The sequence below is a fragment of the Panthera onca genome, chromosome C2, assembly GCF_046562875.1.
Source record: "Panthera onca isolate mPanOnc1 chromosome C2, mPanOnc1 haplotype 2, whole genome shotgun sequence".
In the NCBI taxonomy this organism is placed as follows: domain Eukaryota; kingdom Metazoa; phylum Chordata; class Mammalia; order Carnivora; family Felidae; genus Panthera; species Panthera onca.
The window spans coordinates 109417436-109561614 of NC_138347.1; the positions used below are offsets into that span (position 1 = coordinate 109417436).

Sequence of the window (144179 nt, forward strand, 5' to 3'; positions counted from 1 at the left end):
GTGTGCATACAGCCTACTTGATGTAGTCTAAATGCTAAAACATAAAACTGAAGAAATACTTCTTTTAAACATAAATAAATGACTCCAACACATAAGGCTTTCAAAACAACATAGTTAAAATTTATTAAAGCATAATGAATCTTATAATTATTCATAATTATTATATTAAAGTCATGAAAATCATATTTTCTCTGTTATTTGTACTGTATGAAGACATTACTTTTAAGAATATTAAAGACTTAATTCAAACAATGTGGAAGATGGTAATTGTGTGGAGTACATATTAATATCCAAAGAAAAATTCTTCTGGGATCACACTTTGGGAAAGGCTATTGATTAGGGTTCATTGATGACACTGAAAATGAAGTTGTAGGCTCACAGAGAAGCTAATGCTTAAAACCAAGTCTTAAAAGCTAGCTTTTGCCAACTGGGTGCTGGTGGTGACAGTGGAAATGGTCCTAGCGGTGGTGGTGGTGATGATAATGACTGTGTTAATGGAATTAAATGTGATGATAATACTCATAGAGGCGGTGCCGTTAGCACTGATGGTGGTGGTGGCGAAGCTTGTGTTCATTTCACCAGAGCATGTGGAAGTATAAAGAAAAAGAGTGTGGTAGAGAACTACAGATTTTCAACATAACTGGTACCAAGGAGCATGTTTTTTTTAGAAAACATGAAGATAAAGAGGAAGGCAGGAGTATCATAGTGTGCTAAAAAGTTTGTACTTTATCCTATGAGGATAATGTGTTCTTTGTAGATGCTTTATTAGAACCCTTATTAAGGTTTATTCAGTAGACAGAAAATGGAGATTTGGATTAAGAAGGTCATTTTGGCAGCAGTGAGATAATGGATTATAGTGGAAAGAGTGCCTTAGTTGGTCATAGGGCAGTTTCTCGATTCTGACTTATCTCAGGCTCCAATTCTTTTTCTTTTTCTTTTTCTTTTTCTTTGTTTTTGTTTTTAAAACTACTTTATTGAGGCATGACTGACTTGTTAAAAAGTTACACGTATTAAATATATATAGCTTGATGAATTTGGGAAGAATACACACTTATGAAACCATTACTACCATCAAGGCCATAGATATATTCATTACCTCCCAAAGATTCCTCTCAACCCCTTTCTTCTTGTTGTTATTGTCGTTGTTATTATTGTTATTATTATTATTATTATTATTATTATTTTGGTGGCAGGAACACTTAATATAAGATCTATCCTTTTAGAAAATTTTAAGTATACAATACAATACTGTTAACTGTTGGTAATATGTTGTATAGCAGATCCCCAGAACTTATTTACTTTAAATAGCTGAAACTTTGTACTGTTTTGCCATCATCTCTCCATTTCCCCCTTCCCCTCAGCCACTGGCAATTACGTCATTCTGCTTCTATGAGTTTGTTTCAGATTTCCTGTGTAAGTGATAACATACAGTATTTGTCTTTCTGTATTTGGCTGATTTCATTTAGCAAAATGTCCTCCAGGTCCGTGTTGTCACAAATGTCAGGATTTCCTCTTTTTAAGGCTCAGTAGTCTTCTAGTCCATGTGTATACCACATCTTCTGTATTCATTCATCTGTCCATGGATATTTAGGTTGTTTCTATATCTTGTTTTTTGTGAGAAATACTGCAATGAACATGGGAGTACAGATATCTCTTAAAGATTCTGATTTCAATTATTTTAGAAATATACCCAGCAATGGGATTGCTGGATCATATGGTCGTTCTATATTTAATTTTTTGAGGAACCTCCATATTTTTTCCATAGTAACTTCACCAATTTACATTCCCACTAGCAGTGTACCAGGGTTTCCTTTTCTCCACATCCTTAACAGCATTGTTATCTTTTGTTTTTGTTTTTAATAATAGTCAACCTAACAGGTATGAGGAGATGGTTTTGGCTTGCATGTCCCTCATGATTAGTGATGTTGAGCACCTTTTCATATACCTGTTGGCCATTTATATGTCTTTGGAGAGGTGTCCATTCATGTCCTTTGCCCAAATTTAATTGGGTTATTTGGGGTTTTTTTGCTGCTGAGTTGTTATATATTTTGCAAATTAACCCCTTACCAGATACATGGGTTGCAAATATTTTCTCCCATTTTGTAGTTTCCCTTTTCATTTTTTAAAAATGTTTATTTACTTTTTGAGAGAGAGAGAGAGAGAGAGAGAGAGAGACAGAGACAGAGCTCAAGCAGGGGAGGGGCAGAGTGAGAGGGAGACACAGAATCCGAAGCAGGCTCCAGCCTCTGAGCTGTCAGCACAGAGCCTGATATGAGGCTCAAACCTACAAACCATGAGATCATGACCTGAGCCGAAGTCTGGCGCTTAACCGACTGAGCCACCCAGGCACCCCCCTTTTCATTTTGTTGATAGTTTCCTTTGCTGTGCAGAAGCTGTTTAGTTTGATGTACTCCTACTTGTTTATTTTTGGTTTTGGTGTCGAATCTAAAAAATCATTATCAAAATTGATGACAGGGAATTTACTCTCTATGTTATCTTCTAGGAGTTTTACAGTTGCAGGTCTTACAGTTAAGTCTTTAATCTATTTTGAGTTGGCTTTTGTGTGTGGTGTAAGATAGGGATCCAATTTCATTCTCTTGTATTGGCTGTCCAGTTTTTCTAATACCAGTTATTAAACAGTCTATCCTTTCTTCATTTTGTATTCTTGGCATCCTATCAAAAATTAGCAAGCTATACAGGTGTAGGTTTATTTTGGGTTCTCTACTCTGTTTTATTGGTCTGTGTGTCTGTTTTTATGCCAGTACCATACTGTTTTGATTACTATAGATTTGTAATATAATTTGAAATCAGTCAATATGATGCCTCTAGTTTTGTCTGCTTTCTTAAGATTGCTTGAGCTATTTGGACGTTTTGTGACTCCATATGAATTTTATGATTGTTCTATTTCTTTGAAAAATGCCATTGGATTGATAGAGATTACATTGAATCTGTAGATTACTTTGAGTAGTAAAAAATTTTTTTAATTTTTAAAAAAAAATTTTTAATGTTTATTTTTGAGAGAGAGACAGAGTGTGAGTGGGGGAGGGGCAGAGAGAGAGGGGGTCACAGAATCCAAAGCAGGCTGCAGGCTCTGAGCTGTCAGCACAGAGCCCGACGTGGGCCACACCCACAAACTGTGAGATCATGACCTGAGCCAAAGTTGGACCCTTAACAGACTGAGCCACCCAGGTGCCTCTTTAATTTTTTTTTTTTAACATATATTTATTATTCAGAGACAGACAGAGCATGAGCATGGGAGGGGCAGAGACAGGGAGAGACACAGGATCCGAAGCAGGCTCCAGGCTCTGAGCTGTCAGCACAAAGCCTGATGCGGGGCTCAAACTCACAAACGTGAGATCATGACCTAAGCTGAAGTCAGACATTTGAGGGACTGAGCCACCCAGGTGCCCTGAGTAGTACAAATATTTTAACAATATTAATTCTTCTAATCCATGAGCATGGAATATCTTTCCATTTATTTGCATCTTCTTCAATTTCTCTCATTAATGCTTTATTGTTTTCAGTGTATAGATCTTTCACCTCCTTGGGTAAACTTTTTTCTAAGTATTTTATTCTTTTTGATGCTATTATAAATGGGAGTTTTCTTATTTTATTTTATTTATTTTTATATATTTATTAAAAATATATTTATATTTTATATTTATAAAAATATTTTATATTTATAAAAATATATTTATATTTTATTTATTTTTATATATTTATTAAAAAAATATATTTTTTTAATGTTTATTTATTTTTGAGAGAGAGAGAGAGACAGAATGTGAGTGGGTTGGGGCAGAGAGAGAGGGAGGCACAGAATCTGAAGCAGGCTTCAGGCTCCGAGGTGTCAGCACAGAGTCCAACACGGGGCTCGAATTCACAGACGGTGAGATCATGACCCGAGCTGAAGTCGGATGCTCAACTGACTGAGCCACCCAGGTGCCCCAAAATGGGATTTTCTTAATTTATTTTTCAAATAGTTCATTGTTAGTGTATAGAAATGTGCTGATTTTTTACGTTGACTTTGTATTCTGCAATTTAATTGAATTTGATTATTAGTCCTAATAGGTTTTTGGTGAAGTCTTTAGAGTTTTCTGTGCATATGATCATGTCATCTGCAAACAGATATTTTTACTTCTTCCTTTCCATCAGGCCCCAATTCTTATCCTAAGAAAGCATAGACAGAACAAGTTAATTTAAAATTGGAGGAAATCCATATAATTCCCAGCTTGGTTAAATACTTCTTATTTATTTCTTCCCTATTTAGTCCAGGAACACCTCTTTTCTGCTGTATGCCTGGGCTGAGCACTGATATCTCAACTATTCTTTTTTTTTTTTTTTTTTCTGTTCCCCCTCCAGAATGTTCCATGCCTGACAGATACATCTTTTTGTAACTCCTTAGTTCCTTTACTGATGTATCATCATGTATAATCATGATACTTGCAAACCATGGTTGAGGATATAATTTTACCCCAAAATGATTAACATCTGTCTTCTACTCTCATTTCACCTGATTAAGCTGAAACTTGATCTTGTATAATTCAAGGCTAGTCACTTCTAGGATTTTCTCAGATAAATTCAGCATCTCTCCCTTTTCCCTACCCACACTCTGTGGGTGTGAATGGTAGGGTGGTTTATATGGGGCACTAGGTAGATGGAAATGGGGCATTGTGTCCTTGACTGGCATCCACTGTTGAGATAAACCATCTTTTTTTCTAATCAGCATTTATCCTATGGTATCTACTGAGGGGGCCAAGTCTCTCAAATGGCTTCCAGTCAAAACCAGTGGCTGTTTCTTTAATATGGATATGAGACTCTTGTAGACCTACCTCCTCTACATAACATAAGTGTCATGTGGGAAAAAACTGAGTATCAGGTGAGGGCATGTAGGAAGTATCCATTTGGCTTCCCTCACCCACTGCCTCTATCCCCCGTTCATTGACCCATGTTGCTTACCCTTGCCATGAGTGTTGCTGTAAAGACCCTGAGTGTTTACCCATATTCTGAGTTATAAAGAATACAAGCTTCCAGTTATGAAATGAGTAAGTCACAGGAATACAAGGCACAGCATAAGAAACATAGTCAATGACATTGTAAAAGCATTGATGATAACAGATGGTAGCTACAGTTGTGGTGAGCATAGCATAATGTATAAACTTGTTGAATAACTATGTTGTACACTTGAAACTAATGTAATGTGTGTCAACTATACACAAATGAAAAAAAATGTAAAGAAACAATACTGGTAATGGAGACCCAGGTGTATAATCGTAGGTCCTCTATTTGTAGTATTGCTTCTTCCTAACTTTTTTCACTGCCTTCTTCTTCTGATTTTAATATTTGGATTAATTGAGATTTTCCTGTACTTGTGAATTATCATCAGTCCGTGTGCTATTCTAAAAAGAGCAGAAGATACTATGCTGCATTCACTCTTGTCAGCATATGATATGTGGTTAAATAAGGTTAATGAGCTTTTGACAGTTATAGAAGAATTTTGGGAGTCATGTGAGTAATATCTTAAAGAAAAAATCCACTAGAAGGGAAGAAATAAAAAAATAAAGAAGGAAACTGACATTGAGTCAAGCTTCCTGTCTGATGGTGTGCTTGGCCTTTTCATATGTGGCAACTTTTAAGACATAAAACAGTGTTTTATGTGAGATAGGCATGTGTTATCCTGCTTTTAGAACTGAAGTAATTAAGGTTCAGAAAGACCAAGTAACTTGCCTAAAGTTAAACATTTTATAAGTAGGAGAATCAGAATCTAAATCCAAACCCCATTATCTCCAAAGGCCAAGCTACAAACAATAATTAACTGAATAGTTAAATTAGAAAATTCTTTTGAAATCACTGGCACAAAAAGAATTTCAATAGGGTAAAACCACAAGATTGATAAAATATACTTTATGTTATTCTGATATCTATAAAGGAAATACTTTATTTTTAAAAAACTTTTAAAGTTTATTTATTTTGAGAGAGAGAGACCAAGTGGGTGTGTGCCCACAGGAGAGGGGCATAGAGAGAAGGGGAGACAAAATCCCAAGCAGATTCCACACTGTCATCACAGAGCCCAACAACGGGGTTCAATCTCATGAACCTTGAGATTATGACCCAAGCCGAAATCGAGAGTTGGACATTTAACTGGCTGAGCCACCCAGGCGTCCCTATAAAGGAAATACTTTAAATGGAGACAATCCACAGAAGAGTGAGCTGGCGTTTGGTACTTTAACCATCATTTTAGACTAAAAGCCACAATACTATGTCTAAATTGCTGAGCTTTCTTGGAGAACTTGTTCTAATCAAATTGCATATTGATTAATATTGGAATGAAGAAAACCAAATCATTCTAGCACATAGTGGTTTCAATAAATACCTATTGATTAGGGGGGGCCTGGGTGGCTCAGTTGGTTAAGCGTCTGACTTGGGTTCACATCATGATCTTGCAGGTCGTGGATACAAGCCCCCATTAAGCTCTGTGCTGACAACTTGGAGCCTGGAGCCTGCTTCAGATTCTGTGTCTCCCTCTCTCTCTCTGCCCCTTCCCTGCTCACACTCTGTCAATCTCTCTCTCAAAAATAAATGTTAAAAATTTTTTAAAAAATACTTTATAAAATAAATACCTACTGATTAAATGAAAGAGTTCTGATAATAAGAGTTTAGAAAAAAAGACACTAAAATACAGACACAATAGATTTAAAAATATATTTGATAGAAAAATCTTAACTTGAATTAAGAATAACCATTAAAATAAAACTAGAATAAAACTAGAATAAAAATTCTCTAATGGATCCAAAAATATTATATATCTTTAGATCATTCTTAAATAGAGCCAAGTTAACCATTAATCTCAGTTTGAGAGTCAACTGTAGAGAGAATGAGCAGAGAGAAAGATGCAAGCTACTGTTTTGAATAGGGATTTATTTTAGTGGATTATTTATATATTAATAAATAGTCTCAATCCAGCAAACTAATCCTCATAGGATGTTCTCCTTTTACTTTGAGTTTGTTCAGTGCTTTTTACAGCAAAACAAAAGAACGAAATTAATACTTTTATTCTTTAAACAAAAAGTTTTTAAATGTTTATTTTTGAGAGAGCATGAGCAGGGGAGGCTCAGAGAGAGAAGGAGACACAGAATCTGAAGCAGGCTCCAGGCTTTGAGCTGTCAGCACAGAGCCCCACGTGGCGCTCGAACTCACAAACTGTGAGATCATGCCTTGAGCCAAAGTCAGATGCTTAACTGACTGAGCTACCCAGACACCCTTGCTTTTATTCTTAATGCCACTTCAGACTATTGAATTTTTGATATAGTATAGAAATCACAATGTTTCCATGGCACCAACCATTTGGGTCAGTGAAAAATGAGATGAGTCTGTTATTGTGATTCAATATTTTATATCTTTGCAATGTGTATAAAATTTCTAAACCCATGATGTAGGTCATAGTAATATTCCTTGCCCCATAAATTAATAGCAGTTGTCTTATTTGGTGAATTAACCCTCAGTGAATAACTTCTGAAAAATACACATGAATTTATGGTACTTAAATGTTTTCCTATTTAGAAGAAAATAATTCTAATTTATGTAAATGTTCAAGCTGATGAAAGGACCCCAGGAAATGATAGGATGAACCTTTTGATCTTGCTACCTAAAGTGAGCATTAAAATGCTTGCTATCACTGAAATGCTTGATTTAAGACATGACCCTTCCTCTTTGCCTCTCAGTCTCTGTCTCAAATAATTACCAAAATTTATAGCAACTAATTTGGAAAAATGACTCCATTTTAGCTTACAAACAAACAAACCATCTGAAACTTCAAACTTTCTGCACATGGAATAAAGTGGGCTAACTACTGAGTAAGAATATCGTTCTGTGTTGACAAAAAAATGTAATAGGAGCAGAGCTACTATTTTCCATAAGGCAGCAGAGAATGCTAACACTCTTACAGTCAAGGGCAGGACTGAGCAGACCAAAGGACACATTTTCAAGGGCACTGGAGTCACATCAGAAATAGCCACAGCCTCACTGCCTGCCTAATTAGGTTGCCTTTGGACATTCAATTTAGCTTATTGAATCCCTATAATGAGCAAATGGCTGTGTTTGATGTGTGTCTGCTTTAGCAGGAGAGGTCAATTAGGGTCAAGAAAAAATCTTTCGGGTTTATAAATACTTTGGGTGTCATGTAGTTCCATACTCTTGATGTGATGCTGAGGAAGCTGATGTCCTCAGAGGTTAATTGACCTCCCCCAAGGTCATACTGCTACTATGATGGGCAAAGCTAGGGCTATCACACAAGCCTCTTGAATTTCAGTTCATCTCTATTCCACTTCATCACCTGTCTCCCCAGATGTCTACTTTTTGCTTACTTTGCATAGTAAACAGATGGTTCTTCTCTACTTCTCATTTAACTGAATGGCCAAAGCATCTTGGACCTTAGCCATGCTGTATTCTTTGCAAGAATGAACTTGGCTTTCTTTGATCTTCCCCTAAATGATGAAGCATTTTGATCCTCAGCTACCAAGAAGAGTTCACAAGAGCATAATGACTATACTTCACCTTGGTGAGTTATAGGCTTTAAGTTTCTCACTCTCCTCATGGGGAAAGGCACAGACCTGGGACATTGAACACAGCTGGTTTTCCAGGCACTAAGATGAAGTATGGGAATGGAGTAAAGACAGGAGGGTAGGTAGCAAGTAGGGAGCTAAGAGTAAAAGGAGGGTCTGAAACCAAAACCATCTGGATAAAGCAATAAATCCCATTGGGGCTGGGGAGCTCAGAGTGTAGGATCTGAGCCCGTCTGTTCCTTTCCACCCCCTGCCTCCGTGACTTTCCTAGCACTGGAGGGCTTGGCTGGAGTTGTACCACAAATGGAGAGTGGGCTTTGCTCATTCTAGCTCTTTGTGGCGAGTAAGCAGGGGGCTGTCACGGAGGACAGTTGGGCACCTGCTGTAGGAATTATATTTTTAGGGGAAAAACGGTTTCCAAATTTTTCCTGAAAACAAAATAAAACAAATAAACAAAAGCAACTCTTAAAATTGTTTCATGTATTTCAGGGTCAGAGAAGACCTACTCCAGAAAACATACCAATTCCACAGAGTTCCATAATTAAATCACTACTTGAGTTATAGTAACTACCTCTAAAGATCACTTCTGGCTGAACCCCATACAAATCTAAACATGCCAATGATATCTTTTTAAATGAGTGCTATACTTCTATTTGAAAAATATCTCTTCATCCACCAAAATTTTTCAAAGAGAGCAAGGAAGTAATTCAAAATTAAAGAAATGCAACAGCCATTAACTACTATATGACTTTTCAATATTCTTCACAAAATTTATGCTTAAGAAGTTCTTTAAGAAAAGAAGTGCTTCCAAAAGCTCAGCTAGGTGGGAGAGAAAGTATTTCCAATGTGCTGATTCAAGAATGTTCTTCAAGTGTATGTATTAGGTTCCAGTTGAACAAGTGCTCATGGAATAGATTACACACGAAAGATGTTTGTTACAGGTTTGCATCAAACCAAACATCCAAAAGAAGCAGATGCCAAAAGCACTGCTATACGTGTGGAGATCTTAGAATCTAAATGTGGAAATATTTATTGATATATTTTATATTTAAGACTATGGAGAAAAAGACTATGATGCAGCCCTTGGTTTACCTGGTCCCAACTCTGTTTTGCTAAGAGGTATGCATTCTCATCTGTGAAGAAGGCTTCAAATGAAAGTTAGAGGTGGAGATGATGACCTTGACAAACCATGTACTAAATGCAAAAACAAAACAAACACACAAACAATAAACTCAAAACAACAAGAGGGTTGTGATTTGAGTGAATTTAGTAAATTAAAACATTCCATATTGAAAATAATTATATTTATAGATAGCATTGGAACAAAACAATTAAAATGTTCACCAGTGAGTGACTTCAAAGATTGATACAGGTTAAGCCAAAAATAAGAAAAACTTGCCTTTGGCTTTATCAAAATGGTAAGCCAGATCCCTTCCTTTTTATAATTGAAGCCATTCACTACTTTCATTCTGGTTTATTAATATGGAAATACAAAGGACAATATGAGGAACCTTTGTTTTTCTATTCTTTTGTATACTAGTTGATAAGGAATGCCAAATGTTCTGGAAAAAAGGAAACAAGGGAATATATGAATTAATTTATAATGAGACACATGTGTCCTTTAGTTTTACCAAGATGAATATATTTATAATTATTCTTTTTTATTCTTTATTGATTAAACAAACTTAGAAAATAGTCATGTATAATATATGCTGATCTATTCACTTGGGCTTTTTTTTTTTTTAAAGGTAATTATGTAAGGTACAGTATCTAATGGAATTTTTCAAAGTAGTGTGCGTTGAGAAAACTTATTTCAAACATTATATTCCAAAGTTTACCATGTTCTAATTTCCATACTACATTTTAATATAATGTGTTATCTAAAAACAAACTGAAGAGTTTGTGACATTGAACATGTGGTTCTTGATCAGTTGGCAATATCATATAATCTCGGCTCTGAGGATGACATGGAGCTAAGAGAGGCAAGGTCAAATCTCAGAATAAAGATTGTGAGAACCACCTTAGGAGGTGGAAGGTGATTGAGTCTCTTTATGATGGAGGTGGAGTGGAAATAATGGCGATTGGATGAAAGAGCAACCTGGAACAGAGAAGATGTCGGTATCATGAGTAGAAGTAGCTGGGGGAGAGTTTTTATCGAGCCCCACATTTCCCTGAGTGGAATATTACCTTCCCAAAGCCATGTGAGAAGGGACAATGGCAGGGCCAGCCCCTTAGCCGGAGGCTGCAGGACAATATTAAGCTCATAGTCTGGCTGTCCATAGGTATCAGTGAAAGCCCTGAGCTGGGGACTCTGAATGGTCAGTCCTTTCTCCACTCTCCACTTCAAGAGCTGGATTATCACTAAGTCACCTATTGACAAAGAGCAGAGCCTAAGAAGTAAGCACAGGTGTTTCTTGAGAACCAGCATTGCTTGATGAATGTGTTGGGAGGAGGTGGATGAAGTAAGTAGTTGAGCCTAGATTGACAAAAGGAGAGTAAAATTAAAAAAGAAATCAAAGACTAAGAAAACTGGTCTAATGACTTCAGTAAAGAAGTGTTTTAATAGCAATATTGGGCACAAAGTAATGATGGGAGGGAACTTTGAAAAATTAAATTTAAGTATAAAATAAAGATATTCTTGAACATGCAAGGCCCCGAAAAGTATCCATTTTGACAACATTGTTGAAAGAATTATATATTCTGGAAGAAGAAAAATAAACCCAGTACTCTAGGAAATACATAAATACGTAAAATGTATTGCCTAAAAAGAAATACAAATGCACATATATTTATTTACATGGAAAACAACCAACTAAGCATTCAGAATGAAAGCTGAAGATGATATTGCATTGCATACACATATAATATTGCACATACACACATATATGTGCATGCATGCAAATGCCTAGTATTCACATCTTCACACATATCCTTTCTATACTGAACCTGGGCTGCCTGTGTAGAATGTGGCAGAAGAGACACTGTGTGACTGTTAAGGCTAGGTCAGAAGAAGCCTTGCAGCTTCAGTCTTGGTCTCTTGGAATGCTTATTCTGGTGAAAATGAGCAGTCATGTAAGAAGCTTGAATACCTTGAGAATGTCCAAGCTAACAACATAGTGAAGCCACATGGAAGTAAGTCCCCAGCTATTTCAATATCTCAGCTGAGGCACCAGAGCTGTGAACTGTCTTGGATGTTAGGTCCAGTCGAACCTTCAGATGACTCCAGTCCAGCTGTCACTTGAGTGGAACTGCATTAGAGATGCTAGTGAGAACTATTTATATAACTCTGGTCATTGTATGGAACCATAAGAGATAATAATGAGTTGTTGTAAGCCACAACATTTTGGGGTGCTTTGTTATAAAGCAATAGATAGCTGAAACGATCGAGTAGTAGTTTGATTGCACAATGACTCTGATTATCCCTCTCTTCCTGCATCTTTGCCCTTTGCAGTGTGAAATTGGTAGCTTATTTAATCAAGAAGTGGAGTCTATTTATCCATCCTTTGAGCCTGCATTGGCTTTGTGATTTGCTTTGGCCGTTAGATTGTGGTAAAAAATGATAGTGCTTCTGTGTTCTCTCTCATGGAACTCTGCTACCCCCTTGAAAACAAGTCCAGGCTAGTGTGTTGGAAGATTATAGAGCTGTTAAGCAGAGATGTTGGCTCAGTCATCCCAGACAAGGCCCAAGGCATACAAACCAGCCAAGAGATTTAAAGCCATCTAACTGACCTGCAGTTGACCTCAATGGCCTGAGTGAACACTGTCAAGCCTAGCAAAGATCCTTAGAACTGCCTGGGTAACTCGTAGACTTGTGAGCAAAACTAAATGTTTATTGTTGTATGCTGTTGAAATTTTGTTTATTGCATAGCATTATTGTGGCAACAGGTAACTAATCCATTTAGAGAGAAAAAAGAATCCATTCCAAATTTAGAACAAAACCTATGATGATACTAATATACTTCCAAGGTAGTAGTAAAGATATCACATGGATGTAAAAACATGTTAAGATATTGTTGTTCAGGATCTTGATCAGACAAGTCTGACAAGACTCATCAAAGATACAACAGAACGTGCAAAAAAACAAAATATGCTGTGAAAAGAGGAAATAATTCTAAATAAGAAATTTTAAGACAACAAAATTATAATCAATTATCACTTTTAATTTAAACATCGAAATCCCACATGAACCAATGATGGGTGAAAAGAATTAAAATTATTGGGGCACCTAGTGGCTCAGTCGGTTATGCATCTGACTTCTGCTCAGGTCATGATCATATATGGTTCGTGAGTTTGAGCCCTGCATGGGGCTCTCTGTTTTCAGCACACAGCCTGCTTTGGATCCTCTGTCTTCTTGTCTCTTTGCCCCTCCCCCACTTGCACATGCACTCTCTCCCTTAAAAATAAACAAACATTAAAAAATAAATTAAAATTATCTTCTCAACGAACAAAAAGTCTTGGTTGCAGATAATAGAATCCACTCAAGGAAGTTTAAGTAAAAAGGACTTTTAGGGGAGTATGGATTGCTCAGACTATTTTTAAAAAGCCTAATGAAATAGTCTTTAGGTTGAACTTGCAGGAAAAACTCCCCAAAAACTTCACTGCAGAACTGAGTCAGCTTGGAACCTGCTTCTACTGTAGTCAGAAGAAGGCTGAATTAAGGAGTCACTAGTAAGACTGTTAGCTCCTGAATCATGCTGCATTTCCCACAATCTAAGACAGAACTGTCTGCTTCTCTCACCATATGACTTGGTTCTGAATCAAGATTTAGTGTGCATGCCTTAGATTGAGGGAACCTAAGTCATATTTGGCACTCTAGCTGTAAAGAAATCTTAGAAATATGATTTTCAGCTTTCTAGTCTCTGAATGCTGGTATAAGGTTCGAACCTCTGTTGAGTGTGTAAGTCTATAGTATTTCTCACCCTTGACTTGTTTGCTCAGAATATAAAAATGTTAATATTAAGAAATTAATAGGAAAAAAAAAACCCCAAAGTATAGATCTTAAAAGTTAGGGATAATCAACCAAAGTACGATAATAAAATGTGTAACTTTCAAACTATCAGAAAAATATATTGATTTATCCAATGGAAGTTTGGAATGAAAGAAAAAAAAACCCACTATATGATAAATTGAAAATATGTTGATGACTGAAAACAAGAAATAAAATTAAAAAACAAATTCTGATGTAACAGTAATTACAATAAATGTAAATAGACTAAGCCAAAAATAAAAGACTCTGAGATTGGAAGAAATATGTTTTCTACAAGAGAAAAATTTAAAATAAAATTCTGCAGATGGAAAATTGAAAAAATGAAAGTAGTACTGCTTGGCAGTAATAATGTCAAGATTTGTTGGACAGAGCGAAATTAATTTGTACAGGAAAAGTTATAGCTTTGATCTATCTGATAAAAAATAAAGTATTTTATTTAAGAAGATAGAAGAAGCACACGAAACAAAAGCCAAAGAAAAATGGAGAATAGAAACAATAAATATTACAGCAAAAATATTAAGAGCAATAAAAATAGAGGATAGCAAAGTGAAAACTCAAAGTCATAGTTTTTATTATTTATTTATTTATTTATTTTTAATTTAAAAAATTTTTTTAATGTTTATTCATTTTTCTGAGAGACAGCATGAGTGAGGGAGGGGCAGAGAGAGAGGGAGACACAGAATCCGAAGCAGGCTCCAGGCTCCGAGCTGTCAGCACAGAGCCCAAGGTGGGGCTCGAACTCAGGGACCATGAGATCATGACCTGAGCCAAAGTTGGATGCGCAACCGACTGAGCCACCCAGGCGCCCCTCATAGTTTTTAAAATACCTAAAAAGTTAGACAAATCTTTAATTAATCAAGGACAAAAGAGAATATGCAAATAAAACATTTAATGAAAAAGGGAAACAGTTACAAGCAAAGTTAGGCTTTTAAATAATAAAGTTATAAGCAACCATCACTTTCAGATTTGTAATAGAAATTCCAAATGGATCAGGGCTGCTAACGGAAATGAAATGGGAATTATCCTACCTTCAACCTAGCTATTTTAATGGATGGGTTCTAATAGAATTTCAATGAACAAATAATTCTCATTTAAGTAAATTGTTCCAGAAACTTGAAAAGACTAAAAGCAAAATGAGTCATTTTTGAGGATAGCATAATCTTGATTCTTAAAGCAGTCGATAAAACAAAAGAAAATTGTAAGTCCAGTTATGACAGAAAAATCCAGTGTAAAATTTTAGATAGTGAAAGCCAATCATATATTATAGAAATGTAATATGATCTAGTAGAATTTATTCCAGGAATACAAGACTAACTGAAAATCAGAAAATCTATCATTAAAATGAATCACATTAGGGTCTCCTGGGTGACTCAGTCGGTTAAGTGTCCAACTTTGGCTCAGGTCATGATCTCATGGTTTGTGGGTCTGAGCCCCGCATCGGATTCTGTGGTGACAGCTCAGAGCCTGGAGCCTGCTTCGGATTCTGTGTCTCCTTCTCTCTCTGCCCCTCCCCACTTGTGCTCTGCCTCTGTCTTTCAAAAACAAATAAATGTAAAAAAAAAAAAAAATTTAAAAGAATCACATTAATAGAAGAACTTGATAAATTTTAACATCTCTTGATGGAAAAAAAAAGTACCTCACAGTAAATTAAGACATGAAGGAAACTCCATTAACTTGATAAATATTGCGTACAAAAACACTACAGAAAATATTTAGTGGATAAACTATTTATTTATTTATTTATTTATTTATTTATTTATTTATTTAATGGAGCAACTTTAAATTCACTCCCTTTTAGATCTGGAACAACAGAAGAACATGGCATGTAAGCAATGCTTACTGACCCACAAATAATTAAAGGTCCTGGCTAATGCAGAAAGACAAGAAATAGAAATGAGAGGGAAAAGAGTTTGGAAGGAAGAGCAAACTTGTTATTTGTATACAACATAATCATCTGCATAAAAAACACAGCACAATAAGCAGACAAACTCTTAGTATAATGAGAGTTCAGAAGCTTGCTAGTTAAAGGTAAACTTAGGAAACTCCACCATAGCAATAATTGAAAATGCTATAGAAAAACAGGCACAATAACAACAAAATTACGTATAAAATTACATATTACATAGTTAGGAATCAATTACAAAGAATGCAAAAAATTATTATAAAAAAATTTTAAACTATAAGAGAAATAAAATAAGGCCTGAATGATTAGAAAGCTATAGCATGTTAATGACAGAATGACAATGTTGTAAAGATCTAAATTGTCCTCATGTTAATCCACCAATTTAACACAATTCTAATAAAAAGTTCTTGTGGTGTCAGAGTGGAGGATATTCTCTTAAACATGATAGTAAAATTGCAAAAATAAGGTAAAAATAGTAGACTTAGTTATGTACAATTACGGATTTCTATTAAAGAAGACTATAGGTAAATTTAACAGAATGAGGATGAGCTTGGAGAAGATATATACTGTATACTAACAAGTGATTAATATCTAAGATATGCAATGAACAAATCAGTAAAGAAAAGAAAATGCTCAAAAGAAATAAATAAGCAATCCATAAAAGGAGAAATCTATATGGGTAACAAGTATGTGAAGAGATGTCCAATTTCAGTAGTAATCAGAAATGTAAATGAAAACAGTAGCAATCTCCTTTATAAGCATCAGATTGGCGAATGTTAGAATGTTGGAAAATCCCAAGTGGGCAAACAGGAATTCTCACAAATCCCTCCTGGGAATGTAAAGGAACAATTTCTGAAGTACTTCATAATAATGAAATACTATATAGCAGTCAGAGGTAAGAATATTATATCGATGTAGATGCTGTCATCACTGTATAATATTAATACATATTAATATTATATATATATTTAATTTTATTGTTTAGTTTTTAAAATTTATACCCAAATTAGCATATTGTGCAACAATGATTTCAGGAGTAGATTCCTTAATGCCCCTTGCCCATTTAGCCCATACCCCCTCCCACAACCCCTCCAGCAACCCTCAGTTTCTTCTCCATATTTATGAGTCTCTTCTGTTTTGTCCCCCTCCCTGTTTTTATATTATTTTTGTTTCCCTTCCCTTATGTTCATCTGTTTTGTCTCTTCAAGTCCTCATATGAGTGAAGTCATATGATTTTTGTCTTTCTCTGACTAATTTCACTTAGCATAATGCCCTCCAGTTCCATCCACGTAGTTGCAAATGGCAAGATTTCATTCTTTCTGATTGCCAAGTAATACTCCATTGTATATATATACCATATCTTCTTTATCCATTCATCCATCGAGGGACATTTGGGCTCTTTCCATACTTGTTGATAGTGCTGCTATAAACATTGGGGTGCATGTGTCCCTTTGAAACAGCACACCTGTATCCCATGGATAAATGCCTAGTAGTGCAATTGCTGGGTCATAGGGTAGTTCTATTTTTAGTTTTTTGAGGAACCTCCTGACTGTTTTCCAGAGTGGCTGCACCAGCTTGCACTGCCACCAACAATGCAAAAGAGATCCTCTTTCTCCACATCCTTGCCAACATGTGTTGTTGCCTGAGTTGTTAAAGTTAGCCATCCTGACAAGTGTGAGGTGGTATCTTATTGTGGTTTTGATTTGTATTTCCCTGATGATGAGTGAAGTTGAACATTTTTTCATGTGTTGACCATCTGGATGTCTTCTTTGGAGAAGTGTCTATTCATGTCTTTTGCCCATTTCTTAACTGGATTATTTATTTATTTATTTTTTTTTTGGCTATTGAGTTTGATAAGCTCTTTATAGATTTTGGATACTAACCCTTTATCTGATATGTTGTTTGCAAATATCTTCTCCCATTCTGTCAGTTGCCTCTAGTTTTGCTGATTGTTTCCTTCGCTGTGCAGAAGCTTTTTATTTTGATGACGTCCCCGTAGTTCATTTTTGCTTTTGTTTCTCTTGCCTCTGGAGACGTGTTGAGTAAGAAGTTGCTGTGGGCAAGGTCAAAGAGGTTTTTGCCTGCTTTCTCCTCCAGGATTTTGATGGCTTCCTATCTTACATTTAGGTCTTTCATCCATTTTGAGTTTATTTTTGTTAATACTATACATATTAAAAAAAAGCAATGGAATAATTCAGTGCTATTTGTATATTGAAATCATGTTCACATATCTTTCCAAGACACCTGTAGATGCAATGATACACGTTAAGAACGTTAGAATTAATGCCTATGGGGCAAGGGGAAGGGAAATAATTGTGTGGGTTATGATGGGGAAAAACACAGAAATAAAACAAGAGAAGAGCTTTGCATGGATTGATAATGATGGCCTGAAACTGAAGAATATTGTACGCAACACTCTCTGTCCAAAGTCCAAAAGGAGGACAATAACAAAACAAAGTAAGGAGTGTGAAGCACAAGTCTGTGGGGCTGAGTGAGGAATCCAAGTGTGGTAAAAGTGCCATGTAGAGAGAATTTCAGAGGGCTGAGCCTGTTTCACCTGACATCAGTTTATACCAAACTCAAGGTTGGTTTTCAAGTTTCTTCCTGAAAGCCGTGGGCACCCTAGTGAATTGTTCATGAAATGGGAATAATTTGATACAAAAAATATTAGAATTGCTAGATGAGTGCTGGGGTGCTATATAACAAAGTACCACGGACTGGGTACTTTGAACAACAGAAATTTATTTCTCACAGTTCTGGAGTCTGGAAGTCTAAGATTAGGGTTCCAGCATGGTCAGGTCCTGGTGAGACTCTCTTCTGGGTTGGTTGCACACTCCTGTCTTCTCTTTCTATCCTCACATGGCAGAGAATAGAGAGAGGGAGCAAGGTCTCTCCTGACTCATGAGGGCACTACTCTCCATCATGGGGGCTCCACTCTCATGACCTCATTTAATCCTAATCATCTCCCAAAGGCCCCACCAACGAATACTATCGCATTGTGGGGTAGGGTTTCAATGTATCAATTTGGGAGGTGGGGGACAGTGGCATTCAGTGCATTCACATGCTATAAGGATTCATTGGCAGTGTATTGCAAGGCAATTTGCAGGGAGCACACTAAGCCTCTCTTTCCACAAAAGAGCTCTTTGAGGAGAAGTAACAAATGCACATCTCCCTCTATGACCCTTGTAGTATTTTATTTGGCCATCCTCTTATTCATCCCACCACTTGAGAGTGGTTCCTCTTCACATCAGAGTGGCATATCCAGACTCTGCATGCAGGGGTAAAGTGGGCTTCAGTCTTGGCCCACAGCTTTGCACAGGGCTTGGTATCCAATCATAAATTAGTCCCTAAGGGGGCATGAGAACATCCCAGTAATTTGTTCTGACAAAAGCTGGATTAAACATTTCCAGGTCATTTGGTGCTCAGTGTGGCTCAATTAGGCACACCCGAACCCACAGGCATCTGGCTTTTTGTACTTTTGGAGAACAAACCAACATGAGAGAGAAAGTCACCACGGCAACTCCATGTGGCTGGGAGACAGAAAGTCATAAACACTGGATTCTTCCCAGCCCAGCCCTGGGACAGACTCCATTTATGTACCATTTGATGCAGTGAGCTTATTATGTTCTCTTAGATGGCTATATGCATTGCACAAGAACATGAATTTGCTTATTCTTTTTTTTAAAATTAGACTTTAAGGTGCCATTATTAATACAAGCAATTCTGTCAAGAATGTCAGATCTCATTTTTATTTTAATTTCAAATCTCAAATTTGTGTTCTTTGCTATTTTTAATTCAAAAGTATTATGTGATTCATCACAAAGCATGTGTTACTAGATTCCTTAGGATTTCATATATTCTAGCAACTTCTAATGGTTTACATAAACATACCTGGCTTGCATTAAATGAAGTTTAGTCATTTTAAATGCAGGGTAGTCTCCACTGCATTTCTGTCTTTTAAAATTTGTTTTGCTTTTAAGCTAGTGGTTTCATTATTTTTCTTTTTAACACTCAATTTATTTAGGGTTTAGGACCATTTTTCCCTGTGACATTAGTTTCTTTTTTTTTTATTTTTTAATTTTTTAATTTTTTTGTGACATTAGTTTCAAACTAATTTTTTGCCTTGAATTATTTTCCTGATGAATTTTGGTCATGATGGAGTAGGCTGAATAAAGCTGTGAGTTAAGTATATTTCCCCCCACTTAATCCATTTGAACACCTTTATATCAGCTTAATATTCCATAATATACAAACAGCTGAAATATTTTCCCAATTGTTTTCAGATTTGATTACCTAAAAAAGTTTTATAAATATTTTTAAAGGGGGATTAAAAACCAATTAATAGTGGTGGTCCTTAAATATCAAATTAGAATTCTTGCTGAAAAATTAACGAGTGAAATAAATCAGTCCAGTGTCTGATTGCACATCAAATGATAAAGATCAACTTCCCCTTTGTGGAAATACTAAAGCTGTTCTCACTGCACTTCTCTTCCTGTCCTTTGAAAATTTGAATGAAATATTATTTCAGTGGCTAGATATAAAGCTAGCAATACATGTACATGTGTAATCCTCTAGAGTTGCAAGGAAACTACCAGTTGCTTGTCTAGGTGACCACTGAATAGTGTCTTAGAACTTCCAAAATTAGAGGTTGTCTCTGAAGGCAGGATTAGAAGTTATTGATATTGTTTCTTTGCAAGGAGGTGGATATTTTAGGGTTCTAAGTCAAAGGATTTTGTCATCTCTTTCTCCACTATCAAATACAGTGCTAAAAAATGTTGTCTATCCTATCTAGCTTCTAGTTTTCTGGAAAAAGTGAGATTTAAAGATATAAATAGCTCTGGAACCCAAGGTGGCAGATAGGGGATAGGATATAGCAGAAAGGTTTTGCTCTCCATTCTCAAGACTTTGGCAGAAATGCATTGGTTGTTCCAGGAGTAACAGTAGTAAGAGAGGTAGTCTGATCCTTTTCAAACCTTCTTCAGAAGAAAAATTTGGGTCCACTATGTCTGTCAATACTAATTGTCTTAATTCATTCAGGACAATGGGAGATGAGATTCTTTCTTTCTTCTAGAAGAATTATAGATAGCAAGTCAACACAATCTTCCAACAAAGAGCTCTGAGCAAGGTATTTGGCAGATATTACATTTCTCCTCCCTCAGTATATTTATCTTCTGGAGAACAGTCACACAGATCTTCCTGTAACTTGCTTACAAACAGTGGTTATAGTCTATTAACCTCCTTTGTTCCCTGAGGAAGAGAAAAATAATTACGTAGGTATGTTAGATTGTCCTAAGGTTTTTGAGAATCTCTTCTAACATTCTACACCTTGATTGTATCAATTGGTAACCAATGTCTGTGACAATCTTTGGTGCATAAAATATTCCCTTATTTGATCTGTTAAAGTTAAATAAAGATGGATAGTTATGATTGCCTGCCTTGATAACAAACTCCCAAGTCAAATTAATGCAGAATTTCTATGCAAGACTACTTTCATCCCAGCTGTCTGAAGATTACCATTACAGATTTCAGATTGCTCACGTTTATTCAATATATTTGGCTTGTTGCTTTCACTTAATTTTCAACTTTAGAATTGGTTTTTTTGTGTTTTCTATTCTTATTACAACAAATAGGATTCTTCTAATTGAGTCCAATTTAAATGGAGTCTGAAAACTGAGGCAAGTGCCAGTTTACCTCAGCATATTAGATTTGAAACTGATGTCATGGCCTTAATAAGTCTTAACTTAAACACTGTATGTGATTTTTGAGCAACACCATTTCCTTCTGTAAATTGGGTTTTACATTAATTATAATCTCTTATATGTCACCGTATGTCTTGCATTTGCAAAGCACTGGCTGTAACATTACATAGTTTATTTAAATTGACACACGGTTTTTCAGTATTTACCACTTTAATTACTTGGTGATTATTTAGTGCCTAAATTGGAACCTTGGTCATTTAAACATAAAACACTTATTGGAAGGTTAGTCCCCTGTAACTGCTAGAATCAAGCATTTACTAACAGCTGCAATATGTTTTTGAACCTTATATCCCTCTAAGTATTAGGGCAACATAACTTTCTCAAAAGGCCAGGGTAGCTGTTTCTTGTATCCCTGACAAACGATGATCCTTTTTCTTCCTGAACATCTATAGAGACAAGAAGCTGACAGCTTCCCAAAGCAGGCATTAAGGCACTAGATGCCACAAAAATGTGGGCATAGGGAGTGGTGGAATGAGTGTACTATAAGAACAGAAAATCATACTTGAAGACTGAGATCTTAGAGTTTAAATTTGAGCAATTGAATTATTCTCCATATTCACAGAATTCAAGCCACACACATTGGGTGATTGAAATGGGTGGAGCCTAATGATGTAACTGAAGTTTAGAAAGTCTTGGAGATGGGAGCCTCCCTGGTGAGTAAGTCTCCCTTTTGGACTCAGGTTCTCCAGATGATGGGAGAAGTAGTTGGGGCATAAAGTTGTGGAAAAGAAACCTGGAGGTCAGTAATTGCCATTAAAAAAGAGGGGGGGCGGTGTGCCTGGGTGACTCAGTCGGTTAAGCATCCAACTTTTGATTTCAGTTCAGGTCATGATCTTACAGTTTATGATTAGAACCATGCTTGGGATTATTTCTCTCTCTCTCTCCATCTCTCTCTGCCCCTCCACTGCTCACATGTGCATGCTCTCTCTTTCTCTCTCTCAAAAATACATAAATGAACATTAAAAAAAAAAAGAATAAAGGGTCAGTAAAGTTGCCACTCCCAGTGCTATTAGGATGATTTCATATTTCTCAGTCACCTATCTTTCCTGAATCAGGATTACTACTATGTTCTATTTCCTGAATGCCATTCTTCTATCTGTACTTTAAGAACTGAAGGCTTTTCCAAGAACAACCAGATGTAACACGACTAGAAAAAAGTCATGATGTACCTTTTCCACAGACTTTTCAGTAAAACAGTTACATAGTGAGTTGATATGCTTAAGTTCTATTCACTCAGCCCTAGGAAAAAGAAAACAAAAAACACTTCTACAGAGAGATAGGCAATCTTAGGTTATCTTAGTGTCAAAAGGCAGCACTTTTTTCTTAAAGAATTTTTTAAGTTTATTTATTTATTTTGAGAGAGAGAATGAATGTAGGGGAGGGGCAGAGAGAGAGGGAGACAGAGAATCCAAAGCAGGCTCCAGGCTCTGAGCTGTCAGCACAGAGCCTGACACGGAGCTTGAACCCACAAACCGCGAGGTCATGACCTGAGCCGAAATCAGATGCTTAACAAACAGAGCCACCCAGGTGCCCCTGATTTGGACCTCTTTAAGTCTCCTTTCGAATCTGGTTTCCTCTTATTCCAGTCCATCAGAAGATACACTGGCTACTATAGAATTGTTGCAGAAATTGGATATTTTTGACTAAAATGAAATTTTTGGCTTCTGTATTAGTTTTAGTTATCAATGTGATCTTATTACTTGGAAGCAAAATCGACCATCAGAAAAGTGAGAAATTTAATTTTTGAGGAGGCTTCAGAGGAATGGAATAGGTAATTAAATTGAGGCTACATGACTAAATCACTGCGAAGGCTTGTCTTGCCTATAAAAATGGCCAGTCTGTTTTTATTTTTAGCAGAAAAGCTGGGACATTGAACAGAGATCCTTGCCTATCTTCACTTCTCCTTTTTGTGGTAACAGGGGTTTGCTTTAGCTGTCTGCATCTTCCCCCAGTAGAATAAGGTCCCTGTCTATTCCTGAGGATTCAGGTCAGACCAAGACATTCCACCCTCACTTTGTCCCCTAATGTCCATCACACTATTCTGCATATTCTCTGCACCCATCCGTTATGATCTTGGTTATTTATTAATTTCCTTAATGGAAGTAAGCTTCTCGAGCATGTTACTAATTTGGTTGTGTTTGTTGTGCCTAGTACAGTGCTGAGCACATGGTAGGCACCCCTCAAATATTTACTGACCCAATGGTGGAATACAATTACAATTAATCTTGGGCTGCTTTCCTTTGTTCTTTTTAGTCATCCATGACTTTCTAAAGGAGGAGAAAGAACTGTCCCAAAACCTAGAGCCATTGTTCACATTCGTTTACTAATTTAATGACACATAAACTGAACAGTTCTAATATTGGTTTCCTTCAATGATATGCATATATTCCATTCACTGTTAGAATTAGTTTGACCATGATCACTTGGAAGTGAATCCTGGAGAACAAGTTTTTAACAACAACCACCAACATATGTATCTACTGCTTCTTAGGTGCCAGGCATTGTTCTAAATTCTTTATTTGGATGGTCTCATTTAATTTTTACAACATCTTTGGCTATAGGTACTCCTGTTTCCTCAATTTCTAGAGTGGGAAATTTGCATAGAAAGGCTAAGTAACTTGCTTAGGGGCCACCCAGGATATAAACCCCAGGTAATCAGGCTCCAGAATCTGTGCTCTCCACCTAGGAAAGGTGATGGATGGAAGGGGTCTGTCTCTCAAACATTCTCAGAATCGAGATGGTTCTCAAATATCTTCCTTAAAACATCACTGCCCAAGTACTTCATGTTTCTCCTGGAATACTTTCAGTGATAAACAACTCACAACCTTATAAAGTAGAACACCCCATCTTCTGACCAAGTTCATATTTTTGAAAAGCTTTTCCTAAATATTGAACTAAGGCCTTTTCTTCTCCACTTTCTTATTTGTTCCCTTTGGTGCATGAAACAATTCCAGTCCTTCCTCCAGCTGACTGTCCTTCTGACACAGGACACGGTCTATCACAAGCCTCCTGAATTTTCTCGTTTCCACGTTGTACATCCCCAGCCTCATGATTGCTTAAGGATTTGTTTAAACCATGTACGACATGGTTTCACATGTATTCATCCTGGCCTCTGTTATCTGAATGCATTCCATGTTCTGCAAAGTTTGTCTTTCAACTTGAAGCTCTTCTTGAATTAAACCTTGTAATTGAAATACATGAATCATGATATCCTCCTGTCTAGTCCTTTTAAAGTTCTCTACCTTTGGCTTTGGTAATACTATCTGAATATTTTTTCTTTCTTTTTTTTTTTTTTTTTTTTAAGTTTATTTATTTTGAGAGAGGGCAAGCAGGGTAGGGGCAGAGTGAGAGAGGAGAGAGAGAGAATCCCAAACAGGCTCCGCCCTATCAGCACAGAGCCTGATGAGGGCCTGGAACTCACAAACCGTGAGATATGACCTGAGCGGAAATCAAGAGTTGGACACTTAACTGACTGAGCTATCCAGGCGCCCCTGAATTTTTTTTCTTTTATTTGCTAATATGATGCCAAAGTGAGGCTCTTGTAGGTTTCAGGAAGCAAAGATAAGCTCAGGAGACAGAGATTTGCAGCAAAGCCACATGAGGAAATAAGGGAGACTTAGGGCCACACTGAGGCCACAGCAATAGCTCTGGGGCATGACAGGAATTTCAGTAGATGTCCCCTCAGAAATGGGTTCCTGTGTTCCCTCTCTGCTGCCTGGTCACTCCTGGGACTCAGCCAGTCTCCCACTTTGTACCTGTTGTTCCTGACTTCTGGCTGTTTCATATTCTCTTTTCTCCTATTCTGGCTTCTATTGTTTCTGTGCTTCTTCCTGCTCCTTCTCTATGTATGTTTTTCAGATTCACATTAAGATATTTAGACTGGAAAATGTGTAGGCTTCTCTCCCCACTCTTAACTATCCTGAATTTCAAAGTAAATGCCATGTGAAGTTTTATGATAAATATAAATAAGTCCAGAAAAAGTTCTGATTTTTTCCCCTGTAATTATCATTTTAATGCTTTCAAAATAAAACAAATATCAATTATTTCCATAATACTTTCTTCGGCACTCTGGTGATTAGATATGAACTTTGCCTATTCAGAAATCAGAATGTTTTTATTTCCCCTTACGAACTGCTAATTCTTTTTTTTTTTTTTTTTTTTTTTTTAATGCCAGGTTCTCAAACGGTCTAAGCAATGAGATCTGATCAGCTCAATTAGGTCACAATTGTGCCTGTTTGGCAGGATCCGTGAGCCAGGCTGCTCTTTAATCAGGCATGCCTTCTTGGTACAACCAGCTGTAACCAGGATTTCAGGGTTACGTGGTACCAAATAGCCCCCTGGGTGGGTGTAGCTGAAATCCTAGAGTGGGTGAGGAGTCTGTCAGGCAGATTGCATGGCCATTTGTATATACATATATGTATACAGACCGCTGGAGGACTTGCTCACTGCCACATTCTACACCATGATTAATTCTTTCACCTTGAAATGTGGTGTCCTCAGCGAAGTACAAACTAACTCATGTTGCCAACCGTCCTAGGGGACCCTGGTCTTCACAAACCAGGGCTCCAGTGAGACACATGGCCCTGGCCAGACCACTCTAGGGTGTGCAGGTGGCAATGGAGAGGGGGAAGCCATCTGGCTCTCCACGTACAAGAGACCTGTATCCTGCACTTGGCTCAACTTGAGTGTGGGAAATATACCAGCTAGCAACCTTTGGAGGGTGCTGGTATTTCTACCACTCTATTAAGGATTTCAGTGATACCAGTTTAGATATGTGTGTTTTTGCTCTAACCTTATCATTGTTTTTCCAAAGAAGTGATATTCGTGTATAGAAATAGCGCCTGTGAAAGCCGACAGAAACACAGGCAGACCCCAGAGAGCCATCTGCTGGACTCTAATCTGCCCTGATGCTCTCTCAGGCTCATCTGCAGGGTCCGTTTGGTGGCCATATTTGAGCTGTCCTGAAGGCTTCTGCTTGGCCCTGGAGTCTTCCCTTCTCCTTATACTATGCCTGTGACAGCTGATGTTTGTTCCAGGGCAGCCTGGCAAGTTGCCCAATAGCAGAGAGCTTATTTCCAGACATGCAAAGACGCTGGCAGATTGGGGAGAAAAAGTGGGTTGTTTTTATTTTCATGCCCAGGAGTAATTGCACAGAAAGGCGATGCCCTGGGCGTTTCCCCACCAGCAGCAGATGTCACTGGTTGGGGGGAAGAAGTGCAGCCTCTCCTCCCCTCCCCACTTCCCTTTTCCTGGTAAAGCCCAAGGCAATAAAATTAAATCAAGCATTACTATTTTTTACATTGAAAATGCTCTTGAGTTTGAATTATGGATTCAAATGGCTCTTAAAGAGAGCACCCGAGGGGCTCTGAATGCTGCCAGATGGCAGGGGAGCCAGGCAGGGGAGCCAGCACTGGCTGCCTCTGACAGAGATAAGACCACAGGAGGCTCCTTTCTCTTGTAAACTGTGAGAAACCAGCCACACACATCTCCAGTTCAAGGTTTTCCTCCCCTTCCTACATTGGTTTTTGTGTTCAGTGGGATTCCTTGCCCAGGGTTGACTCATTAGGCCTTTTGGGTAGCTGGACCTCATTTGTGAGCCACATGCAAGGCTGCTGGTGTCCAGCCAGGTAATTCAGGTCCATGACTTGTATCCTGTAACATCCCCCAGGACTTGGAGACACTTGATCTGGCACCTGGGGAAGACTGGAGAAGCTCCCGGTCTGTAAAAGCTTGTGGGGGAAGGTAGGGAGGAAATGCACAGAGGGAGAAGAGAGAATCTGCCAGAAATTAAATGCAGACAGTCTGCTCCTCAGAGTAGCCAAGGCTCTTTGGAGATGGGGATGGGGCTTGGTTCTGCTGCCCATTCCCGGAGGATATGACCTAAACTGAAATCTTTTTCAGGCTCCTCTCAGTCTTACTGAACATCTGTCCATCCACTCACCCACACTCCCATCCAACAAAGATGGGTCTTCTGCTGATGCTGTGCTCTGTGCTGGATGACAAGCTGAACAAATCACGGGAGCTATTATCTACTATGAGACTCCCGCATGTGGCTGCTCTCAGAACTCCCTAGGAGCTTTTAGAGAAACTCAGCATCCCTGGTTTCACCCCAGACCTATTGAGTCTGTATCTCTGGGTGTGAGGAGGCCTGGAAATCTCATTTTCAAAGCTTCCCAGGTGATTTTGATGTGTACTTGAGTTTGAGAACGACCTAGGGGGTAAGAGGTACAGTCAGAAGGTGGGACACATGCTAGAAAATCAATTGCAAGTGCCAGGTGAACCCCTGAACAAAGTTCTCTGAAAGTTCACTCCATTCTGGAGCAGTGGGGAAAGGTAAGAGAGGTGACATGGAGCAGGTTCTTGAAGGCTGAGCAGTTTTCCAAGCAAGATATTGGAGCAAGAAGATTCTAGCCACCAGAAATGGCAGTCACAAGAGCATGGAAGTGTTCAAGGAATTATGGGGAGTTCAGTGTTGTGGGAGGATGGGGTACCCCTGGGGTACACAAGCGGTGAGTCTGGTACTGGTGCAAACAAAAAGTAGTGCGTATTTCAGGGGAAAGTTGGCTTGAGTTCGGGTTTCTCCAAGATGATCTGTGGTGATGTTCAAGAAAAAATGTGAAATGCATTTAAATCCCAAGAAAGCTGTCTGACTGGAGACATCATTTTGGAAACCAAAGCATATGGTTAGATAGGAAGGTGCCTGGGCATCTGTGTAGCAACCTCCGCAAGTAGCTGTGAGAGCTTCAGGGTGGGCCCAGGATCCAGCCCAGACCCTGGAGGTAGTCTGGGAAACTCCAGGCCTCTAAAACTCTAGAGCAGACCTGCAGCTTTCTTTGGACGTAGCTTTTAGAGGATGTCTCATGTCCAGACAGAGTCCTCTTGAGGCTGACTCTGCAGTGGGTGCGACTAGTAGGGTAAAGTGCCTTTTAAATAGGACACCCTCTTTGTGTTCAGCCAGCCAGGGCCACGAACGTGGTAAGGCCCTCCACCGAGCCCCTCTACCCAGTCATTCTCCAACAGGGAGCTGGTTAGGGCACAGTATCTGCTCACTCCTTTATTTGACAAACAAGTACTGAGCATCTGCTGTGTGCCAGGGACTGTGCGTGGCTTGGCGGATATGAGGTCGAATGAACGCAGCTCCCTAGGTGTGTGTCTACTTCTGCCATTGATGTTATTTGTAAAGCTTTATGTCCCCCTCCTTTATTTTTCTTTCTTTCTGAGTGAAACAGGGTAAATATGCTGCCACTTCTTACCAAAAAATGTGCTATGCATTGAATAAACTCAAATGAACAAAGAAAACCAGAAGAATCCATCTTTGCTTACTCTGTTCTCCAACAAAGCAGTTTAATGTTGTATTTAGTGTATAAGTCATTCCCCAGGAGAGCTCCACTGGAGAACAATCAGTGGAATGAAGTCTCTAGTTCTGAATTGTCTTTTTGGATAACAAAAACTTGGGGTGAATAATGATAATGATAATAATAATAATAATAAAAGATGTACTGGAAGATGCCTTTTGTTAAACGAGGGAAAAAAACTGCAGACATTTTTTAATGCTATGTCTGGTCTCTATACAGAAACCTGTCAGCTTCATGCTGTTTTTAGTCAATTTCACAGTGGGGGAGAGAAATGCCGATGACTTAGGAGAAACAAGTTCAAAGTAGGTAACACAATTGCTGAAAGCATTTCCTCAAAAGGAGAGCTTTATAGTTGTAGCTAAAAGCAAATAGAAATCTAGGTGCATATATGGAGGGTGTTTCCAGGTGATGGTTGTGGGAAGTACAGACCCAGGGAGGGTTGGGAGGCTGCTTTTTTGGAGAAAACAGGGAATTTTGTGCACCTACATTGACTCTAAGTTTACATGTAAGGGTGCAGATGTTGCTGTTCTGTTCTTGGAAGAATGCCTTCCCCAGAGTCCTCACCTTGGGGTGAGGACGGGATGTGTTGAGCAAGAGCACCAGAATTTTCAATCTCAGCTTGTTTCTACTCAGGATTCATGGCAGGCTCAATGAGTATTAACTGAATGAATAATATGCTTGTATTTTATTATATCATATTAATATTAACAAATGCTCTAAGACAGTGATGGTCTTGGCACTAAGACCACTCTCCCAGAGTTCAGACTACTAGCATAAAGCCCAGGACGAACTTAATTGAATTATTCTTCCTCATTTCTGTGTCAAGATGCTTTTATTTATTTATTTTTAATTTTTTAAAATTTTTATTTATTTTTGAGACAGAGAGAGCGAGAGCGAGAGTGAGCGCACAAGTGGGGGAGGGGCAGAGAGAGAGGGAGACACAGAATCCAAAGCAAGCTCCAGGCTCCAAGCTGTCAGCACAGAGCTTGATGTGGGGCTCAAACCCACCAACTGTGAGATCATGACCTGAGATGAAGTTGGATGCTTGACTGACTGAGCCACCCAGGCACCCCTGTCAAGATGCTTTTAAAGGAGGGGAGAAGGTTCAAGTTAGTAAGGTGACCCTTATTACCATTAGGTATGCCTTGGACTTCACCAAAGGAATGTCCCTACAGCGACTATACAGAGGGAACTTGCCACCACACACTTTGGCCTAAATACTGGAGTGGGAGCAGCTGTTTGGATTTCACCACAGGCCACATTAAGATCTGAGATGAATGTGGCAGGGTGAATGGCAAGGAGACATAAGGTAGTGATGGAAGAGGATGAGATGTCTGTGGGAGAATTATCTTCCCTAGCAGTGCCTTAGAAAGGGAAGGAGGCAGGAGATATTAAAACTATGAATAAATGAAAACAGGACTCTTTCCTGGCCACTGAACATTTGGACCATTGCTGCTTCTGGAAGTCCCTTTCTGATCCATACCATTAATATGATGCATGGTGTTTCCGTCAACCAATGTGTGCCACTCTTTAAAGTCTGTTGAATTACGCTAACAAACTGAGTGTTTTTATTTACTGTGTTCTTTCCCAGCTCTTTTCCTTATACACGTGTCCAGAGACAGCTCCCGATTGGTCCAAATGGTCATTTGGGTCATATGTGGCCCAGCTGGCACTGCAACTGTCACCGCATGCCTTCCTTCACTGTTTATTAGAATGCCTTTCATTCCCAGTGTTCTTCCCAGAGGCCAGAATGTTTGTGGCTGCCATATGGTACCCACTTCCCTTATTTTATGGGATCCTGGCAGCCTCCCATCTCCACTCGTTTCTGGGTCCTGCTTTTATCTGACAAAGCAGTTCATTCACATACAAAAGTTAGTGAGTTGTCTGGCTAACTGTGGGGTACAGTGTAGTAGCTCCTTCTCCACAGCATGGGCATAGGAAAGTCTATCAGTTCTTCCTAGACTTTGATTTATTTCATGCAATATCTATTATATTTGATCTGTATGGTTCCAGAAGTCAGTCTATAACATCCTAAAGTGCAAATACCTTGCTTTTGTCATTTTCCTATTTTTTGATAATTGTATCACCATGCCAAATAATGCTGAGATAAACATTTGTGATCTAGCTCCTTTCTTTAAAAAAACAAAAAAGTTTATTTGTTTTGAGAGAGAGAGAGAAAGAGAGAGTGTGCAGAGAGAGAGAGAGGGAGCTGGAGAGAGAGAATCTCAAGCAGGCTCTGCACTGTCGGCACAGAGCCCATCGTGGGTCTTGGCCTTATGAACCATGACATCATGACCTGAGCCAAAATCAAGAGTCAGACACTTAACCAACTGAGCCTACCATCCTTTCTTTGGGATGATTTTTCTTAGTGAATCAACCTTAATTTTTAAGGTTAACTCCCATGAAGGGATCATGAATCAAGAATTTAAGTTATATTGGCTTTTACAAAGATATTATGGTTACTTGGACATGTCCATAGCTTACTGGACTGGGACAAACCATCAAGGTAGATCTCTTGAAATATTTCTATTTTGTCAGGTAGGTAATGCTATTTCCCATGTTCATGGGTATGTAGTAGGGCAAAGAGGTGATGACCCTTGACGTGGGCCTGCTTTGTGGGCCTTTTCAATGAAGTTCTGTGAAAACAGAGCTGAGCATGGAGAAAACTGTATGACTTAAAAAATGCTAAACCCTGTGATTTATTTTAGCACATTTGAGTCTTTATTTGTAATATTTATTATAGTCTCAATGGATTGCCTGATCTAATTTCCTGCTATTTTTTTAAAGAAATTTCTCTCCAGATATACTACTGAGTGAAATAATTTGCTTGAATGTAATGTCAAATTAACTGCACATAGCCTAGGTAGAGAAATCTTCTTGTTGATTTCCTGAGGGTCAGTGTGAGCTCTCCTCAAGTGGTGCCAAGTGGGTCCTGTGGGGCTGCGGAAGGTCACAGCACCAGCAGGAGGGGCTCCTTTGTCGACAACAGCGGTGTAGAGTCTAGGCCTCCAGGAAAACCCAAGAGAAGGAGAAGTGTTGGCAAAGCTGCGAAGTCATTGCCCAGGAAACTAGACACCTATGGAATAGAGTCACATCTGCAGTGACAAAATTGCCACAAAGTTGAATAGACTTGTGTTTTACTTGGAGAGAAGCTGGTCAGCAGGAAGCCCTGAGCAAAAGGCAGCGTCATTCTGGAGGCACTCTACTGGCTAAGGATTTACCTTCTGCCTCTTTCCCTCCACTTCCTTAATCCCCTGACTTTTAGAAATAAGAATGAAAGCTATGGGGCGCTTGGATGGCTCATTCGGTTGAACATCCAACTTCGGCTGAGGTCATGATCTCACAGTTTGTGAGTTCGAGCCCCACATGGGGCTTGTTGCTTTCAGAGTGGAGCCTGCTTTGGATCTTCTGCCCCCACCCTCCTTGGCCCCTCCCCACTCATGCTCTCAAAATAACTCAAAAATAACTAAACATTAAAACAAATAAAAACCCAAAAACTAAAACCATGGTAGATCTAGTTAAAATATTGTATTTTTATATTCAAATAAACATTATAGGCAAATGTGCAAGGTTCAGGGGTAAAGAATTTTCTTTACACAGTGGAAAAAAAAGTAAACAAATGAGACTTCCTACTTTGTTAGTTTATCTTGTTAATCACAAATTGCAACATCTCTCACTATTTTTCTATCAAATTAATGAGAGAGAAACCCTCCTGTATTAGTTTGTGATGGCTGCCAAAACCAAGTCCCAGACACTGGGCAGCTTACATAACAGAAATGTATTTTCTTGCAGTTCTGGAGACCAGAAATTAAAGATCAAGCTGTCATTGGGGTTAGTTTCTTTTGAGGCCTCTCTCCTTGGCTTGTAGATGGCTGTTTTCTCCCTGTGTCTTCACATGGTGTTTCCTCTGTGTGTGTGTGTGTGTGTGTGTGTGTGTGTGTGTGTGTCTGTGTGTGTGTGTGTCTGTGTGTCTGTGTGTCTCTGTCTGTCTGTCTGGGTCCTAATCTCTTCTTATAAGGACCCCAGTTGAGTTGGATTAGAGCTTGCCTTAATGACCTTATTTAACCTTAATTGCCTCTTTAAAGACCCTATCCCCAGATATAGTTACATTCTGAGGTGCTGGGATTAGCATGGATTTTGTGGGGACACTTTAGCACACTTTCTTCATGAGAGTTTTGGAGTACATTCTAAAACTGTGCAGATTTTCTGTGATTAAAATTTATATTTAAAACATTTTAAGTTCCTACCAAATATGTGCCCAAAACTCCACGAGGTCCAATGTGAGCCTCGAGGGAAGGAATTGGGAGTCCTTTTCAAAGTAAGATTGAAATGAGTGTGAAGACAGAAATAACTTTAAAAATGGGAAAGTTAAAAGGATAGTTTATAACAGTCTGCTAAAATGAATATTAACTGTAAAAGAAGAGAGTCATGGGAGCTGGAATTTTCAAGGTGGGATTTTTGGAAGAGGTAGATTTTTAGCAAGAACACAGTGGGGGGCGGGGGGAGGCGATGGTGCCTGGGTAGCTCCGCCCATTAAGTGTCCTACTCTTGATTTTGGCTCAGGTCATGATCTCACACGCTTTGGGATATCGAGCCCCGCGCGTTGGGCTCTGCGCTGACAGGGTGGAGACTGCTTGGAATTCAATCTCTCTCTGTCTCTCTCTCTCTCTGCCCCTCCCATGCATGCATTCTCTCTCAAAATAAATAAACTTAAAAAAAAAAAAGAACACAGATAATATGCTGTCTATCCCTCATCGCCTTTTTTCTCAAGCGCTACCAATTCCACACATGTGTACTTCATCTTTTGATGGCTTAATTCGCACAAAAAGTCTAGGATCTGGTGGTTCCTGTTCCTCTACTAGAGTAGGAGGAAAGTTTGGGTGTCCTTTCCTTTCCTCCCCGTCCTCTTGTTAGTTATATTGTCCTTATTTCTTTTTCTTTCTATAAAAAATAGCACAGTACTCACTAGCAAAAGCTCTTATACCTAGGATTATATACATTAATCTCAGGGTGCCTGGCTGGCTCAGTCAGTGGGGTGTGTGACTCTTGATCTCAAAGTTGTAGGTTTGGGCCCTACATTGGGTGTAGAAATTATTTAGTAAAATCTTAATATATATATATATATATATATATATATATATATATATATATATATATATATATATATCTTGGTGGAAGTGAAAATTATCTGCATACCTAATCCTTTTGGAGAGAAGTAGTGTGTCTGCCTTAAGTAAAAGTAGTTATTTTTCCTTGTGTGAGAACACTCAGACTGAATGCCTAACGAGTAAATTTAGGAATCAGTTAGAACATTCAAGTTTAAGTCAGAAATAATTATTTTCTGAATGTTGGCTACTAATATTGGCTATAAAATTGCACTAGGCTTTGGATGACAGAGTGCAAAATATGAACAGGAACATAATCCAGAGCTTTCAGTGAGCAAGAGGGCAGCAGATAATGGGGGTTAAGGTATAAGCAGACTCTTCTTGGACTGATATTAAAATGCTGTTTCTGTGTTTCTAGTAGCTTCTAAGATCTAAGAAAAGTTTTGCAGATCTTCAAGTTTTGCTGACCAAACCTGATTTGCCTCTACCCAAGAAGCAGTTATCAGTATTAATTTTAGTCACTTGTTTGGTACTTTTGTCACAAAGTAGATTACATTCCCTGAAATACAATAATTTTCCTCTCCAATATCTATCACAGTATTCGTACCAAGCAGGCCTCTAGCACAGGTAGGAGAAAAGATGAAAGGACAAAATTTCTGAATGCTACAGTTGAAGAATTCTGGAAAAAAACACTGCTGGGCAAATGTCTGTTGAGCACCTGCTATGTGCTAGGCATTGTCCTTGGTGATACAGTTAGAAAGATGAAAAATGCATGATTCTACACTCAGGAAGCTCACATTTTGGTGGAAGAGATGCTCAAACCTCTTAATATCATACAATGTTAACCAACAGCACTGTACTAGAAATACAAAGTGATGTAGAAACTCTGACTAGAAAGTAACTGACTGTGAGGAGTTGGTTACAGAATAGGTTACTCTGCAGAACAGGTGAAGCTTGAGGCTAGGGACTTGAAGTGTAAGTGAGAGTTTACCAGGTAGAGAACAGATGGAAAGATGCGACAGGCTGGTGACAACATAATGACAGCAGAGAGGATAAAGTGCATGTGATCGGTACACGTTGTCATAGTGCAAAATGGAAGCAATTTAAATGCTCGACACCACAGGGGAATGCATAAGTACATTGCTAAATATTCATACAGTGGACTATTATGTAACCTTTTTAAATGATGTTTACAAAGACGTTTTAATGTGGGGAAGTGCTTATGCTGTAATATTAAGAAAAAGAATAAGCGAATATAATGGTCTATATGGAATAAGCTCATCTTTTATGGACATAAAAGTCTGGAAGAAAAATGTACATATCATTGCTTTTTGCTAGTTTGCAGTATTTGAATTCAGCTTTCATGAGTTTATATTGTTTTAATAGAAAAACAAGAGTCAGAAAATTAAAAAGAGTGTATGTCAGGTTGCAGAGTAAAGACTAGAGTAGCTGGAGCTGAGGCCTGGGGGAGGGAGATGAGGCAGGCAGGCCACCCTGCTGCGGTCACTTACTTATCCTGGAGCTGATAGGGAATTATGGAACTCCAGTTTGTACTGAACACTGAAGCCCTGTTAAAACAGAAAAATGAGTCATGAGGGGCAGAACACTGAGCTTCCATCACTTGTAAATTTTTGCCTTGAGTTACCGTGGTGGTCATGCTGCTGGGTCCACAAATACCGTGGACCCAATTTTCTATGCATTCTGTTGCCTCTTGATAAGCCCTATACAGCAGTTTTTCCCTCTACAGCTGGAATAGATTACTGCTACTACTATTGAACACTTGGAGAGCTACTTGGCTTGCATTTACATAAACATATTTTTCCATTGTGGTTTTCTACCTGTGTATAATTAAATTTGCACAAGTTAAATACGCATACACCCATGCTGTACTGGCTTTTCTGGCAGAGCTGTGTCCTCAGGAAAAGGGACATAGGACTTCCAGGTTTGGAAGGGGACAGAAGGGCAAAGGCTTAAGATGTTTTTTGCCATCATGGAGTGTTTTCGTGGAACACCCTGGGAATCTGGGGGTCGGTGGGGAAACCTTCAGTGTTAGGGTTGGAAGTCCAAGGAGTAAAGGTAGGGGAACCTTAAGCTCATATTTACTTACTTCTCAGGTTTTTCTAGGGTTGGAATGAAAATTGCAGGAAGGCCATATTGTTATTTGACATCAATATGTCTAACTTGTGAGATTTTATTCAAGCCAGTGCAAAAAAAAAAAAAAAAAAAAAATCTATCTAGCCAGCCAGCCATCTAGAATGACAAATTCTGACATAGATAAATAAGAGTGCGCCTTCTTTGTTTACACAAGGCCTTTGTTACCTGAGGCCAGGCTTGACACAGTCAGTCTCAAAGGATGGAGACTGCTACCGCACCTTGGAAAGAAGCAGCTGTAGAGACACCGACCACATCTCCTCACTCCTGCCTTCTGTCCTCAGCGTGTGGGTGCAAGCTTCCCTGAGAGAACAGTCTCATGGTAGAACAGAGAGAGAGGTCTGAATTTGTGCCGATGGTTGATGGAGCATGTCAGGGGCTCAAGAAATGAATTTCTCTAGAACTAGTATGTAGCTACCCAGAGCATACAACGGCCGGGAGCTGGTTAAGGCCAGGCTCTTGCAAAGACAAATTACCCACATCACTATGACCCAACTAAATTTGTGAAAGTTGAATCTGAAAAGAAGTATTATCAGTGAATGAAAAAAAACCTGGCTCAAAAAGTTCCCGGGACTTAACAAAAGAGTCTTAGCTAGTCAGTGAGCAAGCTGGGGCTAAGAGCTCAGCTCCCCAAGCCCCCAGACTGTACTCGAGAAGTCAGCACATCTCATTTCACTGTTGTTCCATGATTTCCATTGGCAACATGAGATTATCCTCACCTTTTCCTCTTTTAACACAATGGTACACACATAGGCTTGAAATTTTTTCTCAGTTTTGATTCGAGGAAAGCTGGTGGTGCCCTTTGTTTTACAGTCGAGCTGTTGCAACCTGACTGAGCAGGCCAAAGTGGAAATGTGAGAAGAGCCTTTCCTCAGACAGTTAGAATACATAATGCAGATGGAAATTTCCAAGATCTGGATCCCTAAACCTGGACAGATCTCCCCTCTGTCCTTGAAATATATAAGTAAACTAGCAAGATGTAAAAAATTGAACCCAAATAAATATTCATCATTTTCCTTCTTCCATTCTGGATCCTACAGAATATAACAGGTGGTGCTCTTTGCACTGGCTCTTGGATTTTAAAGTGTACGTGTGCGGGGGGCCTGGGTGGCTCAGTTAGTTGAGCATCCGACTTCGGCTCAGGTCATGATCTCACGGTTTGTGGGTTTGAGCCCCGCATTGGGCTCTGTATTGACAGCTCAGAGCCTGGAGCCTGCTTCAGATTCTGTGCCTCCCCCCTCTCTGCCCCTCCCCCACCCCTGACTCACACTCTTTTTCCCTCTCTCTCTCACAAATAAACATGAAACAAATTTAAAACATTAAAGTGTATGTGTGTATAGGAGCGAGTGTGTGTGAGCATCTGTGTGCAAGTGTGTGAGTATGTGTGCATGAAAGTGTGCCTGTGTGGGTGTGCATGTGATTATGAGTGTGTGAGGACATGTAAGCACATGTAAGCACAAGAATGTGGGTGTGCCTGTGTCAGAGTGTTGTGCATGTGTGTGCACTTTGGTAAAAATAGGAGTTGAGACACTAATTTCTTTTGATAACCAGTCCAACTTCTGCAGCTCCAGTTATGACACACACCTGTTCGCAGCACTCTTAAGATGGGAAATTGTATTCATGTTGACAGCACAGTTTTCAGAGTAGTAGTTTTAATAGGTTGAAGGCACATCAGCGGTATTTAGAGATGTTTGACAATGTCAGGAAAATATTTGCCTTCATTTCTTAACTGCTCCAAGTTTTGACGTAAGTACCAAGGCACGTATTAAAGGCCAAGATTTTACTTTCAGATATAGCAAAGGCTTTATTTATAGGAAAGATATGTGTTCTAGTCTTGCCTTCCTCCATTTCAAATTTCATACTGCAGCCAAAATGATTTCAAATTCATGATTAAATTTGTTACTCTCTACCTGAATTCCTTTAATTATTTCTGTAGAAAACAACAAATATTGGTTGCCTACCCAATTCACTCCCTGCTTCCAATGGATGTCATTTAGTTGGACATCCCTGACCTCAGAGCTCCAACGCCATAGCACTAGAGATGGATGCTGGCTGGCTGAAGCCTCAACGACTTCACCTTCTCAGCAGCTTTCCTGCCCACAGTCACCTGCTCAAGGCTGGAGTGTGCGCTCAGCTGGGAGGCCAGGGTGCATCTCAGGATCTTTTCTTGAAATGCTGGGACGGAGACACAGCCTCTTTCAGGATAAGCTGAGGCAGACCCAACCCTAGGAAATGTTGGCATCTTGAAATCGGGATGGGAGCCAGCCTGGGGAAGCTGTGATCCTTTAGAAAGTGAAGTAAAGAGAAAGAATGTGAGCCCGTAGTGACTCTATTACAATAGTCCTGAAGCTCACCTGCTTGAGGGCTCACCGTGAGACCTGAGCATTCTTGGGGAGAGTGCCGGTGACCCCACCACTGCACTCTACACCAGCCTCCATTGCCTCCTGCCCGAAGGTGTCTCCAGGTGTGAAGTGGGCCCCAGTCTCTGTTCATGCATGCCCCCACTCAAGGAAATGTACAGCAGTTTCTCCTACGTGCTCCCTCCCTCTGCTCCTCCTTAGAGGGGGTGAGCCTGTGAGATTCTGCCACTCCCGGAAAAGGAGACTGATGCCTAGAGTCAGTCCCCCCCTAGAGGGGGATCCCCCTCCCTCTAGGCACTTCTAGGTGCTCCAAGAGATGTTTTTGACCTCCTCCTTTTGTTCCAGAGTATTCAAAACAGGGGGACGAAAGTGCCCTCTCCAGACCTCTTTGCCTTGAGGACTTCCTTCTGGATTTCTACTATTTTCCTTACATAGGACACAGAGATAAGTGAAGTCCTGGGGGATTATCTTTCAGTAATTCTCACAGAACATGTCCAGAAGCTCTTCTTTAAGATTTGAGGACATTATTACTAATTGCCCTCAGCATTGGGACTTAAATAAACAGTTTTGTGATAAGAACAAAAATGCCATCCAATGTCCTATTATAGGTCTCAAGACTAAAGGTCCACATTAAAGACACTAATTGTGAAAATACTTTTAACTGACAAATTATAGGTGCACAGTGTTTCATAAAAGAATGGCAAGTACACATGTATTTCTAATTAGCAATAAAAAGAACACTTTCAGAAGTACTTTTGTTGAGAGAAAAACAGAATGGTTCTGGCAGATAATATGGAATGAGGTGTAATGGGTTGTGCATAAGACAATAGAGAGTAGTGGGGATTGTGGTAAACTACACCACAGAGCTGTTTAAAAAGGTCAGCTGAAACTCAGTTCCAGAGATTTTGTTTCATGAAGAAACATGGCCTTAAAACTAGGTCCTATTGTGTCTTTTTTAAAACGGTTTATTTTTTTTGAGAGAGAGAGAGAGAGAAAGAGAGAGAGAGAGAGAGAGAGAGAAGCAGAGAGAGAGGGAGAGAGAGAATCCCAAAGAGACTCTGCGCTGTTAATGCAGAGCCTAATGTGAGGCTCGGTCCCACAACTAGGAGCTCCTCATCTGAGGCAAAATCAAGAGTTGGATGCTTACCTGAATGAGCCACCCAGGTGACCTTAGATCCTATTATTTCTTAAGAGGAGTTGGAAATACTTTTTTTTTTTAAATGTAAAGTCCCCCAAATTTTAAATAATGGCAACTAAATCAAAAAACATACTGGGCTCAACAAAAGCCTAACTAACACCTGGCCAAATGTGGTATTTAGAACAACAGTTTACCACCTCTGAGAAAGTGCTATATAAATATTAAACGTTATGATGATGGGAATGATGAATGCTGTTCAACATTTTCTAAACAATGCTCTAAAGTGATAACTGTGTATTTCAGTAATCTAAAATATGTCTGGGGCGACTGGGTGGCTCAGTCGGCTAAGCATCCACCTTCGGCTCAGGTCATGATCTCATGGTTCCTGAGTTCAAGCCCCATACTGGGCTCTCAGCTGTCAGCACAAAGCCTGCTTCAGATCCTCCTTCCCCTTCTCTCTCTGCACCTCCCTTGCTCATGCTCTCTTTCTCTCAAAAATAAATGAAACATTTAAAAAATATGTCAATCTGGGGCACCTGGGTGGCTCAGTCAGTTAAGCATCTGACTCTTGATTTTAACTCAGATCATGATGTCACGGTCATGAGATCAAGCCCCATGTTGGACTCCACGCTTGGCATGGAGCCTGCTGAAGGTTCTCTCTCTCCCTCTCCCTCTTCTCTCTCTCTGCCCCTCCCCTGAGCTCTCTCTCAAAAAATAAATAAATGAATAAAATGAAATATGGCGATCTGATCCTATTGTCCTGAAGCTCAGCATTTCTACCAGGTGGACTTTGCTGGAAGACAGACTCTATAGGTATTAGGTGGTGACATTTAATTCCTAGAGCAGTTGTCCACTGTGCTCCAAGTGACAGGACCAGCATACCCTTCATCATTGGGTGGCAGGAATTAAAAATATACTGAATCAAAATCTATTCTATTCACTTGCATATCACTATCCTTTGACTCAAAAGGTAGGATGGGTCAGGGAGAAGGATGGGAAGTCAATGACCAGTACCAAACAGACTCTTACTGAAGAAATGAATGAAATGGGTGTAACACCATGGTTGTGTTCACATCCATGTATTTTTATCAAATGATTTTAAAATTCAGTCTGATTCATTCATTTTCAGTTCAGTGAACGCCATACTATGGAAATGATTTTTGTAAACATCTCTTAGGCCAAGAGGCTTTTGTTTAGGCTTCACGAAGAATTAGCAGTGCAAAGCTCTGAGAAGTTTTGCCCTCCAAATCAATTTATGTGACAATGTTAGAATAATTGCTTGTGTGATATGCAGAGAAAGACACTTGAGGCGGTGGTTCCAGATGAGGGCTCTTTGTAAAATGCAAGAATCCAGCCGGCTGACCAATGGCTGCTAGTGCTACCTTCACAGGCTCTTCCTTGTCATCTTGGAATTTGTCCTGCTGCTGGTGGGGGCGGAGTTCTCCCACATGCATTTGCTTTAATGTCAACTTCTTTAAGTGGCATAGAGGTGGGAGGCTGGTTCCTAGGGTTTTCCCTCCCCATTCTTTCTCCTCACCTACTCTTCTGCCTCCCCTTTATAACTTGTGCTCACACACACTCAAGCATTCACAAATTCCTACACTCTCATTTTACCTCCAAATGAGTACTGGGAGAGCATCCTTTTGTGTAATGAGGCCAATGGCTTGGGGAAGGAAGGAAAAGGAAAAAAGAACGCCCTCCTAAGAAAGATGACAATTCTCATCAGGTTTATAGTCACTCTTTTAGAATTATTCTATTTTAGTTAAAAAATAACTTTTCACAAGGAGGAGTGCCTTTGGCTATGTTTCTAACTCTAAAAGAGTCTAGACTGGCTTTTTATACTGGTTGGCTTATTCACTCATTCAATTAATTTCTTGACCCTCTTCTAAGCATTAGGCACTGTTCGAGTCAGTGGAAAGAGAACAACAACAACAAAAAAGACAAAAACACCTACTTTTCCAGTGGATGTAAATGAATTAGATTAGAGCAGCGAGGTTGTATTCAGAGGGCAAATTATCAGCAGGTGGACAGTAAGATCAAACACCTGTTGAAGATGATTTGCATTTTAAGTGCACAAACACTGTTTTCTCAAAGCATAGTTTCTTATTTAGAAAAAAAACCACAGTTGATTCTTAAATACAGAGAGCAAACTGAGGGTTGCTGGAGGGGTCGTGGATGAGAGGGTGGGTTAAATGTGTGAGGGGCATTAAGGAGGCACTTATTGGGATGAGCACCGGGTATTATATGTAAGTGATGAATCACTGGGTTCTACTCCTGAAGCCAAGACTACACTGTATGTTAACTAACTTGAATGTAAATTTAAAAAGAAAAAAGAAAAAAAGAAAAAAAAATCACAATCTTCAAGAAATGAGGCATTCATTGGGTTTCAATAGAAAATACACTTGGTTTTATTATGGTTAAAAAGTGAAGCACTATCCCTACTCATAGACGCAGAGGCTGAGACTACATCCTCACAACTACCATTTACTAGTGTTAAAAGAAATCTAGGCATATTTAAATTTTTTTAAGTTTATTTATTTATTTTGAGAATGTGTGTGTGTGAGTGCAGGAGGGGCAGAGAGAGAGGAGAGAGAGAATCCCAAGCAGTCTCCATGCTGTCAGTGCAGAGCCCAAAGAGGGGGTTGGTCTCACAAATCGTGAGAGCATGACCTGAGCCAGGATCAGGAGTTGGTTGTTTAACTGACTGAGCCACCCAGCCACCCCACATATTAAAAATTTTGAGTTTATGTGAGCAAAATCAGTTTAAGTGAGGCAGTATCCAATCTAACAGAAAAGAGCTCTGAGGAGCTGTACAAAATAAAAGACTTTTATAGGCAGAAGGGAGCAGGGACAGGAATGTGATAGTAGGCAAGAGGGAATTGATCATTGCAAGGTTATGTTCCTTTGGGGGATGGCAGGGGTCTATCAGGCATATCACCTAACTAGTACTGATCAGGAGATTTCTGAGAGACTGGTCGAAGCTTTCATTTCTAGGAAAGCCAAAATTGTAACTAAGCCTTGGTTTGGTGATGTGGGGCTTAGCATAAGTGGCTCAATTTTGGGCCTGTTTTCTTATTTTTAACCAGCATTGCCACCTTGGGAGTGTCTCCTTTTTTCCCTCTAAGTACCCTTGTTTGTAAAATGGGGTTAGTCCCTAATACAAGATAGACCTATGATGGCATTTAGATAGTGTGCTCTCAGGAAAAAGCATTTGTCCACTGTGAAGTGCCACAGAGGATATTATGGTTAAGTTTGGGAGTAGGTGAGGTGAGTTGGAAGGGAGAGGAGGCAGAGGGAGACCAGGACCCAAGTGGAGACAAACGTATCTAAAGAGATGGTCCAGGCGGGGGTGGTTGTTGTGGAAATGGCCTGATCTCCTAGTGCCCTGGATGAGATTATGGCAAAGAGACCTTTTCTGGAAGCAATGTCCTCACTACTCTGTTATTATGCAAGTGAATATGACTAGTTTCGGGTCTGGGAAGGTACTTAGGAGAACTGGTCTGTTGTCCAAGTTCATTAACTACCCATGTGATGCTGGGAAGTTACTGCACTATTCTGGGCTCCATGTTCCATGCAGCTCACTGGCAAACAGCCTCAGGAGATTGGGCTTTTGGTAGGCTGGAGGTGGAGGCAGGGGGCACCCACCTACCTAGAGCAGGAGGACACTGGCAGTTTCCCCATATAGGAGTCTGCTTTGCCTTTCTTCGGGAGCTGAAAATTTCAGTGTAGTGCAGTTTAAATGGTTTAAAAAGGACATAAGGAATAGAGGACGTGCTTTGCTGAAGCTATAGATGTCAGATTATAAATCAGAGAGTGGTAAGGGACCTTGGACCACCTAAATCCAAATTCCACATTTTGTAGGTTAGGAAGAGGGCTGGTAATGATACATCCCATGTGACCTACCCCCATGAGAATCAGCACCCTCTTTACCTTTCTCCACATGCCTTTGACTGTCTATAAGGCTTATATTAGGGTGGATCTTTTACATATAAAGTTGACTTTATATCGAAATCTTGTAAAAAAAAAAAAAAAGAAATCTTGTTATCATAAAGGATTATGAGTTTTCTTATAATACTGAAGGTTTGTTGTACTAGTTCCATGAACTATTGATCTCTCTGTGCATATGCTTATGCGTGTGTGTGTGTGTGTGTGCTTGTGTGTGGGTCCATGCACGTGTTTGTACGTGTGCATGAATGCCTATGTTCTGTTGATCCAACTGTGCTGGTTGATCTGGTTCACTGTAATCCCAGGTCAGGGGAAAGGGAGCAGACACTCTTCTAAAATACTAGAAGTGTATTCAAACACTATGGTAACCAGTAAATTTATATTTACATTAGCTTATCACAATCTTATTTTAGTATTTGACTTAGTTTCATTCATTTTTAAATTTCAATTTCAAACTTTTAAAGCTCTTTTCCTCCCCCTGGAGGCCACACCTGTCTATGTTTTCCCAGCGTGTGTGTGTGTATGTGTGTGTGTGTGTATGTGTGTGTGTGTGTGTGTGTGTGTGTGTGTGTGTGTTGAGGGGCAGGGGTGTGATCTGTTATTAATTAATTAATTTCTTTATTGGCCTATTTAGGTCTGTCCCTATTTCTAAGCCAAGCCCTTCTGGTGCTTTGGGATACAGAGGAGAGGCGCAGGGCAAAGATGTCACTTTCCCACTGAGCAGGCTATAGTTCCTTCATTGTTGTTTCTCTGGCTCATACAGGCTGCCTGGCATCATGCTCCCCCTGCAGTGGCCCAGGTCCAGTGTGCCTCTCCAGGAGGCACCGCTGTGGCAGGTTTCCTCCTGCTGGAGCTCCCTGCCCTGGCCTGGGAGAGCCAGCTCTGCTGGACCTCCTCCACCACACCTGTTAAGCCCTCCAAAGACTGTCTGTCCCACAGTCCCATTTGCTGGGTTCCCAACCCCAGCTGGAGGACACTAGGGTGAGGAATTGGCAAGTATGAGTTCAGCTCTGTCTGAGATGGCCACCCCACCTGTGGGGACACCTGACATCCTTGCCATGGCCATTCCAGGAGTGTGGGCTACTGCTCTGCTGTCCGCTCCCCATCCTTGATCTCACTCCTCTTGTCCTCTGCTGGGAGCAGATGGGCAAGTCAGAGACTAAGCAGACATGGGTCAGGGAAAGAACTGCCCTCCTCTCTTTCTTCCCGACACCCCAACTTAATGAGAGGTTCTCTTGGGGTGCTCCACTCTTGACTTTGGAGAGAGTAAGCACTCCCTGTCTCTCCACAAGGAAGGCCTAGCTTCTCTCCATCACTGCACTCCCCTAGATGACAGACTCCTCCTTCTTTGGGTTTAATCTGAGTTGGGCGTGGGATGTTCTTGGAGGGCTGGTTGGTCCCAAAGATTCTCAGTGAGCCTGCAGGCCCCTACTACCCACTCTAGCTGCAGGCAGATGTCAGCTCTCTGAACTAGGAAAGGGCTTTTAGTGCCTTTGTTCTTGGCCTTGGACCTTTGCCACAATTCCGAGACACCAGGAAAAATCCCTCTTGACATTCTGTATCACAGCCAACATACTCTGTTCTCTGTCAAAGAGCTCAAATCAAACCCCTGGTGTTTCAAGGCAAGATGTGCAATCCGGAATCCCACTGATTGCTAGCACATAGTTCAGAGGTATACATTTCAGTTTTAATGGGCAAATATGTCCAATTTTCTCTAAACTCTTGACTAATACATAAAGAGCTAAATTTTTCTTTAATACGTTGCTTTTGTATTTTTAATCCTGAAGAGAAATTTCCAGAAAATGAGATTTTCACATAAGTTTAACTAGTTTGTAAATAGTTGTACATAGTAAACTGATAACTCAACATTTGTTTTGTTATTTTAATTAATTATTAAAAAACTCTGTAGCAGAGAAACAGACCTGCCCAATGTCATCCAGTGGGATTAGTCAGTGGCCAGGGAGGGCCAGATACTAAGGCTCCTGACACTTTCCACCATAATGGGGCTCACAGGTTCTCTATTATATACCCTAAATCTTCCAGAAATCATCTTGACCCCCAACACCTAATTTGATGGTTTAACTTCATGATAACTGTACCTCACACTGTGTTTGAGAGTAACAGACCTCCATGTAAGTGTAAGTCATGAGGTGGAATTTTTTAAAGTTTATGTAATAGTAGTTTAATTATTTCAGTGCAGCGACTATCTGGGCCACCTAAACCAGGTGTCAAAATATTCCTTCTGCAATGATGCAAAATATTTCTTTTGCAGTGAATACAGAAATGAAGTATCCAATGGGTTTCAATAGAAAATATACTTACTTTTAGTATGGTTAAAAAGTGAAGCACTATCCCTACTCATAGATGCCGAGGAGAGCATTTCCAGTCTCCTACACACAGGGGGTTTAACTGTAGCATCAATTTATACGTGTCTATTTTTGGGGAACTTATTGGTGCAAACACCAGCATGCATATTTGATGGCCAGTTTTTAAAAATGTTTTAATAACTGGCTTTATTGTCTTTTAGCAGACATATAAATAAATTCTTTTTGGGTTACAGGGGGAAAATAGTCAAAAAGATTGATTGGAGAAACAATTTTCCTAACTGCATCATAATGGAGTAGAAGCAATAATTTTATTAAAGAACTTTTTTTCCACAAAAAGAAAAAGCTGGAAGGAGTTTATGCATTTATCAGACCTGCCAGAGATCCAGAGATGTCTCTTTCACAGTGGCTAGAATTTCCCAAATATGCCAAGTGAAACATACATGGAACCAGGGAGCCTCTCGGTCCTGGGGGTAAGACAGTTGACTTTGAAATAGGAGCAGACCAGCCAGGTCAGCCAGCAAATGGGTGAAGAACAAGAAAGAAGCCAGACAGACACTTTGAAGCCGATCATTTAGGGACAGCATGACTGACCATCTTGGTATTTCTGAGTTGCAAAACTGCTTGAATCCCTGCTTTAATGCCCTGCTTTGTGAGGTCCCTAAATAGTTCTTCCTCAGAGAGAGATCTGGCCTTATGGGTGAACTGTGTAGGCTTGCTTTCAGGATATCTTCTTTTGCTTTGCTTGGTTGATAAAAGCATAGTCACAGATTCATTCTTTTACCTAGTATGTGTGTGTTTGTCGGGGGCTGTCTTCTGCAGCCACCACATTGGGTGTCTTCTATGGGAAGTGGCACAGTGTTACTTACACAGGGCAGGACCTGGTCCTTCAGGGGACCTGTATTAGTCTTCTCAGCTGCCATAACAAAATACCACGGGCTGGGTGGCTTAAACAACAGACATTTATTTTCTCACAGTTCTGGAGGTTAGAAGTCTGCCCCAGACTGAATGTTTGTGCCTCCCCCCCCCCCCATTCATATGTTGAAAGCCTAATCTCAGTGTAATGGTATTTGATGTGAGGCCTTTGGAGGTAATTAGGTCATTAGGGTGGAGCCCTCAGGTATAGGATTTGTGCCCATATAAGAAGACACCAGAGAGCTAGCTAGCTCTCTCTCCACCAGATGAGGATATAATGAGAAATCAGCAGTCTGCAACCAACCCAGAGGAGGGCCCTCACCTGACCTTGTTGGCACCCTCATCTCAGACTTGCAGCTTCCAGAGATACATTTCTGTTGTTTAAAAGCCACCCAGCCCATGGTAGTTTGTTGTAATATACCAAACTGACTAAGGTTCAAGATCAAGGTGCCAGCAAATTTGGTTCCAGGTGAGAGCTCTCTCTCCGGTTTGCAGATAGATGCCTTCTTGCTCTGTGCTACTCACATGGCCCATCTTCCGTGCATACAATCAGTGACAGAGAGAGAGGACAGAGAGCACAAAATTAGCTCTGGTGTCTCCTCTTTCTATAAGGACATTAGTTTTATTGGATCAGGGCTCCAACCTGATGGCCCCATTTAACCTTAATTACCTCCCTAAAAGTCCTATCTCCACATATGCTCACACCGGGGGTTAGGACTTCACTATACGGATTTTAGGGATACACACTTCAGTCCATAAGAAGACCCATGTGGCACACCCGTATGAACTGATGTCTGGCCCTTGTGGGCTCCAGCACTGATGTCTTCACATGTCACCTGACTTAATCCATTCTGGGATTCACCTCCTGGACTTTTCCAATAGTCTCTATCCACAAATGAACTTTTGCCCCTTACCTGTCTCCATCCTACACACATTGCTTCAGCTCCCCCTTCCTTCTTCCTGCCCCTGTGTCAGAGTCACCTGCCATGGGCATCTTGCTGCAGAAGAGGGTGCATTAATCCATGTCATTTTTGCTTCTACCATGTACAAGACAGATTATCAGGATCTATGTCAAAGATTCATGTTGGGAGAAAACTCCATATTGAAGTCCCCAGGGCCTGGAAATTAGCTCTTGCCATTCAGTAGATATTACTGTGTGAGGTGCTCTGCTAGGACTGAGGAAGATGTAGTCTCTATTCTCACAGTGGATGGGATCCCTTTCAATCCATGATGAACTGTCAATTTAACAAGAAAACCTTTGAGTGATTTATTAAAAGATAGACTTTGACAGCAAGGTATTTGCAAACATATATCACCCCTCTGGAAACCATAAACCTGCTCCTGTTTGTGGTGATGCATTTATTCATCCAGCAATCACACGTGTTCATTATAGAGGGAGTGTAAGTTGCCAGCAGAGGCCAGAGTAGGTGAGACCGAAAAGTTAGACTGGATTCAGATTATGAAGGCCTTGTGTTTCTAGCTGAAGACTTTGTTCTTCAGGTAATAGGAAAGGTAGAGGCACAGGGGATAGATTCATGTGACTCTGAAGTTGTGGAACCCACAGGATATGGACCATGAGGGCAAGGGCTCACTCCATAATAACCCCTGGCTTCTGGCTGGTGAGCCTGGGGGGCTGTCTTCTAGAAAGGGAATACAGAAGTCAGAGCAGGCTTCTGGCAGGGGTGATGGTTTTGCTTGGGGAGCATGGAAGTGGCAGATGCCAGGGGGGCATCTAGGTGGGGATTCTGAGAGTCTGTGTTTCCCTTGAGCCTGGGTGCTCTGGAAAGAGACCTTTTCTTCTCACTCTCTCCTTCTTTGGTACCCTCTTCTGTCTGAAAGCCTTTCTCCTTCTGCCTGGCTCATTCTCAGGCCATCTTCAAACTCCTTTCCCGGAGTTCCTTGGAGGGATTCTCCCCAGGAGTACCACTTTATCCACCAGGTCCATGGCTGACTTTAGCCCCTAAGTGTGATTATTTTGTCACAACTGCTGTCCTGACTGGACGCAGCCTGAACCCCCCTCCTCCCACCCCTTTCCATGTGCTCAGGCAGGACTTGGCTTGCCTGTCCCCAGCTGTTTGTGCTTCCGGGTTGGATAGCCAGCTGCATCTTGTGGCTCCCTAATTACCCCTTTACTAAAACACTGTAGAGTCCTAAGCTCTTCTAGGTACAGACCGTTCCTGGGTACACTTAGAACTTAAGGAAACAGAGAGACAACATTAGGACATTGCTATCACAGAGCCTTTTTGGAAAGTAGACCCAGTAATATAAATAAATGCATGATGAAAAAAAATCAAAACATAGGAGGTCCAGGGCCCTTTCCTGGAGGGGAGACAGTACAGAAACAAGGCCTGGTCTTTCAGGAAATGCATTTCATCCCCTTCCTCATTTTCTCAAACTCAGGTCAGAGAACCTCTTATTTCAGGTTCTGGTGAAAACACGAGATAGAAGCCCTGTTTCTGAATTATAATAATAAAAATCACAACAGTAGTAATAACTAATGTTTATTGATTGATTACAATGTGCCAGGCACTGAGTATATTGCATGTATTATGCCATTTAATCCTCATAGCAAGGCTATACTTACTGTTATATACTGTTATTATTCTTTTATTTTATTTTTTTTTACAAGAAAAAGACATGGAGCTTAAACAGGTTATGTCACTTGTCCATGGGTCCCACAGCATGGCAGTGGTGAGACTGGGCTCAAACCTACCTACCCAGGACGCATGTCGCTGTGTGTATACTGGGCCTAATAGTGTCTCCCCCAAATTCAAGTCCACTTGGAGCCTCAGAATGTGACCTTATTTGGAAATAGCTCTTTGAGGATATGATTAGTTAAGATGAGGTCAGTGCTGGATTAGGGTGGGCCCTAAATCCAGTGACTGGTGTCCTTATGGGAAGGTCACGTGAAGACACAGAGACATAGGGGTGAGAAAGCCAGGTGAAGATGCAGATTGGAGGGATGGGTCCTCAAGCCAAGAGCACCACGGATTGCTGGCGACCACCCATGCCAGAAAAGGATCTTGGGACAGATTCCCCCTCAGAGCCTCAAGAAGGAACCGACCCTGCTGGCATGTTGGTTTTAGACATCTAGCCTCCACAACTGTGCACTGATAAATTTTTGTTGTTTTAAGTCACTCAGTTGTTACAATACCCCAGGAAACTGACACACTGGACTGTGGCTGAATTAATTTTTCAAATCATTTCTGAATAGTCAAAATGATAATCATTTTCCAGGTACTTTCCACCTTCTTCCAGTGTTGATTTGACAAGGCTTATTTTAACTTAGGCTTAGAATGAAGGCTTAGATTCATTTCCTCCTTTATACAAAATTTCCTGGTTTATTTATGTATAGGTGTGCCATCTAGTGGCATGAAGTGAGAAATGCTTGTTATTTTTAGAAATGGCTATGATTTGAGTAGTCTCATTTGCTTGCTCCCTGAAGAATATCAGAAAGAAAATCCTGCAGTAGAATCTTTCCTAAATATCTGTCTGAGTGACACAAGATAATTCAGATGATTTTCTAAAATTCTATCTAGGTTTTAAAAGAGGTAAAATTAAGGGGCGCCTGGGTGGCGCAGTCGGTTAAGCGTCCGACTTCAGCCAGGTCACGATCTCGCGGTCCGTGAGTTCGAGCCCCGCGTCAGGCTCTGGGCTGATGGCTCGGAGCCTGGAGCCTGCTTCCGATTCTGTGTCTCCCTCTCTCTCTGCCCCTCCCCCGTTCATGCTCTGTCTCTCTCTGTCCCAAAAATAATAAATAAAAAAAAAAAAAAAAAAAAAAAAAAAAAAAAAAAAAAAAAGAGGTAAAATTAAGACATTAATTTTAAGTGGGACTTACAGCAAAATTGTTTTTTTTTTTTTTGGCATTATTTTTACAATTCAGCGTATATGAGGAAGTTTGTGTTAAAAATACATGAACCTTGTGGGAATATCTTTTAGTTTTATTGTGAATTAAAGTAACTTTAGTAACTTAACCAACTTTATCTCTGCATCTACAGATCTACCTACCTATCTCCATATATGCATATTTTATAAGATTTGATGTTATTATTGGGAGATTATTATACAAACAGCATTAACAGATTTAGCTGCATTTAACCTACATACATAGGGTAATTCTGCCATACAAAAAGAGAATGAAAATGGATTATGCTACTTTCAACCCCACTGCCTTTTTGTAATGGTGAATGACGTTTTCAAAATTACCCATGGGTTAGTCCTCCTGGCAGTGCCCCGATCATCTCACACCTGGAATGGAGGAATTCTCACTGTGCTCTCCTCCACCTTGTAGAGCACTGCTCAGTTAATCCTTGCAAGGCTCTACTTTCTTCCCCTGCTAAGTTAGTGGATTTTTTTCTCTTACCTTTCCAAGCTTCCTGCTCTAGGGCCCCGGACTAAGGAATGATGGTGTCACCACCCCTCAATATTTATCTTACATGATTCAAAGTAAAGCATCCCCTGACCCATAAAAGACACAGGTTACATCTACTTTGGAAGGTAAATAGCCCCTTCTTAGAATTTTGGTTTGCAAAATTCTTGATAAACTTGGCCAAGTTTAATATTTCTCCTTTTCAGGGACCTCTGCTTGCTCATGCCCTCAACAAGTACTCAATTTGCTTCTTAGATCACGCACCTTAGTTGTCAAACTGATTTGCTTCAGTGCCTCATTTATAACCTGTCTCCCTCGTTGCTCTCCTTCCTCAGCCCTCCCTCTCATGCTGACTAATGTTTGTTCCGGTCTCCATGACAGACTTGTGCTCGGCTCTCACCTGAAATGGTGCTGTCTCTCTCCATGAGCCAAGTTCCAACAGTTCTCTAAGGCCCACACCAAATCATGCCTTCTGCAAAGGCAGGAACATTTTTTAACCCCACTTTGGCCCTGCCAGCATCAACATGTGTTCTGTTTTTCTTCATCCATAACTGAAAATTTGGAAAGACCAGGTGGCTTTCCATGGAACACTTCAAGATCTCTTTTTAAATCGTTCATTTTAGACACCTTGTAATCTGAAAGATGTAAACAGTGGAAATACTGCTTGGCAAAACCCAATAAAGAAATCAAGAAAGATTTTATTTTATAACTCTCTCTGGATGATGCATGGCTTGATAGAGCAATATTTTTTAGATTGATAGCACTCGGCAGAGCTTTCTGTGGGGAATATTGTTGACTCACGTACAATGAATAATTTTTATATTGAAATTCACTTCTAGCTTATCTGATGTTTCTATCTGCCTCGAAACATTAGCAAACATAAAAATGAAAAAAATATTGGCATATGACAAGAGAGTATTTTTAATCTAGCATTTTTACTAGAAACACATTATTGCTTTTTTAAATGGAAAAACCAGTTATTTTACACTCACAACAGAATCATTCAAATCATAAAACATCCAAGAAAGTGCTTAAAAAAATAAAAATGATTGACACTTCAGACTCTGATTGCCCTGACACTGCCCAGACACTGATTGCCTGGGAATTTTCTGATCTTGTAAAAAGGCCATCTTTCTTTCATCTCTTCTTCCCACAGACCTAAGAAGTTTTTGGTTGGGGAGAGGGCAGTTACTTATGCTTAGGAAATTTTGATGTAACATTCCTGCCCTTTGGAGTCCTTTTTTTATGACTGGATTTTCAGTTTCTTCCACAGCTTGTTACATGATGCCAGGAATTAATCATTAGTTGTGGCTGCGAAAAGGAAAAAAAAAAAAAAAGGAAACAATAACTATAATAAATACATAATATATTTACTTGTTATATTTAATAAATAAATATGTAATACATAAAACATAATAAAATATAATGAACACTCTGTGTTGGTGCTTGTTATAGTGAAAATAGTAGACACTGAACTATTTGTCACTAGAGGTGCCTGTTAAATTGCCATGTGCTACAAAATCTTTCTCTCTTTATTTTTATTACTTTTTTATATACATATATAGAGAGATTGAAAGCAAGAGTGCAGGAGAGGGGCAGAGGGACAGAGAGAGAGAATCTTGAGCAGGCTTCATGCTCAGTACAGAGCCTGATGCGGGGCTCAATGCCACGACCGGGAGATCATGACCTGAGCTGAAATCAAGAGTCAGACGCTGAACTGACTGAGCCACCCAGGCTACTAGAAAAGAGAAGCCTCATACACAACATGGCTACCATAAGCTTTGTTATTTGTATCTTGATCAAATCAAGGCTATGATAATTAGACATTCAATTAGAGTTAGATGTCAGAGCTGTTATTGTCAAAACGCGGAATCTGTTGCATACATAATGCATGTTAGAAATAGGCTCTCCTTTGTAAGCAATGTGAGATAGTCAACATATAAGGATTGGCTGTTCCTCTTGCATGAATAAGATGTAAAAACTGGAGGAGGCCTACAGTCTACATCCTTAGGGAAGATACCACACGCTCAGTCCCTAATTGTCCCGTGTCCCATTGGTGTAAGATGATTGCTTGCTGATGCCTAAAAGTCTAACAGAATGTTGCCTCTATGTGCTGTTGTATCTGCCTCAAGTGAACTTGTCAGGAAACCTAAAAGGGATCCAGGAAGATGGGACTTCTGTTAGCTTACGTGGAGTTTTGTGCTGCTTGCTAATGAGTGTGTGGTCAACACGTACCTGTATACATGTTACCTTTGCTTTTGTTATAGCCTGAATAGCAAGAGGGGGGGCACAGCTCACCCTTATCTACATCAAACTGTTCTGTAGGCTCCTGCTAAGGTCAGCTTCTGCTAGCTGAGGTTAGTTAGTAACAGTATATAAACTTGCCTTTGTAAAATGCCTTAGTTGAGGGAATACATGTCAACATCTTATCAATCAACATTGATAATTGGCTAGACTGTATTGCCCTTTGGCATAACTGAATTACATAGCATGCTAGATGATGAAAGTCTTATTAAAAGAAAAGAAAAATAGAGCAAGGTAAGAAGAAGCAGTTGTGGGGGCAGAGTAGTTGGGTCCTCTGGGGTCTTAGCTATTTTAAGTACTTTGCCTTTTTCTCTGAGACAAATAGGGGGACATTGCAGGGTTTTGAGCAGAGGACTGACATAATTTGATTTAGGATCATTCTGATAGTTGGATTGAGAATAGTCTTGGAGAGCTGGGCTGGAAGCAGGTTCACCAGTGAGGATGCTTTTTTGGGAATCCAGGAGAGAGATGACAGTCTCTCAGGCATCAAGGGTATCCAGGAGTGGTTGCAGCTAGATCTGTTTTATACTTAGAGCTTACTAGATTTGCTGATGGATTTCATCGAAGATATATGAGCAGGAAGAGCCAGTAATGACCCCCATTTGGCCTCAGCATCTGGAAAATGGAATTTCCATTAGCTGAAAAATTGAAGCCTGGGATGAAGTAGGGTTGAAGCAAATAAATAAATATGGGGATATCTTGTAATCCATAACTGCTATAAAAATGTCAGCCTGTAGAATTTGACGTGTTTATAAAGTCTATGTAATTTAGCATATTTTAGTAAACTGTTGCTTTTTGCCTAACTTACTCTTATGTAAATTTCCTGGTTTCTGATGATCGCATCACACCCCGTACAAGAAATCTGCTTTCATTTGCTCTGATTGCTTCTTGTCTCCCTCACAACCTCCTGCCCTGCCTCCAGTCCAGCACAGTGCTGAGGTAAAGATTATTGGTGGGAATTGGTGGGAATCAGACCATTTGCACCTGTTAGCTAGTGAGGAAGTTTGCCATCTGCTTAGCTTATGAAATCACTTAGAGAGCAGAACACAGTTTCTGTCACCAGTTTGCCTCCAACAGTCATTAGTAATGTGAGATGTTTATTGAATTTGGGGTTCCTAGGGTCTGGCCTGTCAGGATCTGGTTCAACTTTTAGATTTCTCTTTCTTGGAGACTTCACAGAAAAACCTCATGGTGCCAAAAATATACATGATATGTTAAGCATTAGCCTGGAGTAGTGAGGTGAGATGTGCCATCCAGACCCTAAGAAGGAGGAAAAAAATGAAACATTCAAAACACCATATTCTTGTTTACTTAAAAAATAACTAACATACTTTCTAGCCATGGTAACACGTAACAGAGACTGGATTCAATCTCTAACATAAAAAAGGAAAACCAGACAAAATGTAGGAAACAAAGGTTTCCACACATTGGCTACGAAGCAATGCAGGACTGTGATCCTTGAGGAAAGGACAACCAAATCAATAAGATGAGCTCTGGAACTGACCCAAACTGTTGCCCAAAGGCAGTTTCCAGGCTGCAGAGTCTGGAAGTCTGGCTGAGTTGAAGAGCTTGAAATTGGAATTCTGGGGGCTAGATGCCTGGAGTTTGTGGGACAGAATATCAGGGAAGAGAGCTACAGAGAGTTTCTGAGACACCCAGATGGGTCCTCTCTGGTCTTTGGCCGAGCTCTGATCTGCTTGTGTGTGAGAAGACACTCAGCCAGCACTAGATCAAACATGTCCCAGGGTTCACACTGGGTTGGGAGTATATCATATCCCCACAAGCTAGAGTGGGGAGGCCTTGTAAGATGTGGACATTGAGTAGGATGAGAAGAAGGGGGTTAGCACGAGACTGCCAGTTTCTCCTGACCCATCCTGGTGAACTTTAAAGCAAGTTTCAAAAGGATGAAACTGTTCCTAAGTAACTTGGGCCTAAGTAACTGCATGCTAAAATAGAGTCCAATACTCCTTAAAGTGCTACAACAAAATCCAGTACCCTGCAAAATGTAAAATTTACAATATCCAGCCAGCATCCAATCCAAATGACCAGGTATATTAGTTTCTTGGAGCTGTCATAGCAAAGGCACACAAACTGGGTGGCTTAGGATAACAGAAATGGATTCTCTCACAAGAGAATTAGTTGACATAGATGTTGCAACAACTATGATAAAAATTCTCCATATGGAGGGTGCGTGGGTGGCTCAGTCGGTTAAGCGTCTGACTTTGGCTCACATCATGATCTCAAGGTTTGCATGTTCGTGCGCTGTGTGGGGCTCTGGGCTGACAGCTCAAAGCCTGGAGTCTGCTTCAGATTCTGTATCTCCCTCTCTCTCTAACCCTTCCCTGCTCACACTCTATTTCTCTCTCTCTCAAAAATAAACAAACATGAAAAAAAATTACAAAAATTCTCCATATGCTCCATTTTGGATAGTTTTTTTTTTATTACGTGTTCTTTTGGGTTATTTTTTATATAATTTCATCTAATCTCTGTAATAGCATAGAAGACAGAGATTAATATTGTAAGTCATAAGTAACCCCTTAAAAAACTTTGCGAATGCGAGTCATGGAAATTTTCATAGTTCCTTCCTTACTTTTAAATGGAAATAATAATACTTAAACCTCACAGATAAGTTGTGATGATCAAGTGAAAGTTTTATAAATTACCTGGTATATAACTGACTCTTATTAAAGACTAGCAAGTATTTTTGTTAATAAAAGCTGAGGCAATGACAAAAGCAATTATAGGTCCAATTATGATAGACCTATGATGGATGAGGCTGACCACAATAGTTTAATTATGATGGTTTTGATTTATTGCTTTTGGTAAGAACTGTACCAATTCAGACAAGCTGGGATAAGGCGAAAGTCAAATTTGAGTGAGCAGTCTTAATTACAGAATTTGAAGAAATGGTTTTTGATTATTGTCAACTATATGCAGTAATTTGAGCCAGGCAGCAAAGTTTTGCCTAGTATATATCCTTAAGGGACTGGGCTTTAATGATTACATAAAATGATCTTTCATTAGCATAACAGGCTTTCAGTTGCTATAAAACAGTTTCTTTACATAAGCGGTTTGTTTTCTTTAGCAATAGTATAACTCCTATTGGAATGATTTGACCAGCAACAATCATATGACAATTTCTTTATAGAGCCAGGCACCAGCCTCAAGGCACCAGCTGAGGGCTATAGCCCTGGCCATTGGGGCACCTGCACCCTGGGGAGCCCCCCTGTGAATGCCTGGCCTCTGGTGATACCACTTCTTTCCTGTTGTTCCCCCACCTGTGGTGGTGGTAGCTGCTTCCTGCAGTTAGTAATATCCAGATTATTTTAGCCTGCGAATTTTTGCTCTTTCAGTGCTCCAACAACCATACAACCAAGTCCTGAGTTAAATCCCCTCTGTTTTAAATACCTAGCATAACTATTCTCTTGACCAGATCCCAGCTGATAGCATATACCAAGAGAAACAGTTGGCACCGACCAGACCAGAGAGATGCCAGAGATGGAGCAGAGGGGCAGTAACCAGAGAACGAGCTGGAGCTGTGCGGGGGGCAGGAACTAGAGGGAGGATTTCTAGGGCAACCCACCCAGTTGGTTGATGATGCAGCTTTGGCAGAGTGTGCTGTCATAATGGCGCCCCCACCAGCGTTTCCTGCTCTCTAGCTGAGTGGCCTTGTCAAAGCCTCATCCACTACTTACAGCATGGGTCTTCAGTTTGCAAAATGTGAAGGTTAGTCCAGAGGAATCCCATGCCATGCTTCTTTTTGGCTGTAAGTTTCTCTTGAATGGTTGACAGTTTTGCCCAGGTCCAAGTCGGGAAGACTCTCCTGTTTCTTTCCATGTGCTAAGGGAATACAGGATTAAGAAAGCAGAATGATTTGGCCCCCTGGCATGCACTGCCTCCTGAACAGGTAGCAGAAAGGTTTTGTACAGGCTCTGTCAGGTTCAGATACCAGTCAGCCAGAGGAGGCAGCACATGTCAGACTTGGCAGAAAGCGCTGCCACATGGCACTGACCATGTCACAGTGCAGCATGTTGCATGTCAGTATGATTGTGTTTGAATGGTGGTCATTCCAAGTGTGGCAGCAAGATGAAGTCATAACCAGAAAGCTAATTAGGTTCCTGGGATGGTGCAAAAGGAGGCACCGGGCGGGATTCCTGAATATGGTATAATTAAAATGACTATGCATGTTTTTCCATATATAAAATGTACTGCCTTTTCTCAATAAGTTTTACAAGAAGGAATAAAGTCTAATTGCTTGCCACTTAAAAAAATTTTTTTTAATGTTTATTTTTGACAGAGAGAGAGAGAGAGAGAGAGAGAGAGACAGAACATGAGCGGGGGAGGGGCAGAGAGAGACACACACACAGAAACCGAAGCAGGCTCCAGGCTCTGAGCTGTCAGCACAGAGCCCGAAACAGGGCTCGAACTCACAGACCGCGAGATCATGACCCGAGCTGAAGTCGGATGCTCAACCGACTGAGCCACCCAGGCATCCCAGTTTGCCACTTTTTAAAGAACTGGACTTTTTATTTTAGGTCTATTGTACGTGGCAGCTAGGTCTCCTTGGTCTTAATATAATTAGTATAGAAAAAGCTTTGAATTTGTTCCTGTGAAATTCCCAGGGACGTGTCTGCATCCTGCCTGTGGGCTTCTGGCAAAACCTGTTTTGTATTCTAAGGTGACCCAATATCAAAGCCTTATACCCTCAGCAGGTGAAGATGATGATATTGGACACTGAAGGGATCTGGGACTCTGAAAAGCATCATTTGCAATTAGTTTGAGGGTAGGTAGCTCAGCTGGCTGGCTTTCAGGTTGTCAGTTACCATGAAAAAGTATCTGCTGGATATTGAATACCTATAACAGTAATAGTATCCTGGGTATCAATCAGTTGGAAAATAAATCCTTTCAGGGTGGGTCAGATGTTGTTGGTCTTTAATTTCCACGGGCCAGATCATTTTCTGGTCCTGATATAAGCATTCAGAGGACTTGAAACCATTCTTTTTTGGCCACATATGAGTGAGGCTAAAACAGCCGCCATCCATTTTCAGCTTGTACCACCTATTGAGCCAACCCATCCCCAAACCATGGTCAGCTGCTCGTAAGGGATCCCCCATATGGCTGTGGCTTTGCGTTGAGAAAACGACAACGTGGTTGACAAGGGGGTCTGAGGTACCGGCTCACACAACTTGCTTGTGCCCTTTGATCTTGCTCATTTGGGATCCCAGACATACTATTCCCATCTTGTGATGAATTGCTGCTGGGCTCACTGGACACTATGACTTGGTGGGTCTGATAATAGGCCCACGCTCATGCTGAGCAGTTCTGGATGCATGATTGCTCTGGTGGTGTCCCATGGCCAACTACTCGACCTCACACATAGCCCAGGAGCAAATGAGAAGGTGTTTTTCTTTAATTTTTTTTTAACTTTTATTTATTTTTGAGAGACAGAGCATGAATGGGGGAGGGGCAGAGAGAGAGGGAAACACAGAATCCAAAGCAGGCGCCAGGCTCTGAGCTGCCCAGACGCAGGGCTCGAACCCATGAACTGTGAGATCACGACCTGTGCCGAAGTCAGACGCTTAACCGACTGAGCCACCCAGGAGCCCCGAGAAGGTGTTTTTCAAGAGGCCTTGAATTCTTTCCTGCATGGGACATGGCTGTGTGCAAGACGCCCAGGGCCTGTGTGGTCATCCTCCACTGGGGTTTACTACACAGTCCACACGGCGTCTCTTCCCACAGCTACTATCTCTCACCCTATAGGGTCTGCCGGTTCACAGGCCCAGGTGACAGGACTCCTTGTGCACCAGAGCCGAGACCTGCTGTAGAGCTCTTCTCTTCTCTGGGTCCCACTTAAGGCTGGTGGACTTTGTGTCACCCACTATGGAGACTGAAGCATATTCCCAGGTGTGGCACATGCTGCCTGTAGAACCTCAATGCGCTGAGCTAACGTTTTCAAGGTTGAAGGTGTAAGATATAATAATTTGTCTTTTCCTTTGGAGAGGATTTACTGGCATGCCTCTTGCCACTCAACTCCAGGATTTTTATTGATGAAGTCCCTTGAATCTTTGTAAGGCTTATCTTTTACCTTCTGGAGCACATGAGTCTTTCCAAAGCCTCCGGCACGCTAGACTTCTCAACTCATCCTGGCCAATTAGCATAATGTTATATACGTAATGCATCAGTGTGATTCTTTGTGGGATATCCACATAGTCCACACATCTTTGGAGTATATTGTTACCAGTGGAAGGAGAGTTGACATGGCTCGGGGTTTGTACAGTCCTGCCTATTCCATGTGAATGGAAACTGTTTCTGATCTCCTTTTCTTTAACAAACGTTTATTCAATTTTGAGAGAAAGCATGAGTTGGGGAGGGGGAGGAGGGAGAGGGGGACAGAGAATCCCAAGCTGGTTCTGCACCGACAGCAACAAGCCTGACAAGAGGCTTCAATTCACGAATTATGAGATCATTACCTGAGCCAGACACTCAACTGACTGAGCCACCAAGGTGCCCCTGAACTTCTCTGATTAGAAAAGAAGATATGTCAAATCAATGGCCAGAAAAATACCACATCTGGCATAGTGGCTGCAATTGGGCTATTCTTTAGTTGAGTTTTCAATATTCCACTCTAGAGCCTGTTTGTTTCTCCATGGGCCAGACGGGAGAATGAAATGAAGATCTGATGGGTACCACCATCCTGCATCCCTTTAAAAAAAAAAAAAATTAACATTTATTTATTTTTGAGACACACACACACACACACACACACACACGCACACAGAGAGAGAACAGAAGCAGGGTAGGGGTAGAGAGAGACAAGGAGACACAGAATCTGAAGCAGGCTCCAGGCTCCGAGCTGTCAGCACAGAGCCTGATGTGGGGCTCAAACTCACAAACTGTGAGATCATGACCTGAACCGAAGTCGGACACTTAACCAACGAAGCCACCCAGGCATCCCCTTTTTTAAAAAAAAAAAATTTTAATGACCATCCTTCATCCTTTAGGTCCTTAAGGGTAGCATTGATTCCTGCCATCTCCCCACCCCTTGGACCTGATATTTTTAAAAAGTTGGTGGTGGGCATTTTCAGAGGCTTCAGTTTGACTTTCCCCACCATGATACCCCTTATCTCACAAGTTGAGGCCCCAACTTGTGTTATAGCTACCGACAAAAGCATTGATTAAGCATGCCAGTCCCAATTATGAATTCGGGAACAAGGTAAATCTTATTTGGTGGGCCCACAGACCCAGTGGACTCCATCTATCACATCATAACCCCCTCCTGCAAAGAGGAGGACCAGAATGATGCATTGTCACAAATCAGGAATAGATGGTAAATATCAAAAGAATGGCACTGATGGTGATGGTTACAGGAACTGGAAGAAAAACATTGGAGCTGAAGACCCTTATTCTAAGATCCTTATAAATATAGCATATTCCTGGAGTGGATGCTTGGGAGATTTATATGTAAGATGAAATTTATGTAATGTAAATTTAAATGTATATGTATATCAGCTAATAATCAGCAGGGGTGCATTATTTTTATTTTAGAAATAGTTATCTCCACCCCCTCCCCAAAGAATCTCAGACACTTCCATCAAAATAAAATAAATTACTCATTGGAGCTTACTAATTTTGAATTGACAGGCATGGATCCAAGGGAAATATGGATATGAGCAAGTAACAAGAACACGTCAGCTGCAGTTTACTTTCATCCTTAAGTGTGTTGCCCTTGACAGTTTTAATAACTATTTCTGTCTAAGTTACAAAGCTTTGTACTGTCTGTTTGGCTTTTAGTTAAATTGGCTCCCTGAAAAAGGAATATATGCTAACGCTCATGCTCCAGTTGCTTTCAAGTAAAGCAGATTAGCAATATCATGCATCATGTCGGTTTCTGCTCAGTAATCACAAATGTTGACATGTTTCTTCAAAAATGTATTCACTACATCTGCTGCTTTCTGAAAGACTGAAATAGTGGCTCTTTTTTTGGAAATGGCATTAATGGCATATTGATAACCACGTTTGGTTACAATACACATTGTGAGATCCATATGCAGAATAAAAGGCCCATCTCTCTTTCCAAATGGATTGCTATTAAAACTCTCAGAACTCTCAGCTCTGGCTCAGCTGAGCAGGCAAGTGGCCCAGCAGGAGCCAGTTCCTTTGCCTTGACTGTCTTTCACAGTAATGAGGGCCTTTCGTATTTGGAAGGGACATCAAAGGTCATCTAGTGGCAAGAAGATCCCACATCTGACATCGAATTTATCAGATTCTCCTGGGGAGCTTAAAAATACATCCATCACTGTCCTTATGCAGGCCCAGTAAATCAGAATACCTGGAAGAAGAACTTGAAAAACATCAGCCAGATCTGGGGATTGCTGATCTGGTCCAGCTGCCTTCATGATTTCAGTAAGTCTTCATATTTAGAGTCAGAAGTAAGTAGGTCTTGTTAAACTTATCTCCAACATCTGGTTGTTGAACTATTTGTGAATGTCCTTGCACGGACAGACCAGAGCCATCGGGTTTTTATCTGATGGGGCATCTTGTCCTATTCATCTCAATATCCTCCCACAGAGCCTCTGCTGTGCCTTGTTCAGAGCCACAACATAACATAGTTTGAGTCAGATGAATTAATAAACTTAGATTTTAGACTCTCTTTCAGACAAAAAGGGAAAAAATAAATGTCATTCTTATTTTCTTTTTGTACCTAAACATTGGCTGTATCAGAACAAAAACTGTTGTAATTATTTAAAAGCATGAAGTGGATTCCTTACCCATATGGAGGAATTTGAAGTTCTTCATTGCCATCTGCTGGAGTCAGTGCTGCACTAAATCCAAACTGCTGTAGTATACCAAAGCTTCCCCCGTAAAACAGTTTATATGGCTAATAATGCTGGAACTCCTATCCCCCCCAGGCCCCAGGCTAAAAGCCAGGTGCCACCCGGAGACATGTGGATGCAGAGTTGTGGGAATGAGGAGGCGTGGATTCCAGCCGGGTATCTCCAAATTTCGTCTCTCCAGACACGTATTCATGCTCAGCTGCCTTCACTTCTGGGGGCAAAGTGGAAGCTTCTGTAGTGAATGGTTCTGATCCTTGAGCTCAGAGAGAACGCTCCTTTCCCAGTTGTTTGGTGGGAGAGCGAAGCTGAAAGGGAAGCAGGCTCAGCGTCCCGGGACTGAAGCTGTGTGTGCGCTGGGCACACGTGACCCCATGGTGTCCTCTGTGAGGTGGAGACCCGAGCTACTCACAGACTAACACATGCCTCCTACTGTTAGGACAAACTGTCTGGAAGCATCTGTTTACTTATCCTTAACACAGTGTAAATCACTAACTTTATTCATCCTTTCTCATCCTTCTGTGAGGATGTAAGGTGGGTCTGTGTCCCTGAAGGACCCTTCCCCGGGTCTATTCCATCCTGTCCATTACTTATAGCAGGAGATTATTAAGGACATTGAAGAAAAAGTGCATCCTATTCCCTATTATAAGAAGGATGGGTCTTTTCTTGCTTTTTCAACATATATGAAACAGGATGACCCAAACCAAGCGAACCTGAACTCAAAGCCTCAAATTTGCTGGGATAACTCGAGGACAGTGTTGTCTCTGGGCTGGATGGCCCTTGGCTATCACAGGAGTGGAAGAAACTCTTCCTTCCCGTGCTATGGCTGTGGCTGGGCAGATGGAGGGGACGTACTTACCCGGAGCTCTAAGCACTTACGTGTGCTGGCATAGGTGTGCTTTACTTACACGATGCCCTTGCCCCTGGGCCTGCATCAAGCTGCATGTTAAATAGGGGACGTGTAGTAGGTTTTTGTTGCCCTGAGTCCTGAAGCATGAGACCTTTACCGGTCTCCGCAGGACACATTCTGCCTTTCTCTTCTCCTGGGTCCTGACTTTTATGTTCTTTTTCCCTTTTCCCAGGCCCACCTTCCCCTTGGCATCTGACCAATCCTCAGCCATGACTTAGTTCTAACAGGTGACAGGCAAGAAAAGTAGCCAACACTTGGAAGAGGAGAGACTGGGGCAGAGGAGGGTGGGGCGGGAGCAGGCCCCAGAAAGAGTTTGAGTTGGGTCATCATTTCAGCGCTAGGGCCACGTCCTCCCTGAAGCTATCTGTGATGATGACTCTACTCCCCCCTCATGACCCACCATTATCTGTACCTTTCACGGGGGCCACTTGTCACATTCTGCCTTACTTAGAGGTGCTACATACAGATAAGAACTCCTCTGGCTTATGATCTGTTCTGGGGCAATTTTCAACTTTCAAAACAAAAAAAATCATCTTTCTATCCTGCACATCGCAAAAAACACCATGTGACTTACTTTTAATATTAAATACTTGTTGAACCAATGAAAGCAGGAGATGGGAGCTGGGTTTCAGCCTGAGGCTTGTAGCTCACAAAGAACAAAACCTCCCAGTGTAAAGGGAAGTGAGAGTGTGTCGACTCACTGGTTGGGACATTCCTGGGGAAGAAAGAAGTTATCCTGTAGATGTGCCAAAAAGTCTCCATCAGAAGTAATTCAACCTCATTGTGGTGCCTGGGTGGCTCAGTTGGTTAAGCGTGGGACTCTTGGTTTCAGCTTAGGTCATGATCTCACAGTTCACACGTTCCAGCCCCGCGTCGGGCCTTTCGCTGACAGCACGGAGCCTTTGGGATTCTCTCTCTCCCCTCTCTCTGCCTCTCTCTCTCTCTCTCTGTCTCTCAAATAAAGTTTTTTTTTTTTTCAAGAAGAAATTCAACCTCAGAATGCAATGGTTAATAAATTTAGGAAGTGAGCAAAGTACAAATTATAAATGAGTACATATATTTAGATGTTCATTTATTTGATGCATAGAATGAAAGTTTTCACAATTAACGTAAACCCACAGTATGAGTGCAACAGAAGGCAAATTGAAAGTGTATAGATGACATTTATCCAGTTTCTGAATAAAAACCAACTATGCAAAGCCATGTTTGGCTCAGGAGCACAGCTCCATCATGTGGCATTTAATAATCCCCACCAGCCCTCCTGTATTGGCTACAAATGTGGTTCTTCCTGTCAGTCATGTGGGCATTATCCCTGCAGCAAGTACAGTAGGTAATAGAGATAGGTTGCACTGAAGTTAGAAATGTCATGGATTATGTAGCTCACCCTGATGTCCTAAATGTTGTGGTACTGTGCTCTGAGTCTGAAAGTCAAATAAGAGCTGGACCCATTAAGAGTAGAAATATTGAACTCACATGGTCTGAAAAAACAAAAACTGAGCTCATTTAGTAAGGCATGCTTGCAATTCTCTGCAATTAAAAACTGTTAGTAACCATGCTGGATAGGGACCCTCCGTTCTCAAGCGTAATTACAAGAATGAACCGAGGGTTTGCGATCTGCTCACTAGAGGGTGTTAGACACTAAAGAGCTGCCTTCTCAAGGAGCGCTGAGCAGGATTGACCAAGACTCAGGAAAACAGATGCCAGACTTCCTGGGACAGGGCCGTCTTTTCATAGATTTTTAAAAAAGGATCCTTTACTAGTATGGTCAATAAATCAGAATAATTTTTAAATTGTTTTTCTAATTTTACTGTAAATGTTCACTGGAGGAAAACAGAAAAGTAATAGAGATACCCTAACATATGAAGAGCATTTTAATTCACTTATAAAGTCCACATTGAGAACCAAACATGATTAATAACAGGTTTAACCACAGACTTGCTAGAAGCTGAACATTCTTAAGCAACACAAGCCACGATTTCATATGGTTTCACTTAGTATTTTGGTGTCTATCTTTATTTTCTTTCCTATGCTTATAAAGTGTTAATAATTTATTTTTTACTTGATATTATACAGAGACTATGTATTAACGTTCATGTATGAATATATTACTTATAAGTTTATGTCTAGGCTTTGCATATTATGTGGATCAATATTAGATTATTCTCTAAGTTTTGAAAGGTAATTTTCAAGGAAATGAATTATCAGTCCAAACTTTGTCTGAAATCACTCGGTTTTCCGTAACTGTAATTTTTTTCAGCTGCTTAACAGAGACAAAAAAAGGCGACAGCTAATTAATATCAGTTGTATCAATTGTATCTTGCTTGTATCAAGCAAGATAGAGAATAAAAAGCAATGGTTCTTGATATCAAAGATTGTGTAATCTAGCCAGGGAAATGACACTAATAACATTGCAGGAATGAATGATAGTGAAGTAAGCAGAATGCCAGTGCCAGTCCAATATTCCTGTAACATTGAGTTGTAGACCCTGCCTGCTGAAGAAGCTCCGAGAAGGAATCAGAGTTAGGTGAACTTTTCCAACAGGCCTCCCAGAAGAAGCAGAATTCAGAATACAGTTTTGAGAAGGCAGGGACTGTGCCTAACTTCTTCATTACTGCATCCCCAGCATTCAGGGTGAGGCCTGGAAGGCAATTTGTTTCTTAAAAACGTCAGCACCTCTGCTCTTTTTATGTAAGAATGGTGATACTGCCCTCCAGGGGAGGATGTGTCATTGAAGATATTTTCCGGTCCTGTGAGGAGGCCATTCACTCATGTATCAGGTTTTCCTACTATCTTTTATTAGAGAAGTAATGAGGTTCTGGAACACTGTCTAGGGCCATAAGTCAGAGTGCAGGTCATTAGCTCTTATTGCAGGTGAACTTTTAACCTTAGCTTCACGAGCACGGAATGAGCTAATCCGCCACCGGTGATATACAAAATATGCTCAGCAGAAGTATATTGTTTTTTTTTTTTCTTTTTCTCTGTTGTCTTGAAAGACCTGGAATAAAAGGGAAAAGATGGCTAAGAGAAGCTTAAAGGTATGGGAAGATGTGTGATGATGGAGTTTTTTTCCCTCTGTAGTCTCTTGAAACATTCTCACACAAAATCCTGTTCTGAATAAAGTATGAAGGCTAGAATGAAAATTGCAGTGCACGGTTAAGCCAGGCATTCAAAATGCCTTACAGATTTTGAAACTATATTCTGGTTTTAATTTTTTCATGCTATATGATCGGTGCTGGCTGTAGGCCATGCGTCCTCTCAAGTTGGAAACCTCTTGCCAGGCAGAACATTGCTGGAAGCTATTAGAGACGCCAGCTCTGTCAACACAGGACACTCGTGGGCTTAGCTATCCTGCATGGGCCTAGGGCCGAGGTAAAGAACTTATATTAGATGCATTTGAATTTTGTGACTCAGTGACCACATTTCCCAGCTTTGAGGGCCAGGCAAAAGACATAAACAGGTTTACCCGAGATATAAAATCTGGCTACAGTTTCCTGGATTGCACACAAAACACTGAAGTAGCTTAAACATTTAAACATTAGTGTTGCCTACCACTTTAGGAACTACAATCCCCTACTAGATTCAGTGTGAACTGGTTGCAGTGATGGTAGAAAACAAGAATGCATTGAAACTTCTGAATGCTATTAATGAATAGCTTCTTAATGAAGCTATTATTGCAGAAGGAACCCCGCTCTGGGATTTGGGTTTCCTTGTGTCAGTGGCTACTAATTAGCTGTACGTCCTTTGGTTAGTGTCTTCCCATTTCTGGTCTCACTTTCCTATCTGTAAAACAGGTCAAACTAGGCAACCTAAGATCCTTTCTTGCTCTGCCACTGTATGCTTCACAGATAATAGCTTAGTCAATGTATCTTAGGTGTAGAAATGATTCTGAAACTATTTGTGTGTATTAACCTTGAAAAAAAAGGTAGGCTTCTGGTTGAGGAAAAATGCATGACAGATTTCACGTGTTATACCCCAAACTGTGCCACTAAAAAAATCAATGTAATTTCTAATATTCTGTACATTTGACTTAAAAATAATTAATGATTTTCTGCTTTTCAGGTTGGTTTTAGTGAATGTAACTGACGGCAACATGTACTTGTTTGTATTATATTTTGTTAATTAGCAAAAAAATTTCAGGGAATTTGGTGGGGTGGCTGGTCGAGCCATTCTAGTTTTGAGAAGCAGTGAAGACTGAGGAAAAAGAAATAGTTTACATTTTACATTTTATTGGGATTAGGTGTTTGGAAACAGAACTTCCTCGGCAGCCGAAACACTGTAATGAGGGAAATAAAATGTTCCTGGCTAAGTCAATGTCCCTGTGCATTCATATTATCTACCTATGAGCACATGTTTTGAATTTGGGCCTGAGTATCTAATGGCATGCAGAGTTCTTCACTTGATGTCTGCTCATCAGGGTGATGTCACACTTGTCTGGCCAGGAGCTATTGCTAGATGAAATTTTCTTGACTCAAGGATCATGCTGTGTATGGTATGTGCATGTGGTGGGGGATAGACTCTAAATACATAAGTATCAGACTTCAGCAGAGGTCAGTGATCTCAGAATGGCATTACATCTATTTCTGCTCTTACCAAACTTATACTCCAGCTTTTTTTTTTTTTTTTTTTTTTGTCCTGGTGATTTTTCCTCTTTGGATTTTACCTGAGTAGACAAGCATGAAATGAAGTTCTCTTTGCATTTTACTAATGTCAGGAATTCTTGCAGCTCAATATCGCTGATTGGTAACGGTCCACCACACCAGGGACAGGTAGTGGCTTTACGCAATGCCCAGGACTCCTTCAGTCCACCAGCTGCCCCAAGGATCACGGCCCGCCAGTTCACAGCTGAGTCCTTCCCCAGGCATTGCTCTTAGCCTTAGGGGGTGACCTTGCCCCAGTTTCCATCTCCTTCCTAGGGTGGCCTACGTCCAAAATCCGGTCGATGTGGAGGTACAAAGGCCTGGCCTCCTTGTCTCAAGCTTGCATGGCCCTGAGGGCCATCCCAGCTTCATGGCCTCCTATGGGATTCACTGAGGCTGACTGAGATCTTGATCACAGCTGCATCACAGTTTAACCTCGCCTTCTGCCCAGTTCCACATCTCTTTTTTACCTCACCATGTCATTCCTCAGAGCCCCCAGGGAAGCCTCCTGGGTGCTAACCTCGGACTTACAGTCTGTTTCCCTGCAAACAGACTGAATGGGAACTGTTTTCCCATTTAATGGTGTGAGCTTCCTCAGTGTCCATGCTCAATCCTAGTAAGATAAACTCTTCTGGAAAAGTTAATATTGACTGTCTGGAATATTAACACAAAAAATTGAGTATTTGTATTTTTCACTTTAGTGTCTAGCAGAAAATTCTAAAATAAAAAAAATAAATGACTCTTTTACTTATTGCAAATATTCCTAAAACCTCATTCCTTCTTTGGATATATTGGAATGGTCTTTAAAAAATTATAAAATATTGTTCAGTATGGTAATCATGGCCTCTTTTAATAGTGTCTTTATATGATTTATCCACTAGCTTTTTTCATCTTCATTAGAATGAAAAATTAAAATGCTTGATGTTGTTCATAAGAAATAATTAGTGCAGCCGAACACACATAGAACTGGATTTTTTTCCTTATGATTTATTTCTTCACTGTTGTGACTCAAACCACACACATAAATAACAATGAAAATTTCAAAGAAATAGCCTAAACTGGTACTACTTTGTACCAGTTTATATGCACATGCCCTGTACCTTGCATGAAAAATCCATTTTTATAAATCCATTTTTAGGATTTTTTGGGGTGAGTCATAATTGAACTTAGTAACTTTTGTCCACCTTTTAACTAAGCCACAAGAGATATTCAACTGAGATTGTTGACATATGCCTCTTAAAGAAAGTATTGTGCTTTTATCATGATGATCTCTTGCCAGATTTAGAAATTAACAAATGAAACAAAATAGATTTTATATCAAAATGGCACCTAGAAATTTCAATTGATAGATGTATCAAATATATAAATAAATGACATAAATTCTATTTCTCTAGGAAATAGAGGAATTTGAAACTTTGTAATATCTTTTATGAAACAAAATCTGTCTCTTTAGTAATAAAATCAAGGTGTATTTAAAAATTTATTTTAGGCTGAAGCTCCCCAATTTTTCGTGCTTGGGATGCAATATTTGACATTTTTCAGTTTGTTTTTTTTTCAAGCTCAAGGTGTTCATAGCTCAATACAGTTTACAGAATGGATGCTTTTCCTTATCAAATGACCACTGTCTGTATGGATTGATATTATGAAAATCATGGGGTTGTTCAGGCAGGGGCAGGGAACTGTATCATTAGCATCCACTATGCAGGCTATAGAAAACATTTCCAGTAAAAGCCTGATGCTGCCATCTTGGAGTTGGCAGAGAGACAACGTGGCTATGGTCAGGGTGAAGCAAAGCCTAATGTTCAAGTGGCATCTGAGACACATATGCTATTTATAGAGTTGAGAGAGTAATCTGGTAAAGGAATTACACTGGGTTTCCATAACCTGTCTTGGAAGCCTGTTCTATTCCATCCATGTCTCTACTTAGGTGTCAAAGTTAAAGAGACCTCTGGTTAGAAGTTTCAGAAAATAAGTTCTGTTTCTTACTCTTTCTAACTGGGTTGCTCAACCTTTCTCTCTGGGGCTATTTCCAAATTTCCAAATTTGGGGTCTTCCAAATTTCACTTGTGTCTCTCAAAGCTGATGGGGGAAAAAATAAAAAAAAAAAGTGCACAGATGCTGATATTTAAGGGAATACAATGCCCTTTGAAAGATCTCAATAGGAATTAAACATATAAGTGTATAAATGGAGAATCATGTAACTATTTGTCAAACTTATGAGGTATAACAAATTCATTATTAATAGCTGGGGCAAGGGATATCACCTTATGTTTCCTGTCCTGATGAAATCTGATATCTTTCCAAATGGTGTTGATCATCGTTGTTTTGGCATCTGGTACCTTCTTTGCTTTGGGAAAGGTTTTGGGCCACAAAAAGGTAGTGATTGCTTACAGCCAAATCAATTGGGGAAATTTTTGGTTAAATTGATTTCTTCACTGTAGAACTTCTCAGATCCTGTATTATGAGTCTTCAAGAAAGGGATATCATAGTGTCACTTATCTAGATAATTTGATCACAAAATTGTTTTTGTGTGTGCATGATTCATTAGTGTGCATTTGAAAGAGGGATTTCTGGATCAGTTTTGGAAATGTTGACCTTAGTTCTGTTTTTGATTATAATATTTTAGATAGTTTTTCCAGCTTTGTAAAATGAATTGGAAGTTTTAGAATTTCTCCCCCCCGCCCATGCTTTGAAAGTCACTACAAAAAATTGCAAGGATTTGTAACTCTTAATTATTCTTGTGTAAGATGGGCCAGATGACAAAAGTCATCCCACATTTGAGGTTCCATGAGAATTATTTTTTGAGCAATAAAATTTTATTTTTATCCTTTTTCTTTAAAAGTTTATTTATTTATTTTGAGGATGGGGGAAGGGGCAGAAAGAGAGAGAATTCCAAGCAGGCTCAGTGCTGTCAGCACAGAGCCCTATAGGGGGATTGATCCCACAAGTCAGATGCTCAAATGAAGGAGCCACCCAGGAGCCCCACCTTTTTTGTTTTTTAAACACAACTTTCTTAGGACCCCTGGGTGGCTCAAGTCGGTTAAGGAAATTGACTCTTGATTTCAGCTCAGGTCCTGATCTAATGATTCATGAGATGGAACCCTGTGCTGTCAGCATGGAGCCTGCTTGGAATTTTCTCCCTCTCTCTGTCTCTGTCTGTGTCTCTCAAAATCAAATATAAATAAACATTAAAAAAATAAATACAACTTTCTTATGCAACATAACTTTTTCTATGTTGGACTTCCTAACCAGCAAATAGGCAATTCAAGGGATGCAAGGAGATCAAAGATTAATGATGATGTGAATAAATTGGACTTTCTGGAACCACCCTTGCTTTTCATAAAGGAATGCTGAACTTTAGTGACTTTAGCAGTCCACATGAAGACAAGGGTCTATGAGGTTGGAGAATCCATGCCTGGCAGCTGACTGCCTGATATCACCTCTTACAGGGGGTAGGAGTGGTGGGGGGGCAGGGTATAGGTGGGTGTATATCAAATCTCAGGGACCTGTACTGAAAAAACACATTTCTATTTCACTTAAACCATGTTACTCAGTTTCCAGATTAAGATTTTTTTTGAGTACCACTTTGCACCACTGAGGTACCTGATATTTACAAAGCATCTTATATATAACCTAGTTTTTAATTTTTTGCTGTGCTATTGTATCTACTCAAGGTGTTAACAAAACAGGCCTGGTCATGTTTTACTACAATATGGTTATTGATCTATATTTATGTTTTTCTACTTGCTCTTGAGTAAGTTTTGGAAATTCACACAGTGGAAATAAATTTTAGGTCCAAGATGAAGCCACTCCTGACCAAGGTGCTATGTCAGCAAACCAATTTTTGTGTTTCTATAATGTCCCCCTTGACCAGAAACACGTATATCCAGTCACCCAATATCCAAATACTAATTTCCTTATTCCTTGATTTCTCTAAATGAGGTCAGATATACAGCACCAGCCAATCATGCCCCATTTTCTGTTGCCACTTCTTTTTTAAAAATGTTTATGGGGGCGCCTGGGTGGCTCAGTCGGTTGGGCGGCCGACTTCAGCTCGGGTCATGATCTCGCAGTCCATGAGTTCGAGCCCCGCATCAGGCTCTGTGCTGACAGCTCAGAGCCTGGAGCCTGTTTCAGATTCTATGTCTCCCTCTCTCTGACCCTCCCCCGTTCATGCTCTGTCTCTCTCTGTCTCAAAAATAAATAAACGTTAAAAAAAAAATTAAAAAAAATGTTTATGTTTTTATTTTGAGAGTGAGTGGGGAAGGGGCAGAGAGAATCCAAGCAGGCTCTGCACTGACAGCACAGAGCCCAACCAGGGCTCAAACTCACCAGCCATGAGATCATGACCTGAGCCGAAACCAAGAGCCAGATGTTTAACCACTGAACCATCCAGACACCCCTCCCTGTTACTACTTCTTTTTTTTTTTTTTTTTTTTAATGTTTTTTAATTTATTTTTAAGACAGAGAGCATGAGTGGAGATGGGGCAAAGAGAGGGGGAGACACAGAATCTGAAGCAGGCTCCAGGCTCCGAGCTGTCAGCACAGAGCCCGACACAGGGCTCGAACTCACGAACCATGAGATCGTGACCTAAGCCGAAGTCGGATGCTCAACCGACCGAGCCCCCCGGGCCCCCCAACCTGTTACTACTTCTAATGCTCTATAAAGTTTGCTCTTGATCCAAATCCTTCAGGAAGAGTGTTCCACTGCTTGTGAGACATTGAACTCCCTCAATCCATGGATTGTTTTGCCTTCAACAAAGGACAATAAACTTGTTACTAACTTTAGTTTTGTCATTTGACTTTGCCTTTGCAAAAATTATGTATTTTACCATCTTTTTAAAATCCTACTTCTCAACAGACGATGAGCAACAGAAGTCATATGTTTTCCATCTCTCTCAAGCCCATATCAACAGCACAGTGTTGCACAAAGTAGACATTTATAAAATGTGGTGAGATCATGTCTGCAGGTCAGCGTTGTCATTCTTCATAGCATCATTCTGCACATGTTCGTGTGATACTGTAATATAATGAGAAATGTATATTTGGTCTTCTCTGGTTCCTGGCAGAGCTCCTAAAATCCTTGGAATTTCCTGAATGAAAGGGATGGGGGGAACATCTTTTGTAATTCATAACAAGCCTCTTTCAACTATACCAGAGTCATGCTAAAGAGGTGACCCTTAGAGGTAGGGGACTGGTTGCCAGAAGAACCAACCCTGTGATTAGAGGTTTGTAACTTTCAGCCCCACCCTCTGATCTCAGGGAGGGGAGAGGGGCTGAAAATTGAGTTAATCACCAATGACCAATGCTTTAATCAATCATTCCTGCATAATGAAATAATAAAGCCTAAAAAATTCTGAAACATAAAAATTCTAAACAGTAGAGTTCAGAGAGCTTCCGGGTTGGAGAATTCATCAATATGCTGAGAGAATGGTGCACCCAGAGAGGCGTAGAAGCTCTGTGCTGCCCCCCTTACCCTACCCTGCATAGTTCTTACATTTGGCTGTTCCAGAATTATATGCTTTAGACTAAACCAGTCATAGTAGGTAAACTATTTTCCTGAATTCTGTGAGCCATCCTAGAAAATTATCAAACCTGAGGAGAGGGTCATGGGAACCCTCCATTTACAGCCGGTAGGTCAGAAGTACAGGAAGCCTGGACTTTGAAACTGGTGTGTGAAGTGGTGGCAGTCTTGTGGGACTAAACTCTTGTGGGTGTGTGCTAATTCCAGGTAGTGTCAGAACTGAATTACAATTCAATTGTAAGTGTTGGAGAATTTGTTGTTGATATGGGAAATCAACCACCACCCTTGACATTTAGTGTCAAAGGTGTTCTGGGAATAGAAATAGATCATAGTGTTAGCTAGTGATAGCTATCATCTATTGAGTAGTCGATATTTTGCCAGCGCTCACCATATATTGTTTCTAATTCCAATGATCTTTTAAGATCATATTCTTGGCACCATTTTACTAATGAGAAAACTAAAACAATTGCTTAGTAAAGTTTATATTTCAGATAAACTGAGTTTTCAGTTCTCCCTAACTTGCGATCCCTACCTACCCTTACCCCACACTAGGCTACTACTACATGTCTCTATAGCCATAAGAAATCTACCTGGGACAATTTATTCAATGAATATATACTGAGTGCCTCCTGTGGTCCCATTATTCTGCAGGATGCTGTGTGTCAGAACATAACAGAAGGAGAATAATAATAGTAGGAGCAAACATTTAATTCTCAAAAAAATAGATACTTTTATTGTCTTCCTCTTACAGAGGAGAACAGTGAGGCACAGGATTGCTATGTAATTTGTCCAAGGCCACACAGCTGAGTGGTAGAGCCATTACTGAAACACAAGACATCTGACTCCAAAGTTGAAATGCCTCTTATATGCCATCCCTTATATCAATGCGTTTTAAGTCTGATTTGAAAACAAAACAGATATACATAGTACAGCTATAGAACTATGATTCCATAGTGTCCATACAAATCTGAAAGAACATGCTATAACCTTCATATTCAAGACAAAAATATCTTCATGGATCTCATATGCAAGTTTCGTGAGCTGCAATGTGATTCAATAGCTTATAATGATCAGTTCAGTTACTTGGTTTAACTACAAATTTTTGTTCAGTGAATTTTTTATGTCATCTTTTGATTGAAATTCCCTAAAAAGAAGCTCCCATCATGACTATTTCTGCCATTCTGAATCTCAAAAAGACAAGGACCAAGAAGATCACATATGAGCCTCTGAATAGAATATAATATCTTTGGTGAAATGCAGTTGGCTCATTTAGACATAGTTCTGCTCAAAATAACCTAGATGGGCTGGATGGAATTTATTGCATTACTAATGTTCTAAAGGCAGATTTCCCAGTAATAACTCACCCATGAAACTCTACTTCAACAAAAGGCTACTTGATGGCATAGAATAAACTGAAATGCTTTTTTTACAGCCAGAGATTTCCAAACCATCAATACCCCCATCCCTGTAAGCAAATGGGTCAGAAATATTTATGAGGCACCTTGCATTTTTATCACCTCTGCAATGGAATATAGCAATTTCATCATGACCACATTCCATCTCTACCTTTATTCTGATGATGGACTCCTTAGCATATGATAAGCAATCCATTAGTGAAAGGAACTTTGGCATTCAGAAAGGAATGAAGGGGAAAAACATAGAAGTTGTTGAAACTAGTTATTTTTGAGCAATATACTATCAATAGCTAAACTAAGTCTAATAGTTAATTTCAGAACAATGTCAGCATAGGCAGTTGGGAAGATAGCTGCCTGGTAATTTAATTGATCTGCTGGAGGTATTAACCATTTATTTTTCTTTCTTATAGAAAGAAACATTCAGTTGATCTTGGTAAATTCCAAATGGCCAGCATTTGAGACATGATGTAAGACTCATCACAGACAGGTTAGCTTTGTTTTCCCCCTTTTTTTCCTAAGAAAGAAGCATGTGATAATAACTGCTTTAAAAGCATCTCTTTAAAGCTGTCAGAGGTCAAATTAAACATTAAAGCATTTTGCCGTTGATCAGCATTGCTGTTTTGTCTTTCTTCCTTGTTAGAATGCTATATAGAGAAAGCCAATATGTGATTTTACATTAATTTTTTAAGAATAATGATTTTATTATTTATGTAAGTGTTGCATGATTTTTATTTTAAAATTCAAGCAACTCAAAAGTTCACAAAGAAGAAAACTTAAAAAATGAACTAGAAAAGGAATCTATATTATATTAGCTAATATAGATAATAATAAAGTCTTAAGTATGAAAAAACATCAAGTAACATATATACTTTTGTTATTTTAAATTATTTTCTTTTAGAAACCCTGGTTAAAAATTTGGTTAGCCAACTGTCAAATTTCATTATACATTCATAAGATATGAGACATACATTGTTTAAACTGAAATTTGTAGATGACCTTATATGAAATGCTAGTTCTAGATTATTCTAGTTTTTATTTTTTATTTTTTAATTTTTAATTAAAATACTTTTTTTAGTTTATTTATTTTACTTTGAGAGAGAGAGAGAGAGAGAGAGAGAGAGCAAGCAGGGTAGGAGCAGAGAGAGAGGGAGAGAGAGAATTTCAAGTGCTCCACACTGTCAGCACAGAACCCGATGCTGGGCTCGTACTCACAAACTGTGAGATCATGAACTGAGCCAAAATTGAGCCTGATGCTTAACTGACTGAGCCACCCAGGTGTCCCTTTATGTTTATTTTTTATTTTACATTTTTATTTTAATTCCAATTAGTTAACATACAGTGTTGTATTAGTTTCAGGTATACAATATAGCAATTCAACACTTCAGTCCATCACCAGTGCTCATCACAGGTGCACTCCTTAATCCCTATCACCTATTTAACTCATCCCTATACCTACCTCCCCTCTGGTAACCATCAGTTTGTTCTGCATAATGAAAAGTCTGTTTCTTGATTTGTCTCTCTCTTATTATTTTTTTTCCTTTGCTTGCTTGTTTTGCTTCTTAAATTCCACATCTGAGTGAAATCATATGATATTTGTCTTTCTCTGACTTATTTTGCTCAGCATAATATTCTAGCTCCATCCATGCCATTACAAATGGCAAGATTCCATTCTTTTTTATGGCTGAATAGTATTTCATTGCATATATATACCATTCCCTCTTTATCCATTCATCAGCTGATGGACACTTGGTCTGCTCCCATAATTTGGCTATTGTAAATAGTGCTGCTATAAACACAGGGATGCCTATATCCTTTTGAATTAGTGCTTTTGTGTTCTTTGGGTAAATACCCAGTAGTGTGATTGCTGGATCATAGGGTAGTTCTATTTTTAACTATTTGAGGAACCACCATACCGTTTTCTAGAGTGGCTGCATCAGTTTGCATTCTCACCAACAGTGCAGGAGTGTTCCTTTTTCTCCACGTCCTTGCCAACACCTGTTGTTTCTTGTGTTTTTGATTTTAGCCATTCTGACAGGTGTGAAGTGATATCTCATTGTGGTTTTGATTTGCATTTCCCTAATGATCAGTGATGTTGAGTATCTTTTCATGTATCTGTTGACCATCTGTATGTCTTCTTTGGAGAAAGGTCTATTCATGTCTTCTGCCCATATTTTAATTGGATTATTTGTTTTTAGGGTGTTGGGTTTTATAAATTCCTTATATATTTTGGATACTAACCCTTTATTGGATATGTCATTTGCAGTAGATTTTACTTTTCAAAGGAAATATGGCTTTGTATTAATACAAATTTCATTGTGTTAATTAATATTAATTTGTTATTATTAAGCACCCATGCACAAAGCATTTTTTTAGTCATAAAGATAAATATGGTAGCAGAGACTAGGTAGGTACTTGGACACACAGATGATATTTACTAACCTTCCTTCGCATTAGACTTGTGACTGAATTCTGTCTGGTGGAATGTGGATAGATTGATACACAACTTTAGGGAGAAACCAGAAGATCTCCCATGCATTTATGTAAAGGCTTTAATTTCTTTGCTTCCCATAAAGATCTAGTGAAAGATTTTGAAGTTCTAGGTGTTAGTGGGGCCACTGGATGAATGAAGCTCTTGATAATTATTTTTACTAATACTTATTGGTGAAACCTTATAGAAATTATTTTTTCAAGTAATATACTGTAGGCATTGATTTTATATACAAAAATCACTTCTGTAATTATGATACTTTCTTCCATACAGTAACCCAATTCCCTCCACTTTTTGTTCTATAATTAACATGCAGCTAGATTTCTGTCATTATCATATGATTTCTAGAGATGCCTGAAATCATTCTAGCGTTCTGTATGGGAAGAGACTTGGATGGATTATCTTTCTTTTCTTGCCTTAAAAAAAATTTACTCTGTTATCACAGATCCTGGGTGTTCATTTTATTTCCTTTCTATGCTATCAGATAAGTTTTCCTGCTTTTTAAAATTAAGAATAAATGCACTTCACACAAATCACCACAAACCTCTCCTATTTTTCTGCTGTCTACATGCTTTTCTCATATCTTCTTTCATCATCATGTGCAACTTTGATTTTCCTCAGCACTTTTAATTTTTAAAAATGTTTATTTATTTTGAGAGACAGAGCGAGTGAGCACACAAACAGGGGAGGGGCAAAGAGAGAGAGAAAGATACAGAATCTGAAGCAGGCTGCAGGCTCTGAGCTGTCAGCACAGAGCCTGACATGGGGATGGAACTCACAGACTGTGAGATCATGACCTGAGCCAAAGGCAGACGCTCAACCGACTGAGCCACCCAGATGGCCTTGATTTTCCTCAGCACCTTAAGTGTGGGAGATGGATGCCAAATGCTTTGAAGCTTATGACCTAGGTTAAAAGGCCACAGGAGGCCTGAACAGACTTGGAGACACCAGAAAACAGCCGTGTTGCAATGACCTTCACCACCTCACCATGCAGTAGCTCATGAATGGTCAACACAATGACCTTATGTGGGCTGCATAAACACTGTCCTTACCTGGCATGAAAATAACCACATTTTTAGAAAATATTTTTGCAAAAATGTAGGATTTAGAGATTAGGATTATTTATCCCGGAGACAATGACTATGGAAGGCCTCCCTCAAGTTTACAAGGAGTTATTATGCAGAGAATAGGGACCAGCTGTTCTCCATCTCTGAAGAATCCCAAAGAGAGAGCTAACCCTCAGCATGCAGTAATTAGGTTGGGTATGAAAAAGGATTCCTGATGGTGAGAGTGAAACAAGGAAATGAACCTCTTCGAGGAATACCTTAAAATCGGAAAGAACTCCAAAAGCAGAATCACTGTCCTGGAGCACTCCCAACATGTGAAATCTCTAAAAGCCTTGTACTTGTAGGAAATGTGCAATTACTTATCTGCATTTCTCAATGGGCATCCATGACATCCTCAGTGACTGCATGTTTATGGTGGTGTGTTGGGCATGTATTTCCTCTAGATGGTAAGTAATTTGTGTTTTGTTTCCTCATATGGTTCTAGTGATGCAGTCTGGGGAGGTAGGATTGTGTTGGCCGTGGCAGGCATCCTGCTCTATTATTTTGATTCCGAGATCTATGTGGTGTTTGACAAATTGCTTAATCTCTCTGAGACTTGATTTCCTATAATAAAAGAGGATAATTAAGGAATAAATACGTCAGTGTATTTGGGTCACAAATACAAAGCTAGCACTTATAGGAAACAACACTCCATGAACAGATGCATAAATACTTAGTATCGTTTATTAAAATTTTTGTCCTATAAAAAGTGTTATTCCATGATTCATTTATTTTTTATTTAAAAACATTTTTTAAACGTTTATTCATTTTTGAGAGATCAAGAAAGACAGAGTAGGAGTGGGGGAAGGACAGAGAGAGGGAGACACAGAATCTGAAGCAGACTCCGGGCTCTGAGCTGTCAGCACAGAGCTAGACGTGGGACACAGTCCGTGAGATCATGACCTGAGCTGAAGTTGGATGTTCAACCGACTGAGCCACCCAGGCATCCCTATTTATTTTTTTACTTTAGACAGAAACAGAGAGAGAGTGAGCACGTAGGGGAGGGGACAGAGACAAAGAGAGAGGGAGAGAATCTTAAGCAGGCTCCATGCTCAGCGTAGAGCCCAAGGCAGGGCTGGATCCCATGACTCTGGAATCATGACCTGAGCCAAAATCAAGAGTCTGGACGCTCAACCAACTGAGCCACCCAGGGGCCCCTCCATGATTCATTTTAAAAGCAAAATACCACTTAGAAATTTAAAAATTCTCTCAAACAATTCCTTTGTCAAAGAGAAAATCAAAAGTAATATGTCAGAATATCTAGAAAACATTATTAATTAAAATATGACATATCAGAACCCATGATACAGCTAAAACTGTGCTCAAAGGAAAAATACACAACCTTAAATGTTTTTATAGATGAACAAAAATTAATGAATTAAGCATCACATTTTAAAAATTAGATAAAAGACAAGGAGATAAACCCAAGAAAAGTTGAAGGAAGTAACTCAGAAATTTAAAAGCAAAAATTAATGAATATAAAACAGGAAAATGATAAGCCTGAAAAATAAATTCAAGAGTTGACTCTTTGAAAAACTAGTGAAAAAGAGAAAAGCATAATTATACAAAATAATAAAGGAGATGGGGAAATGACCATGGATACTGAGGAAATGGAAGTAATTGACTCTTGATCAACTCAATATTGGGGTGAAGTGGAATAGTTTTTAGGGAAAGGTAAATTGCTAAAACCATCCCCTCCCCCTAAAGAGGAAGGCCATTTTCCATATTCAGAGGCCATTTACTGTGAAAGAGATACATAAAAGTTGTTCAAAACACTAATGCCTGTCTAATGACAGCTTGGCTCTAACTGATGCAACTATAAATGTGGGGGGGCAGAGGGGGGGAAAGAGATATAGAAATTGGAAAAGAGAAGGTAAATTATTGTTTGTAGATAATGATTTATATATCAAAACCTAAGAAAATCAACTGAAAATTACTGTCGATCATAAGCAAATTTGGAAAGTTGTTTGTATACAAAATTCATATAAAAAAGGAAAAAATGGAAAAAACACATTTAGAAAAACAACCCATAAATAAACTCAAGAAGAAATGTGCAAGAATTTTATGAAAAGAATTCTAACACATAAAAGAAGTCTTCACTAAATAGAAAAGCATTTCGTGTTCTTGGAAGGGTACATGGAATATTATGAAGTTTCACACATCCCCAAGTTAATCCTAAACTTAATGCAAGTTAATTAAAGATAAGGAGTTTTTAATTTTTATTTTTTTTCTTTTTTTGTGGGAACTAAGTGGTTTGAAAATTCAAGAGAAAAATTAAATCTGTCAGAATAGCAAAAATAGTTCTGAAAATAAGAGCAACAAAGGGGGATGAGACATGCAGATTTTAAAATATATTTTAAAGCTAAGATATTTAAAACAGATTGTTACTTGTATGTGAATACACAGGTCACTAATAAAAGCTAGTAGGTCAAGAAATAGATTCAGGTCTCTATCCTAATAAGAGTTTAGATTACAATAAAAGACTCTTAAATACAGAGAACAAACTGATGGTTGCTGGTGGGGTGTTGGGTAAGGGGGATGGGCTAAAAGGGTGATGGGCATTAGGGAGGGCAAGGGAGTTACAGGTAAGTGATGAATCACTAAATTCTATTCCTGAAATCATTATTATACTATATGTAAACTAATTTGGATTTAAATGAAAAAAAAAAAGAGTTTAGGTTACAGAGGTACATGCATTTGTCAAATTCAGTTAATGTACAGTTAAGATTTATATATTTCACTGTATATAGTTTATTTTGAAAAAAATATTAAAATGTATTGGACTCTTGTCCAATGACATGCATACTAAACTATTCAAAGGGAAGAGTGCTGCTATCTGCAGTTTATTTTGAAAAAAATCAGAAAATCAAAAAATCAGATGGATTGATGAAATTTTGTACACATAGATGGGAAATTTTGTAATTATGTAAAACTATCTCAACATTGCCATGTGCTTGAAAATGTCACGATAAAGTGTTGGAAAATAGGTTTAAATGTATAGAGATTTAGAATACAGTAAAGATGAAAGTGGTTATAACTTTATAGAATGAAAGATTTTGTCTCCTATTATAATAGTTTTAGGAACCAGAATGCTGGTGGGAAGGGCTAGGTCTAGGGAACAGAATTACTCCTGGGGTGACTCTCATAGATTCTGTAGTGTTCCCGGGGGTTCTGACTTGTGAGGCTGTGTGAAGCCTCCATGAGGGCTTTCCCATTGGGAGGCATGTTGGCCAGCAAGGGGAGCACAGGTCCTCTGGGACAGCACATGTTCAAAGAGCCGGGAGAAAAATGTAGTCACTGGACCAGAGCAAATGTGCAGGCCAAGGATGGCTCTGTCCTTCAAGCATGGTGATTATTCACTCCTTTGAGTTTTGTGTTAAGCTGCTCTCTTATAGCTTAAAGCCTTAGGATTGAGAACAGTTTGTCCAGGAGTTCTGAGTAGTTCATAAAGTACAGTTATTTAACTATTTGTCTTCTGTGGTTTTGTGCTGCTCAACCCTATATTTATAGTTCTCAAAGATTGTGTGGAATGGGTGTTGGGAGAGGAGCATTTTTCTGTTGTTTTGTACACAGCCCAGCCCCCAGCAGGAGTAATTTTGCCACCATGTGGAGAGAACTAGCTATACTTCTTCAACCGTAAAAATGCCCTTTGGCTCTGATGGGTAAATTTGGGGTTCCTTTTGTTTAGGGTCTGGGGGTGGGATAGGTGTATACCTTTGGGTAGTAAAAGGGAAATATCAGGGGGCACCTGGGTGGCTCAGTCGGTTGAACATCTGACTTTGGCTCAGGTCATGATCTCAGGGTCCATGGGTTCGAGCCCTACATTGGGTTCTGTGCTGGCAGCCTGGAGCCTGCTTTGGACTCTGTGTCACCCTCTTTCTGCCCCTCCATCACTCGCACTCTGTCTCTCTCTCTTGAAAATGAATAAATGTTAAAAAAATTTTTTTAATAAAAATAAATAAATGGGAAACATCAGAAACTTGATTCCATAGTTTTGAGAGTTCTTAGGGAGAGTTCTTAGGGAGGGGAAAGTGTTAAACAGTTTATAGAATATGTTTACAACTGAATAGGTTTCCTCAGCATATCCTTCATTGAAAATATCAGCTTTCATGTCCCCTTTTTGTTCTGAAAAATTACCACTTGAAAATACGGAAATGCTAATGCATGGTCTCTGAGAAAAAACTTGTTTGTCTTTTGGTTTAAATTTATTTGATTGACAATATCGTGGGCCTTTAAAACCCTACACCTGCCTGAGCACTATTGGAAACAAGCACTGGAAAGCTTTCAGTGATGAAGGTCACCCAGCTCCCACACATAGTTCCCACTGGACATTATTTCCATGAGGTATAAAGTGTATAATTAGCAAAGGGTCAGCAAATAAGGTTTTTAAGAATGTGATTATAGAAGCAGAAAATCATTTCAGGCAAGAATGTAAAATGTGGGTGTTAAAGTGTTCAGTGATGAACTGGACCACATCCCCAATTCCAGCTGCTTTGTACTCTCTTCACAAACTCACCTTCAAAGCTCCAGACTGTGCAAAGTGCCTTATATACCTTTGCCACTTAACTTTCATGATAATCCTATAAATTGGTCTTATCTCTGTTTTACAGATCAAGAAAACTGAGGCCAAGAGAGTAGTCAGGTTAAAGCATAATTTTCAAAAAGATAAAATCAGAACTCTCAGACACATATAAAAAGGACCTGTATCAAATATTTTATTGAATTCATAATTAAGGAGGGAAAAAGATGTTATGATCAGTTCAAAGAGCATTAAGAGTGTATTTACCATCAACATAACAAAGAAATGCTAGGATGAGATTGATGAACTAGATATAGAACTGGTTAATGTCCAGCAGGCCATTGAGATTTGGGGTTATCTGCTCCATTGGGCATAAATTACTTGAATTTCTACTGGACAGAAATGTACAAGTTATCAAGTAAATTCCCTAAGTATGGGAACTTTAATCAATAGTAAAAATGAGGTGAACACAGTACGGGTCTTGACAATCCTTGAATGACCTTTGTCCCTATGTGATACTGAAAGAATCTGCCTCCTTCTGTCTGCCTTATTTCCAAGTATGAAGCATTTTTCTGGCAGTAACCTGTTCCAGGTCTCACAAATAGCATAGTAGTAGAGCAGAGATTCAAACTCCTGACACTGTGACTCTACCGTCCATGTATTCAACCTGTTGTCATGACTCAGTAATGAGTTTTTTTTTAAAGAATATAGGAATCTATCAGATCTGTGCAGATAATTCCCTTTGATAGCCAATGCATCTTTGAAACACAAAGATTCTCTGGGTGATGAAACCATCCAACCCAGCCAATAAACATCAATCTGAAGTAATAGCACCTTTTGTGTCTGTGTTAGTAGAGATTGCTCAGGCTACGGACTCCAAGAACAGGAGTACTACATTAAGAATGACACTGAAAAAAACACTTTATATTTACCTCTGTCTTTACCTATATGAAAACGTTCAAGAAATAGATTCAGACTGAAATCATATTTCATATACTATTTTGCAAGGTGGGGGTACTGGTGGCAACGGCTTGAAGTTTAGGGAAAAATGTCTTAGAATAAGAAATGGATACATAGATGCTCACCTTTGGGTATCTATCAGCCTTCTTCCTTAAATTCCTTTATACTTTACAGTAGGCTAATAAAGGATTCTCATATATAATCACTGAACACATCATGTCATGAATCATGTAAAATCACTGAACATGTCATGTCACCAAAGAGGTCATGGGTACCAGGAAAGCAGCAGGAAGGTGAGAGGTTGGAAGTAAGGAGGCTGACTGTGAAATTGGAAAAGTCACTTCACTTTTCCATGCATGCCTGCTGCTGTCATGGGCTCCATTCTGCCCAGGTCCCAGCCTGTCCCCACAACTCCGCTCCCCGCAGCTCTGCACTGTCCAAGGCTCTGGTCTGCCCGCAGTGTCCACTGCCATGTGGATGCTGTTACAGGACTTAGAGCCTGGGCCCGTGCATACTCGAGCTGTGGCTGGATCGATACCTCACGCATACACAGTCTCCTGAATATCCTTCTGCTTGTGCACATGCTCCATTTCTCCATCAACCCTGATGAAACCCAAGAGCAAAGATAAATTATTAAGAATTTCAAGACACTGACATCAGAGCATTAAGCCAAGCATGGGGGCCTTTTTAGCACAGAGTCCTAAATGACGGTACAGGTTGCATACCAAGAAGCTGGCCCTGAAAGGAACTCTCAGGGCCTTGTAAATGCACATGACTTTGTGATTTCACTTACTGGCTCTCTCCAAATCATCTTCTTGTATCCCGAAACCTCTGTTCTGATATATTTACCAAGGAACAAATCTTTAATGTTTGGGTAGATGATGATAAACATACAAGACTAAGAATGAACAGTTAAAAATGGGAAAAGTCAGAAGAATCTGATGCCACAGAAGCCAAGAAAGAATTTCAAGAAGAATAAAGTAACCAAGTGACACCAAGAGGTCATCAGTAAGTAAGATCAGGACTGAAAAATTTCCATGGACTTTGGCCACATGGAATTTACGTGATAATAGATCTTCATGATCTTAGGAACAAGCTGTTTTAATAGCAAAATGCAGGCAGAAGCTAAATCAGAAGTGCAATGGGAAGTGAGTGGGAGTTGAAAAATGGACTCCTACAACCCGCCTTATGCGGACTGAGGATGAAGAGATAATCTAAGACAACCCTCAGGAATGACTGTGGCTACATGTATCAGGGAACATCTAGTTCTTTGTACATGTTGCTTCTCATTCACCTTTATCTCTGCTTATGATAATTTAATTATAATAAATATCATGTATTGGGAATCTACTACGTGTTAGGCTAGCGCTGAGCACATAATACCCATTTATCTCTAATTCTGCAACAACCTTGTATGCTATTTCTCTCATTTTCCAAATAAAGAAATAGACTCAGAGTACACATGACTTGTTTAAGTTCACACAGCGATTGCCAGAGATGGTGTTGAAACTTGATCCTGAGTCCCTCCTCCTTCACTATCATAGTCCCTGCTGCTTTGAGCCACTCTTTCTTTTCTATGACATGTAAGGAGTCCCCGGGAAGAGGATCAGGTAGTTTGTAATCCTTTGTTGCCTCTTACTCATTAATCTCAATACATTTCATATTTTGGACACCTCAGATTGGATAAATATTGTTCAATACATTCTATTGCAATTTGCTGAACCTTTTGCTTGGACTTTGGACACACAAATTTCTTGACACAGCAACTTGGTCAACAAAAATTCATAATATGGGAAAGTCCCACCCAACCTATCAAAACCATATTAGTCACACCTTTGTAAATGTGCCACACTACTTTCTGTCCTCATTAATAGTCACCTTTCTTGATGAGAATTGACCACCACCCTGGTCCAAGTCTCCACCATTTCTTATCTGTATCATTACAATAGTCGCTAACAAGTCTGCTTCTACCTTTGGTCTCAATCAAACAGCCACAAATGAGACTTCAGAACTATAGGTCTGATCATGTAATCTCTCTCTTCAAAACTTTCTGTTGGCTCCCTGTTTCACTCAGAGGGAAAAAACAAAATTCTAACAATAGCTGATAAAGCCTCCTTACTGCCTGGACTCTTCCCTTACTGCCATCCCCCTTGCTCACCCTGCTGGAGTCACACTAACTCCTTGTTGTCCTTTCTCCCAATGCTGTTTCACCTCTCCCTGATTTTTTGCCTTCGAGGTCTGGGGTTCTTTTCTAAAACTTTTTTGTTTCAAGAACTAATTTGAACTTGTTAAAAAATTGAGGTATAATTCACATACCATAAAATTCACTCTTTTAAAGTATACAATTCAAGGGCACCTGTGTGGCTCCCAACTTTGGCTCAGGTCATGATCTTGCAGTCTATGGGTTTGAGCCCTGCATCAAGCTCTGTGCTGACAGCTCAGAGCCTGGAGCCTGCTTTGGATTCTGTGTCTCCCTCTTTCTCTGCCCCTCCCACACTTGTGCTCTCTCTCTCTCACTCTCAAAAATGAACACTAAGAAAAATAAAGTGTACAATTCAGTGGTTTGAGTATATTCACAAAGTTGTGCAACCAGTACTGTTATCTGATTCCAGAACATTTTCATCACTCCCCAAGAAAACTCAATAGCCTTTAGCCATCACTCCCCATTCCCATCTCCCCCAGTCCAAAGCAACCATCAATCTACTTCCTGTGTCTATGGTTTCTCCTATTGTGGACATTTCATATAAACAGAATCATGCAATACAATATGACATTTTTACATACCATGATATTTTCAATGTTCAACCATGCTGTAGGATGTACCAAAACATGTTTTAATGGTTGACTATTACCCTGTGTGGCTATACCACATTTAGCTTATCTATTCATCAGTTTATAGATATTTGGTTTGTTTCTACTTTTTGAGCCTTATGAATAATGCTGCCCTGAACTTCTGTATATAGTTTTTGTATACTTGTTTTCAATTCTTTTGGGTATACACCTAAGAATGGAATTGCTAGGTCATAAGGTAGTTCTATATCTAACATTTTGAGGAATTACAAAACTGTTTTTTAGAGTGGCTGAACCATTTTACATTCCTACCAGCATTGTATGAGGGGTCTAATTTCTCTACATCTTTGTCAACCCTTGTTATTGTGCAACTTTTTATTTTAGCCATTTTGGTGGGGGTGAAGTGGTATCTTATTGTGGTTTTGATTTGCGTTTCTCTAATGACTAATGATTTGAGTGTATTTTCATATGCTTATTGACTACTTATACATTTCCTTTGGATAAAAATCTATATGAATGCTTTGCCCTTTTTAAACTGGGTTGTCTCTTTCTTGTTGAGTTGTAAGACTTTTTTTTTTAATATATTCTGGATATCAAACCATTGTCAGATATATGATATGCAAATATTTTTTCCCATTCCATAGATTATCTTTTTTCTTTCTCAGTGGTATTCTTGGATATACAAAAGTTTTAAATTTTGATGAGGCCAATTTATCTTTTTTTTTTTTTTGATTGCTTGTACTTTATGTGTACTTTATGTATGTTTCTTTATCTAAGAAACTGTTGCCTGTTTACCCCTACGATTTCTTCTGATTTTATAGTTTTAGCTCTTACATTTAGGTCTTTGGTTCATTTTGGCTTAATTTTTGTATATGGTATGAGGTAGGAGTTCACTTTCATTCTTTTGTATGTAGAAGACTAGTTGTCCCAGCACCATTTGTTAAAAAGACTATTCTTTCCCTAATATACTGTCTTGGCACCTCAGTTGAAAATCAATTAACCACTAGTGAGTGGATTTATTTCTGGATGTTCAATTCTATTCTATTCACCTGTATGTCTCTCCTTATGCCTGTACCACACATTGATTACTGTAGGTTTATAGTACATTTTCAAATCAGTAAGTGTGAGTCCCTTGTATTTCCTCTTTAAGATTGTTTTGATTATTCAGGGTCCTTTGCAATTCCATATGAATTCTAAGATTAGATTTTCCATTTCTGTAAAAAAGACCATTGGTATTTTGATAGGAATACAGTCACCCTGTAGATTGTTTTGAGTGGTACTGCCATCTTTAACAATACTGTTTCAATTCGTGAACACAGAATGCCTTTCTATTTATTTCGATTTTCTTTAATTTCCTTCAGCAAGGGTTTGTTAGTCTTTAGTTACAAGGCTTATACATCTTTGATTAAATTTATTCTTTATTCTTAAGTATTTTATTCTTTTTGATGCTACTGTAATGTTATTTTTTAATTTAATTTTCAAACTGTTCATTGCTATTGTGTAGAAATACAATTGAATTTTGCATGTTGATCTTATATTTTACAATCTTGCTGAATTTGATTATTACTTCTAAAAGAGTTTTTTGGGGGGGTGGGTTTTTTGAGCTGGGGTGGCTCAGTTGGTTAAGCATCTGACTTCAGCTCAGGTCGTGATCTCACCGTTCACAACTTCAAGCCCCACATAGGGCTCTGTGCTGACAGCTCAGAGCCTGGAGCCTGCTTCTGGTTCTGTGTGTGGGTCTCTCTCTGCCCCTCCCCTGCTCATGCTCTCTCTCTCTCTCAAAAATAAATAAATATTTAAAAATTTTAAAAAATGAGAGTTTTTTTGTGTGCAGAAGGGGCTCTTAAGGATTTCTTGGTATATGAGATCATGTTATATGCAAATGAAGATAGCTTAATTCTTCTTTTCTAATTTGGATGACTTTTTATCTCATCTTCTTGCCTAATTCTCCTGGCTACAACCTCCAGTACAGTATTGAATCAAAATATAAGCGTACACGTTCTTGTTTTATTCATGAGATTGGTGGGGGGGGGGGGGCATCCAGTCTTTTGCCATTAAATATGATGCTAGCTGTGAGTTTTTGTAGATTCCCTTTATGAGGTTGGGGAAGTTTGCTTTTATTACCAATTGGTTGGTTGGAGTCTGTCAAATGCTTTTCTGCATTTAGTGAGATGATCATGTGTTGTTTTTTTTTTGTTTTGTTTTTTGGGCTTTTAAAAAAATTTTATTAATATGGTGTATTACGTGAATTGGTATTTGAATGTTGTGCTGACTTTGCATTCCTGGGTTAAATCCCACGTGGTCCTGGGATGTAATTCAGGATGTTGTATGTTGCTGGATTTGGTTTGTCAGTTTATTGTTGAGAATTTTTCACCTATATTCATTAGAGAGATTGGTCTGTAGTTTTTTTCTTATAATATCTTTGGTTTGGGTATTGGAGTAATACTGGCCTTGTAGAATGAGTTGGGAATGAGTTGGGAAGTCTTCCCTCCTCTTCTATAGTTTTTGAGGTATTGGTGTTAACTCTAAATGTTTGGTAGAATTCACCAGTGAAGATATCTGTTCCAGGGCTTTTTTTTTTTAAATTATTTTTTAAATGTTTATTTTTGAGAGGGAGAGAGAGAGAGACAGAGTGTGAGTGGAGGAGGGGCAGAGAGACAGGGAGACAAAATCTGAAGTAGGTTCCAGGCTGTGAGCTGTCAACACAGAGCCTGACTTGGGGCTGGAACTCACAAGCTGCGAGATCCTGACCTGAGCTGAAGTCTAATGCTTAACCATGCTTAACCGACTGAGCCACCGTGGCGCCCCTCAGGGCTTTTCTTTGTGAAACATTTTTTTTTATTATAACTTCAATTGCTTTACTTGTTATAAGTCTATTCAAATTTTCTTTCTTTTTGAATCAGTTTGGGTAAGCTAAGGTCTTAAGAGGAATTTGTCCATTTAATCTATCATGTGAAGACTTATCCACTATAATTCCAGACACTAATGGTTAGAAAAAATTAGAAAAATGAAGAATTACGATTTATCTTGAATAAAGAGCCAAATATTTGACTTTTTTACCTTAAGTGCCCTGGAAGAATCTAATGTCACTTTGATAATAAGGGATTTGAGAACTCTTGAAGAAATTTTTATGCAAAGTAGAAATGTAAAACATTCCTAAATGGTATGCCCTAAGAGGAAGATTAGAAAATTGTCAAAAGAGGCCCTTGCATTTGTGAGTTCAAAGTGAATTCAGTCGAGAGGTTCCGGAAGATGGCGGCGTAGGAGGACGCGGGGCTCACAGCGCGTCCGGCCGATCACTTAGATTCCACCTACACCTGCCTAAAGAACCCAGAAAACCGCCAGAGGATTAGCAGAAGGGAGTCTCCGGAGTCAAGCGCAGACTAGAGGCCCACGGAAGAGGGTAGGAAGGGCGGCGAGGCGGTGCGCGCGCTCCACGGACTGGCGGGAGGGAGCCGGGGCGGAGGGGCGGCTCGCCGGCCAAGCAGAGCCCCCGAGTCTGGCTGGCAAAAGCGGAGGGGCCGGACAGACTGTGTTCCGACAGCAAGCGCGACTTAGCGCCTGGGAGGTCATAAGTTAACAGCTCTGCTCGGAAAGCGGGAAGGCTGGAGGACAAAGGGAGGGAGAGCTGCTGAGCCCCCGGACGGCAGAGCTCAGCTTGGCGGGGAACAAAGGTGCTCGCCAGCGCCATCTCCCCCGCCCATCCCCCAGCCAAAATCCCAAAGGGAACCAGTTCCTGCCAGGGAACTTGCTCGCTCCGCGCAAACACCCAACTCTGTGCTTCTGCGGAGCCAAACCTCCGGCAGTGGATCTGACTCCCTCCCGCTGCCACAGGGCTCCTCCTGAAGTGGATCACCTAAGGAGAAGTGAGCTAAGCCTGCCCCTCCAGCCCCCGTGCACCTTGCCTACCCACCCCAGCTAATACGCCAGATCCCCAGCAACACAAGCCTGGCAGTGTGCAAGTAGCCCAGACGGGACACACCACCCCACAGTGAATCCCGCCCCTAGGAGAGGGGAAGAGAAGACACACACCAGTCTGACTGTGGCCCCAGCAGTGGGCTGGGGGCAGACATCGGGTCGGACTGCGGCCCCGCCCACTAACTCCAGTTATACACCACAGCACAGGGGAAGTGCACTGCAGGTCCTCACCACGCAAGGGACTCTCCAAAATGACCAAACGGAAGAATTCCCCTCAGAAGAATCTCCAGGAAATAACAACAGCTAATGAACTGATCAAAAAGGATTTAAATAATATAACAGAAAGTGAATTTAGAATAATAGTCATAAAATTAATCGCTGGGCTTGAAAACAGTATACAGGACAGCAGAGAATCTCTTGCCACAAAGATCGAGGGACTAAGGAACAGTCACGAGGAGTTGAAAAACGCTTTAAACGAAATGCAAAACAAAATGGAATCCACGATGGCTCGGCTTGAAGAGGCAGAGGAGAGAATAGGTGAACTAGAAGATAAAGTTATGGAGAAAGAGGAAGCTGAAAGAAAGAGAGATAAAAAAATCCAGGAGTATGAGGGGAAAATTAGAGAACTAAGTGATACACTAAAAAGAAATAATATACGCATAATTGGTATCCCAGAGGAGGAAGAGAGAGGGAAAGGTGCTGAAGGGGTACTTGAACAAATTATAGCTGAGAACTTCCCTGAACTGGGGAAGGAAAAAGGCATTGAAATCCAAGAGGCACAGAGAACTCCCTTCAGATGTAACTTGAATCGATCTTCTGCACGACATATCATAGTGAAACTGGCAAAATACAAGGATAAAGAGAAAATTCTGAAAGCAGCAAGGGATAAACGTGCCCTCACATATAAAGGGAGACCTATAAGACTCGTGACTGATCTCTCCTTTGAAACTTGGCAGGCCAGAAAGGCTTGGCACGATATCTACAGTGTGCTAAACAGAAAAAATATGCAGCCGAGAATCCTTTATCCAGCAAGTCTGTCATTTAGAATAGAAGGAGAGATAAAGGTCTTCCCAAACAAACAAAAACTGAAGGAATTTGTCACCACGAAACCAGCCCTACAAGAGATCCTAAGGGGGATCCTGTGAGACAAAGTACCAGAGACATCACTACAAGCATAAAACATACAGACATCACAATGACTCTAAACCCATATCTTTCTATAATAACACTGAATGTAAATGGATTAAATGCACCAACTAAAAGACATAGGGTATCAGAATGGATAAAAAAGCAAGACCCATCTATTTGCTGTCTACAAGAGACTCATTTTAGATCTGAGGACACCTTTAGATTGAGAGTGAGGGGATGGAGAACTATTTATCATGCTCCTGGAAGCCAAAAGAAAGCTGGAGTAGCCATACTTATATCAGACAAACTAGACTTTAAATTAAAGGCTGTAACAAGAGATGAAGAAGGGCATTATATAATAATCACAGGGTCTATCCACCAGGAAGAGCTAACTATTATAAATGTCTATGCGCCAAATACCCGAGCCCCCAGATATATAAAACAATTACTCATAAACATAAGCAACCTTATTGATAAGAATGTGGTCATTGCAGGGGACTTTAACACCCCACTTACAGAAATGGATAGATCATCTAGACACACAGTCAATAAAGAAACAAGGGCCCTGAATGATACATTGGATCAGATGGACTTGACAGATCTATTTAGAACTCTGCATCCCAAAGCAACAGAATATACTTTCTTCTCGAGTGCACATGGAACATTCTCCAAGATAGATCATATACTGGGTCACAAAACAGCCCTTCATAAGTTTACAAGAATTGAAATTATACCATGCATACTTTCAGACCACAATGCTATGAAGCTTGAAATCAACCACAGGAGGGGCGCCTGGGTGGCGCAGTCGGTTGAGCGTCCGACTTCAGCCAGGTCACGATCTCGCGGTCCGTGAGTTCGAGCCCCGCGTCAGGCTCTGGGCTGATGGCTCGGAGCCTGGAGCCTGTTTCCGATTCTGTGTCTCCCTCTCTCTCTGCCCCTCCCCTGTTCATGCTCGGTCTCTCTCTGTCCCAAAAATAAAATAAAAAAAAAAAACGTTGAAAAAAAAAAAGAAATCAACCACAGGAAAAAGTCTGGAAAACCTCCAAAAGCATGGAGGTTAAAGAACACCCTACTAACGAATGAGTGGGTCAACCAGGCAATTAGAGAAGAAATTAAAATATACATGGAAACAAACGAAAATGAAAATACAACAAAATGAATTCAGTCTATTAGTGAATAAAACATTTTTCCTGAATAAACATTATAATTATTTTTTAAAAGTTACTGATGGGATACCAAAGAAATGAGATTCTAGACTGAACTCTTTTCTTTTTTTTTTAATTTTTTTATTTTTTTATTATTATTTTTTTTCCAATATATGAAATTTATTGTCAAATTGGTTTCCATACATGAACTCTTTTCTGAGATCTGGGCAATTCATGTTCATTGAATTAGTTCCCCCCCCCCCTCATTTTCTGTAGAAAACAAAAATAAATGATGAGTTATAAAGTAATTCTTCCTCAAAGTTCAAATTGGTAGCAATGTTAATGATAGTCAATTTTATATCAAAAAAGAAAGCTTAAGGTAATTTTAATGTAGAAATATTTTCATACATTCTGTTTTTAACCACTTTAGGCAAATTGTTTTATACTAGTATATATGTATATTTGTTTTTTGGACGGTATGTCACTGTTTCTTTTTAATATCTTTTTTTTTTTGGTCTTAAGATAGGGTATTCATTTGAATCTATTTAGTTTAAAAAATCAGTATTTAAGTGAGATTAATCACTTTTTCATTCTATCTCTGTTTATCTTGCCTCAATTAACCTTTTATCAATATATAATTATTTAGTATTAAAAAAAATGGACTTTACCAGGGATTTTGTTACATAGATATTACAAGTCTCTCTTCTGCCTGGTATACCCAGGCATTTTTAAAAATACATTTAAATTGTATATAGAGAAAGAGAGAGATGACAACTGTGCTTGAATGATATAACATAAACATATTGCATAATCATGTAATAAACTTACCAGATTGTTGGCTGCACAGTCTAATTATAGGCATATGACTTGAGGTAAAAAATCAATTCATCCTGAATTCATATATCACAAAGGATTCACTGTGGCTGAGGCGTCACTGCAAGTGGGAAAGTAGGAAGATGAGGCTTTTCAGGTACTCAATGAGGAGTTCAGATTTTTATTTTCTGGGAGATGGAGAACCATGGGTGGATTCTGGTGAGTGATGAGATGTGGTCATTTGAAGGGACACCTCCCTCTCGGAGCTCTGTGGAGGTAGACTTGGTCAGGCAACTCTTGTCTTTTCAAGAAGGACACCCTTAATCTCGTGGTGGACTTTTTGAGAAGTTGGTCACAGGGTCATTTTGCAAAACTTTTCCATCCAGACCTGAAAATTAAAGTTATTCCAGTGAGAATCTAGAGCACAGTCTAGGTCGTATTACATAAACCAGGTTGGACTTTGAAAAATGGGATGTCCTATTTTTATACATTGCTAATAAAAACAAGCTTATGACTGCTCTCTGAAAATTCTAGGCAATACCCCAGCCTTTCGTTGTTTTAGTTTCTAGTACATTTATATTAAAATGTTCTGTTTTTAGAATGGTTCACAGTGAGGGGCACCACATAATTTACTTTATCTTTTGCATCCTGTAATGTAATAAATGTCTGTATTTCCACATAGCTTTTTCATCTCCTCTTTATGACCCCTCCACTGTGGAAAGGTATCACTATTCTCATTTTAAAATTCAAGAGGCTGATACTCAGGTTAAGCAACTTGGCCTTCATTACAGAACTAGCAGAGTTGGAATTTGAAGCCAGGTCTTTCCGACTCCAAAGTGTTTTTTCCCCCAGTAGATTACCCTCTCTCCTTGATAGAACTTGTCTAATTGCAATGCCATTTTTCCTCTGTACACCCCCTTTCCTAAATATTTTCTCCATGTTGCCTGAAGGCATTGGGTGAATTAAAAATCTGCCCATCTCTGGGTTAGGATAGCTCAACTTCTTTAATTGTTTAGCTTATGTAGCCCGTTGCTTCCTCCATGATAACAGGATAAAGAAGAGCCAGGGGAGATCTGTTCTCCAACACCTTACATCACTCTGCAGACAATTGGCAGTCAGGAGAGAGGCAGCTGCCACACTCTTCAGATATCTCTCTATTTAAAGTTCAAAGAGACGGTGCGTGACAACAACGAAGAGGTGAGCGTGGCCCTGACCAACCCACCCAGCAACAGGAAGAATGGCTGAAAAAGGTAAGATTTAAGGCATCAGACCCTCTTGGTAAGACAGGCCCAAGCTCCCTGGTTTATTTTATGTTCCCCAGTATTTAGTATTTCTCAGTTATTCTTAAGAATGTGGTATCTCTGCTAAATGGGCATTAATCATATATGTTAGCATGGCTACGAAAAAAGCCATTCAATGTACAATTTATGGATTATGTCTGTACGTTACGTGTAGTTTCAAAGGATCAAACAAACAAAAGAGCTTAATTTGTTCATGCTTGTTTTGAAAGAGGTGGGAGTCAGTTATTCTCGAGTGTTATACAAGATTTGAGGTATTGTGGTGTGCTGGACCAGAATTGAGGACATTTGATTCTGTCCTCAATCCGTGGCTGTCCACAGATCAGCCATGTGAGTTTGGGGAAGCTCCGCTACCTCTTTGGGCCTGTTTTCTGCCTCTAAAGTGAAAATGAATAAAATGGACTTAGTCGTTTCTGATATGCTTCAGATCTGAATTTCTTATTTTCTGGTTTTAAAATGTGTGTTATATTTAAGAAAAATGATTGACTCTACTATGACAGAAGGGGCTCAATATATATTGTATCCAAGAAATGCTTTTTTACACTACACTGTTTGCTCTTAATCTGGACAATGATCTCATGAGATAGGCAGTATTGTCTTCCATTTCCATTTTACAGATAAGGAAACTGAGGCATAGCCGAGTATAGTCACTTGCCTGTGATCATAGAAAGTGGTGGCAGCAGATTCTGAATGCAGACAGTCTTGTTTCAGTGCACAGTGCCCTTAAGGATACTTCCAGGTATAACCTCTTGGGTATGCTCAGAATTGGACAGAGAGAAGCATTTTGAAATCACTCTTCATATTTAAAAAGAAGTTTTGTGCTTGGTTGTGCCATAATATAAGTGACCTATGCAAAGTATATTGTGTTCCTATATATTCCTATTTCAAAACAATGCTACAGATTATGGTAAAACTTAAAATATTCATGTTAAAAGAACACAAATGCAGGCATACTCTGAGTGTTGAAATGCAGTCAACTGTACTGTTTTACAATGAGTAGTAAATAATGAGATATATACTTTTAGGGCTTTATTACATGTAAATTTTAGAATCGTACAAAAATATGCTTGTATAAGATATTTATAAATGCTCAATTAGAATATTCGTATTAATTTTTAAGTTCTTTGAAACTGGGAAAAAAGTGAAATCGCATATATGAACAGTTCAAAAAAATCACTGCTATGTACTCCCACTGTAATGGCACCTTAATTCATAAAAAGGCTTTCATCCAAATGAGAGTAAAGGGCATATCACAATGTTCGCTTTATACTTAAAGCAATACCACAGGCAGGTAAAGAGAAAGGTTTTTCCATGAGTGGTTAATGCTTTGTTCAAGGTCAAAGCGAGATGGAGAAGCAAGGAAAACCTGTTGAATTTGTTAGAGTTAAAAGACATGCCAACATTCCTGGAAAGATAGATTTAAACTATTAAAATTCACTTTAACTGCACAAAGTTTGCTTTTATTAGAGGAGCTCCTAATTTTAGAAGTGTTTCTTTTCCTGATGATTTTAATAGTACTTAAAAAAAAAAACTTCACATTTTAAAATGATAGAAATGGTAACAGGCACACAATTGCTAAGAAAATGCGTTCTCTTTGTTAGCTGGTGGTACAAAACCCAATTGTGCTTTTCAGTTAAGAATATATCTGAGTCCTTATGTGTGGACATTAATTCTATATGATGTCTTTTTGTGCTCTTTTTGAATCTTTTTGTGTGGTGTGCATGTACAATGAATATTTTAAAAATGATAATTTTATAAATTGCTTTCTTCAGATTAGAGTTCAAAATAGACACAGGAGTAATCATTGTTCTAAATGTCTTTTATGTGTGTTGGATCAGTGTTGGTTGCTCTATTGAATATGTTAACCAAATAGAATCTCTTTTCTCTAGTTGAGAATGATCATATAAGGTATAATGCTTTTCTTTTCCTATGATACTTAGGATTAAAGTCAGCTATGAAGGCTAACAACAATTTTCAATAACTTTCCCTATATTATGATTATTTAGTTTAGGAGGAATTGCCTCAAAAGTCATTTTCGATTGTTTCTGTGTAAACAGCTGTTCTCTGTGTTCTTGAACAAATGCAGGGATGTGTTCTGTGTACCCTAGGCACACACACAGGAAGGTTAGAGTTTGCAAAGGTCTTGCACATGCACAGTATCATTTGATCCTCTCAACAACTCAGGGAGGTAGATATCACAAGTTTCATTATCTCTACAAATAGGGAAGTTCAAGCTCAGAGTTGCCCAAGGTCGCGTAACTGTATAAGGAAAGCCTATCATTTGAACACAGGTCTTTCCTTTTAAATACCCAGCTGAGTCTCATGTACCCTTTGTAGAACAGAAGATAATAATCATGTCTGAGAGTGACTGAAGAGTGTATTTTTTTTTCCTCTTGGTATTATCAGATTCCATTTATTCTCTCAAATAAATTCTCTATCTTCAGAAGATATGATGCCAAAATGACCTACCTACTCTCTTTTCTTTTCTTTGTTTTTAAGCAGAATCTACACTATCACACCTTCTGGTCCCTATTCTTCTCTTGATTGGCTGGATTGTGGGCTGCATCATAATGGTTTATGTTGTCTTCTCTTAGAAAGGTAAAGTTTTCAATAATTGAATATGTTTATTCATAAAGACCATACATTACTCCAGGAATAATCTTTTCTGTTTTACTAATGGAACATTTTATCATACAGGCAAGAAGACTTCAGATTGACTTCATTTAGAAGAATTAAGAAAAACATGAACATGACAGATTATTAAACATTTCTCATGTAAATAACTGCAATGTTTGACATCACTTTCTAACCTTGGATTTGTAAACTGTTACTTTGGTGTACATATGAATCTTTTCAGGAACTTTTAAAAATTCCAACTACAAATAAGAACTGTAAGAAATTATGGATGAATTTCTCTATAACCTGGGAATAGAAAAAATGTTCCAAACTTTGACTAAAAATAGGGAAAAGTTTGATGAATTACATTAAAAATTTTGGGGGGGTGCCCACTGAAAAAAAACCCTATAGAAAAAATGAGCTAGAGATGAATAGAGATCATTGTTCACAGAAAATAAGCTGTAAATATAAACTTCCCCTTCCCCTCTTGCTCATGATAAAAGAAGTGTAATTAAAACCGCACTGGAGAACCATCGCTCACCTCGTAGCTGGGACAAAACAAAGATGTTTGACTTTATATATGTGGGGAATAAAACATGCTCATATACTTCCTTTAGAAATTAAAAATGGTACAGAATTTTTAGAGGTGTTTGACAGTCAATATCTATCAGAATTAAATATGTATTTAACTTCTGACTCAGCCATCCCTTTTCTAAGAATATTGCATTTCCCACAGGTGCACACTGGTAAAACTGCAAAATGGCATCTGCACAGGCCTACTCATTAAGGCATAATTTGTTATAGCAAAAACCTGGAAACAAGCCAAGGGTCCATTAACAGGGGGCTGACTAAATAAACTGAGTTCTAGCTACATAATGTGTTAACTTGGACGTCTGTGAAAACGAACGAAGGGAGTCTCTATATACTGATGTGATGTCATCCCCAGGTCAAAGTGTTGAGTGAAAAAAGCCAGGTACAGAATTATGTATTCTACCTTTCTATAAAATGTAGGGGGCTGTATCAATATGCACATTCTTATTCAAGGGCTCAGTATTCTTTTCTCCAGCACTTTAAAACAGAAGGTAACGTTTTAAAGGAGGAATAGAAATGAATTTTTCTATTTTTCTATGTTTCCACATCCAACCTGATCATTTTCTCAGAGAACAAAGAAAGCCTAGCGCAGTAAAAAAGAACAAAAATTTTGGAAGTCAGATTGCTTTATCCTAACTTGGGAGTCCTTTGAATAGTTAATTAATCTCTCTAACCTCAGTTTTCTCAACTATAAAAGAAGGATAATAATATTCTCATGGGATTGTTTTGAGGACCACAATGTTTTCTAAACCTGCCTGATCTGAATTGACTGAGTCATTTGTTAAAAATACAGATTCTTGAACTCCTTCTCTAAGAGTTTATTTTGGTAGGTCTGGAGAAAGCCTATTAAAAAAATCAATTCTCCAGGTGATTTCTATTACCATAGAAGTTTGGAAAACACACTTACAGTGTATGTGTATATGTAGGCATTCCTCCAGATACATATAGACATTGATCCACGACAGCTTACATTGGTAAGTCCCAGCCACTTTTCTGTTTATTGCTGCAGCAAAAAAATTGCACTATATTATTATATATTAATTATATTACATTACATTATATTATATTTTAATTACATTAAGTATAATGAGACATAGTACTATTTGTCCACTAATATTTTCACATATGTGAATTTTATTTTCTTTATTAAATTTAAGCTCTTTATTGGTGAATCCATTTCTTACCTTTTCAACGTATAGACTATAATTCAAATTAGACAACTACTAAATATGCACCAAAAGGTTAATTATTTTCCCCCTACAATATCCTTGAATACACAATGTTGATGTTCTGAGTTTGAACTTTAAAGATGTTGAAGCAATTTAAGCTGGATTGGAATTCTCAAAGAAGTGACTAGTGATCTGTGAATAATACATCTGAGTAGATGATTGCATACAGATCTTATAAGGCATAGAAGCTTATATGTTTTTAAATTTCCAAAATCTTCAGTGTACGTTCTGTCAAAGTGCAGTTATACCTATTTGAGAAGAGTATGATGGGTTAACTGTTTGATATTTTTGACTGAATTAATGCCTAGCCTTACATCATCATAATACCCACCCTATGCCTCTCCCCTACCCCAAGACCTGTATTGATATTAGAGCTGAGAAATACTACTTTTCTAATACCTATTAGGACATAAAATATAAAAAAGTTTAAAGAAAGCTGTTTATCACTCTCTGTGTCTGGGAAAAGTGACAAATTCCACTGAGTCTTGAAATGTTTAAGGAAACTCCTCATGATCTACCAAGCTCAATAGAGCTGAGAAAATTCCCAAGGATAAGTCCTGGAGGAGAGATCCCTGTGCACAAACAGATATAAGGTTTTCAAGTAATAAGCATCTATCGATCTTATAATAAAATAAACCTGAATTTCTCTTTTTATCTGAGGAAATTTCCTAGTTTTATTTATTATTTGTTTTACTTACTGTCCTTTATTTTTGCTTATTGCAGTTTCTCAGGCATCCCCTTTCTTCTCTTCTTTCTTAGACAAGCACAGTAGTTCCACTTAAAACATAAATATACATTAGCCTGAGATTCCTTTAGAGGAAAGAAAGAAGAACATCAAAAGCAGAAGAATATTTTGAGTTGGTAATTTCCCTGAGAATGAGATGGGTAAGGTGTTTTATTCTGCTCTCCTTTGAAAGTGATTTCCTGTTTTGCAAAGTGAGATGGGTATGCAATTTCTTATAAATCATCTGAACGAATCCTGAGTGGGCACAAAGTGGGTTTTTTTTTTTTTTTTTTTTTGGAAGGACAGAAATATCCCAGGGCTTCAAATTTAGGCCATTATCGGAGATTTAAGACCATTTTCAGTAATTTCCCTGGGCTGGGCATACACGCCCTTATAAATTCAAAATTCCAAATGACACAAATATAGAGCTGATGAAGTTATTTTTAGAGCTTATGCCTATGACTATTAAAGGAAATAGGATATTGATTAGAATCTTGATGCTGAATGAAATAGGGTCATGGAGAGATTGTTTTGAGTTACAGGTTACCTGCTCTGTAAAATTGGTCCAGAAGTGGAGAGTAAATGGAAACCGGCTTAAAAAGTGGTTTGCATACTGATGTGCTTAAAGCCTCTAACCTGGCATCCTATTTGTTTTCTCTCATCTCTACCATGTGAAGATATACTCAGGATAGGATGTATTTGCATTTAGAAAATGCAATCCCCTAGTTTAATCGACACAGTGATCTCATCAGGATGTTATAGACATTGGGCATATTCCTCATTTATCTCGCTAAAGGTAGAAACTTGCTCTGGAGCCCATTGACATTAGATGGAGAGATTGCTTTGGACCTCTTCAAGCATATAGCCAGATCTGTCCAATTTTGTTTTTCCCTTCATTTTCTGCTCTTATCTTTATTTAATATTCTCTCTCACTCTCCTCCTATTTCCCTGTTGTATGGAATTGACACTTCTTTTCTGGTCTCAGTAGCCCATGGGGAGTAATGAAATCACCTTAATATCAGTAATTCTAACTTCCTTGGCTCTTGCACCCTCCTGCTGAGGAAGCCAGGAGGGTCTCATGTAACTCACATGGGCTTATGAATATGTCCCCTGCTCTAGTCACCACTTCTCCTCTCCAGGACCCAGCCGTGTCTCAGAGACACTGTGGGTGGTTTCCCATTTCCCCCATCTCTCCCATGGCAGCCCTCACTGGGCCTATATGTTGGTCTGTGTGCAAGTAGTTGTTTGTGGAGTTCTAAAGCAGTGCTGCCTAATGTTACATGTTCCTCAGGGCTTAATTAAATAGTTCTTTTAGTTTTCATTTTCAACCTCCCCTCTGGCTCCCTAGGACATACATCCAGGGCAGAGCCAGACAGACTCAAGTGGCACCTGCCACACTGAATTCACTATCACTGGGTCAAGTTCCTCAAGCCTGGCTTCTTCGAGGAGTTCTCCCAGGAGTCTCCTCAAAGTTACGCAAGCAGGCTTTAGTTTATTTGCCATATCAAGATACCAGACATACTGAGAGCTGTTGGGATCTCACTGCCACTCGAGTAATGCATCTGGATTCTCAGAGTCTTGTGATACAAATAAGTAGGGTCGGTGATAATTTAAGACAAAATACTGGTCTCAACCTGCCAAACAGATTTAAAATGTCTTTTAATGTTTATTTATTTTTGACAGGGAGAGAGGGAGAGAGAGTCAGAGAGGGAGATGCAGAATCTGAAGCAGGCTCCAGGCTCTGAGCTGTCAGCACAGAGCCCGACAAACTGCAAGACCATGACCTGAGCTGAAGTCATTTGCTCAAGTGACTGAGCCACCCAGGCACCCCCCACCAAACAGATTTAAAAGCGAGTCGACTGATTAACCATTGGAAGAACATTATTTTAGAATTCAGTGTTATTAGACATTATCATTTGGTAAGAGTTTATCTGAGCACCCTTACCTCCAAACACACACACACACACGCGCACGCGCGCGCACACACACACACACACACACACACACACACACACATTCCCCACTAAATAAATGGCAGATCCTCTTTTTCAAACTGATGTATAGTTGACATATAATATTAGGTTCAGGTACACAACACAGTGATTCAACATTTATATTGATTACAATATGTTCACCATGATGAGCGTAATAAACTCTTTCAATGTAGGATGTGTGACAATGTAGGATTCAATAGACATGACAGGAAGATGTCTCATGGATATATATCAAGTGAATAAGTGAATGAATGCCTGAACATTACCTTTAACCAAACAACCTTATGAGATATATTAAGAGCGTGAAGCTCTTAGCATAGTGTCTAACACTTACTACGTGCCCAACTAATGTAAGATTATTTTAATCATTATTAATATCACAATTTTCCTTATTACATCTTACATACATTCTTATTTATTCCAGCAAACAACTCTGTGAAGTAGAAATTATCATTAACTCCATGCTGAAAATAAGCAAGCTGGAGTACAGAAATGTTGAGACTTGTTCATGATTATATAGTGATTGGTACAAACAATACTTGACCCCATGTCTTCTGATTGCAAATTACAAATTGTTTTCTACTATACTGTATGATCAAATTATAAGGCTCTTTTTTTTCTGAGAGAGAGAGAGTGCAAGTGGGATAGAGGAGCAGAGGTAGAGAGAGGGAGAATCTCAAGAAGGTTCCATGCTCCGCCAGGAGCCCGACGCAGGGCTCAATCCCACAGCCCTGGGAGTCATGACCTGAACTGAAATCAAGAGTCAGACACTCAGCCAACTAAGCCACCCAGGTGCCCCTAAGATTCTTTTTGAACTATACTAGAAGATGCACCAAATTTCAGAGGAGGAAATCTCTACCCTATATTTAAAGAATTAACAACTACATTTGTTCTAGGTGACATTTTATTTTCATGCTTCTTGGTCTCCACATTTGCATCCCTTGGCACAACCTCCATTCTTTCTCTAACCTCCTTTTGGTTTTCCATTCAGTCCCTTTCTATGTAATATTGTCAAGTTCTTAGGTTTCTGTTGTCAGTCCTTTGACATTAAAGGATCTTTGTACCATAGAACTTAAGGCTCTTAACCAGGTATATCTGGGCTGCCTACTTTCATTTCTAGCTCTAAGCCAACTTTGCATGTTCTGTTCTGGAAAATAACTACTCTTGGCCCTAGCATATTCCACCCCTTTTCCAAACACCTAAATTTATATAACTGCCTCCTTCTAGACTTTAAATTTTGGCTCAAATGTGAGCCTCCTCCAAGAGGCAAAGGGACATGGAACTTTAAAGCTTTCTCTGTATCTACAGATAGAGTGAGTTGAGGGTTTTCATGTTGTAAGTGCTGTAGCGATATTCACACAAGTGCTTGCAAGTAAACATGTAATCCCTAGATAGTAAGGGTTTTTAGATCCTTGCATAGTTCTAATAACAAAGACATATGAAGACTATCATTAAAAGAGACATCTGTAATAAAGGCCCTCTTCTCCTGACAACCTCAAACAATTCAGTAGTAAAAAGTTCAGATTTGCTTCATCTATCTTCAGTGCTGCTCACTTCCTCAGAAGTAACTGCTATTAGCAATTAAGTGGGTATCCATCCAAAATCATTGCAATGTGTTTACAAGATAGTTTACATGATATGGTTGTAAAAGTGCTTTCTTATTCATTATCTCACTTGATTCTCATGAAAGGTAGGTGTATCCAGATGTGTGAAATAAGACTTAGGAAGTCTTTATTTGGGCAAAGTCCCACAGCTGATCACCAGCTCAGCAGAACTTAACCCAGGGCTGTTGTATATAGTCTTTCTGCTATAACAGATGCCAACTTGCAGTGTGTGTATTTAAGATTGATGCAAATGGAGACAGCATTGAACTTGTACAGTAAATGACTGAGTCTTATTTATGGTGTGGCATGTATCTATATTGCTTACATTTTTATATTCCATTAGCCTATATCTTCATGTAGTTAAAGCACTGAACAGCTGCACTTGCTCTGAGATGCTCAAAAGTCCCTCCCTTACCCCCTTCTTCTTCGCTAAGCCCGAGGCTGATGTATTCATTTTTCTACCAATCTTGATAGAGGTATACGGTGAAGTTGATATGGGATCTCTGAAAGTCCAACTGTCTGGTTGCCTGGTGCATGTCTCTACAATGTGATGAGTTAAAATTTTTCAAGTTTAGACGGGGCACCTGGGTGGCTCAGTTGGTTAAGCATCTGACTCAATACCAGCTCAAGTCATGATCTGGAGGTTTAGGAGTCCAAGCCCTGTTGTCAGGCTCTGTGCTGACGGTGCAGAGCCTTCTTGGGATTCTCTCTCTCTTCCTGTCTTTCTGCTCCTCACCTCCTCTCAAAATAAATAAATAAATTTAAAAAATACTTAAAAAAAGTAAAAGTTTTCAAGTTAAGAGACGTCGCTTCATAGTCCTGGGACTTAGCTATGATACAGAATACCCAGAAAAGTAATCCTTTATGCACCAAAAAAATAATAAAATTACCTAGCAATAAATTTAACAAAGGAGTGAAAAACTGTGCTCTGAAAACTCTAAGACATTGAAGAAAGAATGGTTATTGCAGCATTAACCATAACCAAGATATGGAAACAGTCCAAGTGTTCATTGATAGAGGAAGGGATGAAGAAGAGGTAGTATATACATACAATGAAATGTTTTTCAGCCATGAGAAAGAATGGGGGCGCCTGGGTGGCTCAGTCTGTTAAGCATCCAACTTCGGCTCAGGTCATGATCTCACGGTCTGTGAGTCTGTGAGTTTGAGCCCCGCGTAGGGCTATGTGCTGACAGCTCGGAGCCTAGAGCCTGCTTTGGACTCTGTGTCTCCCTCTCTCTCTGCCCCTCCCCTGTTCATTCTCTGTCTCTCTCTTCTCAAAAATAAACATTAAAAAAAAAAAAACAAGAAAGAATGAAATCTTGCCACTTGTAACAACATGGATAGAGCTAGATGGTATAATGCTAAGCAAAATACGTCAGAGAAAGACAAATACCGTATGATTTCACTCATACGGCAAATTTAAGAAACAAAACAAATAAGCAAAGGAAAAAAAGAGAGAAAGATAAACCAAGAAACAGACTCTTAACTATAGAGAACAAACTGATAGGGATTAAGAAGTGTACTTGTGATGAGCACTGGGTGATGTATGGAACTGTTGAATCACTTTATTATACACCTGAAACTAATATAACACTGAATGTTAACTATACTGGAATTAAAATAAAACACTTTTAAAAAAGTAATTCTTTGGAAGACTTTTTAAAAAATCCATGTCTACATAAATTCAATTTAGAGAAAAGAGAAAAAATAAATCAGTGGCATTTTAGTGATGACTCCCATCCAGGAATCCAAAGAGGTTTAAAAACAGCAACAGCAGCAGCAACAGCTCACTACTCTTAGTAGCGTATCTACAGATAATGACAAGGAAACCTGTTGAGAAGAAATGTGGCATGGTGTATGAATACATCAGGTAATAGAAGCACAATAGAGTCCAAGTAGAAAGCAGGGTGTTGTGACCCATTATCTCGAGGAAAGCAGGCCAGGGTCAAGTGTGGGGCAGAACTCAGTGTTATATTTTAAAACTATATTTGACTTTTCTTTGATATCACATTAAGAAATTTAGCTACTGAGAAGCATTTGAAATTCATTGCCTGAAGTAATTTTGCCTAACAGTTATCAACTGGAATTTAGGAGAAGGCCGTATTCCAGGTAGTGAAAGGATGTGCCCTTCTGATTAATCATCTCAGTCTAAAAAAATGGTAAAGAGAAAGTCCAACTCAATACTCAGCCTTGGAAAAATGGTTGGAATCCCACTTCCCTTGAGATAGGTGGCTTATGAGTTGGTGACTATTTACAGAAGGACTTGAAGAACAGTGAAAATTTAAAGGCTCAGTAATCATCAATCATGTTGCAGTAAATTAGACTGATTTCCAGCAAAAGTACTTGATGTGTTGTGTTTTTTTTTTTTTCCATGTCTGGCCCATCCATTGTTTGATAAAAGATTGTAATAGAGATCTGGTTAATTTTCTAGTAAATTGATAAAGTTTTTTTTAAACAACCAGAACAAAGACCTGTGTGGTATGAATCATCTGTGCACATAAGTGTCCAGAACCACATTGTCCTTCGTTGTCATAGAGGTAGAGACTGGTTTCTCTCAAGTCAATGTACTCTGTATTTTTAAAGCCCACCCCCCTTAGTTTTCCAACACGTCTTCCTACATCCTTCCAAATGTTATTTATTCCTTTCCAATAATTCACTACTATATCCCACTAAGTTTTATCTGAAGGAATTTTAACCATGTAGTAAAGAAAATAAAGTCCATGTGGGTATAAGTGTGTGTGTGTGTGTGTGTGTGTGTGTGTGTGTGTGTGTGTGTGTGTAACGTGAAAAATAAATTTGATAAAAAAGTTTCCTTCCTCTTAAAACTATTTCAAGTCTCTGGGTATTTCTTATTCCAATAGTTCTCAGTATTTGGTCCCTGGACAAGTAGCATCAGCATCATCTGGAAACCTGTTAGAGATGCACATACTGGGACTCCAGGGCTTTTCAATCAGAAACTTTGGGGGTGGGGCCCAGCCATGGTCTTTTAACAAGTCTTTTTAAGTGATTGTGATGCACACGTGTTCATGTTGGGAAGCTCTGTCTCCAAGCTGTCTAACTTCTAAAATATCATCTCAGCTTGGGCATGTATCGGTAACAACCTGACACAGTCTTTTTCTTGAAATCCATGAGTTTCTTTAAAAATTTTTTTTAAATGTTTATTTATTTTTGAGAGAGAGAGACAGAGTGACAGCAGGGAACGGACAGAGAGAGAGGGAGACACAGAATCTGAAGCAGGCTCCAGGCTCTGAGCTGTCAGCAGAGAGCCCAACGCGGGGCTGGTACTCACGAACTGTGAGATCATGACCTGAGCCAAAGTTGGACGCTTAACCGACTGTCACCCAGGTGCCCATGATGAATATCTTTTAAAGTACAGTTTTTGCTCTCTTTTTGAATCTGGCTCTAATTTACTTTTGATGAACGTTAGTCCATTCTTGATAATTCAGAGGTCACAAATTCACATGCTTGGGGGACAGCAAGGTAGTGGAGGTGAGAGACACAAAACCAAAAGTAGAGAACAGTGAAAACTATGTGAACAAATGGAGAGTTCACTCCTTCCTGCTTGCATCCGTTGAAATTCATATTTAAAAGAATATTATCTGATAAAACAGACAACATTGTAATCAATGAGACTTAAAAATCTATTTTAAATATATTGTCAAGAAAAGATTTATAAAAAGTGCCTTTAATTCCAGTTGCTGTTGAAATTACATTTATTTAAATATATATGAACCCCAGAGGAAATAAAATAAAAATGTATAGTACAGTAAGATTCTTGGCTTTGTGTTAGACTTTAGGAAACCAAAGCCAGGTCTACAGCTAGGTTTAAAGACTTGTGCAGGATTTGAGATCTTTTTACAATGACTTGATTTTCCTCGTCTGATTTCACTTAGCATTAGGTTAAGAAATATATGCAAGAGCAAATTCGAGACATCTGCCTCTTGAAAAGAAATCAAAGCATGGGGAGGCAGAGAAACTAACATAAAATACACTTTTTTGATCTAAGATCACTGCTGTACAGGACTCTCGGGCTTTTGGATAAAAAGTTCATGTAAGTAAAGCAAGTGTTACTGATTTCCCTTCATCTAATGAAGGTTTAGAAAAGGAAATGACATTTTCCCCCCTTCCAAGAGAAGACATTATCTTTCTAGTTTGCATATGCTTCACCTCAAACCTTGAAAAAGATACTTATTTCCTTTTAGCTTAATGAACATATTTGCTTTGTTGGGCTTCTGGAAACTATAAGAGGAAATAAAATTTAGATATAGGCTCTCTTTTATTGTCTTTCTCTAAACAAGATCATGTCCGTGTTTTAAAACTCATTGTTAGGTTCTAATGATAGTAAAATTCTTTAAATCATGGTATTTCAAACATGAAGTAGATAAGTTTTAAAAGTTTACCTAAGAGGGATGCCTAGGTGGCTCAGTTGGTTGAGCGTCCCACTTCGGCTCAGGTCATGATCTCATGGTTCATGAGTTTGAGCCCCGTGTCAGGATCTGTGCTGACAGCTCAGAGCCTGGATCCTGTTTGAGATTCTGTGTCTCCCTCTTTCTCTCTCCTCCCCCCCACTCATGCTCTGTCTCTTTCTTCTCAAAAATACATAAATGTTAAAAAAAATTTTTTTAAATAATAAAAAAATAAAATGCTATTTTTTAATTAAAAAAATTTTTAGTATTTGGATCAGCACAGTGCTCTATGGTTGTGTCCTCAGAGCAAGCCCTTAATCACCCCTTTTTCTGGTGGCTACAGGGATGATGGGTGCAGGATGGGGTCTTTCTGGTCCATAACACAGGGTTCCCTGAGACATCTTTTTTTTCCTGGGGTTACCTGAGTAGATGCCTACTGGAAGATGGCTCTTGCACAGAAGACCTGGCTGGTGTGGTAGCCCTGGCAGAGCCTGAACCCTTACACCTTGAAATCTTCAGTACACTTTCATATAGGCATTGGTCAAGGTGACCAACTAGTTATCCCAGTTTGGATATCTATGGAATGGGAGAAAATTGGCAAACTGTATATCTGATAAAGTGTTAATATTCAGAATATATGGGGAACTCCCATAACTAGCAAAAAAACCCCAAATAGCCCAATTAAAAAATGGGCAAAGGAACGGAATAGACATTTCTCCAAAGAAGATATGCAAATGTCCAAGGGGAAGGTGAAAAGTTACCCAGCATCAATAATCATCAGGGACATGCAAATCAAAACCACAATAAGATATCACCTTACAGGGGCGCCTGGGTGGCTCAGTCGGTTGAGTGGCCGACTTCGGCTCAGGTCATGATCTCGCGGTCCGTGAGTTCGAGCCCCGCGTCGGGCTCTGTGCTCACAGCTCAGAGCCTGGAGCCTGTTTCAGATTCTGTGTCTCCCTCTCTCTGACCCTCCCCCGTTCATGCTCTGTCTCTCTGTCTCAAAAATAAATAAACGTTTAAAAAAAAAAAAAAAAAAGATATCAACTTACATCTGGGGTGGGGAAAAAAAAAGATATCACCTTACATCTGTTAGGATGTCTTTTAAAAAAAAAAAAAAAGGAAAAAAAAGTGTTGGCAAGGATGTGGAGAAATTGGAACCCTTGTATGCTATTAATGGAAATACAAACTGGCAATTCACTATAGTAAAGAGTACGGTGCTCCCTCAAAAAATTAGAAATAGAACTATCATATCCAGCAATCCCACTTCAGGGTATATATCCAAAGAAAATGACATCATTACCTCCAAGAGGTATTTTCACTCTCAAGGCTATCATCACAATAGCTGAGACATAGAAACAACCTAAGTATCCAAGGACAAATGAATGGATAAAGAAAATGTGGTGGGGCGCCTGGGTGGCTCAGTTGGTTAAGCCTCTGACTTTGGCTCAGGTCATGATCTCACAGTTTGTGAGTTCGAGCCCCGCGTCGGGCTCTGTGCTGACAGCTCGGAGCCTGGAGCCTGCTTCGGATTCTGTGTCTCACTCTCTCTCTGCCCCTCCCCTGCTCACGCTCTGTCTCTCTCTGTCTCAAAAATAAAACACTAAAAAAATTAAAAAAAAAAAAAAAAAAGAAAATGTGGTATACACATACAATGTCATATTATCCAGTCTTTAAAAGAAGGAAATCCTGCCACTCATGACAGCATGGATGAACTGAAGGACATTATGCTGAGAGAAATAAGTCAGACACAGGACAAACACTACCTAACACTTAGATGAGGAATCTAAAATAAATAAAGTCATAGAAGCAGAGAGTAGGATGGTGGTTGCCAGGGAAGGGGGAAACAGGGAGGTATTAATTAGTGAAAGGGTACAAAGTTTCAGTTATGCAAGATGAGGAAGTCCTAGAGATATATTGTACCACGTAGGTCCTGGAGTTAACAAAACTGTATTGTATACTTAAAAGTTTGTTAAGGAGGTAGATCTTATGTTAAATGTTTTTATCACACATTAAATAATAATAATAATAAATAAAGAAGAAAAGATAAGTGATGAATATCTTTATGTCATAGATTGTGGTAAAGGTTTTTTGAGTGTATACTTATCACTAAACTCAACAAATTGTAGATTTAAATATATACAGCTTTTTGTATGTCAACCATACCTCAATAAAGTGGTTTAAAAAATCATTGGAACTGAGTTATAGTTATTAGTAGCAAGGAACTGATAAAAATCATAGAATTATTAACTTGAATTACATGAAGTTGGAATTTTCACCTATTTTGATCTATAAAAATGGCAATTTAATATGGTAACATATCATGAATTTTGAAAATAATTATTAAGTCTAAATAATAAAGTTCTATTTAATATATATACATTGACTTGAACAGAAAGAATTTATATGACAGCTTCTAGGGATTCTGATATCCTTTGAAGACTGATCCATACTCTAGGGATCTGAATGTGTCAGGTTAAATTCAACTTAACAGCACTTTATTGTGCATGCACTATGTGCCAGATACTGTTCTAGGTGCATCAACAGATATATCAACAGATATATATCAACAGGGTTATATCAACAGATAAAATGTCTTCTTTTATTTTAAGGTTCCTACTGTCATGGAAGGCAACTTACATTGTGATAGGGAGAAACAGAGAAATAGGGATTTTAAGAATTTTTCTACTAGTATCTTTTTTCTGCTCTAGCATCCAATCCAGGATACCACGTTGAAATCAGCTGTCATATCTCCTTAGTCTTCTCCAATCTGTGACAGTTTTGCCATGTCTTTCAGGACCTTGTCACTTTTGTGGAAGAGTGGTGAGGTATTTTTTAGGCTCTGTCTCAATTTAAAATTGAGTTTGTCTGTGTTCCTGTAATTGGGCTAAGATTTTAGATTTGGGAGATGACCACCACAGAGATGATGGGACTTTCTCTTGGCATCCTACCAGGGGTCTCAACATGACTTATCACCAGTGATTCAGCTGTGATCACTTGGTTGAGGGGAGTATTTTCCAGGTTTCTTCTATTCCTCAGAAGTGAGTCACTATGTCCAGCCTACACTCAAGAGTTGGGAATTAAGCTTCCCCTCCTAGAGGGAGGATTATCAAACAATTTGTGGACACATGGTAAAACCACTATAGTAATTGATAAATATTTGAGGGGAGGTACTTTGAGGCTATGCAAATATTCTGTTTCTTTTTAAAGTTTTGTGTTAATCAGTGGATCTTGCCTCAGAAATTATTGCTGTGGAGTTCTAATGGTGATATTCTGTTTCCCTCATTTCTTCCACATTTATTAATTGGAATTTTTTGTGAGGAGGACTTGTCTCTTCTCACCAATGTATTTATATATTTAATTTTTAATTTATATTACTATGGATTCATGGATTTTTCCTCCTTGAATAATAGTCCAATACTACGATTATTTTGTTACTCAGATTGCTCCAACTGTGGCCATTGGAAAGTCTTTCGGTCTTGTTCCTGTGCCTTTTTGAAGTGTCATTTTTTACAGTGCTTCCTTACTTTCTGGTGCTATAAAATGCTCCAAACTTTTCTTGCATTTTCTCATCCCCAGCCCTAGAATCAGCCATTTCTCCAAGGAGCCCTGGTACCTCATATTGGAGAATGATATTTAGAAGCCAGGATCTGGGCACAATACCCCATTATTGCTGGGATGCCACTGCTTCTTGACCCTCCTTGCAGACAGAGCCAGGAAACAGATGTATATCATTAACCCAAGTGTGTATCACTAACCTAAGTTTCCTATGCTGCTGTAACAAATTACTGAGGACTTAGTGACTTGAACAACACCAATTCATCTTACACTTCTGGAGGTCAAAAGTCTAAAATAGATTTCAGTAGGCTAAAATCAAGATGTTGGCAGGTTAGTGTTACTTCTGGAGGCTATAGGAGAGATTTTGTTCCCTCACCTTTTCTGTCTCCTACAGGCTTCCTGCATTCCTTGGCTCATGGCCTTTTCTTCCATCTTCAAACTTGGCATCATAGCATTTCAGATCCATATTGCGTCACTGTGATACTCTGTTTTTGTTGTCTCATCTCCTCCTCTGACTCTTTTTAAGGATGGTTGTGATTACATTGGACCCACCCAGCTAATCCAAGTGAATTCCCTCATCTCAGGGTTCTAAATGTGATCACATCTGTGAAGTCCCTTTTGCCATGGAAGGTAACATATTCACAGGTTCTAAGGATTAGGATGTGGACATCTTTACAAAGGGGTCATTCTGCTACCTACCACTTTGCATACGAACAGGTACTAAATTTATGTATGTATCTACCTGTCTTTACATATATTAAAATAAACATGGGTTCATACTGATCTCTGGATCTATTTTGATAATAGAACCAATTCGATTTATATTTAGATTGCATGTGAGGTATGAAAGGAATAGAGGAGTCCAGGATGACTTAAGCTTTTGACCAGAGCAGTGGGGAGAACAAAGTTGCTATCAACAGAGAAAAGCAAGGCTATGGGCAGAGCAGCTTTTGCAGGAAAGATCAAGAGTTTAGTTTTGGGAATGGTGAGTTATAGATTTTATTTAAAATGCAAGTGGAGTTGTTGACTAGAAGTTTAGGTATAAGAGTTTAGAATTTTGGAGGAAAGTGTGAGCTAGATATACAAATTTTAGAGCTATTGGCATATAGATTGCATTTCATGCATGGATGATATCTTCAAGGAAGTGAGTGTAGATAGAGAAAAGATCCAAGGACTGAGCCCTGCCATTTTCCAGGATTAAGAGATTGTAAAGAAGAATAAAATGAAGGAGAGGGTAAATTTAAACGGGTGGATTTTAGCTACCTTGGTAATAGGATAAACCAGAACAGCTCTGACTTGGAAAGATTGTTTTATGATGGATATGTAATTTTAAAATGGATACTGAATACCAGTAGGAAGAATACTTGGTATTAAAAAATATAAGGATATCATCTTAAAATTATTACATGAAATAAAATATTTTTCTCAATCTCAATAGAAACCAGTATTTCTATACTTGCCTCTTATAGAAGAAAATTGAGGGAAAATATCCCCAACCTTGTATTCATTATTTATCCAAATAGCCAGACTCCTGGTTCTACTGAGATTTATTATAACCCATTAGCACCAAAAGCATGGATTCTTGCAGAAGTACTGGATTTTGGCCTGGTTGTAGTATCACATACCGTCTTGCTGTTTTGTTCGACTTTCTGGGTTGCAAGCAGTCTTAGAAGAACTAAAATACAAAGCAGCCAGTTCCTCAATTTACTAGACCTATGAAGCAATGAAAGTTGATTTCGGCTATTGTATGAGGCAGATAGTTAGGGAGAAAGCACTCTTCAAAGACAATTGCTTCAAGTTCTAAAAATTCTTTGAAACTCAACACATTTTCTACGGAAATGTAGAGATATTAGTCCTTATTAACAATCTTATTATCCTCCAATTCTCATAGCGCCAATTATGTGTGTGGAAACATACACAAAACAGTATTAAGGGCAAGATTACAATGAATAATCCTTTCCACTTCAGTCCAAAAATATCCATTCCAGGGCAGAGATCAGCAAAGTCAAAAGAATTGCTGATTACAAAATGAGTCATAACATCGGTCCATTGATTGGAGATGTAAATGTAATTTCCTCTTAAATTACCCGTGGGCTGCAATTTAGCAGTATTAGATTATGATGATTGCATGAGTTTATCTAGGTACTTTTCTATTTAATTTAGCAGCTATCTCAAGAGGCGTGGACTATGAGGAATCAACATGAATACAGATTGCTAACAGATGAAGCCTGGGCAGAATCTTGCCTTGACTGGCATTTAGGGTTCCTAAAATTACTCATTCAGATACTGGTTGCCGGGTATATTTTAAGCCCAAAGCAATGTCACATGCCTTCCAGACACTGGTGAGTTTGGTGTGTGTGTGTGTGTGTGTGTGTGTGTGTGTGTGTGAAATATGCTCATTCTAAGGGAACTCAGATGATTCCTTAATATTGGCTGGTGAATGCATGATTCTACTAGAATTATTCTGTCATGGGGGATGAAATGAGTAGGGTCAGTGCACCTAACAGAGCTGCCACATTTGGCAAAAGTGAATGCTGCCTCTGCCACTCCAGGTCTTTTTGTTTGTTTGTTTGTTTGTTTGTTTGTTTTTTCTTAAGCCAGAAGATTGTACAAACACTTAAGAATATAAGAATTTTCATACCATCTGACAGCCTAATACTTCCAGTTCACAGCAGTGAGATGACAATGCCACAGGACAGAAAAGTAGGTTTTAAAACAGAATGAAGCTTTTTACAGGTCTCTATCAGGTATTAAGCTGTATTTCCTTTTGTTTAATTTAAAGATAAAGATTCATGGCCCAAACTATGAAACATTAAAGGCCTACAGACAGTGCTTTGTTGTGTGGGATTCTCACTTTTTGTTTTACACCAAAAAAATGTCTATAAGTAAATGCTGAAAACAGTTCTCTTCAAATAAGTCGGTATCTGTGCAATGTGATAGCTATCCACCTTTGAGAAAAGTAGGCAAATGTTGTATTAGTTTGCGAATGTATGAAAATACAGAGGCCCCGGGTGGTTCTGTGCCATGTGGTAGATCTGCATAGAGGTAACCTTGGGATTTCACTATTACTTGAATGAGCTGGGTGAGTGAGTGAAACTCTGTGGGGTTTTATTCAAGCACCTATTTTTATTTATTTATGATTCTAGCTTGAATTAACTAGAATGAAAAAAATGAACGAGTGGACAAAATAGAATAATTATAGAACCAAGGGACGTTCTTATGCAAAATTTCCATGATTTAGTTTCATGGATGTTAGCAATTGTTGAATGGCAAAAAGGGCTTCATGGCCAAATAAGTTTGGGAAAAGCTGAGCTTAATAAAGCTGAACAGATTTCTTTACTGAAAGACTGCTCAGAATTTTTTATATGATAATGTACATTTTGAATCTCTAAGAAAGGGATATATATGTATACATATCTTTACATACATAGATAACAGATACAGATATGTGTGTATGTTTTTTCAAATATACATTTTATATGGATAAATATATATACATACAAATATATACAACACAATACAAATACATATACATACATATATGTGTATATATATGTGTATATATATATATATATATATATATATATATATATATACACATATATATGTACACACACACATACACTTTTTATAATGAATAGCACCTGAAGAAAGTTGTGTACCCCACATCTGGCACCTAGTTGAAGCATCAGCTGGCTGTGTGATTTTATTTGAGTCACTTAGCCTCTCTGGACCTTGTTTCCTTCCTCTGCTAAATTAAGGGAGTGAACTAAATGACCTTTCAGGTCTTTTGAAGTTCTAAGAACTAAGTCTCCATTTTATGGAAAGATATCATTAACCTTGTAGACAGCAACCACAAAATGTATACTAAATATCATCAGCTTTTCTTGATGATACATCATGGATCTATAAAACATGTATTTATCTAAACCCTTCTTTTAGCTGTGAATCAGCAGTTTACAAGAACAAATGCTTACTGAGCTTACTTCTTCTATTACTTGGCTCCAAACAACTGGTATACATTAACTGGTGTTTCTTAGTTCTTATTTCCAGTGTTTGGGGTAAGCCTGTGTCAAGAAGTCCATTTTGTTTTCGGCTGCCACCACAAAGCAGCTGTCTTCTAAATTCAAACACCTGAGGTCCCGGGGACCTACCCTTAGTCATCTTGAAATCAGTTCTCTTTGGACCCCTAGGCCATTCACTATCATACCCAGAGGCATTTTCCTAAGTGGATTGATACCCTTGGTAGGTCTCTCCAAATAATTTGCCTTCCTAGGAATATCTGGTTCTAGGGCACAGACCAAAGAGTATCATTCCCTTTGGGGTCTGAGGATAGGATGGCATCTGGATTTATCTAGGCTTGGGCAGTGTGGACCACTACCTCAGTGGCTCATATTACAATATAAAGATCCCTGTTTGGACACCATAACATTACCTTTTGGGGTGATAAATGTTTTATTGTTATTCTACTGGTGCAGCCACAAGATGGCATTCTTTTTGTATATTTTCCCCTTTTGCTTAACCATTTCCTAGGACAGAAGTTATTTTTGAGGCACTCTTCAGTCTTCGTAGTTTACGGAAATAACTAATCTAGATGAAACAAATGGGTATATTCTTGCCAATATCAACCAAAATGGATGGATGGGCTGTTTTAGTTGAGAGGAAAATTATCCATAAAACATAATGTTTTAGATTACTTACAGAAATTGCCTCAAAAATAAAGCTCAGAAGAATCTCATAACAAAAACCTCAACTTTTTAAAGAATAGGCAAGAGTTGAAAATGATTCTCCGTAATACTGTATGTCTGATGAAACATAACATTTGTAAGAAAAATGGTATGAATAAAACAATGGTATTGATTCACCTCTTTTGGAAAAACATGTATATATTTATGATTTGAAGAGTACCAGTTTGTGGTAGACCAAGGAGCATGGATGTTTAGCAGATGACTGTGATATTGATCCAAACATTCTGCCTCTTTCTAAACGGGAGCCAAGAATATGGTCTAGTTTATAACTTCTGGTTCCATCTTTTTTTTTTTAAATATTCACTCCCACCCATCCCCTAAGGAAATAACAGTACATATAATCAAAAGGAAATATTTCTTCTTCTGTTCTTTGTTGGGTCAACTCATGATAATTAGAAGAGAATTGCCAGTTGTATTTTAAAAAAGGAAAATTATATTAATAAAATGCTTTCTTCCTGCATTGCCCACACACTGATTAAATTGTCTGGGCCAATTTGTGGGGTAATCATGACTTTCTAACTTCTCAGAATAGCTTACGTATGTTCCCCTTTGTCCCAGAACAATACCCTAATCTGCTGGCATGTGGGCTTGTTGTTTCATCAGCAAGGCATGCTTGGATTCTCATAGGATTGAATACAATGATTCCCTTCCTGGGAGTACCAGACCCCCAAAAGTTTTCTGATCTGAGTGGCATGGCTTCTTGGAACCAATCCATTATTCTTTGTCCCTTTGTAATGTTCAGCCATTTGCAGTTGTTTACTCTTCTCAATATATCTCTCTTGATTTGTATATGAAACAGCTAGCTTGGGCCTTCTTCTTAGCTTATAAATCGAATAGGAAGGAGTAATTGAATAGAAAGGACTAAGGTAGGAATGGGAATAAACTGCAAGAGAGCCTGGAGGCAGAGCCCATTTGTGGTAAAACTGTTAAGTAGTTGAAAGGAGGAAGAAGAGGGAGAGGAGGGATTTTGAAATTCCTTTCTAGCATTTCCTCCTGCCACTTCCTCCAAATTTTAAGACACACACACACACACACACACAAACACACACACACACACACACGTGCGCATGCACATTCACACACACACTCCAATCCTTGCTCTCTCTTTTTGCTGCTCCATGGCCTCTCCTGAGTCCTCTTTTTATCCTCTATGGACAATCAATCCTTCTTAAGGTTTTAGGTTTTTCTCTGTAATATCCACTGATAGCAATGAAAGGTATGCTCTATTATTTGCATCTTCTACAGAACTTAAAATCAAAGCCTTTAAGAACTCTGCAGAAGTAGGTAAAAAGGGGTATAATAAAATTACTAGTGTTGGTATCAGTATTTGTGATAAGAGACCCAGATTTGATGACACAATGGATCACTATTAAAAGTAAATCATTGCTAAGGTGCCTGGGTGGCTCAGTCCATTAAGTGTTCGACTCTTGGGATTGAGTTCACGTCGGGATCCTGAGCATGGAGCCTGCTTGGAATTCTCTCTCTCCCCTTCCCCTGCTCATACTCCCATGAGCCGCGCACACGCTCTCTTTCTCTTAAAATAAGTAAACAAACATTAAAAAAATAAATCCTCACATATTGAAGAAACAATCACCTGAATTTGCTGCAATAAATTTTATCTAGAATACTGCTTTCTGTTAATACTGTCAATACTGCTTTCTGATCTGGAAATAGCAGGTAGATAATTTTATTAGGTAAAATAAAATTTCCACTTTCCACCTAAATAAAAATTTCCATTTTCCTGTTCTCCAATATTACATATATGCAAATACTTTTTAACTTGAAAACTCCCTTTGGTAATATCACACTGCCTTCAAAAGAAGCATCTTATTTTAAGGGTATTAAGATGAGTGTTTTGAAGAGTTCCCAATTAGTGATAAACCATTGTGACTATTCACACCCTTAACTGTCTTCCAAGACTGACTTATGGCTTTGATCTTTACCTTGCTGATTAAGTATGTTTGGTAAGATTTTATGTTACATCTGACCAAACTGGCTGTTTCGTTATCCAAATATGTTAATTCAGGTTCCCACAACAACATGGGGAAGCAGCCCTCTGTGGCATCCCTCTGTCATTGCTGTGTGCTGTTTGCAGAGAACAGGTGGTGCCTATGTTCCTCCTATGATCAGTGTTTCTCCCATGGCCACGGTCCAAAGGACACGGTGCCTTTCTCCGCGGAGAGGCTGGAAAGGGTCCAGGAACAGGCAAATTCAAGATCTGGGATTAGGGAGATTTCCTTAGAAGGTGGGCTAAAAATGAGGTCTAGAAAGACCAGGGCTACCAGGTGATAGGAAGGAGCCTGTAACAGTTGCCTGGTGGTGAGATGTTTGTGTATGAAATTCCTGAGTGGAGAACAGGGCAGCTGTGCCTTGAAAACATAAGAGTCACTTTAAGACAGGTTAGAGACAGACTTAGCTTCCATCTCCAGGCTATTTGCTGATGACCCTCTGTGAGTTACGGTACCGTCTGGATAGATGTTATAACTGTTCTCTTTAGGAGTTAGTCACCTTAAATTAAAAGTAGAGACTATGTGAACAATTTAAGACTATGTAGCATAAGATAAGAATTTAGACCCTAGAATTTAAGACTCCACACTCATTCCAGATAGGAATATTATTTTTCTAGTTGAGAAACATGGCCTTTTGGCAGGCAAAGCCAGTGCTTATGAGCTGATAAAAATGGTCCCAGTGCGTGCTTAGTTGCCACCCCAGGTGACATGACATGAACAGCTGTTGCAAAATCTCAGACCTTGATTCCTGCCAGACCACAGGCTACTGAGCCCAGAAAACAAAACCATGACTCATAGTGAACATTCATGGCCCCTGAGGTGGATACAGTCACACACTCACACACACACATATACACACACACACAGAGTGCTGCAGGAACTTGGACTCTGTTACCTGGCTGTCCATGTCTTTGTAAGGACGCCACCCTCACCCGTTCCTGACAGAATCCAAAGACCTTTGTGGAACCGCTCCCTACTTCCCAACACTGTGAAAAGGAGTGTGTGTTTCCAAAGGAAAGTGCAGGCTCTAAAAGGATCTGTTTGTGGCAAATAGGTGGCTCAGTTGATTAAGATTAAGCATCTGACTCTTGATTTCAGCTCAGGTCGTGATCTCACTGTTGGGAGTTTGAGCCCTGCATTGGACTCTGCGCTGACAGCATGGAGCCTGCTTGGAATTCTCTGTCTCCCTCTCTCTCTGCCCCTCCCCTACTTATGCTGTCTCAGTCTCTCTCAAAATAAATAAATAAACTTAAAGGAAAAAAGGACTGTTTAACTTCCTTTTAGTTCCTCTTTGCCGAGTTCTCCTGGGACTCTATGTTTGGGGAAGATACAAGTTTTGAGTCTGAGTCTTTCCTTTAGAGTAAGTCAGGCAATCTTGGGGGTCTTTGTGATCCCTGTGGTCGGGTGGCAGTCTTCAGGATGCTATGGCCATCATCAGAAAAGTGGGTCCATTGCAACTCTATGATTCTCTGATTTGGGACTTGGGCAAATAAAGACCTAACTTCTGGATCTAAGACAGTATCCTGAAAATTTTAAAAGTTTGGAAGTCAGTGACAAATGGTGGAAAATGACACAAACGATTCCATGTCAGCGTGAACTTCCCAGGCCCAGGCAGTTACCACAGGCAAGAGAAGCAGGCCACACACAGCCTGGCTGGTTGGGTGGATAGGAAGTGGCAAGGACTGTGGCAAGCTACTGGGACCAGGTCTTGTCTAAAGAAAAGGGGGAATTTGAAGCTCGGCACTAGCTGACTATTGCCACGTGAAGAGATGAGCTTATGGGTGCCAGCTCGTCTGGTTTCTTTCAGGAGAAGCCAGAGATCCAATGTAGTAAATGACACCCCTGAGGTTTAAATATTGGGCACTAATTCAAGTTGTAAAAAAGACAAAAAAAAAATCAAATTGCTTTGTGGTTCAAATAAGACCAGTGCAGATAAGCTATGAGTTACCAAATATTTTTAAGTTTATTTATTTATTTTGAGAGAGAGCAAGCATGAGCGGGGGGGAGGGGCAGAGAGAGAGGAGAGAGAATCCCAAGCAGGCTCCAAGGCTGTCAGCAAAGACCTGATACAAGGTTTGATCCCACAAACTGCAAGATCATGACGTGAGTGAAAATCAAGAGTTGGACACTTAAATGACTGAGCCACTCATTTTTTGACCCATTTTTTGTACAGGAAGACATTACAATATCAAAATTTTGATTGATAATCGCTTACATGGAATTTTCTAAAACTGCACTTACTTTAATATAAAATTTTGTTTTTAATTGCTTACCTTTCTGCCTAGAACATAACAGATCTTGAATAAATATTTGTAAAACAAATGATTAGAATACAATTGGTACTTCTTGTAGATACTGCCTGTTGGTTCTGTTTCCTGCATTCCAGTGTGAGAAATGTGTCCTAGGATATGGAGTAACATGGTTATTCAGTTGGTAGGTAATGGAGTTGGTGGCACAGCATCTTTAGGCTACACTGTACTACTTGGAGCTATCCACCAAATTCAACTCACAAAAGATTCCAGTAGGAGTCTGGTTGTAGCTCCCATCACTTGGGCTCAGTTCCCAGCCTCCCTGTCTCCTTACTCCAGTTTCCCCATATATTTATTTAAATTTTTTTAATGTTTATTTATTTTTAAGAGAGAGAGAGAGAGATTCAGAGCATGAGAGGGGGAGAGGCAGGGAGAGAGGGAAACACAGAATCCAAAGCAGGCTCCAGGCTCTGAGCTGTCAGCACAGAGCCTGATGCAGGGCTTGAACTCAAGAGCCACCAGATCATGACCTGAGCCAAAGTTGGACACTTAACCTACTGAACCGCACAGTCACCCCTCCCCATACATTTATGAAGCACCTACTGTCTTCCAGTCGGGGAGATGAAAAAAGTAAAGAGACACCTTATAATCCAACATGGAAAGTGAATCAGAGGTGCAGGGGTAGAATCTGGGGTCCTAGATATATGAAGCTTATGCCTCTGAGTTACATATTTTATCTTTTTCCCTTTCCAAGGATTCCTCCAGACAATACCCTTGTTTTGATTATCTATTGGTACATAAACTTAGCAGTGTAAAACAATAAACCCTAACTTGTTATCATTACCTCTCTTGGTTTTGTGAACTGACTGGACAGAGTTGCTTAAGATCTCTCCCCTGTTGCAACCAGACAATGAGTGCATCTAGAGTTCTCCCTTTCTCTCTCTGTTTTTTCCTCTCTGTAATGACTCCTTCTAAAGGACTTTTCATTTCTCCTGGCCTTCTGACTGTCTTCCCCAAACAAACATATTGGTGCAGTTCTATGGAAAGTCCTTTCCCACATGCTAAGATTAAGGAGCGCCATGAAAAACCAAACTGATTCACAGCAGAGGCTCTGAGGACAGCAGAGTCCATGGGTGATTGTCTTAGAAGCTGGAGGTCTGGAAGAGTCCTGGGCCTACCTAATCCCACAAGTGGGTAACATGTGTTATGTAAATCATTGACACTGTAGACTATTTGAAGCCAGAATAAAAATGGCAAAGCTTCCTGGGGCATCAGTTAACTCAAACACTTGAGAAGAAAAAATAAATTAATTCACAGGACTTTTAAGATATCAGTTTTATATTAAAGTCAATAACCTGAATTTTAAATAATAAAACCAATACTCAGGGAAAGGTGCACTTGTGTGGGGACCCTTGTGAAATTCTCAGTGTGCACGTTCAGTTTCCTCTTCTACAACATTTGGCATTCTTTCTGGAAGAGTTGAGGCACCACGAGCTCTCCCGTGTTACCGTTGAAAATCAAGATGAGGGGCGCCTGGGTGGCGCAGTCGGTTAAGCGTCCGACTTCAGCCAGGTCACGATCTCACGGTCCGTGAGTTCGAGCCCCGCATCAGGCTCTGGGCTGATGGCTCGGAGCCTGGAGCCTGTTTCCGATTCTGTATCTCCCTCTCTCTCTGCCCCTCCCCCGTTCATGCTCTGTCTCTCTCTGTCCCAAAAATAAATAAAAAACGTTGAAAAAAAAAATTAAAAAAAAAAAAAGAAAATCAAGATGAGAGTGTTTGTTCTTAGTGGACGATTTGAGCTTAGGTCTTACTGATTCTAAGAGGTGCTTTATTCTTCAAAATTCTGTGTCTTTCAGGACATTGGAGCAGGAAAACCTTAGCTGCTGCTGCTGTGGAGTCGTGATTATCCAGGCCCAACGGTAGGTCCTACACACCCTGGCCTCTGTTAATTCCTTCCTCCTGCTGGACTCAGCATTTTTACTTATGGGTAGTACAAGATGGTAGTACTAGACTGTGGTATCTACTGTTTATGGTGTTGTTTGCTTGTTGGCTATATTTATCATGCCTTCTTTTCTATCTACTTCCTCATACAGCAAAGGAATTTTCCTTTCGGTGGGGGGGGGGGGGGGGAATCTGCCTGATTTTATGTGCTCTTGGATGTACCATCAAGCACATGCTCCCACTCTGCCCCTCTCCCTATCAACTCCCATCCCCTTTCTTGACCACAGATCAAAACATGTAAACTAAACAGAGCCAAATCAGGAAACCACATATGTTAATTTCTTTCACTACTGTAACAAATTAGCACAAACCTAGTGGCTTAAAACAACAAAACTTTATTCTTTCACAGTTCTCGAGGCCAGAGTCCAAAACTGGTATTGGCACAGCTGGTTCCATCTGGAGGTGCTAAGAGAGAATCTGCTTCTTGCCTTTTCCACCTTCTAAACCTGTATTCCTTGTCTCGTGGCTCCTTCCATCTTCACAGCACAGCAATCCGATCTCTGCTTCCATAATCACAGTTCTCAATTCCTTCTCTCAGACTGATTCTTTCTGCCCCTTTCTTCTGAAGATCCTTGTGATAGTATTGGGCTCACCTGGATAATCCAGGATAATCCCCCCATTGCAAGGTTTCTTAATTTAATCACATTTGCAATGTCCCTTTTGCCTCATAAAGTAACATATTCACAGGCTACAGAGATTAGAATGTGAACATCTTTGTGGGGGGGGGGGGGCATTTTTTGTATACCATTCTCCTGGGAAAGTAGTTCATCCAAAGGTGGACATGTGACCTAAACAGGAAAATTAAATCTTTCCCTGGGATTATTATTAGGATGGGAGGAGAAGTTATTTTTCCTAGGAGTGGCTAATCTTGAAGAAAATTATGGTGGTGCTGCCGGCAACTCTGTTTCCAGTTACTGGGCAAAGCTCATCTGTGTCAGGAGGGAATAAAGCCAAATGATTGAGAGCTGTAGCCAAGAACATGGAAACAAAATGCAGTGGTGATAGTGATAATACTTGAGCACCTGTATCCAGCTACACTTGAAACCAGACCTTCTTGTGGTTTCCCAGGCTTACAAACCAATAAGATCTCTTTTTGCTTTGAGCTGAATTTATATACTAATGACTCCATATTTTTCTTAAACAATGAGAAGGAAAGGGAGGTGGGAGCCAACTCAATTATTTGTTCTTTTTCAGGGATATGATAACTGTTTGAATATAAATGAAGTTGAAGCTGTCAAAACAAGTCTTTATAAACATGATTAAGTTTTGTTTTCTTATGTCTATGCTCTACCAAACTACAACAGGGAATTAGAAACTAACTATATTAAAAAATATGAATGTGACTGTAACTGGAATGTTACTGAAATAATACATTCCTTGACTTTTTGCCACTGTTTTCTCATTTCCAAAAGGAAAACAAAAGAACATTTCTCTTTTATGGGAAACCAATTCTTATAGGCTCCCTTGTCTAGAGAAAGGCAGGTGCATTGTGTTAGTAACTTTTTGTCATTCAGGCCTGAAAATGTTTGTTCAGTAAGGTTAGATCCATTAAGAGATTATCATTGGCTTGTCCTGAGAGGATGTAGTTACAGAAATAGTTAAAGATGTAGTTAAAGAACGAGTGGTCCAACTCAAAGGGAGGGTATAGAATGGTGGATTACAGTGGCCACATTCTTTCAGGAGATGAAGGTTCTTTCCTTCCCCTTGAGTCTGGGTTGGCCTTATGGTTTTTTCTGACAAGCAGAATATGGAGGAAGTGATGCCTTGCTAGTGTCACCTCCAGCTCCTTAGAGGACAGCTTCTCTTACTTTTCCTTGAACCACTGCCTCTTAGGATCCAGACACCATGGAATAAGCATTGACTAGATCACTAAGTGATAAGAGGCCACACAGAGAGACTGTGGAGGAAGAGACATTGGGACTTGCTAGCTCCAGTGGTACAGACAGATGAAAGCAGTTGCACGAATGGTTTTCAGTTGCAAATATTGTTGCGACAAAGATGAGACTTTCCCCATTGAGGTGCACCCAAATTGAAGAACCATGGGAGATATTTGGTTGTATTTTAAGGTCCTAATTTAAGCTCTCGGGGTTATTTGTTATGCTGCAAAAGATCACTGGAACAGGTACGGCTGCCTAAGATTGGAAATAAGGGATTGGCAGTGGGTACCATGGTGGCTGAGACTTGCACGATACACTTTTCTTCAGTGCATCCTGTAAGTGGAGAATGCTGCGTGGTTATTAGGAAAGTGAGCATCAAGTGCCAGCCAGCAGGAGCCATGGAGAAGGCTTCCCTGGCCACATTTGGCACAGAAGGTGGAGGATTGGGACAGGTTGGGCCTTTGGCAGTTTTTTAACAGAACATGTTTCTTCACCTTTCCTCCTTCCTGGCTGTCTGGAATGTCATGAGAAGAGCTCTAGCAGTCGTCATAAACCATGAGACAATTTTGCGCATGAAAATTATGCACTATTTTAGGCAGAACAGAATGTTGGAAGGATCCTAAGAATTAGATGACTTTGTGGAGCTGCTGTACCTGGAGTCCTGATTTCCAGATTTCTTTCACTTGATGGAATAACCATTATTTCCTTAAGCCCCATTAGGTCTCATTTACATTGACTGAAGGCATTTTCTCACTGATAAACTACACAAAATGACTAAAGTTATGTTTCCCCCAGACCTTAGTAAATTATGAAATGAACCATATCTAACATGATTTATAAAAGTAAAGAAATATAATGTTTCCCCTACCTTTGCTTCACAAAGAAGATCTTTTAGGAACAGGTCTTTAGAAAATAGTAGCATTAGAGCCCATGGAGACATTATAGCCAAACAGGTTTCCCTCATACACTGAAGACATTGTGAAAAAAGCTTGAGATTTAAGTGGATATAAACTTGGGTGTGAGTCCTAGCTCTTTCTCCTCAGGCAGGTGAGTTACTCTCCTGGAACTTCATATTCCTTATGTGAAAAATGGAGGTAAGACACCTGAGTGTCTGGGATGATATAATGAAGTACCTCAAGAAATACAACTTACACTCCTTGACACACAGGGAGTCCTCAATAAATGACAATGTTACAGATTGTGCCTAGTAGAGAAAAAGGGAAATTATAGAGAAAAGAAAAAAGTAAAAGTAGAGAGACAGTAGATGGCACAGAGGAAAGAAGGCTCAGATGTGATGATAATGATTTTCAAAGCTCTGTTTTCTGCAGACCTTCATTTTCCCAAGGAGCAGAGATATTATCTATAGCAGGGAGATACTATAGTTAGCAGGTTATTAAACCAGCTATTAACCCAAACACCCAGCTCTATGCTCAGAATTTGAAAACAGAACAAAACCTCAAATCTGGGCAGTTGTAAAGAAAAGAAGCCAGTATGAAGGAAGAATTCACTTTCAGTTATTTCTTCAGCAAATATTGATGACTTCCAGTGTTCCAAGTGTTGAGGATATAGTGGAGAACAAGACAGACCAAGCTCCTGTGCTTGGGAGCTTTCATTATAGTGGTACAGGACAGGCAATACATATGTAAATTAAAGTACATACTGTCAGGTACTGAGGGATACGTTGATGAAAGACCAAGCAAGTGAAGAGAGAGAGGGATAATTGTAGGAGAGATGATTTTTAAAATAGGTTTCTGAGGTGCAAAATTGTACCTAAAGAATGTAAATTAAATATGTAAAGATTAAAATTTGCTTGGTTATTGTATCTTCAAACCATCATGGGTTTTGTCTGAGGGTCATAGAAAGAGATGCTGATCAATCATTTTCTTCTTTATAGAAAGATTTCACAAAACAGCTCCTAAATATACTTACTCAGTATCCTTAAACCAGTTATATAATCTCTCCAAGCCTCAGTTTTCTTAACTGTAAACATTAAATCCATAATATCCACTTCACAACGTTTGTGGGAAACCAAGTAAAAACATTAAGGTTTATGAAATGTCTGGCACACTTTCAAAGCTCAAGGAATATTCATTCCTTTCTCTTTTCTTGGAGTAGGATTTAACAAAAAGAAAGTGATCCAAACTAAAGCAAGACATCATTTGTGGAAAGACAAGAATTCTTGATTGTTGGGGTGATGACTTTGAAATTGAGCTTCTGATGGTGTTTGTGGATTACTGAGATATTTGGGGAGAGGAAGCACATGTGTGTCCTTTAATAAGAATGAAGACAATGGGTTGGGTCCAGTCATTCCTTTGCATTTTTTTCTACTTCTGTGGTTCTGAACTTGGCTTCTGCCCTTTCTTTTTCAGGCTAGAAGTCAAAGTTTCCTAGATGTGAGTTCACTAACTTGTGCGGGAGCGCCTACATTACAATCATCTGAGAACTTGTTATAAATATAGATCCCTTGGTCCCAGCTCAAGATTCTTCCCCCCAGCTCTAGACATTTTGATTCGGCCATTCAGGAGTGGGGACTGAGTGATACTGAGTGATATTTGATACTGAGACAGAATTGTATCAAATTCCATTTTAGGTTGTTCATTTACTTATAATAAAAATGGCTCTTCTCCTTTGAGTCTCATGTGTAATTTTGCTTATCATTTGCCCTTAATTTGTAAAAGGAAAATAAAAATCTATAGCAGTATTTCCCTAACATGACCTAACATTTTCCTTACATAACTTTCTATATCCATTTCAACCTAGTTACTAGTGAATCAAAGAATCTCAACAACAAATTTAAATTTTCACTTCCATCTTCAAGTGGATTGTGCACAAACCAGGGTGTACTTTCGTAACCCCTTTCTTTTGTAAATTTTAGCTTAGAAAATAACGAAACCATTACATTTAGCTAGATATCTAAAATTCTTAATTAATTAATTAATTAATTAATTTTAAGTTTATTTACTTGAGAAAGAGAGAGACAGCATGTGTGTGAGAGAGAGAGCAGGGAAGCAGAGGGAGAGAGAGAATCCCAAGTAGGTTCCACACTGTCGAGACTGACGTGGGACTCGATCTCACAAACTGTAAGATCATGACCTGAGCTGAAATCAAGAGTCCAACACTTAATTAACTAAACCACCCAGGTGCCCCTAAAATTCATATTTAAAGATCCTAAAAAAACAAACTTACCAGTAACTGCTATTGGTACAACTTGGTAAATAACTGAAAAAAAAAATTAGATCTCTATCTCACAATGTATAGTGGTGTAAATTCCAAATGGATCAACTATTTAAATGTAAGAAAATAAAACCATACAATTACTAAAAGAATACATGGGAAGGTAGGAGAAGATGGCGGCGTAGGAGGACGCTGGGCTCACCGCGTCCTGCTGATTGCTTAGATTCCACCCACATCTGCCTAATTTACCCTGATAACCACCAGAAGACTAGCAGAACGGACTCACTGGAGCCAAGCGTAGATGAGAGGCCCACGGAAGAGGGTAGGAAGGGCGGAGAGGCGGTGTGCACTACAGGGACTGGTGGGAGGGACCCGGGGCAGCAGAGGGGCAGCCAGCCCACCCAGCAAGGCAGAGCCCCTGAGTCTGGCCATAAAAGTGGAGGGGCCGCATGGAGTGTGTTCTGACAGCCAGTGGGACTTAACATCTGGAATGTTATAAGTCAACAGCTCTGCTTGGAGAGCAGGAGGGAGAGTTGTTGAGCCTCGGAGGACAGAGCTCAGCTTGGCGGGAACAAAGGCATGGAAAGCACTGTCTCCCTCACCCATCCCCCAGCCAAAATCCCAAAGGGAGCCAGTTCCCCTCACGTAACTTGCTTGCACCGTGCAAACACCCAACACTGTGCTTCTGTGGATCCATCCCTCTGACGGGTCTGCCTCCCTCCTGGTGCTGCAGGGCCCCTCCCAAAGTGGACCACTGAAGACAAAGCCAGCTGAGCCTGCCCCTCCCGCCCCTGTGCACCTTCCGGATCCACCCCCGCTAATACACCAGATCCCATCGAAGCAGTACCACAAGACCGGCAGTGTGCAAGTAGCCCAGACAGAGGCCACACCACTTCACAGTGAGTCCTGCCCCTGGGAGAGGGGAAGATAAGGTACACACCAGTCTGACTGTGGCCCCAGCGGTGGGCTGGGGGCAGACATCAGGTCTGACTGTGGCCCCACCCACCAACGCAAGTTACTCCAGACAACACAGAGGAAGAGCTCTGCAGTTCCCTGCCACTCCAGGGACTATCCAAAATGACGAAACAGAAGAATTCTCCTCAAAAGAAACTCCAGGAAGTAGCGACAGCTAACGAACTGATCAAAAACGATTTAAGCAATGTAACAGAAAATGAATTTAAAATAATAGTCATAAAATTAATCACTGGGCTTGAAAAAAGTATAGAGGACAGCAGGGAATCTATTACTACAGAGATCAAGGGACTAAGAAACAGTCAGGAGGAGATAAAAATGCTATAAATGAGCTGCAAAATAAAATGGAGGTGACCACAGCTCAGATTGAAGAGGCAGAGGAGAGAATAGGTGAATTAGAAGATAAAATTATGGAAAAAGAAGAAGTTGAGAAAAAGATAAAAAAATCCAGGAGTATGAGGGGAGACTTAGAGAACTAAGTGACATAATTAAACGAAATAATGTACACATAATTGGGATTCCAGAGGAGGAAGAGAGAGGGAAAGGTGCTGAAGGTGTACTGGAAGAAATCATAGCTGAGAACTTCCCTGATCTGGGGAAGGAAAAAAGCATTGAAATCCAAGAGGGACAGAGAACTCCCTTCAGATGTAACTTGAATCGATCTTCTGCATGACATATCATAGTGAAACTGGCAAAATACAAGGATAAAGAGAGAATTCTGAAAGCAGCTAGGGATAAACATGCTCTAACATATAAAGGGAGACCAATAAGACTTGTGATGGACCTGTCTACTGAAACTTGGCAGGCCAGAAAGGAATGGCAGGAAATCTTCAGTGTGATGAACAGAAAAAAATATGCAGCTGAGAATCCTTTATCCAGCAAGTCTGTCATTTAGAATACAAGGAGAGATAAAGGTCTTCCCAAACAAAAACTGAAGGAATTCATCACCACTAAACCAGCCCTACAAGAGATCCTAAGGGGGATCCTGTGAAACAAAGTACCAGAGACATCAATGCAAGCATGAAACCTACAGACATCACAATGACTCTAAACCCATATCTTTCAATAATAACACAATGTAAATGGACTAAATGCTCCAACCAAGACATAGGGTATCAAAATGGATAAAAAACCAAGACCCATCTATTTGCTGTCTACGAGAGACTCATTTTATTTATTTATTTTTTGAGTTATGTTAGGATTTACTATATACAAGACCATGTCATCTATGAATAGAGAAAATTTTCCTTCTCCCCCCTCCCCCCCACAATCTGAATGCCTTGACAAAAACTCTTCTTTTTAAGAGACTCATTTTAGACCTGAGGACACCTTCAGATTGAAAGTGAGGGGTTGGAGAACTACCTATCATGCTACTGCAAGTCAAAAGAAAGCTGGAGTAGCCATACTTATATCAGACAAACTAGACTTTAAATTAAAGCCTGTAACAAGAGATGGAGAAGGGCATTATGTAATAATTACACGGTCTATCCATCAGGAAGAGCTAACAATTTTAAATGTCTATGCGCCAAATACAGGAGCCCCCAAATATCTAAAACAATTAATCACAAACCTAAGCAACCTTATTGATAATGTGGCAATTGCAGGGGACTTTAATACTCCACTTACAACAATGGATAGATCATCTAGACACAGGATCAATAAAGAAACAAGGGCCTTGAATGATACACTGGATCAGATACTTGATAGATATATTTAGAACTCTGTATCCCAAAGCAACAGAATATACTTTCTTCTCAAGTGCACATGGAACATTCTCCAAGATAGATCACATACTGGGTCACAAAACAGCCCTTCATAAGTATACAAGAATTGAGATCATACCATGCACACTTTCAGACCACAATGTGATGAAGCTTGAAATCAACCACAAGAAAAAGTCTGGAAAACTCTAAAAGCATGGAGGTTAAAGAACACCCTACTAAAGAATGAATGGGTCAAGCAGGCAATTAGAGAAGAAATTTAAAAATATATGGAAGCAAATGAAAATGAAAATACAACTATCCAAACGCTTTGGGATGCAGCAAAGGCAGTCCTGAGAGGAAAATACATTGCAATCCAGGCCTATGGATTGGAATGGAAACAAGAAAAATCCCAAATACAAAATCTAACAGCACACCTAAAGGAAATAGAAGCAGTACAACAAAGACAGCCTAAACGCAGCAGAAGAAGAGAAATAATAAAGATCAGAGCAGAAATAAACAATATAGAATCTAAAAAAACTGTAGAGTGATCAATGAAACCAAGAGTTGGTTTTTTGAAAAAATAAACAAAATTGATAAACCTCTATCCAGGCTTCTCAATAAGAAAAGGGAGATGACCCAAATAGATAAAATCATGAATGAAAACGGAATTATTACAACCAATCCCTCAGAAATACAAGCAATTATCAGGGAGTACTATGAAAAATTATATGCCAACAAACTGGACAACCTGGAAGAAATGGACAAATTCCTAAACACCCACACACTTCCAAAACCCAAACAGGAGGAAATAGAAAGCTTGAACAGACCCATAACCAGCGAAGAAATTGAATCGGTTATCAAAAATCTCCCAACAAATAAGAGTCCAGGACCAGATGGCTTCCCAGGGGAATTCTACCAGACATTTAAAGCAGAGATGATACCTATCCTTCTCAAGCTATTCCAAAAAATAGAAAGGGAAGGAAAACTTCCAGACTCATTCTATGAAGCCAGCATTACTTTGATTCCTAAACCAGACAGAGACCCAGTAAAAAAAGAGAACTACAGACCAATATCCCTGATGAATATGGATGCAAAAATTCTCAATAAGATACCAGCAAATCGAATTCAACAGCATATAAAAAGAATTATTCACCATGATCAAGTGGGATTCATTCCTGGGCTGCAGGGCTGGTTCAACAGTCACAAATCAATCAATGTGATACATCACATTAATAAAAGAAAAGATAAGAACCATATGACCCTGTCAATCGATGCAGAAAAAGCATTTGACAAAATTCAGCATCCTTTCTTAATAAAAACCCTTGAGAAAGTCGGGGTAGAAGGAACATACTTAAACATCATAAAAGCCATTTATGAAAAGCCCACAGCTAATATCATCCTCAATAGGGAAAAACTGAGAGCTTTCCCCGAGGTCAGGAACATGACAGGGATGTCCACTCTCACCGCTGTTATTTAACATAGTGTTGGAAGTGCTAGCATCAGCAATCAGACAACAAAAGGAAATCAAAGGCATCAAAATTGGCAAAGAAAAAGTCAAACTTTCACTTTTTGCAGATGACACGATATTATACATGGAAAACCCGACAGACTCCACCAAAAGTCTGCTAGAACTGATACGTGAATTCAGCAAAGTCGCAGGATACAAAATCAATGTACAGAAATCAGTTGCATTCTTATATACTAACAATGAAGCAACAGAAAGACAAATAAAGAAACTGATCCCATTCACAATTGCACCAAGAATCATAAAATACCTAGGAATATACCTGACCAAAGATGTAAAAGATCTGTATGCTGAAAACTATAGAAAGCTTATGAAGGAAATTGAACAAGATATAAAGAAATGGAAAAACATTCCATGCTCATGGATTGGAAGAATAAATATTGTTAAAATGTCAATACTACCCAAAGCTACCTACACATTCAATGCAATCCCAATCAAAATTGCACCAGCATTCTTCTCAAAGCTAGAACAAGCAATCCTAAAATTTGTATGGAACCACAAAAGGCCCAAATAGCCAAAGTAATTTTGAAGAAGACCAAAGCAGGAGGCATCACAATCCCAGACTTTAGCCTCTACTACAAAGCTGTCATCATCAAGACAGCATGGTATTGGCACAAAAACAGACGCATAGACCAAAGGAATAGAACAGAAACCCCAGAACTAGACCCACAAACATATGGCCAACTAATCTTTGACAAAGCAGGAAAGAATATCCAATGGAAAAAAGACAGTCTCTTTAACAAATGGTGCTGGGAGAACTGGACAGCAACATGCAGAAGGATGAAACTAGACCACTTTCTTACACCATTCACAAAAACAAACTCAAAATGGATAAAGGACCTGAATTTGATACAGGAAACCATCAAAACCCTAGAGGAGAAAGCAGGAAAAAACCTCTCTGACCTCAGCCGCAGCAATTTCTTACTTGACACATCCCCAAAGGCAAGGGAATTAAAAGCAAAAATGAAGTATTGGGACCTCATGAAGATAAAAAGCTTCTGCACAGCAAAGGAAACAACCAACAAAACTAAAAGGCAACCAACGGAATGGGAAAAGATGTTTGCAAATGACATATCAGACAAAGGGCTAGTATCCAAAATCTATAAAGAACTGACCAAACTCCACACCCGAAAAACAAATAATCCAGTGAAGAAATGGGCAGAAAACATGAATAGACACTTCTCCAAAGAAGACATCCAGATGGCCAACAGGCACATGAAAAGATGCTCAACGTCACTCCTCATCAGGGAAATACAAATCAAAACCACACTGAGATATCACCTCACGCCAGTCAGAGTGGCTAAAATGAACGTAACAGGAGACTATAGATACTGGAAAGGATGTGGAGAAACGGGAACCCTCTTGCACTGTTGGTGGGAATGCAAACTGGTGCAGCCGCTCTGGAAGACAGTGTGGAGGTTCCTCAAAAAATTAAAAATAGACCTACCCTATGACCCAGCAGTAGCACTGCCAGGAATTTACCCAAGGGATACAGGAGTACTGATGCATAGGGGCACTTGTACCCCAATGTTTATAGCAGCACTTTCAACAATAGCTAAATTATGGAAAGAGGATAAATGTCCATCAACTGATGAATAGATAAAGAAATTGTGGTTTATATACACAATGGAATACTATGTGGCAATGAGAAAGAATGAAATATGGCCGTTTGTAGCAACATGGATGGAACTGGAGAGTGTTATGATAAGTGAAAGAAGTCATACAGAGAAGAACAGATTCCATATGTTTTCACTCCTATGTGGATCCTGAGAAACTTAACAGAAGACCATGGGGCAGGGGAAGAAAAAAAAATGGTTAGAGAGGGAGGGAGCCAAAACATAAGAGACTCCTAAAAACTGAGAACAAACTGAAGGTTTATGGGGGGTGGGAGGGAGGTGTGGGTGGGTGATGGGTATTGAGGAGGGCACCTGTTGGGATGAGCACTGGGTGTTGTATGGAAACCAATTTGACAATAAATTGCATAATAAAAAAAAAAAAAAAAGAAAAATGCCATTCCATTAAAAAAAAAAAAAGAATACATGGATAGATTTCTTTATCTGATCTGAGTAAGGAAGGTCTTTCCAGGGCTCAAATTTCAGATGTCATAAAAGATTAGGTAAAAGCCCAAAATTTTGCATGGCAATAAAAGTGCCACCAGAAATATGTTAAAAGACAAGCAATAAACTGGGAAAAATATCTCCAGATCATATTACAAATGAAAATTAATATCCTTAATATACAGAGTTCCTTCAAATGAAAAGGTATGTATACTTTTAAAAAATTGGCAGATACAGAAAGGATACAGAAAAGATACAGAAAAAAGAAATGTAAATGGTCTCTAAAACTTATGATGTTCAAAATTCCTCATGATAAAAAAGTTAACACTATATTAAGATACCATTTCTCACCTAGTGGATTGGTAGAATCTAACTTTGCCTTCAGGCACATTCATCTGTTGCTAGTGGGAATGTAAATCGGTATAACTCCTGTGGAGAGCAATTTGACAGTAACAATCAAATTTACCACTGCATCTACCCTTTGACTGGGCAAGTCCACTTCTGGGTATTTCTCCTACAGTATCTCTTCCTTTGTGCATGATGATGTGTGTTTGAGGATTTTTTATTTCAGCTTTGTCTGTTGAAATGGTCCAAATGTCCAACAAAGGAGGATTAGCTAAATATTTCATGTACATTCAAACAATGGAATACTTTACCACTGTAAACATGTGGATGCCATTCACAGATATGGAACGCCTCCAAGATATGTGGTTTCACATGGGAAGAAAGGCCTAGGGCAACCTGTTAGGCTAACTTCTGTGTAGCAAGGGCAGAAGGAGAGTGCATATCCATATTAATTTTTATTTGAGTCAAAAATCTTTGTTGTAAGTAAATTAATAAGATAGTTGAAGAGGAGGGAAGCAGGTTGGATTCAAGGACGAGTGGACACTTTTTTGTTTTGCCATCACCATGTGGTTAATAACTTTATCTGAAAGAAAATATCTGATAATAGTTTTTTTTTTTTTTAAGTTTGTTTTTCTTTTAGTGATCTCTATACCCAATGTGGGTATAGAGTCACAGGCTCCACCAACTGAGTCAGCCAGGCACCCCTGACGGTAGTTTTTAACATAGGTTTTACCAGTGAAGCAGGAGACTGTATTCCTTTTCCTACAGTTTTGTTTTACACACCAGAAGACTGTATCACCTAAGATGTAAAATTTAAAGGCCTCTGTGGAAAACCAAGAATGAGCAGATCCCATGTGGATAATTAGTGTTTTAAATAAAAATAATATTTTGACCAGAGGAATGTGAAGGAAATTATAGACCATCCCACGCCAAACACAAGAGGAAAACTCTCTAAGAAGGTGGTGTAAAAAACAGATTGCAGGGGCCTCCAGATCATTTTTCCAGAATGAGAGTGGACTAGCCATGAACCATGTGTGTTTAAAGATTTTTTTTTCCATGAAAGTGAGAAATCCATCTAGTGAAATGTTATTTTAAATACACTAAAAACCATGAAGAAAAGGTGTTATTAGTCCTCAACTGTGTGTTTTGGCTGCAAGTAACAAAAGAACCTTTTCCTAGTGCCATAATCAGAAGGAAGCGGGCCTCTCGTGTGGGTTCAGAGACTTAATAAAGTCACAAAATTGCTTCTAAAGCCCCAGACATAAGCATGCATGTTCAAGGAGGATGAAAAGGAGGAACTTCTTTTATAAGGAAAAAAAAAAAGAATAAACGGTAACTTTGCCTAAACTCCCTAGCATACTTTTCTCCCACCTCTCATTGGCCCAACTGTGTCACATGGCCATTCCTAAATGCAAGGGGCAGGGCTGGGAGAATGAGAATGTAGTTTTGCCAGTTTCTGCGGCAGGAACAGGAAGTGGAAAGTGTTGGGAATTCAGCACACAATGTATGCCGTACTGTGATTGGTGATGGGCACATCTTCAAGTGCCTCTGCTGCATATAGTCCGTGGGGGGGCAGTTATTAGATCCCCAGCTGGAGGCTTATTTGAGGCTGATTTCTCCCGTATTAAAGGAGGACGCAACAAGAGATTTCTTTAAATTTCCTGGGCCTCTACCCTTTAGGAACTGCCCACCTGTTTTCTGCAGCTGTAAAAGTGTAGTGCCCTTTAATACAACACTATTCAGGGCGCCTGGGTGTCTCAGTCGGTTAAGTGACCGACTTCAGCTCAGGTCATGATCTCATGGCTGGTGGGTTCGGACTGTGTTGGGCTCTGTGCTGACAGCTTGGAGCCTGGAGCCTGCTTCACATTCTGTGTCTCCCTCTCTCTCTGACCCTTCCCTGCTCACTCCCTGTCTGTCTCTCTCTCTCTCTCTCAAAAATAAAATAAAACTTAAAAAATATAACACTATCCTACCCTTATTATATTATTATATGTTTAACTTTAAAAATGGCTATTAGCGAGCACTTCAATAACCTTTGAGAAAATCTGTTCACTGGATATTCTAACAGTCAGAGTGACACTTTCTTTAAGAAATTGCCTGATGGTAAGTCCGTCTGGCTTGAGTTACTTTGATTATTTCAGTACCTTTGGGAGCTTGGAAGGCATTCCTCATCCCTTGAATATTAAAGATTTGTGTATGACCTTTCTGCCCAATCAAATAATGAGTGTAAGCCAAGTCTTGTAAAATGAAAGCAAATACTCTTAACCAGGAAATACAATTTTAATAAGGTGTTTGTCTGCCATTACCCCAAAGCATGCCTTCTCTCCAACAGGTTTATACTGTGCTAAAGAACAATTTAGATAATTCTCTCATTAAAACCCAATGTTGATAATTTTTAGATGATTACCTTTTTCAAGAAATACATTGTACTTAACAATGCAAAGCCATTCAGCAAATTGGTATTTATAATAATTTGGTGCAGGTGGCATTTCAATGTCATTAATTGCTGTGGATTCTCATGTTTGGCTATTCCTTGCTAAAGTTCCTTCTAGCTCCATCAAATGTCCTGTGATTCCATGGGTGATCTTACTTATTTATTTAATTTCAATTTTTTTTAAAGATTTTTTTTTAAGTAATCTCTACAATCAGTGTGGGGCTTGCACTCACAACCCTGAGATCAAGAGTCCCAGACTCCACTGAGGAAGCCAACCAGGCGCCTCACAGGCATTCATATTTAAAAAACTAAGCCACAGTTGACTGAAAGTCTGAATTTGCTATTTCTTTTGATCTCAAATCCAGGTATGTAAGTTTGATCTTAGGGTGAGAAAGTGGCCCACCCAAAATATTTATTCCACCTAATTCTCAATATCCCCTCAAGAGGAGACAGATGTTTTTTTTAAGTCATCAATAGGGAATCCTTTGAATGTAGATTGCCGTGGAGGGGGTAATACCTAATATTGATGGGAAATAACAGTCTTGCTCCTCCTGGTGTTGGAGTAGAAATTAGATTAGTAAAAGAGATTAACAGAAAGATGGAAAGTAGTCTTGCTGGAGGTGGATATTCTTCACTCAAATATGCATTTCTTATGGGAAGGACAATCATCCATCCTAGAATTCACAAAGTCTGTCTATTCAATTACTCATCTGGCAAATGTTTATTGAGCAACTGCTTTATAAAAGACACTGATACAAAAAGAACCTTCTTTTCGTATCTATTCTCCTCATATTGGGGATGAGAATATGGAGGGCCGAGAGGCAATGTTTTACAATGTTTTTAGAGCCAGAGAAATCCACAATTTAATAACATTTACAAAGATGTCTCAAACCTGAAGCAGATACAGATGGAACTGAGTGTGTGAGGTAGCCTCACACCCAGCAGCCCAGCTGCTCTCCTCTCTCTCTGAAGTCTCTCCAGGTTGCAGCGTGAACATTTTTGCCGAAGGGATGAAATGAGCCCCCTCACTGAATGGCATCCCTTCTGAAGAGCTGCCACTCATCTAGCTCAGCTGTTTGACATCAAGACCCCTTACATTCACTTAGTGGCCTGGTCAAGGTTGTTGACATCCAACCTCCAGGATTTTTGCAATAATCGTGATGTCCCAGAGAGGTGAATGGGGCAGAGGTGAGAGACCTCCTGTCTGGCACCAGGGTCGCAAATTGAAATGTTTGCAAGAGCATATGCCAGCAAGGTACTTATATGAACTGACACAGTGGGGAAGAGGGGAACTGTGCTGCACATGCTCCATCGAAAGGAGATAGCTCTTCAACTCTGGTTCCCTTCTGCCCAGATGTTCTCATTTTTCAAGAAAAGCCAGAAATCCAGGGCGCCTGGGTAGCTCAGTTGGTTCAGCGTCCAACTCTTGATTTCAGCTCAGGTCATGATCTCATGGTCATAAGATCAAGCCCCTAAGTCAGGCTCTGAGCTGACAGCATGGATCCTGCTTGGGATTCTCTCTCTCCCTCTTTCTCTCTCTGCCCCTCCCCCACTCATGCTCTCTAAATAAATAAATAAACAAACATACATTAAAAAAACAGAAGCCAGGGGGAGGAGCCAAGATGGCTCAACAGCATGGAAGTGTTTTGGGTGTCTCGCGTCCATGAAATACAGCCAGACCAACACTAAACCATCCTACACACCTAGAAAACTGACTGGAGGATTAACACAGCAATATGCACAACCTGAACCACAGAATTCAGTAGGTACGCGGCACAGATAAGTAAACTTGGGGGGAGAAGGCGCAGGAAGGGAGGTGCTTTTGTGAGAGGAGAGAGGACGGAGACTCAGGGGAGAATATGGGAAAAGCACCCCTCCCCCAAAGCAGCTGGAGAGAAAGTGGAAAATTGGAAACTGCAGGGACTAAACTAAAAAGGGAGAAAGGAGAAAGGAGAGAGTTTAAATTCCAGTAAGACTGTAAACAAGGGGAGTGCAGAGTCTACAACTCCACAGCCTGATACCTGGTGGTGCTCTGGTGGAAAGGGCGAATCCCCAGGAACAGAGTGCGGTCCGAGAGTTTCTCAAGCCACACGAGGAAAAGTGGTTCCACTGCTGGAAGGACATTTGGTAGAGACTGTTGAAGCCATCTGGTACCAGTAGACCCCGGAAGGCAGCCACATTTGCTGGTGTTGGGGCAAGGTCGTTAAGAGTGAAGCCTGGTGCCGGGTGTGTTGTGATTTTCCGTAATCCTGAAACGCTGCTGCTACACTGTCTCGTGAACTTTTTCTGGGACGGGCTGGCACCTGGCCAAAGTCTCGGGGCACCGGCAGCAGCAGGGTCCAGCAAGTGTTCCTGGGTGCAGCCGACATTCAGCCATTGCTCATTCGGCCACTGCTTGGTGAGACCCTCCCACAGAGGGGCAGAACGGTTCAAAGCCGCAGTCCTTCAGAAGTAAGGGGCCGGGGAAGGCAGCCACATCTGAGACAAAAATCGGGAGAGAGGTACTGCCTGGGGCCTCGTCACGGAGAGGGAAAAAGCGGAGAGTAGCCGAGAGGTGAACACAGAGGATGGGTGCACGATTGCTGATCCCGGAAAACAGACTGGGTAACTGAGTATCGCCATTTTTACAGCTCCCGCGCATGCGCAAACGCACCTACGAGCCCCGCAACAATCCACCTCAGTAGGATAGCAGCGCCATCTAGTGGAAAGCAGAGCCGTTACACTGAGCCCCGCCCAACTGGGCCAACCTCGCTCTTCAAGAACACAAGTCTCACTGCTGGCTTAGTTTATGGACTATAAAGTGCAATTCAATTTTCTTTCTTTTCCTTTTTTTTTCTCTTTTACACTTCTTTTTCTTGAATACAGAAAGAGAAAAAATTCATTTTTATTTTCAATTTTTATTAAATTTTTTTCTTTATTTTTTATTACTATATTTTTACTTTTGTGTACATTTTTTCAAATTCTATTTTACTTCCATCATTTTATTTTAGTCTACTACAGTGTATTCACTTTTTCAAATTTTCAAACGATTTCTTTTTTTCTCTTTTATTTTTTCTTTTTTCTTAAATATAGAAAAAGAAAAAATTCATATTTATTTTTAATTTTTATTAACAATATTTTTCTTTAATTTTTTTCTAGTATATTATTTATTTTGTGTATATTTTTTCAAATTCTATTTCACCCCCATCATCTCATTTTAGTCTACTTCAGTGTATTCATTTTTTCAAATTCTCAAACGATTTCCTCCCACCCCCCTTGTTTTTCTCTAATCTGTCAAACCACTTTCAACACCCAGATCCAAACACACCTAGGATATAGCATCATTTATTCAATTTTGTGTGTGTGTGTTTAAGTTTTTAATTATAATATTTTTTAATTTTAATGTTTTTTTAATTTTAATATTTTTTAATTTTAATTTTTCTACCTCATTAATTCCTTTTCTCCCTTAAAAATCCCAAAACAAAGGAATTCACCCCAAAAGAAAGAGCATGAAGAAACAACAGCCAGGGATTTAACCAACACAGATACAAGCTAGATGTCTAAACCAGACTTTAGAATCACGATAATAAGAATACTAGCTGGAGTAGAAAATAGATTAGAACCCGTTTCTACAGAGATAAAGGAAGTAAAAAATAACCAGAATGAAATTAAAAATGCTATAACTGAGCTGCAATCGGGGATGGATGCAGCGGCAAGGATGGATGAGGCAGAAGAGAGAATCAGTAATATAGAGGACAAACTTATGGAGAATAGTGAAACAGAAAAAAAAGAGGGGATTAAGGCAAAAGAGCATGATTTAAGAATTAGAGAAATCATATATAATATATATACCGAAAGCAACAAAGATTAGAAAGGAACAGAGAACACCACCAGAAACTCCAACACTACAAGCATCATAATGGCAATAAATTCATATCTTTCAGTACTCACTCTAAACGTCAATGGACTCAATGCTCCAATCAAAAGACATAGGGTAACAGAATGGATAAGGAAACAAGATCCATCTATATGCTGTTTACAAGAGACCCACTTTAGACCTAAAGACACCTACAAATTGAAAACAAGGGGATGGAGAACCATCTCTCATGCTAATGGTCAACAAAAGAAAGCCAGAGTAGCCATACTTATATCAGACAATCTAGACTTGAAAATAAAGACTGTATCAAGAGATGCAGAAGGGCATTATATCATATTCAAGAGGTCTATCCACCAAGAAGACCTAACAATTGTAAACACTGATGTGCCAAATGTGGAAGCACCCAAATATATAAATCAATTAATCACAAACATAAAGAAACTCATAGATAGTAATACCATAATAGTAGGAGACTTCAACACCCCACTCACAGCAATGGACAGATCATCTAATCAAAAAATCAACAAGGAAACAATGGCTTTGAATGTCACACTAGACCAGATGGTCTTAACAGATATATTCAGAACATTTCATCCTAAAGCAGCAGAATATACATTCTTCTCCTGTACACATGGAACGTTCTCCAGAATAGACCATATACTGGGACACAAATCAGCCCCAAATAAGTACAAAAAGATCTAGATCATACCGTGCATATTTTCAGACCACAGCACTATGAAACTTGAAATCAACTTTAAGAAAAAATTTGGAAAGGTAACAAATACTTGGAGACTGAAGAACATCCTATTAAAGAATGAATGGGATAACCAAGAAGTTAAAGAGGAAATTAAAAAGTGTATGGAAGCCAATGAAAATGATAACACCACAACCCAAAACCTCTGGGAGGCAGCAAAGTTGGTCATAAGAGGAGAGTATATAGCAATCCAGGCCTTCCTAAAGAAGGAAGAAATATCTCAGATACACAACCTAACCTTATGCCTTAAGGAGCTGGAAAAAGAACAGCAAATAAAACCCAAAAACAGCAGAAGACAGGAAATAATAAAGATTAGAGCAGAAATTAATGTTATCGAAACCAAAAAAACCAGTAGAACAGATCAATGAACCCAGAAGCTGGTTCTTTGAAAGAATGAACAAAATTGATAAACCACTAGCCAGTCTGATCAAAAAGAAAAAGGAAAGGACCCAAATAAATAAAATCAAGAATGAAAGAGGAGAGATCACAACCAACACAGCAGAAATAAAAACAATAATAAGAGAATATTATGGACAATTATATGCCAATAAAATGGGCAATCTAGAAGAAATGGACAAATTCCTAGAAATATATACACTACCAAAACTGAAACAGGAAGAAATAGAATATTTGATCACACCCGTCACCAGTAAGGAAATCGAATTAGTAATCAAAAATCTGCCAAAAAACAAGAGCCCGAGGCCATATGGCTTTCCAGGCGAATTCTACTCAACATTTAAGGAAGAGTTAACACCTATTCTCTTGAAACTGTTCCAAAAAATAGAAACAGAAGGAAAACTTCCAAACTATTTCTATGAAGCCAGCATTACCTTGATCCCAAAACCAGAGACCCCACTAAAAAGGAGAACTATAGACCAATTTCCCTGATGAACATGGATGCCAAAATCCTCAACAAGATATTAGCCAACTGGATCCAACAATACATTAAAAAAATTATTCACCACGACCGAGTCAGATTTATACCTGGGATGCAGGGCTGGTTCAATATCTGCAAAACAATTAATGTGATTCATCACATCAATGAAAGAAAGGACAAGAACCATACGATCCTCTCAATAGATGCAGAGAAAGCATTTGACAAAATACAGCATCCTTTCTTGATAAAAACCCTCAAGAAAGTAGGGATAGAAGGAGCATACCTCGAGATCATAAAAGCCATATATGAAAGACCCAATGCTAATATCCCCAGTGGGGAAAAACTGAGAGCTTTCCCCCTAAGGTCAGGAACAAGACAGGGATGTCCACTCTTGCCACTGTTATTAAACATAGGATTGGAAGTCTTAGCCTCTGCAATCAGACAACACAAAGAAATAAAAGCCATCCAGATTGGCCAGGAGGAGGTCAAGCTTTCACTCTTCGCAGATGACATGATACTCTATATGGAAAACCCAAAAGATTCCACCAAAAAACTGCTAGAATTGATTCATGAATCAGCAAATTACAGGATATAAAATCAATGTACAGAAATCGGTTGCGTTCTTATACACCAACAATGAAGCAACAGAAAGAGAAATCAAGGAATCAATCCCATTTACAGCTGCACAAAAACCCATAAAATACCTAGGAATAAATCTTAGCAAAGAGGTGAAAAATCTATATGCTGAAGACTATAGAAAGCTTATGAAAGAAACTGAAGAAGACACAAAAAAATGGAAAAAGATTCCATGCTCCTGGATAGGCAGAACAAATATTGTTAAAATGTCGATTCTACCCAAAGCAATCTACATATTTAATGCAGTCCCTATCAAAATAACACCAGCATTCTTCACAGAGCTAGAACAAATAATCCTAAAATTTGTATGGAACCAGAAAAGACCCCGAATAGCCAAAGCAATCTTGAAAAAGAAAACCAAAGCAGGAGGCATCACAATCCCAGACTTCAAGCTATACTACAAAGCTGTAATCGTTAAGACAGTATGGTACTGGCACAAGAACAGACACTCAGATCAATGGAACAGAATAAAGAACCCAGAAATGGACCCACAAACGTATGGGCAGCTAACCTTTGACAAAGCAGGAAAGAATATCCAATGGAATAAAGACAGTCTCTTCAGCAAGTGGTGCTGGGAAAACTGGACAGTGACATGCAGAAGAATGAACCTGGACCACCTTCTTACACCATACACAAAAATAAACTCAAAATGGATGGAAAGACCTCAATGTAAGACAGGAAGCCATCAAAATCCTCGAGGAGAAAGCAGGCAAAAACCTCTTTGATCTTGTCCACAGCAACTTCTTACTCAACACGTCTCCAGAGGCAAGGGAAACAAACAAACAAAAAAAAAATGAACTACTGGGACCTCATCAAAATAAAAAGCTTCTGCACAGTGAAGGAAACAATCAGCAAAACCAAAAGGCAACCGACAGAATGGGAGAATATATTTGCAAACGACATATCAGATAAAGTGTTAGTATCCAAAATCTATAAAGAGCTTATCAAACTCAACACCCAAAAAACAAATAATCCAGTGAAGAAATGAGCAAAAGACATGAATAGATACTTCTCCAAAGAAGACAATCAGATGGCCAATCAACACATGAAAAAATGCTCAACATCACTCATCATCAGGGAAATACAAATCAAAACCACAATGAGATACCACCTCACACCAGTCAGAATGGCTAACATTAACAACTCAGGCAATAACAGATGTTGGCAAGGATGCAGAGAAAGAGGATCTCTTTTCCATTGTTGGTGGCAATGCAAGCTGGTGCAGCCACTCTGGAAAACAGTAAGGAGGTTCCTCAAAAAACTAAAAATAGAACTACCCTATGACCCAACAATGGCACTACTAGGTATTTATTCAAGGAATACAGGTGTGCTGTTTTGAAGGGACACATGCACCCCCCATGTTTATAGCAGCACTATCAACAATAACCAAAGTATGGAAAGAGCCCAAATGTCCATCGATGGATGAATGGATAAAGAAGATGTGGTGTATATATATATATATATATATATATAGAGAGAGAGAGAGAGAGAGAGAGAGAGAGTATTACTCGGTAAGCGAAAAGAATGAAATCTTGCCATTTGCAACTACGTGGATGGAACTGGAGGGTATTATGCTAAGTGAAG

The 144179-nt window shown here is 39.4% G+C and overlaps 1 protein-coding gene across 1 annotated transcript; it reads left to right on the forward strand.

Annotated features, from left to right (window-relative positions):
- Positions 1-56869: 56869 nt before the first annotated feature.
- STRIT1 (small transmembrane regulator of ion transport 1) lies at positions 56870-97456 on the forward strand. Its single transcript, XM_060639036.2, has 5 exons — positions 56870-56939; positions 74901-74977; positions 94408-94607; positions 97158-97253; positions 97353-97456. Exons 3-4 carry the CDS (start codon positions 94595-94597, stop codon positions 97247-97249), a joined length of 105 nt encoding a protein of 34 aa, XP_060495019.1. The 5' UTR covers positions 56870-56939; positions 74901-74977; positions 94408-94594; the 3' UTR covers positions 97250-97253; positions 97353-97456.
- Positions 97457-144179: the final 46723 nt, after the last annotated feature.